This window comes from Zea mays, chromosome 8 (assembly GCF_902167145.1).
Source record: "Zea mays cultivar B73 chromosome 8, Zm-B73-REFERENCE-NAM-5.0, whole genome shotgun sequence".
NCBI lineage: Eukaryota > Viridiplantae > Streptophyta > Magnoliopsida > Poales > Poaceae > Zea > Zea mays.
This window is the reverse complement of record NC_050103.1, coordinates 48,378,509-48,522,687: the sequence shown is the minus strand read 5'-3', so window position 1 is coordinate 48,522,687 and position 144,179 is coordinate 48,378,509. Positions and strand designations below refer to the sequence as shown.

The 144,179-nt window shown below is 44.1% G+C and overlaps 1 protein-coding gene across 1 annotated transcript in view; it reads left to right on the top strand.

The window, feature by feature from the left end:
* Positions 1-1,526, top strand: part of LOC103635161 (uncharacterized) — a 7,308-nt gene extending 5,782 nt beyond the window's left edge. Inside the window, exons 2-5 of the mRNA XM_008657687.2 lie at positions 614-676; positions 765-809; positions 896-1,150; positions 1,235-1,526. Of these exons, the coding sequence (XP_008655909.2) occupies positions 614-676; positions 765-809; positions 896-1,150; positions 1,235-1,303 (432 nt within the window). The 3' untranslated portion in view covers positions 1,304-1,526. The remainder of the gene's footprint in view (positions 1-613; positions 677-764; positions 810-895; positions 1,151-1,234) is intronic.
* The last annotated feature ends 142,653 nt before the right edge of the window (positions 1,527-144,179 follow it).

The following is a 144,179-nucleotide window of genomic DNA, read 5'->3' as shown; positions in this document are numbered from 1 at the left end:
GCGGTACACAAACAGATTTATAATTTAACTACCCGAGCTAATGCAGCTAAATGCACTGATAACATATTGACATGATTACAGAATGGCTAAATGCAACACCATCTCCATAGCTTCAGAACCCTCCATCAACTGAAGATCATCCACCCCGCTTTCTTTGGCATTTCTGAGAAGCATGTTCAGCTTTGGAACCTCTGCAGCACCAGTGGCAACGATGAGTTTGCTGATTCGTTTGTGGGCAACACCTCATTTTTCACAGTACATGTAGAGCATTTCCTTTCCCCTTACACAAAGGCTAGCCTACAAAAGGCAATCCGCAGGTAGAATATGTGATACATTAATTAAGGGCTCCATGTAGTGCCTGTAAAGTTAGAACTATTTTCAAGTTAGATGCTGAATTCTCATATATACTAACGTGTGCTGAATCATCTAGAATCCTAAAGCAACTCTACTGTTATAAGATGTTCAGAACTGGTCTGCTAGCTTTTGGAAGGATTAGCTTTCTTTTGCAACTCTAGGGTTCAGTAATTGGTTCCTATTCGTCTACATTCCCTGTTAAAATCTAATATTTATAATTTTCTTTTTCTATAATAATTGAGTGAAACTATACCTGTAGGAGGCACAACTTGATGGCAATGTAGTCAAAGATTTGCCAAGTGATCCTATATTGCACAACATGGTATGTCTAAGCTAATTGTATTATTGTTTCAATTAAAATATAAAGCATAATTTGATTAAGTGATGCTATGATTTGATGTTTATTATAGAGAACTCGAAGGGTTCAAGCTGCCAGCATGGGCATATCAGAATCAGTATGTGGTTTTATTTGCCTTGTTTCTTTCCAATTATGACGTTGTTTTTACCAAAAGATCATATGTTCATGTTTTGTAATTTGTAGAGACAAAAGCAAGTCTACCTTATTTCACTGATAAACAAAGGCAGAGTTGTGGCCAAAGGGAAGTTAGTGACTACAGATAGCCAAAGAGAAATATTAGGAGCAAAGCTTGGACCAGAATATTGTGGGGTTCTTGTTGAAGGCCTTGAAAATATTGAACTTGGCAATATTATATATGAGGAGGTACCTAGACCATCTAATCAGATTCGTACACTAATTGATGCTATTGGCTATGTTATTCCTTGGCCAATTACACATGTAAGTTTCTTTTTTATTTGAAATAGTACATGTGTCCCCATAACAACTTCAAATTGAGTTATTGATCTAACACATGTTTCATAGGTGAAACAAGCTAGAAGCTCATCTTGTACCCGCAACAAGTTGGTACCTGCAGCACGTGGACAAAGCTAGATGGCGTGGACAAAGCTAGATGGGAAGCCTAGTATAATTGCAAAGTGAATCAGTTAGATTCTAGTAGTTACTAAAATTTTTAAGTGATATTTGTATGATATTGCCACTTTGGCTTTGCTTCTTTGTGAACACAATTGGCAGTTACTGAACATGTTTGCTATCGAGTTAGTTAGCTTCTTGATATTTTGCCAAGGCCAAAAGCAATATTATTGAGGGTTTATAATTTGATTTTTTTAACATTCATCTCGATGCACATTTATATATATAAATGTATAAATGAAAACATCTTTTTTTGGCACGTAATAAAGTGTTACAGTATAACGTGTCTATATTATTACAAACAAATATAGATGTATGTACAGAATCGTTTCTACAGGTCTTAATACACACTTTGACGTTACTATATAACGTATTGATATGCGTAGGCACACAATACAAACGTGGCTATATTATTGTTTCTACTTTTGTTAACACGCGTTTTGGCATTACTATAAAATGTGTCACTCGCCAGTTCAGCTGACACGTCACCTTTCCACATCACCTGCCACGTCATTTTTCCACATCACCTGCCATGTCACCTATCCACATCACCTGCCATGTCATCATTCGTGTCACCTACTATATCGTCTCTATACTCCTTAATGCGCAATAAAGCGTCACTATAAAACGTGACTATAGTAATACACATGAATTATGAATGTATCTATAATATCGTATCTATATTTTTTCACACATAATAAAACGTTACTATATGACGTAACAACAATAATAGACACATGTTATATGCGCATCTATAAAAGCGTATCAATGTGTCTAAACATGCATCTAACGTGTCTATGAAACGTCTATTCATCTAATATATACGCTTACGATAATCGTTTCTACAAAGTCTGATACGGTCCATACGAAGACGCTTCTAACACGTTTTTGGAAAGCGTGCGTACATTCATATAGAGACGAATTAAAGCGTGCCTATTGTCCAAAAAAGCATAGCTACAAGGGGGGTTTTCTAGTAGTGTCACGAGCATAGCCGAACGTGCGAGGGCACACAACTTCATCATACAAGCCATTACACATGTACAAGCGAGGGCATCACACTCTACATCGGCTCAACCTTCGGAATAATTCCCATCTCCATATAGTTAAATAACATTATCCTAAGATCCTCACCCGCAAAAAGACTTCGCAATTCCCCCTCACCTGTACTCACGGCGGCCGGCAAGGACAACAGTTCGTGCCGGCCAGCCCTACTCACACGAAGCCGACCGCCCTCCGCCCCACTCACTCTACGCTTCGCAACCGCCCTTCGCCGCCTACGCCCAGTACTCGGACCAGGCACATCTTCTGCGTCCGCAGCGTGCGGTGAAGCCTCCGCCGCTGCCACATCCAAGGCCGCGAAGTAGTCCAAGTCCTCATCCGACGACTCCTCAGTCCACTCAACCGAGCTCCCAGAGTCACCAAAATCAGAAAACTTAGATGCAGACCCATCCGATTTATTACCATCATCCACGGTCGAAGCCGCCAAAAAATTAGTAGTGGCGGTTGCGTGCGCAGGCCCAAAATCTTGAACCTGCGCAACAACCAAAATTCAGCAACATATCCAAAATTCCCTAACTACCCACACCCACTACGCCACCTGCGAAGACCCAGCCGTCACGGGAGCCTTGGAAACTTGTCACTAGCATATCCTTGAGCTTCTGCCACGAAGTAATGGTCACTGGCCGAAGAGAAGAATACCATGTTTGGGCCACATTCCGAACTGCCATGACGAAGGACTTGGCCATGGCAGCTGCATTGCCTCCATATGAAGATATAGTTGCTTCATAACTCATCAAAAACTGCTTCGGGTCTGAATGCCCATCATACATGGGAAGCTGAGGTGGCTTGTATGATGAGGGCCATGGGATAGCCTGCAGTTCTGCTACCAAGGGAGAAGCATCATCAAAAGTAAAGGTATCATGATTAAAATCATCATACCATCCATCATTGTTGAACAAGCCTTCTTGATGAAGCTCCCTGCGTTGGGGCCTTCGATCTTAATCGTCTTGAACAAGATGTCGTACTTCTTCGGTGGCTTCGTCGATCTGCCTCTGAAGATCAGCCAATCGGGCCATCTTCTCCTTCTTCCTTTACACTTGCTGATGGATTATCTCCATGTTTCTGATTTCTTGGTCCAACTCCTCCTCCTGGAGTGTTGGACTAGTGGCCTTCCTCTTCTGGCTTCGGGCCTCTCGAAGAGAAAGGGTCTCCTGGTTCGGGTCTAGTGGCTGCAGTGCGGCAGCCCCTGTCGCTGAAGCTTTCTTTGGTGGCATGACGAAGGTCAGTGCTTGCCGAAGGTGGTCAAAAAGAGGGTTCACCGGAGGTGGGAGCCAATGTTGGGGACTTGTTCTCAAATGCTATGAGTTAAGAACAAGGCAACACAAAATGTTAAATGTTAATGTCCTTCGTCCTTTGAAGCATTATTTCCCTTAGGATATAACGATCTTCGGACGAAGGTCATGAAGGACGTACCTTCATCATCACAGTATACATTAATGAAAGACGAAGCATATGAAACATGAAAGATAACATGAATAATCATATAACATCATTAATATAACTTTATTATATTATCGTGGAAAAATAGAAACAATATTGAATTACAAATGTACATTCGGCTTGACAGAAGATAAAAGTACAAGAGTGACGCATGAGCAAGTACAAGTCAGCGTGAACAGTACGGGAGTACTGTTCACCTATTTATAGGCACATGACACAGCCTATGAAAGATTACAAATATGCCTTTACATTTGCTATTGACTTATAGAAAAATCTATGAGGACTGAACAACCTTTTCCTTTTTAAGTCGGTTCCCTTTTCTGCGATTTAGCCGAAGCTCCCTTTCGCACAACTTCGGAGCGACGGCAACCTTCGTCAGGATCAAGCTCCTCATCGTGTCTGCTTTTACCATGAATCAGAAGATACCTGTCCATAAATCATACTTGGGAAACATGGCTAAATTATGTTTTTGAGGACCTTCGGAGGCTGAAGGCCCCCAACATCTTCATATATTTATTTTATTAATATTATTTTCTTATACCAATTTTGGGTCTTACAAAGTGCTGGTACATCTTGGTACTACCAGGGTGGATGGAATAAACTGAGTCATGTGCCTCCTTCAATATGGTTTCACGAAGACTGACAATCTCAGGAACACAAATCCGGTTCTTGAACCATATCGTGTCCAACTCATCCTCCATGAAATCTAGGCCTCTACCTTCCGTTATCAGATCCTTGATCTCCTGAATTTTGGCATCACCGATCTGACCCTTTTGTATTTATTGCTCTAAGGTAGGTTCCACTTCTATGGTAATTCCTTCATTATGAGCAACTATTCCCAGATTGAGCCTCTCAAAATCTTCTGCTAACTCATCGGGTAACTGGGTGACAATAGCTGCATGGACATGCTCCTTCTGACTCAAGGCATCCGCAACTAGATTCGCCTTGCCCGGATGATAGTGAATTTCCAAGTCAAAGTCTTTAATGAGCTCCAACCAATGGCGTTGCCTAAGGTTGAGATCCTTCTGAGTGAAGATGTATTTTAAGCTCTTGTGATCGGTGTAGACTCGGCACTTGGTTCCCATAATATAGTGTCTCCAAATCTTGAGAGCATGCACAACAACTGCCAGTTCTAAGTCATGAGTGGGGTAATTCAACTCATGTTTCCACAACTGGCGAAACACGTAGGCGATGACATGTCCTTCTTGCATAAGCACACATCCTAGGCCTTAGCGACTGGCATCACAATATATATCAAAATTCTTCTGTAGATCTGGCATAATCAGCACTGGGGCTGCCATCAATTTTGACCTCAATTGATTGAAACTCTCTTGGCATTCCCTAGTCCACTTAAACTACTTGCCCTTCTCTAACAATGAGGTCATAGGCTTAGCAATCTTAGAGAACCCATCAATGAATCACCAGTAATAGCCTGCGTGTCCCAGGAAACACCGGACCTCCGAGACTGTACTTGGTATCTTCCAATCAACTAACGCTGTTACTTTAGCCAGATCCATAGAAATTCCTCCATTGGAGATGATATGCCGCGGGAAATGTACTTCATCAAGCCAGAACTCACACTTGGTAAATTTGGCTTAAAGTGATTATCCCGTAACTTCTATAACACCATCTGTAATTGTTCCTCATGATCACTATCATTCTTGGAATAAATAAGAATGTCATCGACGAATACCACGACGAATTTATCGAGATACTCCATGAACACCTTGTTCATCAAATTCATGAAGTAGGCTAATGCATTGGTTATGCCAAACGACATGACTGTGAATTCATATAGACCATATCGGGTAGAGAAAGTCGTCTTAGGAATATCAGATGGCCTAATCTTCATTTGATGGTAGCCCGACCTGAGGTCAATCTTGGAGAACACCCTAGCACCTCTCATCTTATCAAATAAGTCATCAATACAAGATAACAGGTACTTGTTCTTAATGGTGACATCATTAAGTGATCTATAGTCCACACACATCCGTTGCGGACCATCCTTCTTCTGTACAAGTAGTACCAGTGCTCCCCAAGGTGAGGAACTCGGACGAATGTACCTAGCCTCTTGTAACTCAGTTGGTTGCTTGTATGGGCGTTTAGAAATAGGAGCAGTCCCAGGTAAGAGATCAATGACAAACTCAACTTCCCTCTCTGGTGGCATCCCTGGTAACTCCTCCGTAAAGACATCTGGAAAATCCCTAACCACATGGATGTTGTCACCAACAAACTTCCCATCTAATAAGAATACCGCACGTCTGGTAGAGGTAGTTACTGTAATTTCAACTTGAAATCTTTCTCCTTTAGGGTTGGTGAGTTCTACAGTACCCCTACCACATTGTATAACGACCTTTGCCTTTCTTAACCAAGACATACCAAGGATCAGATCTATACTGCTTTCCTCTAATATTGTAGAGGTAGCCCATAATTCTCTTCCCCTAATTGTCAATGTCAATCTATGTGTCATATAATTTGCCTCAATAGGCCCTTTAGGTGTAATTACTATCATTGGTGTTTTCATATTTTGCAGTGCTGACTCATTTGTGTTGGCATATTGAGTAGACATAAATGAATGTGTAGCACGAGAATCAAATAATATTGTTGTAGGAATTGCATTAATATAAAACATACCAAGTGCGATGTCAGCCCCTTCGGCAGTAGCATCAACGTTGACTTGATTAACCCTGGCAATAGAGAATCCCTTGCCAGGAGTCTGTTGCTTGTTCTGAGCTGGTGCACTGGAAATCCCCACCGGACAAGAATTAGCATAGTGCCCAATCTGACTGCACTTGAAGCATGTAGGGTCTGTCTTATGTCCTGTAGGCCTCACCGGGGTGCCAGTGGGGGCAGCCTGACAAGTTTGGGGTCTCTGTGGAGTCCCCTGTGGAGCATACTGAGCTGGGCATGGTCCTCCTCCAGGACGAGCTGGTGTACCCTAGGTGGTACGTAGCGAGGGCGAATACTGCTGCTACCCTGCCCATGGGCAATGGACTTCCTCTTCAAATCTCCCAGTTGAACACGCTTGTGTTCAATAGCTAGAGCTTTATCAAGCAGCCTCTAAAATGATAAGAAGGTATGAGCGACCAATGCATACTGTAGTGGCCCATTGAGTCCTTCTGTGAAGTGCTCTTGCTTTCTTTCATCATCAGCCACCTCATCAGGAGCATACCTTGATAGCCAAATGAATTTGTCATGATACTCGCTGATAAACATGTTGCCTTGCTTCAATGACAGGAATTCCTTCTTTTTAATCTTCACCGGTCCAACAGGAATGTGGTAGTTTCTGAACTTTGTGGTAATTCCTCCCAAGTAATAGTGTCAGCAGCATCATGGCAGCAACATAAGAATCCCACCAGTCAGCAGCAGGACCAGTCAGGCGACCAGAAGCATAGAGAACCTTCTCCCGGTCAGAACATTGAGCAATGTTTAGCATTTTATCCACTAACTTCAGCCAATAATCAGCATGTAGTGGATCTGGTGAGCTAGCAAAGGTCGGCAGCTTGTGGCTCATAAATTCCTGGTGCTTGTCCCGGGGTGGAAGTGGTGGTGGTGGCAGTGGTGCTTGCTGCTGTTGCACCCTCCTCTCCTAGCGCATCTCCTCTCTCTCTTGGTGCATCTCTTGGCGTTCCTGCCGCATCTACTCGTGCATATCCGCCATAGTATCAGTCATTGTTGCATTATCCGCATCTGGGCTGAAACAGCTGGGTCAGTTCCGGCTGGTGGAGGATTTGGAGGATTCATCTCTCCTTGTTGTTGTTGTTGTTGTTGTCTACGTACCCTTCGATTGTGTCGATTGGGGGTAGATCAACTCCTCCTCCCTTCCTAGTATTGACCATCTGAGTTACAAACACATGGTAAGAAAGAAAGAATTGTAGACAAGGCGAGTAATTATGAGGCATGTTACTTTAGGGGATGTTGGGGACTTGTCCTTAAATGCTATGAATTAAGAACAAGGCAACACAGAAATTGTTAAACATTAAAGTCCTTTGTCCTTCGAAACATTATTTCCCTTGGAATATAATGAGTTTCAGACGAAGGTTATGAAGGACATACCTTCATCAGCACAACAAATAATGAAGAAGGATTCATATTAAGTATGAGAAATAACATAAACACTCAAATATTATTATTAACTCATTTCTATTTTATTATTTTGGAAAAATAGAAATGATAACAAATTACAAATGTACCTTTGGCTTGAAAGAAGGCAAAAGTACAAGCGTGACACAAAAGCAAATGTCAAGTCAGTGTGAACAGTACGGGAGCACTGTTCATCTATTTATAGGCACGAGACGCAACCCATGTAAAATTACACACATGCCCTTTACATTTGCTAATAACTCTATAGTAATCCATCAGGGTCTAAATAGCCTTTTCCCCTTTAAGTCGGTTTCCTTTTCTGCTATCATGCCGAAGCTCCCCTACGCATAGCCTCGGCTCTACGCCATCCTTCGTATTCTTTGTGCTTCTTCACACTGTGGTTTTGACCTAAGTCCGAAGGTACCTGTTCATGTATCATACTCCAGAAACATTGTTAAATAATGTGTTGGGGACTTGTTCTCAAATGCTATGAATTAAGAACAAGGCAACATAAAATATTAAATATCAATGTTCTTCGTCCGCTGAAACATTATTTCCCCAAGGATTTAATGAACTTCGGACGAAGGTTATAATGACATTCGTAATTGAACTCTCAAAGATAATATAAAATAACACGAGACATAAAGCATTAAAGACGAGTAAATTAGAAGTAAACAACATCATTTACATATTAAATAAACTTAAGATATTCAAATATAATGTTTAGGTACATTTATACCTCTGCCTCGGCAAAGAATAATTTCCGAGTGATGTGATTGCAATTACAGGAATGCGTGAACAGTAAAGGAATAATGTTCACTATTTATAGGCAGAGGACACAGCCTGTGAGCAATTACAATCATACCCCTCATAAAAGTTTACAACAATGACTCAAACTCTTATGGACTAAAAGGTCATTCTATCTTTAAGTCGGTTTGTAATTCCGAAGCTTCATGAACGGCACCCTTCGGCATCACGTACAGACAGCTTCAGCCGAAGCTGTTTCTTCCTGTAGGACCTTCGGCGACGAAGCATAGTCCCAACAGTAGCCCCTTCGCGGTGCTAGATCGTTTTTCGTAACGAGCTTGATCCGTGAAAAAAGTCTCTTAGGCTTCAGGAAGCCGAAGGTCCGAAAAACACCTTCCCTGAGCTCGTTGTCGAGAAACAATACAGTTTCCGAGCGCGTAGCGGTCCCACCATGCAGGTTCACTATTTTGGTCTTTGCGGCCCACCGCGCAGCGGGTGCGAGCAGTTGTTTGCCTGGTGTAAAAATCCTGACGATTCACCTTCTTACCTACAGCACTATATAAACAGACATGTAGGTGTGAGTTACCACAGCATTCATTGCTATTTCACTGTTTTGCTGCAAAATTTTTTAACCATAGCCGAAGCTTAACTCTCGCATTCAAACGAAGCTCCAGTTTGGTGCCTACTTCATCAGAAGAAAAGCTTCGGGAGAAAAGGTTATTTCATTCCCAAGAAATCTTTCAAGAAATTCAAAATTAAATGGCCAGAGTGCGCTCTACTGCTAGAGTTGAGCATGAGGGAGACGAAGCCGAAGGTGCGGAGACTGTTCCTATCTCCGAAGCAATGCAGCGATCCGGATTGGTGACCTCGGAAAGAATCCCCACTGCCGAAACAGAACAAGCTGCTGCCGAAGTGGAACAAGGAGATATTGAGGAAGCTGATTCTGACGGTGATTACCATATCGCAGTACCGAGCAAGCCTAGCCATTTGGACTTCGGAAAGTCAACTATCTCCAAGGCTGATTTCTCCAAAATGGTGAAGTCGGGCTATTTCAGTGAAGATGAGAAGAAGCTGATCCGCTTCGGGGGAGAGGAAACTACCCCGAAGCCAGAAAAGGATGAAATAGTTATTTTTAAGAGTTTTCTAAAAGCTGGGTTGAGATTTCCTTTAAATAGAATGATTTCTGATGTGCTGCAAAAGTTTGGGATCTATTTTCACCAACTGACTCCTAACGCCATTGTCAGGCTTAGCGTTTATATCTGGGCTCTCCGAAGCCAGGCGGTGGAGCCGTTTGCCGACAGCTTCTGTCGAGTACATGAGCTGCATTACCAAACTAAGGCCAGAAAGGATGGGTTGCATGAAAATTTTGGTTGTTATAATTTTGCCTATCGGAAAACCACAAAATTTCCTATGATTAGCTACCGAAGCAAATGGCCGGCAGGCTGGAAGTTAGAATGGTTTTATGTCAAAGTTGACGATGACAAAGAGAAGCTGGTGCAGAGCCCTCTTGAACTGATCTTCGGAGAAACCAGACCCCGATGCAATATGACAGCAGAAGGTCCAACTTGGACCGCACTGGCTGAATTCAAAATTATTGCAGAACACATTGGCACTAGAGATTTAGTGCAGGAATTTCTGGCCTTCAGAGTATTTCCAACTATGAAAGAGTGGACTATGCCGAAGCTTAAAGGAGAAAAGAAAGAGGGGGAGCTTGTTCGACTACCCTATTATTATAAGTTTAAGAAATATTTTAAAGCACCCTGCCAAGAATGGCTCGATACAATCGAAGTAATGAGTAATGAAATTCTTGGAAATTACTCCAAAAAAGAGGACCAGCTGATGACAGCACCTTCGGCACTCGGCCGAAGCGAAGGCTGAACAGGGTGCTTGATGCTATAGGATTTGAATATGCTGATTATGGTCGACTGGGCGGAGATGCTGGAGGCCCGAAGCGAAAAAGAATTGCCAGCGCTGCTGACGAAGAGGTCGCCAAGGTGTCCAAAAAGAAAAGGGGAGATTCTGAAAAACTTAGCCCTGAAGAGTTGAACCCTGAGCCGAAGGTGGCCACTGCAAGAAAGAGGAAAACTGCATCTCCAGAACCAAAAACGTTGGTTCGAGAAGAAGGTACTCCTGCAACGCCTTCTGCTGTTGAAGTAGAAGAGATTATGAAGGTAATGACTGAACCCTTGCCTGTCAAGCTAAGTCCACTGGCGCTAGAACTGACGAAGTTTTTTCAGAAGGACAAGGCAGCTTCGGCAGAAGAAGGTCCTGCACTGCCGAAAAAACGAAGGATTATTCAAATAGCAGATGTAATTCATGGGACACCGTCACCGACACCGGCATCAAGAATTGCTATTGACCAGACTGCCGAAACCGCCGAAGCTAAAGGCGCCGCAGCCGAAGCTGTTAGAAAGTTAGGCATTTTTAGTTTTAATTTAATCCAGATAATCAGTGCGATATATGTGATGACATGTATGTGCATGTGTGTATAACTACTCGCATAAGCAGTAAACAGCAATGAAACATGCATAAATACGAAGAACAGAGTGTACCCAGCGGAGGGACCGATGCTCAAGGCACCAGTGGCTCCATTCACACGAGACATCTCGTGTGTTTGTTCGATGTAGCCGTACGAAGTCGGTGCAGGAAGATGTACGCAGTGCAGTCCCTCGAACGGTCGCCGGGAAGAAGAACAGCAGCACGCGTCAACTTGGGAAGGCGACGAACAGCAAGCTGTGGACGATCACGCGAGCAGTCGCGAAGACGCTCCCCAAAAATCTGATCGCCCGCACACCCGTGCAAGTGTATCTCTGCGGTCGGTGATTTCGGAGGCCTGCTCTCCCACTCTCTCTGTGCTCGCAGAAGATGGGACGGGAATGTGTTGTTTGCAATTCGCGTGAGATAATTCGCGTGACTGGAAGAGCCCTCCCTCTCCATTCTTATAGGCGGTCAGAAGAAGGGAGAAGAACAACGGACAGAAACGGTCGCGCATTAGAGCTAGAAACTGACGACAGTAACTGACGTCCGTTACTAGCCATAAGACAGGAAACGGACGGTTATCATGACGGTCATCACTCCAGGCAAAATGCGCAACCGTTTGAAAGGAATATTCGGACCAAGGTCCGATCTACCACGAGCCACGAGCCACGAGCCACGAGCCACGAGCCACGAGCCACGGCCACGAGCCACGGCCACGGCCACGGCCCGGCCCGGCCGGCGGCGGCGGTGGCGCGCGCGCGCGTGTGGCAGTCCTTCATCCTTTTCTCAACTTCTCAATAGATGCACCAATGGTCCACCTATTTAAGTTGATTGATTTGTCCTTTGAACTTCCAATATGGTACTAAATAATTAGTACACCATAGCATTAAAGTGGGCCATTAGCATTGACTATTATTGAGTATTAATTTGGGACAAGCCCACATTAATCCAACAATCCCCACCAAATGCTAAGTCACACAAAAAGCTCTCATCATCTCAAACGTTTGATATACTGGTGTTTCGATGGAGACTGTTAAGTTGAACATCCACCTAGAACTTAGACTACACTTGACCACAACTGCACAATGGACTAGGCCTTGAATTGGCAGTTTTGCGTGGAATGAGTTTCATCTAAACTCTTTACCAGTACTAGATTGCTGAACGCATCCCCTCTGGTTGGAGCATATAAGTCAAACTCCATAGCCTTTCATGGGTATCTAGAAACCACCCAGATCTCATAAACTGTGACTAGCAGTTAACCCATATAGGTATGTTCCTCTAAAGATGTTCTGTAGGACAACATCTTTGCTTCACAAAGCCACTTGGAACATATTAAGGTGTAAACACCAACCTACCTTACAGTAAGGAAAGATATGCATCTGAAATGAGCCTTATTAAGGGTCTTTCCTCTCAGTCTACCACTAGCTTGTTTCACCATTCTAATTCACGGGATCTCCGATCACATAGAACAGGTTACCACTATGATAAACTTTAGGTGGGTCTCATGCCCATCTCACTTGATGCACTATCTATCACACTACGTGATAGCCCCTTAGTAAATTGATCTGCCAGATTTTTAGACGTATGGACATAATCCAACGCTATTACTCCGGAGTTTCTCAATTTCCTGACAGATTTCAAACGCCTCTTTATGTGCCTTGTCGACTTCATATTATCCTTAGAACTGTTTATCTTAATTATCACAGTCTGATTATCACAGTTCATGGAAATAGCCGGCACAGGTTTTTCAACCACCGGTAAATCCATAAGGAGTTCACGAAGCCACTCAGCCTCAACTGAAGCGGTATCTAATACTGTGAGTTCTGCTTCCATAGTCGACCTCGTTAAGATGGTCTGCTTGCAAGACTTCCATGAAACAGCACCACCTCCAAGTGAAAACACATATCCACTTGTGGCATATATCTCATCAGCATCAGATATCCAGTTTGCATCACAATAACCCTCCAGCACTGTTGGGTACCCGGTATAATGGATGCCTAAACTCATAGTACCCTTTAGATAGCGCAAAACTCTCTCAAGAGCACGCCAGTGATCATCTCCCGGATTTGAAACAAATCGACTAAGTTTGCTCACAGCAAATGAGATGTCAGGCCTCGTAGCGCTAGCTAAATACATGAGTGAACCAATTATTTGGGAATATCTCAATTGATCCCTAGCTATCCTTCGATTTTTCTTTAATAGCTTACGAGGATCATAAGGCGTTGGAGCAGGTTCACATTCGCTAAAACCAAAGCGACTCAAAACCTTTTCCACATAATGGGATTGCACAAGTGTGATCCCACCAATGCCTTCTCTCAGTAGCTTAATGTTAAGAATAACATCAGCTTCTCCCAAATCTTTCATTTCAAAATTATTAGACAGAAAGTCTTTTGTCTCTTTAATCACATCAAGACTCGTCCCCAAGATTAGAATGTCATCAACATATAGGCATAAAATTACTCCCTCGCCCCCACCATACCGATAGTATACACACTTGTCTGCTTCGTTCACAACAAAACCGGCAGATGTCAAAGTTTTATCGAACTTTTCATGCCATTGCTTAGGTGCTTGTTTTAGGCCATATAAAGATTTCAATAATTTACACGCCATGCCTTCTTGACCGTTTGCTACAAACCCAGCTGGCTGCTCCATGTAAATTTCCTCATCTAGCTCTCCATTTAGGAATGCTGTCTTAACATCCATTTGATGGACGAGTAGACCATGAGAGGCAGCCAAAGAAAGTAGCACACGAATTGTGGTCAATCGAGCCACAGGTGAATAAGTATCAAAGAAATCCTCACCTTCCTTCTGTGAATAGCCTTTAATTACAAGCCTCGCCTTGTACCTTTCAATAGTACCATCAGGCCTAAGTTTTTTCTTGAACACCCATTTACTTCCAATGGGCTTACACCCATAAGGACGCTCAACTACCTCCCAAGTTGTATTAGACATAATAGAATCCATCTCACTCCTTATTGCTTCCTTCCAAAAGTCAGCATCAGGAGAGGAATATGCCTCTTCAATGGTACTTGGTGTGTCATCCACAAGATATACAATGTAATCATCACCAAAGGACTTTGCAATCCTTGGTCTCTTACTCTTTCGAGTTGATACATTGTCATTTTCCACATGATTATGTATATGGGATTCCTCAGTGTGTTCTACCGGAATAAAATGCTCATGGGGTATCGTTGGTTCATCATTAGACGTATCATGTGTAGCTTTCATGGGAAATTCGTCCTCAAAAAACGTAGCATCTCTGGACTCCATAATTGTACCAACCAACATGTCCGGTACTCCAGAGTTTATAATTAAAAACCTATATCCAATGCTGTGGAAAGCATACCCAAGGAAAACACAATCAACAGTTTTCGGTCCTAATTTGCGCTTCTTGTTAATTGGCACATTCACTTTAGCCAAACAACCCCAGGTACGCAAATAGGAGATATTTAATTTCTTCTTTTCCCATTCCTCGAATGGTGTGATTTCTTTGTTCTTTGTGGGAACTTTATTCAGGACATGACACGCCGTCAAGATCGCCTCACCCCACCATTCCTTAGATAGCCCTGAAGTCTCTAACATGGCGTTAACCAAATCAGTTAGAGTACGGTTCTTTCTTTCAGCAACCCCATTGGATTGTGGTGAGTATGGCGGTGTCCTCTCATGAATAATACCATGTTCCACACAAAAATCAGAAAAATCACCCGAAAAATATTCTCCACCACGATCAGACCTTAACCGTTTAATTTTCCTCTCGAGTTGATTTTCAACTTCAGCTTTGTAGGTCTTAAAATAATGCAAAGCTTCATCTTTTGATTTTAAGAGATACACATAACAAAATCTAGTAGAGTCATCGATAAAAGTAATAAAATATCGCTTGCCTCCTTTAGTCAATATTCCGTTCATCTCACATAAATCGGAATGTATTAAGTCTAGTGGTGCCAAATTCCTCGCCTCTGCAGCCTTGTGAGGCTTGCGAGGTTGCTTAGATTGCACGCACACCTGGCACTTAGAACCTTTGACTAAATCAAATTTCGGGATTAAATTTAAATCTGCTAACCGCAAGACACAACCAAAATTGATATGACAAAGTCGTGAATGCCAAATATACGACTCATTCGAAACAACATTGTTCACAGACTTATTACACGCATCATGCAAAGATAAGCGGAACAAGCCTCCGCTGTCATAGCCTTTTCCAACAAACGTTCCATACTTAGACAGTATACATTTATTAGACTCAAAGACAATTTTGTAGCCATCTCGACACAATTGAGAGCCACTAACTAGATTCTTTTTGATGGAGGGGACATGCTGCACGTTCTTCAATAGCACCGTCTTTCCCGAAGTAAACTTCAGAATGACTGTACCAACACCAAGAACACGCGCATGTGATCCGTTCCCCATCAGCAAGGCTCCAGTCCCTTTGCACTGATAAGAAGAAAATAAAGAAATATCGGCACACACATGAATATTAGCACCGCTATCAGCCCACCACTCAGGGGATTGACACACTGAAAGAACAGTAGGTAAAAGATTACCATACCCCGATGTTCTTCTGCAGTCTCGCTAACAACCATGTTTACTGTTTTCTTCTCTTGAGCTGGTTTTTTCTCTTGCTTAAATTTGCGGTCTGGACAAGCGCTTGCCCAATGATCAGTACTCCCGCAAACAAAGCAACCAGCTCCTTTGTTCTTCTTTTTGAACGAGGCTGCCTGCTTGGGCTTCGTGGCATTCTGTTGCTTGTTCTTCTTTTTATTATTATGTGATGCATTGGAGTTCTTCTTTTGTACCATATTGGCACTAGAAGTCTCAACTCCTTTTCCACGAGTGTCTTTTGCTCTCGCCCTCTCCTCAACATCAAGAGAACCAATAAGCTCAGCCACGCTAAACTCTTGTCTCTTATGTTTTAGAGTGGTAGCAAAGTCCGTCCAAGAAGGTGGCAGTTTAGCGATAATACCGCCGGCCACGAACTTGTCAGGCAAGACACATGGGAATTGTTCGAGTTCTTTAGCCAGTGCCTGTATTTCATGAGCCTGTTCAACTACAGGACGGTTTTCCACCATCTTATAGTCAAATAGCTGCTCCATGATGTACAGCTCGCTACCAGCATCAGAAACACCAAACTTCTCATCTAATGCATCCCATAACTCTTTTGTAGATGTGCACGTTAGATAAGAATCAACATACTTGTTGGCAAGAGCGCCAATCACGGCGCCTCGAAATAGGTTATCGGCAACGTCGAACATTTTCTCCTCTTCAGGAGTGAACTGTTCGGGTTTCCCCTGTGCGGCGTGATAGCAGTTCATTGCGGTCAACCACAGTATCATCTTACTACACCATCTCTTGTAAAACGTCCCATCAAAAGGTTCACTTGGTTTTAACGCAGCAGCAAAACCACTAACAGAAAAATGCCTAATATCAGATTTTTGGATTGTTAGAAAGTTAGGCATTTTTAGTTTTAATTTAATCCAGATAATCAGTGCGATATATGTGATGACATGTATGTGCATGTGTGTATAACTACTCGCATAAGCAGTAAACAACAATGAAACATGCATAAATACGAAGAACAGAGTGTACCCAGCGGAGGGACCGATGCTCAAGGCACCAGTGGCTCCATTCACACGAGACATCTCGTGTGTTTGTTCGATGTAGCCGTATGAAGTCGGTGCAGGAAGATGTACGCAGTGCAGTCCCTCGAACGGTCGCCGGGAAGAAGAACAGCAGCACGCGTCAACTTAGGAAGGCGACGAACAGCAAGCTGTGGACGATCACGCGAGCAGTCGCGAAGACGCTCCCCAAAAATCTGATCGCCCGCACACCCGTGCAAGTGTATCTCTGCGGTCGGTGATTTCGGAGGCCTGCTCTCCCACTCTCTCTGTGCTCGCAGAAGATGGGACGGGAATGTGTTGTTTGCAATTCGCGTGAGATAATTCGCGTGACTGGAAGAGCCCTCCCTCTCCATTCTTATAGGCGGTCAGAAGAAGGGAGAAGAACAACGGACAGAAACGGTCGCGCATTAGAGCTGGAAACTGACGACAGTAACTGACGTCCGTTAGTAGCCATAAGACAGGAAACGGACGGTTATCATGACGGTCATCACTCCAGGCAAAATGCGCAACCGTTTGAAAGGAATATTCGGACCAAGGTCCGATCTACCACGAGCCACGAGCCACGAGCCACGAGCCACGGCCACGGCCATGGCCCGGCCCGGCCGGCGGCGGCGGCGGCGGCAGTCCTTCATCCTTTTCTCAACTTCTCAATAGATGCACCAATGGTCCACCTATTTAAGTTGATTGATTTGTCCTTTGAACTTCCAATATGGTACTAAATAATTAGTACACCATAGCATTAAAGTGGGCCATTAGCATTGACTATTATTGAGTATTAATTTGGGCCAAGCCCACATTAATCCAACAGAAGCCACCAGAGTGGAAACCTTCAAAGATGAAACTGGCGCAACCGAAGCTGCCGGGGCTGAAACTGGGGCCACAGAAGATCCGAACCTGGAAGACACACTTGAAGTTATTGATAACATACTCCTAAAAATGACTGAGGAAGAATCTGTTGCGGCCGTGGCGAGCACAGCTACTGAAAAGGGGAAAAAGCAAGCTGAAGACATTTTGGAGGAAGAAGATTTTGAATTTCAAGATTTACTTGGGCAAGAACTGACAGACGCTGAAAAAGCAGAGCTTAAAAAATGTGCCATAGCCTACGGATATAAGCCAGGGGCCACAATATTCGGTGGGGTTAACGAAGGAAAACTGAGGTGCCTTCGAAACCGCAGCGAAGCTAAAATTGTTAGAACTCTCTGCAAAAACATTGGCTTGCCGAAGCTAGAAGCGGACCTCTGCCGTTACCAACGACGCCATATCGCCGGAAGCTTGCTTTATGCTAACTTCAAGGTAACAAATATTTTTGTTATTTTATTACTATTATTATCTTTTAGGTCGTTTTCTAACGAAGATCGTTTCGACAGAGCATATTATTAAGTAAGGTTCTAAAAATGCAACAAGATCTCGAAGAAGAGAAGAACAAAACCGTCATCCAAGATTTGGCTGAAAAAGTTGAAAATTACGAAGCTAATCTAAAAAAGAAAGACTTCACCATCCAGGACCCTGAAATCATGGTTAAAGAGCACGAGGGTGCATTAGAAAAGAAAGATTTTGTTATTCAGACTATGGAGGGTTCTTTGGCTGAAGTCCAAACTGAGAATAACAGTTTAAAGAATGAATTGCTCCAACAGTCAGAAAAATTTGAGCAAGAAAAGAAATATCTTGAAGCAAGCCTGAAAACTGAGGTGGATAAAAATTCAAATTTGCAGAAATCCTTTAAAGAACTTCAAGAGAAATGCCTAAGCTTCGGCAGCCGATACTTGCAGCGGCTGAAGGATGTGTTTCATTCTATCGGAGCTAGCTCTGAAAAGTTTACACCTTCAGCTGACAACCTGCCCAGTACATTAGAATATATTGAAGGCGAAGTTGATGCTCTTGACGAAGTTATTGGTGGACACGCCGACTTCTGCGCCCTGGTAGCTTCTCGAGGCACAACTACTGCTTTTCTGAAGGCTGGCTGCACGCATGGAAATATTGTGAATAGACCAAAGTTCAGCTTGTCAGCATCAGATCTGATAGACATCCCAAGTCTGGCCCGAAGCATTCATGACTCAAATCTGGGTAAATGACGGGCGAAAAATGGCGGGTGACGAAGCTCGAAGTCATCTTAAACCGGTGAGAAGTTTATATTTGTTACTTTCACCTTCCCCTTGAAATTTGTACTTTTCTTATTCTGCTCTTTGATATTCGTAGGATGACGAAGCTGAAGTTTGATGAAGCCTAGCCTGAAGCTTGACAGTTGCTGTAATATAATTTCCTGCAAAAATTCTGAAGAAACTTTTGTAGTATAGTTATGGAACAACTCATGTAAATTTGTACATACCTTGTAATATATTTTGTTTCTGCTATACGTGCACAATCTGCTTTGTTGTGGACGAAACTTCTCTTTTGAGCCGGAGGCGAAAAACACCTTCTCTTCTTTTCGTTCATAACGAAGCATAAAAAAAATTTCCTTCGAGTTTTTCCTCATTGCCGAAGCATCTGTGTTCTTTGTGCGGTATAATGATGATTCTATATATGTCTAAATGCATGTTTATGAATGCAAATGACATGATGAAATGTATTGTGCAAATGAATATCAAAACACATACTCAAAAAACCATAATCATAGCCCTTCAGCGTTGACTTTTCGCTGTAAGCCTCCTTAGGAGCTTCTTCGCCTTTTACTTTCAGCGGAATCAGCGCTTATTTTTCGCTGTAAGCCTCCCTTAGGAGCTTCTTTGCCTTTTACTTTCAGCGGAATCAGCGCTTATTTTTCGCTGTAAGCCTCCCTTAGGAGCTTCTTCGCCTTTTACTTTCGGCGGAATCAACGCTTATTTTTCGCTGTAAGCTCTGCATTCCCTTATGAACGACTTTTGAGCTTCTTCCTGTTTTTCTTTTTTTCCCTTAGCATTTACATTTACATTTTTGGGGGATATCACTCTCATAGGATTGAAATAAAGAAAATTACATGTTATGGCCCCATTAAAAACCTTTCTCCCCCTTTGGAAAGGAAAAGGGTGCCACAAAAAAGAATAGAAAAAATTACATCAAGCTAAACATAATATCGCCGAAGCTCATCTGCATTCCATGATCTTGGAATGTCGTTGCCGTCCATATCCTTCATTCTGTAAGAACCGGGTCTTGACGAAGATACTACCAAAAAGGGGCCTTCCCACTTCAGCTGTAATTTGCCTACTGTGTCAGGGTTGGCTACTCTTCGAAGCACCAAATGTCCTGGTTCAATGTTTTTCAGCTTAACTTTTCTGTCACGCCATTTTATTGTTTCGGCTTGATACTTATTAATGTTTTCCACGGCTTGAAGTCTGAACCCTTCAATAGCATCTTTTTCTATAGAGCAATCAGCTTCGTCTTCGCCTTCTGCCGAAGCTACTGTCCTTATTGATCCTGCTTTGGCCTCTTCCGGGGTTATTGCTTCGTCACCGAACAATAGTTTAAAGGGCGTAAAGCCTGTTGACCTTGACATGGTTGTGTTATTGCTCCACACTACTTTGATTAACTCGTTTGGCCACTTTCCCCTGGGCTGATTGAAGATTGACTTCATTATTCCTGTCATTATGATCTCATTAGCTCTTTCGACAAGTCCATTTGACTCTAGGTGTCGGACTGATGCAAAATGGATCTTCGTGCCAATTTGATCACAAAATTCTCTGAAGGCTTCAGAATCAAACTGTGTCCCATTGTCCACAGTAATAGCCTTCGGCACTCCGAAGCGACAAACAATGTTTTGCCAGAAAAACTTTTGAATAGTAAATGAAGTTATTGTGGCTAAGGGCTTTGCCTCAATCCACTTGGAAAAATATTCCACTGCCACTACTACATATCTTAGGTTCCCCTGTGCTGGTGGTAATGGGCCTAGTAAATCGAGGCCCCACCTTTGCAACGGCCAAGTGGGTTGTATTAATTGGGTTAAAGACGAAGGTTGTTTTTGATCTTTTGCACATTTCTGACAACCTTCGCACTTTTGGACCAGATCCGCTGCATCCGAAGCTGCCTTTGGCCAATAAAATCCTTGGCGAAAAACTTTCCCAAGCAAGGGCCTAGATCCAATGTGAGATCCACACAGGCCTGCATGTATTTCCTTCATTAATTCTATACCTTCGGATCTGGATAAACACTTGAGCAATGGGGAACAGACCCCACGCTTGTATAACTCCCCTTCTATTATGACATATGGTCGAGCTCTTGCTTCCATTCTCCTGTTATAAGCTTCGTCGTCTGAAAGAAAATTACCCTGAAGGAAAGAGATGATCTCAGTTCTCCAATCTTCGCTATAAACAGGGGATATATTAAGGATTGCTCTTTCAAGAAGCTCGACGGAAGGTGCTTTTATTGTTCAGAAAAATACTTCCGAAGGTATAGGCAGCCCCTGGGCTGCTGACTTGGCCAATAGGTCAGCATATTCATTTTCTCCACGAGGAATATTTTTGACAGAGAAACCTTCGAAGGAAGCCTCAATCCTTCGGATTGTATCTAGATATTTTTCAAGCTTCGGGTCTCTTGCTTTATAGCTCTTGTCAACATGACCAGAAATAACTTGGGAATCAGTTTTAAGAATGGCCCTTCTGATTCCCATTGCCTTTAACTTCCGAAGACCCAAGAGTAGAGCTTCGTACTCAGCAATACTAATTGTGCAACTGAAATTGAGTCTTGCCGCATAACAGGTTTTAACTTTAGAAGGTGAAACCAACACAGCAGCTGCTCCTGCTCCGAAGGTTCCCCAAGACCCATCGCAAAACATTGTCCATGTTTCGGCATCTTTATTCGTTTCTTCCTCCTGAGCCCCTGGCATCCAGTCAGCAATGAAGTCTGCCAACGCTTGAGACTGAATCGAAGATCTATGAACATAGTCAATACAAAATTCATTGAGCTCTGCAGCCCATTTTCCAATCCTTCCAGTAGCTTCTCGATTTCTCATAATATCCTTCAAAGGTTGTGAAGAAGGAACAATTATGTTATAAGCTTGAAAATAATGCGGAAGCTTCCTCGAGGCCATCAAAACAACATACAGTACTTTCTTCAATTCTGTATAATTTTTCTTTGATAAACTAAGAACTTCGGATACGAAATATATTGGAGCCTGTTTCTTGACTTGGCCTTCAAGCTTCTCCTGGACAAGTGCTGCACTTACCGCTGAGTGCGAAGCTGCCACATATAATAACAAAGGAGCCCCTGGCGTTGGTGGACTTAATGTTGTTAGATCTATCAAATATTGCTTCAGCTCTTCGAAGGCTTTCTGCTGGATTGGTCCCCATTGAAAGACTTCGGCTGACTTCAACACTTCGAAGAATGGTAAGTTTCTCTCTGCTGATCTGGATATGAATCTGTTGAGAGATGCCAGCCTTCCTGTTAATCTTTGAGCCCCCTTTTTTGTACTTGGTGGTTCCATTCGAAGTATAGCTTCGATTTTGTTTGGATTAGCCTCAATTCTCTTTGTTGAAACTAGGCAACCAAGAAATTTCCCCTTCTTTACTCCGAAGACACATTTTTCTGGATTCAGCTTTAAACCAGCCTGTCTAAAATTGGCGAAGGTCTCCTGTAAATCAGCAATGTGATTATCTTGCTTCGTGCTTTTTACAATGATATCATCAACATAAGTTAGCACATTCCTGCCTATCTGAGAATGGAGGACCTTCGCTGTCATTTTGTTGAAGCTTCCTCTGGCATTCTTAAGCCCCTCAGGCATCTGGAGGTAACAATATGTTCCACTAGGGGTTATGAAGCTGGTTTTTGGTTCATCCTCCTTCTTCATCCAGATTTGATGATAGCCTGAATAGCAATCTAGCAGACTCATAAGCTCTGATGAAGCTGCTGCATCGATTAAGGAATCTATCCTTGGCAATGGAAACTCGTCCTTCGGACAGGCCTTGTTGAGATCAGTAAAATCGATACACATTCTCCATTTACCATTGGCCTTCTTTACCATAACAGTGTTAGCCAGCCATTCTGGATATTTTACCTCTCTGATAACTCCAGCACTGAGAAGTCTTTTCATTTCGTTGCGAGCCCCTTCGGCCTTGTCGTCAGACATCTTCTGAAGCCTTTGCTTTCTTGGTCTGAAGGATGGATCAACATTGAGCGAGTGCTCAATGACATCCCTGTTTACTCCGCAAAGATCATTAGCTGACCAAGCAAAAACATCTTTGTTGTTGAACAAAAACCTTATCAAGGTTTTCTCCTGCTCTTCGGACAGTTGAGATCCCAGTAGCACCTTCTGTTCTGCTATATCCTCACATAAAAGCATGGGCTTCGGCTGATCAGCCGAAGCAACTTTTTCCCTTCTGAACTTGTATTGCTCACAAGCTTCAGCTCCATCTATGTTATGGATTGCTTTCGAGTCTGTCCAATTTCCTTTGGCCCTTCTGGCAGCTTCCTGACTTCCATGAATAGCAATGGGCCCTCGGTCCGAAGGTATCTTCATGCAAAGATAAGCTGGGTGAAGAATTGCTTCGAAGGCATTGAGAGTACCACGACCAATGATTGCATTGTAAGGGTATTCCATATCAACAATATCAAATACAACTTGTTCAGTCCTTGTGTTGTTAATGAATCTGAAGGTTATTGGCATTGTGATTTTTCCAAGTGCTACGATCTGCCTTCCAACGAAGCCACAGAGAGGATGTGTGGCATCATGAATTTTGTCTTCGGGCTCTTGCATCTGCCTGAAGGCCTTAGCAAATATGATATCAGCTGCGCTGCCTGTATCAACCAAAACATTGTGGACCAGAAATCCTTTGATCACACAAGAGATAACCATAGCATCATTGTGTGGGTAATCCTTGAGTTGGAGATCCTCTTGAGAGAAGGTGATTGGAATGTGAGACCATCTTGACTTGATGAAGGGTCCTTGCACCCTGACATGTTGTACCCTTGTCTGTGCTTCCTTCTTCTGCCTCTTATTGGCTGGTTCTGAGCTTGAACCGCCTGTTATCGGGAGTACCAGCTTCGAAGCCGAAGCAGCTCCAGCTTGATCGTTGAACGAAGCCATCAGCTCAAAAAAGTGGAAGTGAGTTCACCGGAGGTGGGCGCCAATGTTGGGGACTTGTTCTCAAATGCTATGAATTAAGAACAAGGCAACATAAAATGTTAAATATCAATGTTCTTCGTCCACTGAAACATTATTTCCCCAAGGATTTAATGAACTTCGGACGAAGGTTATAATGACACAATTACGAAGGTTAAATCTTTGTAATTGAACTCTCAAAGATAATATAAAATAACACGAGACATAAAGCATTAAAGACGAGTAAATTAGAAGTAAACAACATCATTTACATATTAAATAAACTTAAGATATTCAAATATAATGTTTAGGTACATTTATACCTCTGCCTCGGCAAAGAATAATTTCCGAGTGATGTGATTGCAATTACAGGAATGCGTGAACAGTAAAGGAATACTGTTCACTATTTATAGGCACAGGACACAGCCTGTGAGCAATTACAATCATACCCCTCATAAAAGTTTACAACAACGACTCAAACTCTTATGGACTAAAAGGTCATTCTATCTTTAAGTCGGTTTGTAATTCCGAAGCTTCATGAACGGCACCCTTCGGCATCACGTACATACAGCTTCAGCCGAAGCTGTTTCTTCCTGCAGGACCTTCGGCGACGAAGCATAGTCCCAACATCATGTTTTTGAGGACCATCGGAAGCCGAAGGCCCCAACAGTAGCCCCTTGCAATATTAATTTGTTAGAATGATAAATTCAGATTGCGATATGGACAAAGGCCTTAAGCCGAAGGTCCGAAAAAACACCTTCCTTTTGCTAGAATAGCAACAGTCAATGACAAGCGGGGCCCTCCCACTTGCAATGCACTAGGCATATAAATAAGAGCACACAGCGAGCTCATTTGGCACCCTTTTTGCCATCTACTTTGCCTGCTCAATTTTTAGCTCTTGCCTACAAACGCTTTGCCTGGCTTTTTAGATTTTTTAGCTTCGGCCTTAAGAGCACATCTTCAACATTTTCGAAGATATGTCTCAAGACAAGAAAGTTGTTGTTGAAACGATGCTGAGCCTTTCTAAGGAGAAGAATCTTGGCTTTCTTGAATCAATAGCGAAGACAAATACAAAGAAGATTACTAGAGAGATTTTAGAAGGTTTATCTGAAGACACCGGTGATAGTGACGGTTATGATGTGGAAAGCGGTGGCGAAGACTCCAAAGATCGACCTTGGCGACCAAGTCATACAGTTTTCGGAAAATCAACTATTAAACAGAGTCATCTCGACAATATGAGGGGAAGATATTTTCGAGATGTGTCTATCGTGAGGGCTGACAACGGAGACAAGACTTCTCCTGCTCCCGAAGAGAATGAAGTCGTAATCTTCCGAAGCTTCTTCAAGGCTGGGCTTCAGTTCCCCCTAAGCAATTTTGTGGTTGAAGTTTTAAAAATATATCAGGTTTACCTTCATCAAATTACTCCTGAGGCAATCATAAGAATGGGAACCTTCGTCTGGGCCATGAGGAGCCAGGGCTTGGAGCCAAATGCAAAAAGTTTCTGCAGTATGCACGAACTGTTATATGAGACGAAACCCTGGGGCAAAGAGCAATACCATAACAATTTTGGCTGCTATAGCTTCATTGCTCGCTCTGGGTCAAGCTGCCCTGTGCCGACTTTTCGGAATAGATGGCCCGGAGATTGGATGAAGGAATGGTTCTATGTGAAAAATGATTTAAAAGCACGGGAGGATATTAAGGAGATCATCATGTGCCCTATCTGGCAGCGTTTCGTCCTTCGGAAACCGAAGGTGGAAATTGATGAAGCAGCCGAAGAATGCCTAAAGGCCTTTGGCATAGTTTGCTCTTTCATTGGGACAAGGGATTTAGTGCAGGAGCACATAGCCTTCAGAGTGTGGCCACTTGTAGAGAAATGGGAAATGCCAAAGGAGACTATCTGCAAGTCTGACGAAGGTGGGCTGGTTAGGTTGAAATACACCTTCAGATATGAAGGTAAGTTTGTTGAGCTAGATGATGATTGGCTGAAATGTATCGAAGCTACAAGCGATGAACTGCTTGGGCCATATTCAAAGGCAGAAGATAACGCATTATCTGCGGCCTTCGGAGGTCGAAAGAAGAAGAGGCTGAATAGAGTTTTCGATGCTATTGGGTTTATGTACCCTGATTACCTCTACCCGTCGTGGGGGCAGAAGAGAAAGAGTGCAACTTCCGGGAAGGATACTGCTCCAGCTGCTCCAAGCGAGCCCGCGCCGAAGAGGAAAAAGGTGAAGGTCCTTACTCACCGACCGCGATATATTGAACCGGCCGAAGTGCCCGAATTTGGCGGCGAGACCTCTTTGGCTACTAAAGCCGAAGAATCTGCCCTCACACAGAGGAATGAAGAACCAGCTACAATGCCGAAGGCATCACCAGTCAAATCAGGTGAGCCAAAGACCATTAATATTGAAGAGGCAGAGGTCGAAAAAACAAAAATATTAGAAGTTATAAGCCCTTCGACAGAGGTGATAGTGCCGAAGGCACAAAAGGATCTTACAACGACCCCCAAGAGGAAAAGGATGGTCAACGTACTAGATGTACTGGAGAAAATAAATACTTCAAGCTCTACTCCAGGGAAAACAACTAAAGCTTAAAAACGCGAATTGAAACAAAACAGACTGAAGCCGAAGCTACACAAAGTCATGCCGAGACTGAAGCTGGGCCTTCAGAGCCCGCCAAGGAGAAATCCTTGGAAATCGGAGAAGAAGAAGCGGAAAAAGAATCTGCAGAACAAATTGTGTCTGAAAAAACTGCCATTCCTATTCCCGAAGCATCTTCCGAAGCTCTTGATTATATTGTACGACATGCTTCGGCAAAAAGGTTATCTGCAGAAGAAAAGCGAGAAGCTCAATATTATGCCCAGAGACTGAAATATCCAAAAGGGGCGTTGATATTCAACGGCAGCGGAGAAGAAGACTTCTTGTATTGTCTCCCAGATAGTAAGGAGATTTCTATCTGCCGAGAGATGAGCAAAAGCTTCGGGTTCCCGACACTAGAAGACGGGCTCTCGGTGCTATCAAAAGATGAATTGGCCGACAGCTTAGCATACAACAGCTTAAAGGTGAGAGAATGAGATTTTTGTACTTAAAAACAAAATTTTTCCATTTGCTTATATTTAGTACCGTGCTCCTTTTGCAGGGCCTTATCCTTAGCAACGCCCTCAGGGCGCAAAAAAGTGCTGAAGACGAAGGATGTACTATAGCTTTGAACAACCTTCGTTCCTAAGTAATTGAGCTAAGGAACGAAGGTCTTGAAAAAGATAAAATATTAAACTCATTGGTGAACAAGATAAAAGAAGACAAAGCTACTTCAAAAGCCCAAGCTGAATCCCAGAAATGCGAAATTGAAGATCTTCGGAAACAGCTGGCAGAAGCAAAATTAAAATATGCAATTGTCGAAGCTGGCCGAGACGCCAGTGATTACTGGAAAAATTATTGGGAGAAAACAGCTGTAGAACTTCGGTCTTCAAAAGAAAGATGTTATGAAAAATCCATAGAATGTGTGAGAAAAATAAAGACAAGCTTCGCCGACGTTGGCGCATACTCCAGCGAGGACAACTTCGTAAGAGGCGATCCTAAGGGCCCAATTGAATAATTCAGTGACGAAGCCGATGCTTTCGAGGAAATTTTAAATGGTCGTGGAGACGTCTGCGCCTTTTCTGGCGCGAGGGGAGTTGCAGCTATCTTGGAGAAGATAGGTTGCGAACACGTAAAATCCTTGGCGCAAACTGAAGCTGCCTTATCTATTGAAGATACAAAAGACCCCTCGGCCGAAGCAAGTTTAATTGGTGGAAAGTTTTTCACCGACATCTGGGAAAATGGCAGCCGAGGAATGGCCCACGAAATTATAAAGAAAAGTGAAAAAGATACTCACGATGATAGAGAAGCAACAAAGGCAGCTGAAAAGACTGCAGAACTTGAAAGGCAGATAGGTATTGCCTAATTGTTTTTAACTTTATGTTTTATTTTTGTGACTTCGGACTTATTTATGTTTTATATCGCAGCCGAACTATCTTCTCCCCCGGAGCCCTTCGAGTCATTGGCCGACCCCGAAGCAAAAAAGGAAGATGAAATTACTAAGATGGCCGAAGCTATTATGGACGAAGCTGTTACTCGACTACTAAACGAAGCTGCGGAAACAATTCTAAAAGAAGAATAGCTTATTATTGTAAAAACATTTGGAATATTAATGTAGTATTTGCTGAACAAAGTGTGTAATATTTTGTAGTTTTGAATGTAATATATGAGGTGTTTGTAATTCAATTCTTTACGATGCATGAAACTTTATGTACATACCGTTTTTGAGCCTTCGGCGAAAAAACGCCTACCCTTCTTTTCATGCTTCGTGAAGAATACCCATATTCCGTAAAAACATTATGCTTCGTAAGCAATAGATCTCCTTTGATATTAGAGTTGATGAAGCTGTACTTCTTGAAAACTTATTTTGTGCCTTGGCACAACTTCTTCGAAACAATTTCCGAACATCAACATTGTATCCCCTTCTTGTGCCGTTGATGCAATATGATGTATGGTGCCATGTTATGCGAATGATGTGATGATGTTATGCTATGCAAAATGATATTTGTGCCGAAGATACACACACATTCCCACAATAGAACACACAATCTCTTTGCCGTTTATTTTTCGGCTTCACCGCTTATTTTTCGGTGTATCAGCGTTGACTTTTCGCTGTAAGTTCTGCATTCCCTTAGGAACATCTTTTGAACTTCTTCGCCTTCTATTTCGGCGGTATTCACGTTGACTTTTCGCGCTTCGCCTTATATTTCGGCGGAATCAGCGTTTATTTTTCGCTGTAAGCTCTGCATTCCCTTTGGAACGACTTTTGAGCAGAAAACTTACGCTGCGCTCCCTTAGGAACGACTTTTTGTTGCTTCGGCAAACTTACGCTGCATTCCTTAGAACGACTTTTTGTTGCTTCGTCAAGACTTAGGCTGCGTTCCTTAGAACGACTTTTTGTTGCTTCGGCAAAACTTGTAATATGATTGTGAACCCCACGTTCTCTTGAGAACAACTTTCGTGGTTCGCCGACTTTTGGAACTTCGTGAGTCTGTGAAGAAGGTTTATTATATTATGACAATTACGAAGCTTTAACACGAAATTGAAAACAACAAAAAAACTAGGCTTTCAATGATTGTTCCTTATTAAAAAAGAAAATGATGATGAATGCAAAAACTGTTTTAGAGGTAGGATATCTCTTAGTAGATGTGCTTCGATTCTGGCACAGTACTATTGAGTGTGCGAGCCTCGGACTGCTCCCTGAAGTCTCGCTGCTGGTGAGTGTGTTGGCTCCCTTCTAGCTGCTAGCCTTGGGGATATGCGGGTTGCATTGGTGGTGGAGGTGGAGGTTGTTGCCAAGATGCCTGAGGTTGGCTTGCCGAAGCAACAGAAGCTGCAGGATGGTTACCCACATACTCTGGTATGTACGGTGAATGATACGAAGCAGTATGCATAACTTGCTTCGGCTGGTTCTGTTGGGCTGCAGCTTCTGCTATCTCCTTCTGTTTCTGGATGGTGACATGGCACATCCTTGTAGTATGGCCCTTTTCCTCACCGCAGAATAGGCAATAAATTTTCCTAGGCTGATCCCCAAACCTTCCACCGAAGCCCCTAGCGCCTCTGCCCCTTGGAGCAGGAGGCCGAGGATAGCTTTGTTGCTGCCCCGAAGCCTGGGAGGAATATTGCGGCCTCTGCTGCTGACCTCCTCTGTCGTCATTCTGAGTAGAGTGGATTGATCTGACGTGCCTTGGGTGGACTCTCCCTCCGAAGCCCCTGGTCATTTCGGAGAACCTGTAAGCTTCCTCCCTTCTCTGCTTAAAGTCATTATCAGCACGGATGTATTCATCCATCTTCTGAAGCAATTTCTCCAGGGTCTGAGGGGGCTTCCTGGCGAAGTATTGGGCCGTAGGTCCTGGCCGAAGCCCCTTGATCATGGACTCAATGACAATTTCATTGGGCACTATTGGCACTTGTGCCCTCAGACGCAAGAACCTTCAAACATACGCCTGAAGGTATTCTTCGTGATCTTGCGTGCACTGGAACAAAGCTTGAGCAGTAACCAACTTCGTCTGAAACCCTTGGAAACTGGTGATCAGCATGTCCTTCAGCTTATGCCATGATGTGATTGTTCCTAGCCGAAGAGAGGAGTACCAGGTTTGTGCAACATTCTTGACTGCCATGACGAAAGATTCGCCATGACTGCAGTATTGCCTCTATATGAAGATATGGTAGCTTTGTAGCTCATCAGAAACTGCTTCGAATCTGAGTGTCCATCATACATAGGGAGCTGGGGTGGCTTGTAAGACGGGGGCCAGGGTGTAGCCTGCAGTTCTGCTGACAGAGGAGAAGCATCATCAAAAGCAAAATTTCCATGATGGAAATCTTCATACTATTCATCCTCGTTGTAGAAGCCCTCTTGGTGCAGCTCTCTGTGCTGGGGTCTTCGGTGTTGCTCATCTTGAGTAAGATGACGTACTTCTTCAGTGGCTTCGTCAATCTGCCTTTGTAGGTCAGCTAGCCGAGCCATTTTTGCCTTATTCTTTTGCACTTGCTGATGAAGCATCTCCATATTCTTGATCTCTTCGTCCAACTCATCCTCTTGGGGTGTTGGACTGGTGGCCTTCCTCTTCTGGATTCGGGCCTCTCGAAGAGAAAGGGTCTCCTGATTCAGGTCCAGCGGCTGCAGAATGGCAGCCCCTGTCGCTGAAGCTTTCTTTGGCGGCATGACGAAGGCCTATGCTTGCCGAAGGTGGTCGAAAAGGGTTCACTGGAGGTGGGTGCCAATGTTGGGGGCTTGTCCTTAAATGCTATGAATTAAGAACAAGGCAACACAGAAATTGTTAAACATTAAAGTCCTTTGTCCTTCGAAGCATTATTTTCCTTGGGATATAATGAGTTTCGGACGAAGGTTATGAAGGACATACCTTCATCAGCACAACAAATAATGAAGAAGGATTCATTTAATGTATGAGAAATAACATAAACACTCAAATATTATTATTAACTCATTTCTATTTTATTATTATGGAAAAATAGAAATGATAACAAATTACAAATGTACCTTCGGCTTGAAAGGCTTGAAAGAAGGCAAAAGTACAAGCGTGACGCAAAAGCAAATGCCAAGTCAGCGTGAACAATACGGGAGCACTATTCATCTATTTATAGGCACGGGACGCAGCCCATGTAAAATTACACACATGCCCTTTACATTTGCTAATAACTCTATAGTAATCCATCAGGGTCTAAATAGCCTTTTCCCCTTTAAGTCGGTTTCCTTTTCTGCTATCACGCCGAAGCTCCCCTACGCATAGCTTCTGCTCTGCGCCATCCTTCGTATTCTTTGTGCTTCTTCACACTGTGGTTTTGAACTAAGTCTGAAGGTACCTGTTCATGTATCAGAATCCAGAAACATTGTTAAATCATGTTTTTGAGAACCTTCGAAAGCTGAAGGCCCCCAACAGGGGATTTATTAGCTAAGTAGATTAGTGTGTCACCTACTAAAGCTAATACATTACCTTATGGTGGTACATGCTAAGATGCCCAACTATACTATTTCATTCCATCAAAGAAGCAAATCAGGCATTTATCATCAGAACAATCAACCAACATTTTAAATAGAGAAAATAATTTTTAAATTTTGTATTGGGTCTCCTATCTCTTTAGAGGGTCATGGATGTAGGATTCCAAAGTGTGAAATCCTCCTTGTCTTAGAATAGAAAAGGTAGGAATAATCAGAGTAGAATAGTAGAAGCTGAGACAGGATCAAGATAAGTATAGAAAGAATAAGAGTAAGGTAAGTAGGTAAGGGTTTTGTCCATTTCTATCTAGGTTTCGTCATACAGTCAACATTTTCTCTGTTGGGGACTTGTTCTCAAATGCTATGAGTTAAGAACAAGGCAACACAAAATATTAGTATTTAAAGTCTTTTGTCCTTTGAAGCATTATCTCCCTTATGATATAATGATCTTCAGACGAAGGTTATGAAGGACGTACCTTCATCATCACAGTGTATAATAATAAAAGTAGAATCATATGAAACATGGGAAATAACATGAATAATCATATAACATCATTAATATATCTTTATTAAATCATCCTGAATGAACATGAACAATATTAAATTACATTTATACCTTCGTCTTGACAGAAAGCGAGAATCCAAGTGTGACGTGCGAGTGAAATACAAGTCAGCGTGAACAGTACGTGGTTACTGTTCACCTATTTATAGGCACGGGACGTAGCCTGGTCGAAATTACATTCATGCCCTTGATAAATAACTGTAAACATGACACACACTATCATGGATTGATCGATCTGTTTTCCGCTTTAAGTCGGTGCAGCCCTTCGTCTCAAGGCATGTCACTATGCCGAAGCTCCCTAGATCGTAGCTTCGGCCTGTACCTTCATGTTGTGTCTGCTTATGTGCCGACCTGCCGAAGGTGTTTTTGCTTAGAGGACCTTCGGCGTTCGTGGTGCTAGATCATTTTTCGTAACGAGCTCGATCCGCGAAAAAATCTCAAAGGCTTCAGAGTGCTGATGGTCTGAAAAACACCTTCCCTGAGCTCGTTGCCGAGAAATGATTAAAATACTCCAAGCATTGGGTGGTCCACTATTCAGTGGATACGAGCGATCTGGCGATTCACTTTCCAGGCGCCGAGCGGTCCACCGTTCAGCGGGTGCGGGCGATTTGGCGGTTCACCTTCCCACCTGCAGCACTATATAAACAGACAGGTTGGTGCAGAGTTACAACAACATTCATTGCCATTGCACTGTTGTGCTGTTGAAAAATTTAACCATAGCCGAAGCTTTTTCACTACATTCTCGAGCGAACCATCATTTTGAATTAACTTCGTCAAAAAAGAGAGCTTCGTCAAAACTACAAAAGACATCAACTTCGTAAAAACCGCAAAAAGTCCATTAGATGGCTAGAGTACGCTCGACTGCAAGGGTGACTCGTGAAGGAGAGGAGACCGAGGCCACCGAGACAGCTCCAATTTCCGAAGTTATGAAATAGTCGGGCTTAGTTGTGACAGAGGGAACCATTAACGAAGGTACACCTGCTGTCGAAGCTGAACAGGTTGAAATTGAAGAAGAAAATGCTGATGAAGAAGAGGAGGATTATAGCATTTTGATCCCATCAAAACCCAGCCACCTAGATTTTGAGAAATCTACTGTGTCTGAAGCTGATGTGCCCATGATGATGAAACTGGGCTACTTTGGAGAAACTGAAAGGAAACTTGTTCGTTTTGCCGGAGAAGAAACCACTCCAACGCCGAAAGATGATGAAGTAGTGGTTTTCAAAAGGTTTTTTAGAGCAGGATTACGGTTTCCTCTGAACGAGATGATAGGAGAAGTTTTGAAAAATTTTGAAATTTATTTTCATCAGCTAACCCCTAACACTATCATTAGGCTCAGCATCTTCATCTGGGCCCTTCGAAGCCAAGGTACGGACCCAAATGCCGAAGCATTCTGTCGAGTGCATGAGCTGCACTACCAAACGAAGGCCAGAGCAGACGATCCGCATGAAAATTTTGGTTGCTATAATTTCGCGTATCGCAAGGATACGAAGGCTCCAGTTCTTAGCTACCGCACCAAATGGCCAACCGGCTGGAAGAGTGAAAGGTTTTATATCAAGGCCGATGAGAAGAAGAGGGGGAAACTGATGACGATGGTCATGTGTCCGCTGGCTTTAAGCTTCGGAATGACCAGACCTTTGTGCAACATGCAGCCAGGGTTAACATGCCAGCTAGTCACAGTAGAATTCAGGGTGGTGGTTGAACAAATCAGCACCAGGGACCTGGTGCGAGAATACCTGGCCAATAGGACATCTCCGACGTTAAGTGATTGGAGCATGCCGAAGCTAAAGGGAACAAAGAAGAAGTTTGAACTTGTTCGATTGCCTTATCGTTTTAAGTCTGAGAAACAGTTCAAGGAGCCTTGCCAAGAATGGCTGGAAATGATTGAAACAATGTGTAATGAAATTTTGGGGAACTACACTAAAAAAGATCCATTAATGACAGTAGCCTTCGACACCCGACCAAAGCGAAGGTTGAACCGGGTAATGGACGCTCTAAATTTTGAATACTCTGATTATGAGCGACTCAGCAAAGGTGCCGAAGGGGCAAAAAGGAAAAGGGTTGTTAGTGTTCTAAGCAGGCAGGCTGCTAGAATGGTGAAGGAAGATGAAAAAACTTTAAAGAAGAGAAAATCCAGTCCCGAGCCGAAAGCTGCGGCTTTGAAGAAGAGAAAGGCTGCAACTCCAGAGCCAAAGGTGACTGAGGTGGAAGAGGAAACTCCTTCAACACCTCCTGCTGTCGAAGTAGAAGAGATTTTAAAGGAATGACTGGATCTTTACCTATCAAGCTGCTAAGTCCTCTGGAACCGGAACTGACGAAGCTTTTTAGAAGAAAGGAGAACCTTCGGCTACAAAGAGATTGGTAGCGTGATGCAAGCCATTTAAAAGATGCCACCTTCGGCCTCGGCAACTAAGATAGCACCTACTATAAGCGCCGAGGCTGCTGCTGAAGCAAACATATTGGCCGAAGCTACAGCTGTCACCGAAGCTGCCAATCGGGAGGCTACCTTATCTGGGATTGATAAATTGATACTGGGTATGCCTACAAAAGAAACATCTGCGGCTGCAGAACAGGTCATGGCCCTAGTGCCTGACAAAGGGAAAGGAATTACCGAAGCTGCTTTGGAAGAAGAAGGTTTCGATCTTCGGAACCTGGTCGGTCAAGAACTATCTAAGGCCGAGAAGAAGGAGCTACAAGAATACAACATTTCCTGTGGCTACCAGCCAGGAGCCATGCTCTTTGGTTGGATCGATGAAGAGGCCTTGGGATGCGTTCGCGACCGTATCGGGTCGAAGGTAATCAGCACTCTATCAAAGAGTGTCGGTTTTCCGAAGCTTGAAGCCGATATTAGCAGCTACCGATGACAACATATCGTCGGTAGTTTGTTTTATTCCAATTTTAAGGTAATATCGTTGTGACGAAACAAAATTTTACTTTTTATTTTTTGCGACGAAGAAAGTTTGCTGATGGTCTACCTGTGCATAGTATGATGCTGAGCAAAGCGCTGCAAATGCAATAGGACCTCGAGGATAAAAAGAACGAAATTATAATTGAGGGTCTAGAGAGCAAAATCAAAGAATACGAAGCTTCTCTTGAAAAGAAAGATTTCCTACTCCAAGCATTGGAAGGTTCCCTTGCAAAGCGCATGCCGAGAATATTAGATTAAACAGGGAACTCCTGCAAAAATCATAGAGCTTCGAACACGAAAGAAAAAACTTGCAGACGAAGTATGAAGCTGAAGCTACCGAGAATACGAAGCTAAAGCAATCTTTGAAGGAGCTTCGTGACATATGTCTAAATTTTGGCAGTCGCTGCGTACAGCGATTAAAAAAGGTTTTCAACTCAGTTGGAGCCAGTGCTGAAAAGTTTACTCCTTTAGCCGAAGATATATCAAGCACCTTCGAACATATTGAAGGCGAAGTTGAGGCGCTTGACGAATTAATAGCAGGGCATGGTGACTTCTGTGCCCTGCTAGCTTCTCGTGGCACGACTGCAGCATTTTTGAAAGCTGGCTGTACGCATGGGAAGATAGTGAATAGACCTACATTCAACCTATATTCGATAGATTTGATTGATATTCCCGGCGAAGCCCGAAGCATAGGAAGTAGATTTATAACACAAATTTGGGCGAAGGGTGGTCGTGACTTGACTGGTGATGAAGCCCGGAGCTTACTTAAGCCTATATGAAACTTATACATGTTGCTTACCTTTTCTTGTGACTACCTTTTACCTTATAAAATTTTGTTGTGTGCAGGATGATGATGCCGAAGATCAGTAATCCGAAGTAGATTCCGTAGGCCACTGAAGCTGATCTTTAAGCCTGCCTGCATAGATCTTTTAGAGGCATTTGTATTATCTCTGTAAAGGACATTGTAATCAAGAATTAAACATCACTCTGTATATTTTTCCATACCTTGTGTTGGGGGCCTTTGTCCTCCGAAGGTCCTCAAAAACGTAATTTAACAATGTCTTCCAAGCATGGCCTATGAACAGGTACCTTTGGACTCAGAATAAAAGCATATACGATGAGAAGAGCATGATCGTGACGAAGGTTGCCATTGCTCCGAAGCTACACGCAAGGAAGCTTCGGCTCAATCGCAGAAAAAGGAACCGACTTAAAGGGGAAAAGGCTATCTAGTCCTCATAGATTTGTATATAAGTCAATAATAAATGTGAAGGGCATGAATGTAATTTCTCACAGGCTGCATCCTGTGCCTATAAATAGATGAACAGTACCCCCGTACTGTTCACGCGAACCGGTATTTGCTCATGCGTCATTCTTGTACTTTTATCTTCTGTCAAGCCGAAGGTACTTTTGTAATTCCATATCATTTCTATTTCTCCATAATAATAAAATGAGAACAAATTGATTATGTCATATAATTATTCATGTCATCTCTTATAATTTCATATGTTTCCCCTTTTATCAACATATACTATGATAATGAAGGTATGTCCTTCATGACCTTCGTCCAAAGATCTTTATATCCTAAGGGAAATAATGTTTCGAAGGACGAAGGGCAATAACATTTAATATTTCTGTGTTGCCTTGTTCTTAACTCATAGCATTTGAGAACAAGTCCCCAACACTTTGTAATATATTTTTCCTTCCATATGTAAATTGCTTTGCTGTGGACGAAACTTATACCTTTTCGAGCCGAAGGCAAAAAACACCTTCCCTTCTTTTCGTACACAACGAAGCATATCTTGCTTCTTTATGCTCATCGAAGCATTGATATCAAAGTCGAAGTATCTGTTTGTGCTTTATGTTATGATGATGATGATCCTACGAATGTCTACATGAATGTGTATGAATGCAATGAATGATGTAATGTATTGTGCAAATGATTGTCCAAACACACACATGAAGCCACACCCAGACTCTACATCCCCTTAGGAACGTGTTTTGAGTCTTAAGCTCTGCATCCCCTTAGAAACGAATTTTGAGCTTCTTCACCTTCTATTTCGATGGTATAAGTTCAGCATCCCCTTAGGAACGACTTTTGAACTTCTTCGCCTTATATTTCGGCGGTATTTGGCTATGCATTCCCTTTGGAACGACTTTTGAGCAGAAAACTTACACTGCGCTCCCTTAGGAATGGCTTCTTGTAGCTTTGTCAATTTTGGCTCTGCATTCCCTTAGGAATGACTTTTGAGTAGAAGACTTACGCTGCGCTCACTTAGAAATAACTTTTTGTAGCTTCGTCATGCTCTGCATCCCCTTGGGAACGTTTTTTTGAGCTTCTCCCTGTTTTTCTTTTTTACACTCGATGGTGCATGCTCAGATTTACATATTACATCTTTTGGGGGATTTGGCCCTCGTGGGGCTAAATAAGAATAAAAAATTACAAACTATGTCCCCATTAAAAACCTTTCTCCCCTCTTGAAAGGGAAAGCGTGCCATAGAAAAAATGAAAAAGAAAGATTACATCGAATTATACATAATATCGTCGAAGCTCATCCGCATTCCAAGATCTGGGTATGTCGTTGCCATCCATATCCTTCAATCTCTAAGAACCGGGTCTTTACAAAGATACTACCAGAAAAAGACCTTCCCACTTTAGTTGCAACTTGCCCACTTTGTCTGTGTTGGCCACTCTCCGAAGCACCAAATGCCCTGGCTTGATGTTTTTCAATCAAACTTTTCTATCACGCCACTTTATTGTTTTGGCCTGATATTTATTGATGTGCTCTATAGCCTGAAGTCTGGTCCCTTCTATAGTATCTTTTGTTACTTGATAATCAGCTTCGTCTTCTGTCGAAGTTGTTGTTCTTATTGACCCTGCCTTTGCCTCTTCTAGAGTTATTGCTTCGTCACCAAACAAGAGTTTGAAGGGTGTAAATCCTGTTGACCTTGATGCAGTTGTATTGTGGCTCCACACCACCTTAATCAGCTCATCTGGCCACTTTCCCCTAGGCTGGTTGAAGATTAGATTCATTATTCCTGTCATTATAATACCATTTGCTCTTTCAACTAGACCATTTGATTCTGGATGTCTAACTGATGCAAAATGAATCTTCGTACCAATTTGGTCACAAAAATCTTTAAATGTTTCGGCATCAAATTGTGTACCGTTGTCCACGGTTATTGCCTTCGGCACACCGAAGCGACAAACAATATTTTGCCAGAAGATTTTTTGGACTATGACTGAAGTTATTGTTGCTAAGGGCTTCGCCTCAATCCACTTGGAAAAATATTCTACTGCTACTACAACATACTTCAAGTTACCTTGTGCTGGTGGGATTGGACCTAACAAATCCAGGCCCCATCTTTGCAACGACCAGGTTGGTTGTATCAACTGAGTTAACGACGAAGGTTGTTTCTGGTCTCTTGCACATTTTTTACAATTTACGCACTTTTGAACCAGATCTGCTCCATCCGAAGCTGCCTTCGGCCAATAAAATCCTTGTCTAAAAACCTTTCCCAGCAAAGGTCTAGATCCAATGTGAGATCCACACAATCCTGCATGTATTTCTTTCATTAGCTCTATACCTTCGGTTCTGGATAGACATTTGAGAAGTGGGGAGCAGACTCCATGTTTGTATAATTCCCCTTCTATTATGACATATGGTCTTGTTCTTGCTTCCGTTCTTTTATTATAAACTTTGTCATCCGAGAGGCAGTTACCCTGGAGGAAAGATATGATTTTAGTCCTCCAATCTTCACTATGCATAGGTGATATTGCAAGCACTGCTCTTTCGAGAAGTTCGACCGAAGGTGCTTTTATTGTTTCAAAAAATACTTCCAAAGGTAGAGGGATCCCCTGTGCTACTGACTTGGCTAACACATCTGCATGCTCATTTTCCCCTCTTGGAATATTTTTGACAGAAAAACCTTCGAAGGAAGCCTCCAACCTTCGGACTGTGTCCAAATAATTTTCAAGCTTCGGATCCCTTGCCTTGCTGCTTTTGTCTACATGGCCAGAGATGACTTGGGAGTCAGTTTTGAGGATTGCCCTTCTTATTCCCATTGCTTTTATCTTCCGAAGCCCCAACAGAAGGGCTTCGTATTCAGCAATGTTATTTGTACAACTAAAATCCAGCCTTGCTGCATAGCATGTTCTGACTTTGGAAGGCGCTACTAGAATAGCAGTCGCTCCTGCACCGAAGGTTCCCTAAGAACCATCACAGAAGACCGTCCAAGCTTCGGCATCTTTTGTTGCTTCTTTTCCTTGAGCCCATGGCGTCCAATCAACAATGAAGTCTGCTAAGGCTTGAGACTGAATTGAGGATCTATGAACATAATCAATAGAAAATTCATTGAGCTCGGCAGCCCATTTTCTGATCCTTCCAGTAGCTTCTCTATTTCTCATTATGTCCTTTAGAGGTTGTGACGAAGGAACAATTATATGATATGCTTGAAAGTAGTGCCGAAGCTTCCTGGAGGCCATCAACACAACATATAACACCTTCTCCAATTCTGTATAATTTCTCTTTGATAAGCTTAGAACTTCGGAGACAAAGTATACTGGCGCTTGTTTTTTGACCTAGCTATTTTGCTTCTCCTGTACAAGCGCTGCACTGACTGCAGAGTGAGAAGCTGCTACATATAGAAGCAATGGAGCCCCTGGCGAAGGTGGAGTTAAGGTTGTCAAGTCTATTAAGTATTTCTTTAACTCTTCGAAAGCCCTTTGTTGAGCCAGACCCCATTGGAAAACTTCGGCTGACTTCAGTATTTCAAAAAATGGCAGATTTCTTTATGCTGATCTGGATAAAAATCTATTTAATGATGTCAGTCCTCCTGCCAGCCGTTGGGCCCCCTTTTTTGTATTTGGCGGCTCCATCCAAAGGATAGCTTCGATCTTATTGGGGTTAGCTTCGATTCCCTTTGTTGATACCAAACAACCAAGAAACTTGCCCTTCTTTACTCCAAAAACGCACTTTTCTGGATTTAATTTCAAACCGGCTTGCCCAAAATTGGCAAATGTTTCTTGCAAATCAGCATTGTGATTCTCTTGCTTCGTGCACTTTACTATGATATCATCAACATAAGTCAGCACATTCCTGCCTATTTGAGAGTGAAGGACCTTGGCTGTCATTCCTCTGAAGCTTCCTCCAGCATTCTTGAGCCCCTCAGGCATCCGAAGGTAGCAATAGGTGCCACTAGGAGTTATGAAGCTGGTCTTTGGCTCATCTTCCTTCTTCATCCAAATTTGATGATATCCTGAATAGCAGTCCAGTAGACTCATGAGCTCCGAAGAAGCTGCTGCATCTACAATGGAGTCTATTCTTGGCAATAGGAACTCGTCCTTTGGGCATGCCTTGTTGAGATATGTTCAATCAATACACATTCTCCATTTGCCTTCTTCACCATAACAATGTTGGCTAGCCACTCTGGATATGTCACTTCTCTGATAACACCAGCACTAAGAAGTCTCTTTACTTCGTTCCGAGCACCTTCAGCTTTATCATCAGACATCTTCCGAAGTCTTTGTTTCCTTGGCCTGAAGAATGGATCCAAATTAAGTGAATGCTCGATAACATCTCTGTTGACACCACAAAGATCATTGGTTGTCCAAGCGAAGACATCTTTGTTGTTGAACAAAAACCTTATCAAAGTTTTTTCCTGCGCATCAGATAGCTAAGATCCTAGCAATACCCTTTGATCTGCTATATCTTCACATAGGAGCATAGGCTTCGGCTGATCTGCCGAAGCAGCCTTCTCTCTTTTGTGCTTATATTGTTGACAAGCTTCAGCTCCGTGTATGTTGTGGATTTCCTTTGAGTCTGTCCAACTCCCTTTGGCCCTTCTGGCAGCTTCTTGACTTCCATGAATGGCAATGGGCCCTTGTTCTGAAGGTATCTTCATGCACAAGTATGCTGGATGAAGTATTGCTTCGAAGGCATTAAGTGTTCCTTGATCGATGATCACAGTGTACGGGTATTCCATGTCAACAATGTCAAAAACAACTTGCCCAGTTCTTGTGTTGTGGACATAACCGAAGGTAACTGACATTGTGATTTTGCCAAGTGCCACAATCTGCCATCCTTCGAAGCCACAAAGGGGGTGTGTAGCATCATGAATCTTGTCCTCTGGTTCTTGCATCTGCCTGAAAGCCTTTGCAAATATAATGTCCGCTGCACTGCTTGTATCAACCAGAATATTGTGGACCAGAAATCCCTTGATGACACAGGATATGACCATAGCATCATTGTGAGGATAGTCTTTTAGCTAAAGATCCTCCTGGGAGAAGGTAATTGGGATGTGAGACCACTTGGACCTGACGAAGGGTCCTTGCACCCCAACATGCTACAATCTTCTCTGCGCTTCCTTCTTCTGCTTTTTGTTGGCTGGTTCTGCACTTGAACCACCCGTGATTGGGAGCACCAGCTTCATGACCGAAGGTGCTACAGTTTGATTGTTGAACGAAGCCATCGTTTCAACAGTGGAAGTGAGTTCACCAGAGGTGGGCGCCAATGTTGGGGACTTGTTCTCAAATGCTATGCGTTAAGAATAAGGCAACACAAAACATTAGTAGTTAAAGTCCTTCGTCCTTCGAAGCATTATCTCCCTTAGGATATAATGATCTTCAGACGAAGGTTATGAAGGACGTACCTTCATCATCACAGTGTATAATAATAAAAGTAGAAACATATGAAACATGGGAAATAACATGAATAATCGTATAACATCATTAATATATCTTTATTAAATCATCCTGAATGAACATGAAGAATATTGAATTACATTTATACCTTCGTCTTGACAGAAAGCGAGAATCCAAGTGTGACGTGCGAGTGAAATACAAGTTAGCGTGAATAGTACGGGGTTACTGTTCACCTATTTATAGGCACGGGACGCAGCTCAGTCGAAATTACATTCATGCCCTTGATAAATAACTGTAAACATGACACGAACTATCATGGACTGATCGGTCTTTTCCTCTTTAAGTCGGTGCAGCCTTTCGTCTCAAGGCATGTCACTATGCCGAAGCTCCCTAGATCATAGCTTCGGCCTGTACCTTCGTGCTGTGTCTGCTTATGTGCCGACCTGCCAAAGGTGTTTTTGCTTAGAGGACCTTCGGCGAAGAAGCAGGCCCCCAGCATGCTCTGATACCACTTCTGTCCCACCCGGATTTATGGGACAAAGCTGGGTGCGTCTTATATGTGCGCCAAGGAAGAACAACAATATAATAACAGAGTGCATAGAGATAAATGTCATAGATGTAACACCCCTGGTGTTATTGGCACTAAAATTTGAGCATGACATCATATGCATTAACATTTCATTTTGTTTGTCACACCTAGAATGCATTCACTAGGTAAAATTTCAAAATAAGTTGTGATGTAGTGACTTGAAGTGTGCTTAACCTTAGGGTAGGGTACTTAACCCTAGGATTAGGGCATGTGGGTAGTAGAAGCCCAAAATGAGTAGACTCTCAAAAGTCATTAGAAATGTTCACAAGATATCAAACTTGGTGAACTTTTGTTGCACAAAAACCATAATGTGCCCAAACCCTAGAAGAAACCCTAGAAAACCCTAATTGGAACTCTAGGGGGGGTAAATTCAAATTCTATATACTTTTGTACTAAAGTGCAAATATCAAAGTGATAGAACACCAAAAACTAAGTAACTTTTACATGGGAGGATTTTCAACTAATGTGGAGGAATTTGGACTTATTTGCAAAAGACCCAAGAACCCCTAAGTGGCTTAGTCTGAAGTTCAGTGGAATTGGGTCATCTTTGGAGCCTTGTATCTTTTGATTCATGAATATTTTGCTCTAAGTAAATACATCAATCTTGTAGAGCTATAATAGAAGTACACCTTTGATTAAGTGGTTAAGCCTTGGTGCTGTACAAAAATGGGAGATAAATAGACTGGAAGTTGGGCTGTCAGTCAGCCCTAAGGCTGAATTCTGACTGACAATGAAGTCAGATGAACTTTGAGATTAGTTTTGAGTAGGATCCATTGACTGTTCGATTGTGGGTGCTATACCAAAATTAAAGATGGATTATAGGAAAACAAGTTTTCTACAGGCAAATGATCAAGTTGTTACATAAAAATTGGAGAAAATCATTCCTCAAATCGCTCTGTCAGATGCTCTGATGGAGATCGCCATGGTAAAATACCTGCAAAGGATCGTAGGTTCACTGAACTCACTGTCGATGACCCCCACGCTACGATCCTCGCCGGCGCTAGGATTCGTGCCCGGTGAACGCGCGAATAATGACTGGGGTGAAAAGATCTTCGTCGTGGCTAAGGTCGGGGCACTGTGGCCGCCATGTTGCCATACCAACTTGTGCCACAACATGGCCGCGCGGTCGTCGCGGTGATGATTGCCGTTAACCCGAGCATGCCACGCTCCTACCTTGTTACCACGTCGCAATAGGTCGCTATAGATGGTCTGTCTATCGGCTGAGTCATTGCTCCGGTGAATGCCACGGTAACTCGTGCAAGTTACCTCCCTCTATCTCTATCCGCCCGCGTGTCTTCACCAAAATTGGGTGCCACCGCTGATAACCACTATAAATTGAGCGTTTGGCTAGCTCCGTTAGGTTGTTACGCGCCCACTACACCAGCCCTCACCTCCGAATAGCCACCGTAGCTCGCGAATTTCAAATTTCCCCCAATTCGGTTCTTTACGCCACCGTGAACCACCGCGTCGTGGACCGCCGTCTCCAGGTCCGTTCACGTTCTCCTTACCCTCGTTTGAGCACCGTTACATGCTAAGGAGCTTATCGGCCCAACCAACTGAACTAGACCACGCTAGATCGCTGGGAACACCTCGGGTTGTCCTTGGTTTTCGCCATCATCTTGGACAGAGGGATTTTGAGCTAGAATTGTGCAATTGATGGAGGGATTAGGGTTGCCGAGGGTAGAATTTGGTGTCGACCAAGTAAGGAGCCTAGCCTTTGCGTGTTCCGGCCAGTACAAGCTCACCAGAGGGCACACTCACCGTCGTTCGTCGTCGGGGACCTGGGTTTGCGAAGAAATAGAAATAGGAGGGGTTTTACGCAAACGTCAGAGACATAGATGAATAGTGCACAAGGATTTTTAACTAGGTATTCAAAAGGCCGAGGTCCTCTGTGCAAAGCTGACAGCGAGGGCACACACGCGGGCGCGTTTCCTCGTTCATGGGCTGGCTCGGGCTGGTTTGAGCCCGTTACTATTCATTCCTTTCCTTTTTTCTTTTTTTACCATGCTTAGGAAATTTATAGAAAATTCTTGAAAAATGATAAAAATATGCGACCAATTTTAGTAAACTTCTAAATTCCCATAGTATTTAATAAAAATAATTCCAAGATTTTTAGTCCCTACCATGAATTGTTTAGCAATTAATGATGCCTAAATCTAGTCTTTTAGAATTTTAGAATTAAATTGGTAGCTCCAAAAATAATAAAACTTGTTGGATAAGCTCAATATAATAATCAAAGCCATTGTGTAAACTTTGGTATGTTTTGAACATTGTTTGATCCCAAACACAAAACCTTAACTTCCCAGAATAGAACTTGCTTAATCCTGATAAGGTATTAATCTAGAAAAAACCTAGTGACTCTGGAGTACCGTGAAGGAAAGTTATATTCAAGATATAACATAATATGTTTTATCATAACTGCATGTTCATATCATCACATGTGCATTTATGTATGTATATTGTTATGTTTATAAAACGAAGAAGAAGTAGTTGAAGAGGAAGTTGCACCACCGACTGAAATTCCACCTGTCGAGGACAGTTTCTACTTTGACATTTGTGCAAGAGATCTCGAGTCCCCTACGACACAAGGCAAGCCCCGGTGCATTTACCCCTTCCTTGTTGTTTTAAATTCTTTATCACTTGAAATGATGCATTAAGTGATATGAGTTGAGTGCTACACAATTGCTGCATTTCCTACCTTGAAATTGATTGCCATTCCTTGATACCTGTTTTACCTAAAAAGTTTTCTGATGCTTAGTCTTGCTTTAGAAAACAAAATGTTTTGTTTTAAACTAAAGATGATGCTTCAGATGGAATAGGATGTTTCAAAAATAAAACTTGATGGTGAATCCATCATGGCCGTGATGGGTTCAACATCGGAAAAGACGTACCTCTGTCAGGTAACAAACTTTGGGATTGTAAATGATAAATACGAGACCGGGCGAGTGACTTGCACGAGAAGGAAGTCTCGGTGTAGTGTCTCCGTCTGAGTCGATTAAGGACCGTACTAATGTAGGCTTGATGATCGAGGACCTTATAACTGGCCACATGCCTTGTCATGGGTAAGCTTTGCCTCGAGCAGACCAATACCAGAAAGGCCAACACGCAATGGGAGTGGAGAGATGGTGAGAGTAGCGTGTACCCTCCATGACAAGAGGCTGGATGGTGGTGTATCTATGCTCTCGGTTGGCGTGAACCCGGTCTGGTCTTGAGAAACCCGGTGGCGAGTTGACATATGCAAGGGTTAAGTGCTACATATGTCGTGTGGTTGGAGATCCCCAGCTGGGTATTAATCCATTCAGATCGTTGTTACTTCTCGGACATGAAGACTTGGTCACTGACTTACACGTAGCATTCCAGTGAACTTAAAGGGTGATAAAAGACGACTAGTGTAGGTCAAGTGCTTGAACTAGGGTAGAAAGAACTCTAGATGCAGGTAATGACTTAACCTCATAATAAAACTAGATTTTTAAGGATCCACTTTTAGTAAGCATTTTTTGCAAACAGAGTCTTTGATTCTTGAATAGCCTTACCTTGACTCCCTCAAGCCAGCATATTCTTGAGAGTATTTTTCCTTTGTCGGGTAAGACTTGCGAAAGTACACTCCGTACTCAGGGTTTTCGAACCCATGTTGTTGTAGGTGAGGAAACAACGGAGTTTTGCTGTTTCTATTCAAAGGTGGTACCAAAAGAGGAGCCAAATCCGTGATCGTGTAGCGGGAGGATGTTTGCCTCCCAGTTTGAAATCACTAAACTTCTGTGCGGGAGGATGTTTTGCCTCCCTGGTTTGTAATAATACTTTATGCACTCTTAACACCTAGTATTGTAATAACACTCTCTCTATATTTTATGAATGTTAATTAAGTATTGTAATCCGCTTCCGCTTATTCTTTCCTCCGATGTGATGTAATATATGAGTTATGGGTAAAAACGCTCTTGGGCGATGTAAGGAAGATACAGAGGACTGAACTTGTCGAGTGATTATGCGCATCTATAGGATTGTCCGAGGTCCTCAGGACAAGGACAACTGTAGGTAGGGCTGACAATGGGCTATAATTTTTGCACTATAAGATTTAAAGATCGAAGCGGGTTAGGATCGGGCTTTATTTCTAGTCATTTTTGAACTATAATTTATTTAGGGCCTTGACATTTTGTGAAGAACTATTTGGATCACGATCCATTACCACCCCTAACTGTAGGTGGGCCTAATACCTTGGGAGGTTCCATGATAGCTGGTATTGGAGCGAAGCCCATCTTCTCAGATATTACGTAGTACTTCAAAAGAATTTTCAAACACTTATCTTGAAATTTTCTTTCATTCTTACCTTATCACTATCTGGTAGCCCTTTTATCTTGTAAAGTCGGGTAATAGAGTGCACAATATATAGGAAGTTGGGAATCAACGAAGGTTGAGTACATAATTATTAGATTATGCATGCACCATGTTTAAAACTATACTAATCAATCTTCCCCTCTTATGGAGATATGGCGCGCACTAAGACTACCCAGCGAAAATCGACTGGACCTCTTGGTGTGCCACGACATCGGCTAGCCTCCAGGCACGAAGGAAGTAGTAGTGGCAGTAATGACCCAATTGGAGACCTGGAAACTAGAGTGGAGCAGCTCCGGTCAGAACTACGCCACAGGAATAGGGCACGTGAGCGGGTTAGTCACCGAATTGCGGAGCTGTCAGCCGAAGTGAGTCACCTGCAGTACAAAATTTCAGAACGTGATATGGCCAATGATTGGGTCGTTAACTCGCGCTCTTTCGCTTGGGACTACAAAGCGAAAGCTCTTGCTCGAGTGGCAGAAATTAGTGGATCTCTCGAGAACATGCAAGCATACTATAATACCTTACATGAAGAAGTGCATGTAGTGTATGAACGGCTGCACCCGGACGTGCCACCAGACGTCGCTGCAATGGGAGCCGGACCATCGGGAACAACTAATGAAGGACCTGATGGGGAGCTACACCTTTTTAGGCCCCCTCCTTCCATGAACCTTGCTGACGAACGGTCTCCTGCAGCAGGAAATTTTGCTACAAAGGATGAAGAAAACTAGAGTAGTATAATTTAGGTATTATACTTATGTAAAATAAGTAATAAAGTCAAGTTGTACACTGGAGTATGTATAATTATTACATTTCAGTAATGTAATATGATGGTGTATGTTGGCATGTTATATTTTTTCAAATGTTTCTTTGCCTCAGATGCCATCACGGACTCGCGCACATGATGGTGCGGGGACATCCCATGGTGGGGAGGATATTCCTAACCCGCCACCAGTACTACCAATTTTGGCCGAGGCTATTGCTGCCCGGGTCAATGCCACCGCTGATAATACGTGCTTTTTGCGCAAAATGGCGAGCAACCAATTCCAACCCCACAGAGGCAGAGTTCCCCCACAAGGACCGTGTGATACTACTTATTTGGAATTCTCTGAGACTCGACCACCGCTTTTCATTAAAGAAGAGGAACCTTTAGAAGTCGATGAATGGGTAAGAGTGACGGAACAGAAGTTTGGGTTAATTCGATGCATAGAGACGCAAAAGCCCCTGTTCGTCGCACAACAGCTAAGAGGGCCTGCCAGTACTTGGTGGGCAAATTTCTCAGCAATCCAGCCAGTTGGACATCAGATTACCTGGGATGAGATCAAGTTGGCATTCCGAGAGCATTATGTTCTAGAGGGAGTACTCCAGATGAAGCTAGAAGAGTTTATCCGGATTAGGCAAGGAGGAGATACGGTGATGCAGTATCTCAACAAATTCAACCACCTCTCTCAGTATGCATTGACCAGGTGGATACTGACATAAAGAAAAAGAATTGTTTTATGAGGGGGCTCAATGACAGGCTTCAGCAGAAAATGGCAACATGCTTGGACCTCACCTGCAGTAAGGCTGTAAGTATAGCACTGGCAGTGGAAGCCAAAAATGCAGGACATGGAAAATCAAAGGGGTTTGGAGGTGAAAGGTCCAATCAAGGACCTGAGAAGAGAACCAGGTTGGTGATCCGACCCTTTAATCAAAATCGTTCTTCGCCTCGCCCACCTTCATATCCATTCAAGCAGCCTATCTTTATTCGTCCCACTACTGCCCCCGCTCCTACCAATTAGCCGAGTGCCCCCGGTACTCGTTTCCCTGCTATTCCCAGTTCCTCCAGTGGTTGCTTCAACTGTGGGAAGTCTGGACATTTCATCAAGGATTGCCCATACCCGAAGCAAAATAAATCCAACTTTCAGCAGACTCCTGGGAACTCGAATCAAGGAAAGGGAAACATGGTTGATTCTTCCAAGGGCAAGAATTTCAAGAAAAATGGACGAGTCTATTATACTCAGGTGGCTACAACACAGGAAGGTGAACTGGTAATGATGGGTACGTTCCTTGTTGCCAATCACCCAATAGTTATCCTCTTCGATTCTGGTGCATCACATACCTTCATAAGCAAGAATTTTGTGGAAAAACATTGCATTCTTTGCACTGAATCAAGGGAGGGATTTGTTATCCACTCACCTGGGGGCCGGATATTTACTGAGGAAGTAGCCTTCCATATACTAGTAACATTGGCCGGATGGGAATTTCCTACAAATATGATTATCATAAAGGGGCAAGACTTAGATGTAATTCTGGGAATGAACTGGTTAGCCCAGCATAAGGCTACCATCAATACAAACTTAAGGACCATGAAATTAAACCATGGTTAGGATGAGATCTAGTTGTCCATCCCTATAACTATTCCAGCCTAAGCCTCTAGACGAGTTTATGAAGCTATTGTACAAGAAATCCAGGATATTCCGGTGGTATGTGAATTTTCGGATGTCTTTCCTAAAGACTTGCCTGGGTTGCCTCCAGAAAGGGATGTGGAATTTGTGATTGAACTAAAGCCCGGTACGGCTCCTATTTCTAGAAGGTCATATATATCGTATGTCGCCTAATGAATTGGCAGAACTCAAGACGCAATTACAAGACTTGCTTGAGAAAGGGTTCATTAGACCTAGTTCATCACCTTGTGGATGTCCAACAATTTTCGTCAAGAAGAAGGATCAGACACTTCGAATGTGCGTGGACTATAGACCCCTTAACGAGGTTACCATCAAGAACAAGTACCCTCTTCCCCAGATCGATATCTTATTTGATCAACTTACTGGAGCCCGAGTGTTCTCCAAGATTGATCTCTGGTCAGGCTATCATCAAATCCATATTCGACCCGAGGATATACCCAAGACCACATTCGCTACGCTGTATGGGTTGTTTGAATATTTAGTCATGTCTTTCAGATTAACAAATGCTCCAGCCCACTTCACATACTTAATGAACTCGGTATTTATGCCTGAGTTTGATAAATTTGTGGTGGTCTTCATTGACGATATTCTGATCTATTCCAAAAATGAAGAGGAGCATGATAAGCACTTACGGATCGTGCTAACGCGCTTAAGGGAGCACCAGGTATATGCCAAGTTCAGCAAATGTGCGTTTTGGCTCGAGGAAATCCAGTTTCTTGGACATGTGTTATCTGTAAAAGGGATTGCGGTTGATCCCAGCAAAGTCAAGGATATTCTAGAGTGGAAACCGACTACCACAGTACATCAACTTCGAAGTTTCCTTGGACTGGCTGGATATTACCGTAGGTTCATTCCGGATTTCTCCAAGATTGTTAAACCTATTACAGATTTATTGAAGAATGATATAAAGTTTGATTGGTCCTCCAAATGCAATGAAGCATTCGAACAACTGAAGGTGTTGTTAACCTCTGCTCCGGTTTTAGCTCAACCAGATATTGAATAGCCTTTTGATGTGTATTGTGACGCATCAGGCAGTGGACTCGGATGTGTCCTAATGCAAGAGGGCCAAGTCATAGCTTGTGCCTCACGGCAACTACGCTGGCATGAGGAGCACTATCCAACTCATGATTTGGAACTAGTTGCAGTCGTTCGTGCCCTCAAGATATGGCGTCATTATCTGCTGGGGAATATATGTCATGTGTATACGGATCACAAAAGTCTGAAATATATCTTTACCTAGTCAGAACTGAATATGAGACAACGAAGATGGCTTGAGCTAATTAAAGATTATGATTTGGAAATCCATTATCACCCAGGAAAAGCCAATGTGGTGGCAGATGCATTAAGTCACAAAGCTTCCTATCATTGTCTTATAGTAAGGACCCCTGACACCACACTCTGTCAAGAAATGGAAAAGTTAAATCTGGGTATGGTACAACATGGAACTTTGACACAGTTAAAGCATGAGCCAATTCTTCTGCAAAGAATCATTGATGCCCAAAGAACCAATAAGGTTATGAATCATATTCATGAGAAAATAGAGGCCGACAAGGCAAATTGCTTTAGGAAAGATGATCAAGAAATAATATGGTTTAATGATCGCATAGTTGTGCCTAAAGATGTGGAGGTTCGCCAACAAATTCTGGATGAAGCTCATCTTAGTCGATATTCCATTCACCCTGGAAGTACTAAGATGTATCAAGACTTAAAGCAACACTATTGGTGGACAAAAATGAAGATTGAAATTGCACGCTATGTGGCAAGATGTGACACCTGTAGACATGTCAAGGCAGTGCATATGAAGACCGCTGGACCAATACAATCCTTGCCCATCCCAACTTGGAAATGGGAGGATATTAGTATGGACTTTATTGTGGGATTGCCCAAGGCAGTCAAAGGTTTTGACTCCATCTGGGTCATAATTGATCGGCTTACAAAGATAGCTCATTTTCTACTGGTCAAATTGTATTATTGGGTCATTACTTATGCTCAGATATATGTGGTCGTATTCTCAGTTTGCACGGAATTCCAAAAACAATAGTGTCGGACCGAGGACCACAATTTGTATCCAAGTTCTGGGAAGAACTGCATAAATCCTTGGGTACTAAATTATTCCAGAGTTCGGCTTATCATCCTCAAAAAAGTGGACAAGCGGAGAGAGTAAATCAGATACTTGAGGCTATGTTACGGGCATGTGTCTTGGAATTCCCACAGAAATGGGATGATTGTCTGCTATTGCCAGAATTTTCATATAACAATAGCTATCAAGAAAGCATTAAGATGGCACCATTTGAAGCATTGTACGGGCGACGGTGTCGGACACCCTTAAATTGGTCAGAACCCGGAGAAAGGTGGTTTTTCATGCCCGACATGGTTAAAGAGACGAAAGAAAAAGTCCAACGGATAATACACAACTTGAAAGAGACACAAGCTCGACAAAAGAATTATGCGAATAAGCGACGCCAACCTTTGGTCTTTCAAGTTAATGATCATGTATACCTGAAAGTATCACCAATGAAGGGTGTGAACCGTTTCGAGGTAAAAGGGAAATTGGCACCCCGGTATATTGGCCTGTTTCTTATTCTTGAACGATACAGATCAGTGGCGTACAGACTTCAACTGCTAGAAACATTGTCTGTAGTACATAATGTGTTCAATGTATCACAATTAAAGAAGTGCCTTTGGATTCCTTATCGAACCATCGATGTAGTGGATGTTGCTATGGAACCATATTTGACTTATTCAGAACATGCCATTCGAATTTTAGATCAAAAGGATAGGATCACTCGAAAAAGGACCCTCAAATTCTATAAGGTACAATGGAACCAGCACACTGAAGATGAAGCTACCTGGGAGACCCAAGATTTCTTGGAGAAAAATTTTCCTAGGTTTTAAAGACAAATAAGGAAATAAAGATGTGTATACCTGATTGTAACGTGGAATAAATCTCATACCACCCCCTGCCCTATAAGACAAATAAAGAAATAAAGATGTGACGTGTTTCCTTTTCCATTACTTACCCTAGGACCTTAAATCTCGGGATGAGATTCTTTTATGGGGGGAAGGATGTAACACCCCTAGTGTTACTGGCACTAAAACTAGAGCATGACATCATATGCATTAACATTTCATTTTGTTTGTCACACCTAGAATGCATTCACTAGGTAAAATTTCAAAACAAGTTGTGATGTGGTGACTTGAAGTGTGCTTAACCTTAGGGTAGGGTACTTAACCCTAGGATTAAGGCATGTGGGTAGTAGAAGCCCAAAATGAGTAGAATCTCAAAAGTCATTAGAAATGTTCACAAGATATCAAACTTGGTGAACTTTTGTTGCACAAAAACCCTAGTGTGCCCAAACCCTAGAAGAAACCCTAGAAAACCCTAATTGGAACCTTAGGGGGGGTAAAGTGATAGAACACCAAAAACTAAGTAACTTTTACATGGGAGGATTTTCAAGTAGTGTGGAGAAATTTTGACTTATTTGCTTAGTCTAAATTTCAGTGGAATTGGGTCATCTTTGGAGCCTTGTATCTTTTGATTCATGAAGATTTTGCTCTAAGTCAATACATCAATCTTGTAGAGCTATAATAGGAGTACAACTTTGATTAAGTGGTTAAGCCTTGGTGCTGTACAAAAATGGGAGATAAATAGACTGGAAGTTGGGCTGTCAGTCAGCCCTAAGGCTGAATTCTGACTGACAGTGAAGTCAGATGAAATTTGAGATTAGTTTTGAGTAGGATCCAGTGACTGTTCGATTGTGGGTGCTATACCAAAATTAAAGATGGATGATAGGACAACAAGTTTGCTATAGACAAATGATCAACTTGTTACATAAAAAATGGAGAAAATCATTCCTCAAATCGCTCTATCAAATGCTCTAATGGAGATCGCCATGGTACAATACCTGCAAAGGATCGCAGGTTCACTGAACTCACCGCCGATGACCCTGCACCGCGATCCTCGCTGGCAATATGATTCGTGCCCGTGAACACGCGGATAATGACTGGGGTGAAAAGATCTTCGTCGTGGCTAAGGCCGGGGCACTATGGCCGTAACAACTTGCGCCACAATGTGGCCGCGCGGCCGTCGCGGTGATGATCGCCGTTAACCTGAGCATGCCATGCTCCTACCTTGTTACCATGTCGCAATAGGTCGCTATAGATGGCCTGTCTATCGGCTGAGTCATTGCTCCGGTGAATGCCACGGTAACTCGTGCTTGTAACCTCCCTCTCTCTCTCTCTCTGGTCGCCCGCGTGTCTTCACCAAAATTGGGCGCCACCACTGATAACCACTATAAATTGAGCATTTGTCTAGCTCCGTTAGGTTGTTACGCGCCCAGTAAACTAGCCCTCGCCTCCGATTAACCACCGTAGCTCGCGAATTTCAAATTCCCCCAATTCGGTTCTCCGTGCTGCCATGAACCACCGCGCCGTGGACCACCGTCTCTAGGTCCGTTCATGTTCTCCTTACCCTCATTTCAGCACCCTTACATGCTAAGGATGCTTATCGGCCCAACCAATTGAACTAGACCACACAAGATCGCTGAGAACACCTCGGGTTGTCCTCGATTTTCACCATCGTTGTGGACAGAGGGATTTTGAGCTAGAATTGTGCAACTGATGGAGGGATTAAGGTCGCCAAGGGTAGAATTTGGTGTCGACCAAGTAAGGAGCAAAGCCTTTGCGTGTTCCGGCCGGTACAAGCTCGCCGGAGTGCGCGCTCACCGCCTTTCGTCATCGGGGACCTAGGTTTGCGAAGAAATAGAAATAGGATGGGTTTTACGCAAACATCAGAGACACAGATGAATAGTGTGCAAGGATTTTTAACTAGTTATTCAAAAGGTCGAGGTCCTCTGTGCAAGGCCGCCAGCGCGGTCGCGCGCGCGTGCGCGTTTCCCCGTTCATGGGTGTAACACCCCTGGTGTTACTGTCACTAAAACTTGAGCATCACATCATGAGCATTGGCATACCATGTGTTTGTTACACCTAGAGTGAATTCACTAGGTAAAAATTTCAAATAAATTATACTAATATAGCTTGATTTGTGGTTAACCCTAGGGTGAGCTACTTAACCCTAGATTTGGGCTTATGGATATAAGGGAAGCCCAAGCCTGTGAAAACTTCAAAAAATATGAGAAATGATCATAAGACATCACCTTTGATGGACTTTAGTGAAACCAAAACCCTAAAGTGCTAGAAACCCTGAAAAGACCCCTGGAAAACCCTAAATTGGAACCCTAGGGGGCTAAGTGTAAAATTGGTGCACTTTTGGACCAAAGTACAAATACCAAAGTATTATAACACCACAAATTATGTGTTTCTCACATTTGAGGATTTACAAGTCAAATTGTGGGATTTGGACTTATTTGCAAAATGGGCAACCCATAAACCATATGTGACTAAGTCTGAATCAGTTGAAATGGGTCAACTTTGGAGCTTTATATCTCCCAATTCATAAAGAATTAGCCCTAGGCCAACACATCAAGATTATAGAGCTACTAAAGGAGTATAACTTAGGCTGAAGCAGTTCTTGATGGTGCAGTTCTTGATGGTACACTAGCAAAAAGATCTACTGGTTCAGTGAACCTCGCCGCCTGCGACCCTGCGCTCGGATTCACGCCAAGCGCTTCGATTCATGCTCAACGGAGTACTGATAGCTGCTCGGGGTAGGAAATATCGCATTAAGGATTAACTTAGGCCACTGTTCCGCTCTGGCCACAATGTCCACCTGACTCACAACTGGTTCAGATAAGCTCGCCGGAGTTGGCCGCCTATCGACCGCGCCCACGTGCCTAGGTGCTCTACCACGTTGCAGTAACTCGTATTACGCATGTCTGTTGGTCGCCGGTGACCTCTCCACGGTGAAAGCCACCAATTCCTTGCGCCAGTGCTCTCCCCTCTCTCCGGCCACCACCGCGCCATGTCAAATTCATGGGCCACCGCCCTTGGGTCCTATAAATTGAGCGTGCCATCGGCTTCGCTAGGTAGTCACGCAACCAGTACACCAACCCGTGCCCCAGATCGTCCACCAGCGCGCCCCAATTTGAGACTTCCCCAAAATCGGTCCAGAACACCGTACTGAGTGAGCTCATCGTGGCCAGCGCGCTACAGGTTCGTTCATACCCTCTGTTCCCTCGTTTCAGTACTCTGATGTACCCTTGATGCTCCTCGACCCATCCAAATAAATTAGAGCCCGTAGGATCACCGGGAACGTCTCGGTTTGTCCGTTGATCGTGCGGTCACCATGGGCAGTATGATTAAGAGCTCGAACCTTGCAATTGATCGAGGGGAAACGATTGTTAGGAGTTGAATTAAGTGTCAGCCAAGCTAGAGCACTAGCCGTTGTCTATTCCAGCCAGTAGGAGCTCGCCGGAGCTCGGCCTGTCGCCGTCCACGACTGAGGGTCTCAGGTTGTAAAGAATAGAAAGGGGAGGGGTCTTACTAGAGATGTCAGTGAGACAAAGAAAAAGTTGGTAGGAGTCTTTACGAGTTGTTCGAACAGCCAGGGTCTCTGTGCAAAAACGCCAGCGCGGGCGCGTTCTGCCTGTATTGGGCTGGCTCGGGCTAAATTGAGCCCATCAGTGTTGATGCTTTTCCTTTATCTTTTTCTACCAGACTTAGGAAATCCATAGAAAATTATACAAAAATGATAAAAATATGAAACCAATTTTATTGGACTCCTAAATTTCAACAGTATTTAATAAAAATAGATTTAGGATTTTTAGTCCAAAAAAAGAATTATGTAGTATTTAAAAGGGCTTAAACCTATACCTCTGGAATTTTAGAAATTATTTAATAACTCCAAAAATCACTAAACTTTTTGGATAAGCCTAATATGGTATTTAGATCCCATGAGTGAAGATTGATAGGCTTTGGACAATGTTTGAGTCTCAAACCCAAAACCCTAGCCCATTAAGATAAAAAGGTCTAATCCTACTAGGGTATTGACTCAGAACAACCATAGTTTCCCTGGAGCACTGAGAAGGAAAGTTGTATTCAATATACAAGTTGATCCCTGTTTTCTACTGTTGCATTTTCATAAGCATTACATGAGCATTCATGGTTATATATGGTTATATTTAGAGAATGAGGAAGAAGTGACTATTGAAGAGGAAGAGACTACTCCGTCAACAGAAAATCCACCTGCCGGGAACTGTTTTTACTTTGATATTTGTGGAACAGAGCCCGACTCTCCTACAACACAAGGCAAGCCCTGGTGCATTTGCCACCTCCTTGCTGTTTTAAACTCTTTATCACTTGAATGATCCATTAGGTGATAGGAGTTGGGTGTTAAACCAATTGCTGCATTTCCTTCCTTGAAACTGTTGACCATTCCTTGATTACATGTTTGATTAAAAGTTTTTCTGATGCTTAGCCCTGCTTTAGAAAAATAAATGTTTTGTTTTAAAAAAACGGTGATGCTTCACAATGGATGGGATGTTTTCAAAAATAAAACTTGATGGTGGATCCATCATGGCCATGATGAGTTCAACATCGGAAAAGATGTACCTCTGACAGGTACCAGACTTTGGGTTTTTAAATGATAAAGCTAAGACTGGGCGGGTGACTTGCACGAGAAGAGAGTCTCGGTGTAGTGTCTCCGTCTGCGTCGACAGAACCGCCCGAATTATTCTAGCTTAAGTGCCTAAGTCACACCTTGGGGGCCGTAACACACTTAAATCGGAATAACCCGTCAGTCCCTCAGATCTAGTCTGATAAAGCCACTTAACCAGGATCAAATACCACAAACCCACTCAATGGTGAGTCAAAGAAGAAATACAATAAAGCAGGAACCTCAAATTAAAGTACTGGAGTTATTACATAAATCAGAGTTTTTCAAGTAGTTGATAAATGTTCGCAAAAATAAAATGCAGCGGATAATCGATATCGTCGGTAGAGAGGAATCGGGCAAGGCCTAGCCCACTACTCCTCTTGCTCCTCTCTTGCTGGAGCGGCATCCCACTCGATCGTCCAACCCGGTGGCAGGGTGGTAGGCCAAGTCACACCATCAACCATGTCCTAAAGCGTACCTGCAAAAAATGTTCCACAAGCAAGGCTGAGTATACTAATACTCAGCTACACTTACCCGGTGTGAGGAGTCTACTCCTCTACCTCTAGACTATGCAGCTGTTTGGCTGAGGGGTTTGGTTTGCCAAAGCACTAGCTGTTTCTAAAATCAATTCTTAGCTTTTCAAATTCTAGTATCATTATCTTTAGCTAAGTTCGCTCCTTCTAAGCATACATGGTAACAAGCATTTAGTGCAAACAACAAGTTATCTCATGTAAACCTCATTTCACTTCTTACTCAATGTAGTACAAGGGGTCAAGCAGTCTCATTAGCTACGAGAAGCAGACGATTCGAATCGAGTTTTAACCTTGCAAGGTAAACCTAAACACACGACGTGTCAGGGCACTCCGTCCCCACACACATCAACCGTCCCCATCGATTCCACGTTCGCGGCCAGGGCTCACCACCTTGGCATACAATGCTCCACTCACCCCGGCTGCCGCCGTGCAGTGACCGCACTTGTACCCACCATAGCTAGCATGGGAGACCCAGTCTCAGGACGAGTGAGGGGAAAAGTCCGCGCCCTGCTTCACTCAGGTACTAGGTTTACCGGTTACCATATTTCCCAACATGTGTTTAGTACGTTCAAACGCTTGACTCAGGTATCCACACATTAATCCTTAATTCCTTTTCCCATCTCATGGACAAGGCATCCTCCCTGGATCCTGTACATAGACCATCATAGATCCCGTTATCAAGATGAATACAATCAATTTCCTGACCTCGCGCCAGTGCTAGAAAATCACTCGTCTTCTACCAAAATCCTAATTAGCATAGCAGCTACTCGACCTAGCATACTAATATTCATCTCAAAGGAATCTTAAGTTCATGCAACTAAGGTTTTCAAGCAACTCCTACACTTCTGTGCACATTACAAGCCTACAAACATTAAGTGTAGTAAAGTAGCATATATAATTAGGGTTATGCATAAAACCGGGGCTTGCCTTCAAATGCTGGGGCTGCGGGGAGATCCTGAGTGGCAGTCTCGGAGGCTTGCTCCTGATCTTCCTCGTGGACAGCTCCTTGCTCGGGGATGAGCACGTACTCTCCGTCAGCGAGATTGCAGTCTAATGAATGCACTGAGTAAGATATATGCATGATATGATATGCAGTTTAGCAATTAAACTTTGATGGTGACTAATCCACTTAAATCAGGTAGAGTTTACTCTTGCTACAAAAGATTCTTGTGGTATACTTAGCAATTTAGGGTCAAGCTTAGTTAAACTAAGTGGTAAGTCTATTTTGGGGTTCCACTGATTTCCTTTTAATGTCTTAGTGAGAATTTAATAAGATTTCTAGTTAAACTTATTGGAGCGAGGTTTATCATTTTCCTTTCTTCTTCTTATTTCCTTTATGCTTTTATGGTGGGTTTGAACTACAAGTTATATTAATAAATTTTCAAAAATTCTGGAAAAATTACAGGGGCTTCTTACTGATGCATACTCCTCTGTCACAAAATTTGGGGTTTAACAAGTAAGTAGTTCTTTCTGGATAAAATTATTAAATATTAAGGCAGAAGGGGTGGTTTGAACTACAACTACCATTTAACAGAAGGTTATTCCTTAAGACATATTTTTGCTGGCATCTAGATGTTATAACAGGACTTTGCACAAATTTCTAGCCATTAATACTTATTAGTGATTTTATTATGATTTTCCAAAATTTCTAGCCAAAGGGATGCTTTCTACTACCACTATATTTGAAAAATATCGAATAACAGATTTTTGATTTTTCCTAGCTTCTATTTTGTGTAAGAGCAATCATTCTGAAGTTTGGCATCTTTTTGCTTAAGGAAAAGGTGGTAGGAATTATTTGGATTAAATGACCTTTTTCATGAAGTGTTGGCAAAAGTTATCATTTTACATCTTTCAAATGGATTTGCATTTTTCTCTGGTGGCTTATCTTATCGTTGGTTTAGTAAAATTTTATTTGCCCATTATCGCATTATTTTGGGTTGCTCATGATTTACTTGAAATAGGATCCAATATCAAGTTTTATTTATTTACCCTACTTAAAATGATGGGCTGGGGTGCTTATCATTTTTGTTGTGGGGTTCTAGTGGTTACAAGTCCACTGGATTTTTATTAACAATATTGGATTTTTTTTATAATTCTAATAATTGTTTTCTAGTTGGAATAATGCTAAATAAAACATTTCACTTTAATTTCGTTCTGGACTAGTGGTCTTTTTATTTTTCCTAGCTCCTCTGTTACTTAAGTAGGCTAGGAAAAATACTTGCACTTACTATTCATTACCTTTTAATGCTTTTCTGATTTTCCTAAGTTTTGGGAAAAAATTCCTTTTAATAGATGTCCCTACTTAAATTTTCAATACTGGGGTTGCCACTAATTTTAAACAGTGTCTAATTGGGGTTTGAACATCTACAAATTTTCTGAAGTTCAGCACAGAAGCATAACAATTTTTCTTTAATTAAATAAGGTTTGGTCAGTTTCTGTATTTAATTCCAAACTCTAAAAATTAGAACAGAAGCATGGGGTTTAGTATTTTTAATTGATAGTCCATAATATTTTGAATCCAGCAAAATTGGTTGGGTTGAATTTGGTTGAATATAACTCAAGATATAAATTTTCTAAGTTCTCTGCTAAATTTAAAAAGATTAAATAGAAATGCATAAGGAAATACAGTTTTGCGCTGGGGTCCCTGGCGAAAGATCTTAAAATAATTACAGACAGGTCCCCGAGGCACTATTCATCTGAGTCTACGGCTCTGCAGAAAACCCCCTAGGGTTTCTGGAAATCAAACCCGCGGTCCCTCCCTAATGGAACAGTGGCCGCGGAGAAAGAAAGAGGCGAAGGGGCTTACCTGCGGCAAGATTGCTCCGGTGAGGTGGTCGAGGACGTAGGGGAGGTCTCGAGGATCACGGTGATGTGCGGGTTGCAGTGGGGGATGCTCGTCGGCGGCGAGGAATCCGGCCTACTCACGGCGCGATAGATCAATTGAACGGGTCAGAGAGCTTCACGGGATGCTAGGGAAGACGTGGGCGCAAGGAATTGGAAGAAGACTCACTAGTTAGCTCGGTCCACGCGCGGCGTGTAACACCCCAGGTGTTACTCAGGGTGTCCACCCCAGGGTTACCCCTTTTAACCCATTATTACATGAAGATTTGTATGGGCAGAGTACCTCAAACTTGAATTCAAGGTCTTAATCAAGTGCAAACTATCTTGGATATCATGCCCTAGCTTGTCATGCACATCTAAGTGGGGATTTTCCCAAAACCCTAAAGCAAACCCCTCCCATGGGCAATAGGAACCCTAATTGAAGCTATGATCAAAAGATCATGTAAACCTTATGATCATGGTTTGGGCCAAATATAAAAGTTGTAATATACTTCATAACCTACAATTAATAGTAAGGAAGTACCCCCCAAAAAGTTTTCAGAAAAGTCCTAAAAAGTTTCACCTAAGGTTCAGCACAAGGGAGAATTCAGTTTTTGCCTAAGTACAAAAACTAACCCTTGCACAAAGATTCCACATGTTCACCTTAATCCAATTTTCAAAACCCTTCGACCCAATTGACAAAGTGGCGCCAAATTAACCCTAGAACATCCTGGAAAGAGATGACACCTACCCTAGGGCGCTAGACACGACTTGACACCACTTTTGTCTCGGTTCGGACTTAGCTGACACAGCAAACTTCTTCCCTCTCTATCTCCCTACCCCGACCATATCTCGACTTGGAACTCACAGCAAAAAGGTAGGATATGGAGCAGAGAAGCGACCGTACACAGTGACTTTGCCAAGATACGCACGCTATGGTGCTCTAATCTGCCGTTTAACCATGGCAGAAGCAAGCTTCCACGTGTTCGACGCGACCTGACATCCGGGGCGCGCTCAGAGCACGCCTGTGCGCGAACCCCCGCGCGCCCGCGGCCGCCCGTGACCACGCCCGCGCCACGGCTATAAAGCCCGCCCCAGTGCTCGGCTGCCTTCCCCGTTGCCTCCTCCGTACCTCGCCTGACTTACCCGAGCCAGCCATTAGCTCCGGCGACCTCCCCGCGACCCGCCATTGCCGCCCGAGCGCAACCACCGTGGCCAGCCCCTTTCCCGTCCTCCTCCGTTTGGTCCAAGCCCTCAGATAGCTTCCTGGTGAGGCTGTGAGGCTTGCTCAAGCTTGAACCGGGGACTCGCGTCACCGGAATAGCTCAATCGTGCTCACCGGAGTTCAAGAACCCGCCGGCGCACGTGGACCGGGTAAGCCTCTGCACCGATTTCCAATTCGTTGCGTACATGGCCTCTACATCACCCCGTGGAGCTCCTCGTGCACCTTAATTGAACTATACCGTCGTGGTTTGGCCGGAGCAGGAGCCGCCGACGACCCCCGCCGCCTGTGCTCGTGGCCAGGGTAGCTCCAACCACCTCCGACGCCGACCCGCACACCGACGTGACCGTCGCGACCTCCCGGACGTCACTGACCACCCCGCCGGAGCTCTACTGTCGCCGGTAAGCCCCACCGCCGTAATCTATGCCGCAGGTACTGTTTAAGTCAGTCAGGGAGCGCGGGTTAGATTTCGGTTAGGTCCAGGGGGTTTTGTGCAATGTCAGTGACCCATGTCAATAGTGGACCGAGGACTGTTTTGTGAGAAAAGAAAGAGATAAACCCTAGGGGCCTCAGCGTAAACCTGTTTTCTTTTCCATTTTCGAATTTATTTTTCTTTTGTTATGACAGATAACTAAATAAATGCATAACTTGAAGAATAATCATCCAAAAATGTTCAAACCAATTTTGCTAGATTCTGGAAATTATGAACTATCAGATAAAAATAATAAAACCCATGGTTTCTGTATTTCTTTCTGAAGTTTTAAATTAAATAAGAAAACTACTCAAAACTCAATATTAGAAGGAAAAATAGGAATATTGTTTGACCAGGGTTAGAAAAATTTTGAGAAAACACCCTGGTTTAGTATAAAATAAGTAGGATCCCTTTTGTTTTAATAAACCAAGTGGAACTTAGAAAAACCCTACAAAAATAACCCCAAGGTAAAAACACCCCCACCCTTGGGGTAACAAACGTTTTATTAATAAGAACTTAGGAAAAATAGGAAATCTGCTGTTTGACATTTTTCAAATAATAATGTAGTAGAAAGTGCCTTTTTGACATTAAACTTCAGAAAATCATAACTGAATAACCACCCTTTAGTTTTCTGTGATTTTTAGCACAGAAGCCTATTATTACTATGGGATGCCAGCAAAAATAACCTTTAGGACAGAACCTACCCCTAACTAAGAGATGTAGTGTAAAGTGGCCTATTTTGCCTAACTATTGTTATTTTTGTTTAAAGCCTAGCCTTTGTACTTTAAGCCTCAAATTCTTAAAACAAGCTAGAATAGCAAATGACAACCCACTGTAATTTTTACAGAATTTTTGGAAATTATTAAAACACTGTCATAGTTCAAACCTACACTAGAAACCCTAAATAGAAATTAAAGAAAGGAAAATAATAATGGAAATTAATGTCGTCCTAAAACCTTTATAAAATTGTCCACTGAAATCTATAAAGACAATACAAATCCACTATGTTATCCTAAAAGAAAACCTAAGCTTAAAAGGTAATAAGTCTATGTATATATATACCACTAGAAGCCCCACATAACCAGGAAACCCTAAGTTAATTCTTGACTTAGTTTCTTTTAGCTTAATGTTCTTAAATCTTGCATAATCATGACATACATGTTCATTGCATTTCGATAGACTGTAATCTTGCTGACGGAGAGTACATCCTCGTGCCGGAGCAAGGAGCTGCTCAGGAGGTAGCCCCAGATCCAGCACCCGAGCCTGCACCCGAGGACCTGTCTGCCACTGCTTTGGAAGGCAAGCCCCGGTTTTATGCATAACCTGTTATTTATGCTATTTTACTTCACTTAATGATTGTAGGATTGATTGTGCACTTAGGTGTAGGAATTGTTTGAAACCCTAGTTGCATGATCTCAGGAATCCTTTTGAAATGAATACTAGTATGACAGGTCGAGTAGTTGCTTTATTTAATTAGGATCTCGGTAGAAGACGAGTGATTTTTCTAGCACTCGCGCGAGATCAGGAAATTGATTGTACCCACTTTCACACTGTCATGATACTAGTTGGTGGACAACAATCCATGGGGATTGGTTGTTTACGAGATGGAAAATGGAATAAGGATTAACGTGCGGGTACCTGTGTCAAGCGTTTGAACGTACTAAACACATACCGAGAAATATGGTAAATCGGTAAGCCTAGTACCTGAGTGAACCTGCCCGCAGACTTTACCCCTCACGCGACCTGAGACGAGGTCTCCCATTCCGGTTATGGTGGGTACAAGTGCGGTCACTGCACGACGGCCAGTCGGGGTCAGTGGGGCATTGTACGCCAAGGCGGTGAGCCCTGATCTGTTGCCAGGGAATCGATGGGGACGGTTGATGTGTGTGGGGACGAAGTGCCCCTGCATGTCGTGTGTTTAGGTTTACCTTGCAAGGATAAAAACTCGATTTGAATCGTCTGCTTCTCGCAGCTAATGAGATTGCTTGATCCATTGTACTGCATTGAGTAACAAGTGGAAATATGATGAGTTGATATAAGATGTTGATTGCTAATAATGCTTGCTACCATGTATGAATAGATAGTTCACTTTTAGCCTTAAGAGAGTCACACTTAATTTTGACCAAGTTAAAATCTTGATTTAGAAACTCAGCTAGTGCTTTTGGCAACCAAACCCCATAGCCAAACAGCTGCATGTCTAGAGGTAGAGGAGTAGACTCCTCACACCGGGTAAGTCTAGCTGAGTATTAGTATACTCAGCCTTGCTTGTGGCATAATTTTTACAGGTTCTCTGGAGGAAATGGTTGCTGGAATAACTTGGCCGTCCACCTTGCCACCGGGTTGGACTGTCGAGTGGGACCCTGCCTCGGCTGAGGAGGAGCATGAGGAGTGATGGGACAGGCTTCCCCATCCCTCTAATTATTTACCGTTAGTTTATTTCCGCTGCACTTCGAACAATGATGGTTACTTTTGCAAAAACTCCGATGATGATGATGGTGATGTAATAATTTAATATTCTGACATGTATGGTTTTATGCTTTATTGTATTTGCTCTGTGACTCACCTTCGAGTGAGACTGTGGTACTTGATCCTGTCAGTGGCCATGTCGGACTAGATCCGAGGGATTGACGGGTTATTCCCATTTAAGTGTGGTCTAGCCTCTAAGGCGGGGCTTAGGCACTTAAGTTGGAATAATTCGGGCAGTTCCGCCACAGCTGGTATCGGAGCTTGTACCAACACAGAGGAATCAATAAAATGTAAATACCATCAATTTTCCAAGTAAAATTTGATAGAAACAATATTGGATAGATAGTAGGACGAGCAGGATAGACCTAGGACGTGAAGCCTTTGGGTAATAAAAGGGTAGCTAGGTGGCTAAGTAACTAGGCCCTACAGGCCACTTTTACAGGATGGGAGTTCCTCCCTATTCCTTTTATCTTGTTGTGAGGTCGTTCAGGACGAGCATGCATGCATTCATAATTAAGCAAATGGATAACTGAGTAAAGGACTTAAAAACAAGATAACAACCAACTAGGTCTCCAGTGCCTTTTCATTTAACTAGAGAAGGGCTGAGTTTTATTTTTCCTTGTTCTTTTTATAATTCTTTTTCTTTTACTTACGCTTAACCGTACACAGATGACTTCCCACGGATCCTCCGATGACGGAAATGCACTAACCCACACTGACGGACTTGCACGAGAGGGCTTTCCCCGCATTTTGTGGGAGGTACTTCAGGGGGCCGGGTACGCGACACCCCCTCAGTACGCGGTGCAGCAGTTCGAGAAGCACCGAGTGCCTCGCTGTAGGGTGAGGATGACTTTGGAGCCTCATCCCCTGCAGCCAGGCTGGCGCTCTTTGGATTCCGAGTCTTTCGGATACTGAGCAGAGGACACGATCGAGGCGATCGCTCTGCATGGATTGACTACTTTCTGCGGGTTCCATCCTTTGGAGCTGGCTACCCACCCCATTGGCTTGTTCCCCGTTGAGAGGGAGGACGACCCAATGTGGAAGGATCGGGTGGAGCATGCCAAGGATATCTGGGCCATCTACCCAGGGCAGACCGCGCACTTGACTGTACGGTGCATGAATGCCCTGTACCGTCTGCAGGTGATGCGCGGTGAGGCAATGTCCCATCTGATGGCATTGCTGGAGGCAACAAAGATTACGTTGGACAACAGAGAGGAACTCGTGGTTGACTTGTCTCAAGAAATGGTGGAGAAGGACTTGCAAGTGGAGCAGCTATCCACTGATATTCAGGAGTTGGAGGAGCTGGTGGGCACCAGGGAGAACACCATCGAGGTTCTAGAGGATCAGCTCATTAACACTCAGCAGCAGCTTGCTGAGGCTAACGAGCACCTGGACATGCATCACCAGGAGATCCAGGACCAAGAGGCAAACGAGGACGTCGACATTGAGGGAGGAGATGAGCCTGCCTCCAGTGTGGACACTGCTGGCTCGGGAAGACCACCTTCCCCCGAGTCGAGTGTTGCTTCGTTCGCTCACTAGGTGTTCAGGATAGGCTTAGAAGCTGGATAGTCGGACTCCTCGCAGCTAGCTTAGCTTTTGCACCCTCGGGGTACTAGGCTAGATAGAGTTGAGTCATTCTGGAACAATTTGATGTAATCATGCTAAACTCTCTTGGAAGCTTGTTTGATGGATGCTGTCATCAGTCTAAATTTGGAAGAAAGAATTAGTGTCTTTTAAAAATCCTTTTGTTGAAGTCGGAATCTATCATGTTGTTTTAACTTTTCTCCGTGATAAAATCTTGAACTTGGAACCGTGGTGTTAAGTATGTATGTGGTTTTTCAGATGGCCGGGAGGCAGCGTCGTGGCCAGAACGAGCGCGTTCCTCCACCGCCGCCACCACCTCCCACTCTGCAGGAGCTCAGCAGAATGAGATCCTGAGGCAGCTGGCTCAACGTCAGCCACCACCTCAGCATTATGGTGGTGGAGACCATCAGCGTCACCCAGCGGCGGCTACATACCAGGAATTCCTTAGCACCTAGCCTCCATTGTTCACAAGGGCGGAGGACCCGCTTGATGCAGATGTATGGTTGCGAGTGGTGGAATCCAAATTCCCACTGCTCCATGGAGCTTGCTCAGAGGTTACCAAAGTCAGGTTCGCCACCCAGCAGCTTTGCGGACCCGCAAGGACTTGGTGGGATCATTTTCTTGCTATGCAGCCAGAGGAACGAGAGGTGGAGTGGAGGGAGTTCAAGGCAGCTTTCAGAGGACACCATATACCAGCCGGGATCATGGACAGGAAGCTCAATGAGTTTTTGGCACTCACTCAGGGCAACAGGACAGTGTTGCAGTATGCCCAGACCTTTAATGACTTGTGCCAGTATGCTGGGTATCATGCAGATACAGATGAGAAGAAGAGAGACAGGTTCAGGAGGGGGCTCAGCACTAAGCTCTGTGACCGTCTCAACACCGTCAGGGCCAATAGTTACAATGAGTTGGTCAACATGGCTATCTCCCAAGAGGACTGCATTACAGCTAGACAGGCAGAGAAGAAGAGGAAGACCCCTGTGGCAGGACCCTCAGCTCAGCCACAGCGCTTCAGGATTGTGTCCGACACCCAGGGCAGGGGACCCTAGCAGCAGCAAGGGCGATGGGTGATCCGACCGCAGCAGCAGCAGCAGGCACCCAACCGCACCCAATTTCCAGCTCAGAGGAGCAATCAGCAGCAACAGCAGTACCGCCAGGCAAATGACAACAGGTGCTTCACATGTGGCAACACTGGGCATTATGCCAAGAATTGCCCCAGGAACCAGCAGAGGCAGGGGCAGAATGTCAATCAGAACCAAGGCAAGAGACAGAAGGTGCAAGTGAGGCAGGGCAGGCTGAACTTCACCACCATGGCTGATATTCCAGAGGGAGCACCCGTCATGACTGGTATCTTTACAGTTTTAAATTTTCCCGCTATTGTTCTTTTTGATTCCGGTGCTTCACATAGTTTTATCAGTGCCAAGTTTAATGCCAAATGCCAGTTGCCCTTTCACCATACCGATGGGGGCATTACAATTTCAACACCAGGAGGCAGAGTTGCCACTTATCAAATCAACAGACACGTGCCCATAAAGTTTGGTAGTCTAATAATTAAAACCACCCTCCTCATTTTGGGGTTGGATAGTGTGGATATTATATTGGGAACTGACTGGTTGACCAGGCACCAAGCAGTTATTGATATTGCAGCCAGGGCCATTGAGGTGCACTCACCAACTTGTGGTGAAACCACACTCTATTTGCCTGACCAGGGTTGTACCCGTTCTTGTGCTTTCGTCATGATAAATTCCCCAGTGGAAAAGATCCCAGTGGTCCGTGACTATCCGGATGTTTTTCCGGAGGAATTGCCAGGGATGCCACCTGACCGAGATATTGAGTTCGCCATCGAATTGCAACCCGGGACTGCTCCTATCTCCAAGAGACCCTATAGGATGCCTCCCACGGAATTGGCAGAATTGAAGAAACAATTGCAAGAATTGTTGGACAAGGGGTTTATTCGACCAAGCACTTCACCATGGGGATGTCCAGCGTTATTTGTGAAGAAAAAGGATGAGAGTTTGAGGATGTGTGTTGACTACCGTCCTCTCAATGCGGTGACTATCAAGAACAAATACCCACTGCCTCGCATTGATGTTCTGTTTGATCAGTTGGTAGGAGCCAAGGTATTCTCCAAGATAGACCTTCGCTCAGGTTACCATCAGATTAAGATCCGTGCCAGTGATATTCCCAAGACGGCTTTCTCTACCAGATATGGGCTCTATGAGTTTTTAGTGATGTCATTTGGGCTCACCAATGCCCCGGCTTATTTTATGTATTTGATGAACTCAGTATTTATGCCAGAATTAGACAAGTTCGTGGTCGTTTTAATTGATGATATACTGGTTTATTCCAAGAATGAAGCCGAGCACACCAAACATTTGCATACTGTACTTCAGAGACTGCGTGACCATCAATTGTATGCTAAGTTGTCTAAATGCGAATTCTGGCTGAAGGAGATCAAATTCTTGGGTCATACAATTTCTCAGGATGGGATATCAGTTGATCCTGAGAAGGTGCAGGAGGTGATGGATTGGAAGCCCCCGACTACAGTGAGGCAGATTCGGAGTTTTCTGGGATTGGCAGGGTATTATCGACGATTTATTCCGGATTTCTCCAGAATTGCCAAACCAATGACTGAACTGTTGAAGAAGGGAGTCAAATTTGGGTGGAGCCAAAAGTGTGAAGATGCCTTTCATACCTTGAGGCAGCATTTGACAACAGCCCCAGTGCTGGCTCAACCTGACAGCACCAAGCCATTTGAAGTTTATTGTGATGCTTCTGGTACCGGATTGAGATGTGTCTTGATGCAAGAAAACAAGGTCATTGCTTATGCTTCCCGAGCACTCAGGCCCCATGAGCAAAACTACCCCACTCATGATCTGGAATTGGCAGCTGTGGTGCATGCTCTTAAGATATGGAGACACTACTTGATGGGAGCTCACTGTAACATCTATACTGATCACAAGAGTCTCAAATACATCTTCACTCAGGCAGATCTGAACATGAGGCAAAGGAGATGGTTGGAGTTAATCAAGGACTATGATTTGGAGGTGCATTACCACCCAGGTAAGGCCAATGTTGTGGCAGATGCTTTGAGCAGAAAGGCCCAGTGCAATTGTGTGAGCATGGATGTGGGAGTTACCACCCTGTGTGATGAGCTGTGCAGATTGAACCTGGAAGTTGTTTCTTCGGGTGACCTAAGCTATATCTCGGTGGAGCCCACGTTGCAAGAACAGATAGTCAGGGCACAGGTTGAGGATAAGGGTGTTCAGGTTATCAAAAATATGATCAAGCAAAAGGCAGAAAAATACAAGTGTTTCCGACAGGACATCAAGGGGATTCTATGGTTTGGAGATCGATTGGTTGTTCCCAAGGACCCTGAGCTCAGAAAGAAGATACTGGATGAAGCTCACCTTTCCAAATTCTCCATGCACCCTGGTAGCAACAAGATGTACCATGATCTCAGATCTCTATATTGGTGGACTAGAATGAAAAGGGAAATTGCCAAGTATATATCCGAGTGTGACACCTGCCAGAGAATTAAAGCTAGTCACTTGAAGGCAGCAGGCCCTTTGCAACCCCTTCCCATACCATCTTGGAAATGGGAGGACATTTGCATGGACTTCATAGTGGGATTACCGAATACCTCCAGGCACCATGATTCTATTTGGGTTATTGTGGACAGGTTGACCAAGACTGCTCATTTCTTGCCAGTGCACACCACCCACAAGACAGAGAAGTACGCTGAAATTTATGTTGATCAGATAGTAAGATTGCATGGTATTCCAAAGACCATTATATCTGACAGAGGAGCACTGTTCGTGGCACGCTTTTGGGAGAAGCTGCAAGAATCACTTGGGACCCATATCATTCGAAGCTCAGCATACCACCCTCAAACAGATGGCCAGACAGAAAGGGTGAATCAGGTTTTGGAAGATATGTTGCGGGCATGTGCCCTACACTATGGAAAGGAATGGGACAAGTGTCTGTCTTTGGCAGAGTTTTCTTACAATAACAGCTATCAGTCCAGTCTAAAGATGGCACCGTTTGAAGCCTTATATGGGAGAAGGTGTAGGACCCCACTAAATTGGTCTCAAGCAGGAGAAAGGGAAATTTTTGGGCCAGACTTGGTACTCGAGGCAGAGGCTAAGGTCAGGGTTATTACCAAGAACTTGGAAGCTGCTCAGGCCAGGCAAAGGAGCTATCATGATAAGAGGCGAAAGCCTCTACAGTTTGAGGTGGGAGATCATGTCTATCTTAAGGTATCACCCACCAAGGGTGTCCAGAGATTCGGGATCAAGGGCAAGTTAGCTCCTCGCTACATTGGACCCTATGAGATCAAAGCAAGTTGTGGACCTGTAGCCTATCAGTTGGAATTACCACCTCACATGTCAGCAGTTCACAATGTGTTCCATGTATCTCAGCTGCGGAAATGTGTTCGCCTACCCACTGAAGTGTTACCGGAACCAGACATTGAGATAGAACCAGACTTGTCCTACCAAGAGTACCCCATCAAGGTATTAGATCAAAAGGAGAGATCAACTCGGGCAAGGTCGGTCAGAATGTATAAGGTTCAGTGGAGTCACCATTCAGCAGAAGAAGCTACATGGGAGACTGAGGATTTTCTACGCTCTCGCTTCCCCGACTTTCTGCCCAAAGGAGTCGGTATGTAACCCCAAAAACCCCACCCCCACCTGCCCTTTGAATTCAATTATAAGAAAAACTTAGATAACAAGGATAGTCTAAGTTTTGGATTTAACTTAAGAAGGGCTTCCTTCTGAAGTTGCAAAGAGGATGACATTCGAAGAGCAGTTAATGAGAGAAACTTGAGTATAAAGAAAAGGGTAGCACACCCACACACCTTCAAGCACCCCTCCAAGGGACTCTACCTGAAATCTCGGGACGAGATTCCTTTAAGGGGGGGAGGGCTGTAACACCCCAGGTGTTACTCAGGGTGTCCACCCCAGGGTTACCCCTTTTAACCCATTATTACATGAAGATTTGTATGGGCAGAGTACCTCAAACTTGAATTCAAGGTCTTAATCAAGTGCAAACTATCTTGGATATCATGCCCTAGCTTGTCATGCACATCTAAGTGGGGATTTTCCCAAAACCCTAAAGCAAACCCCTCCCATGGGCAATAGGAACCCTAATTGAAGCTATGATCAAAAGATCATGTAAACCTTATGATCATGGTTTGGGCCAAATATAAAAGTTGTAATATACTTCATAACCTACAATTAATAGTAAGGAAGTACCCCCCAAAAAGTTTTCAGAAAAGTCCTAAAAAGTTTCACCTAAGGTTCAGCACAAGGGAGAATTCAGTTTTTGCCTAAGTACAAAAACTAACCCTTGCACAAAGATTCCACATGTTCACCTTAATCCAATTTTCAAAACCCTTCGACCCAATTGACAAAGTGGCGCCAAATTAACCCTAGAACATCCTGGAAAGAGATGACACCTACCCTAGGGCGCTAGACACGACTTGACACCACTTTTGTCTCGGTTCGGACCTAGCTGACACAGCAAACTTCTTCCCTCTCTATCTCCCTACCCCGACCATATCTCGACTTGGAACTCACAGCAAAAAGGTAGGATATGGAGCAAAGAAGCGACCGTACACAGTGACTTTGCCAAGATACGCACGCTATGGTGCTCTAATCCGCCGTTGAACCATGGTAGAAGCAAGCTTCCACGTGTTCGACGCGAGCTGACATCCGGGGGCGCGCTCAGAGCACGCCCGTGCGCGAACCCCCGCGCGCCCGCGGCCGCCCGTGACCACGCCCGCGCCACGACTATAAAGCCCGCCCCAGTGCTCGGCTGCCTTCCCCGTTGCCTCCTCCGTACCTCGCCTGACTTACCCGAGCCAGCCATTATCTCCGGCGACCTCCCCGCGACCCGCCAGTGCCGCCCGAGCGCAACCACCGTGGCCAGCCCCTTTCCCGTCCTCCTCCGTTTGGTCCAAGCCCTCAGATAGCTTCCTGGTGAGGCCGTGAGGCTTGCTCAAGCTTGAACCGGGGACTCGCGTCACCGGAATAGCTCAATCGTGCTCACCGGAGTTCAAGAACCCGCCGGCGCACGTGGACCGGGTAAGCCTCTGCACCGATTTCCAATTCGTTGCGTACATGGCCTCTACATCACCCCGTGGAGCTCCTCGTGCACCTTAATTGAACTATACCGCCGTGGTTTGGCCGGAGCAGGAGCCGCCGACGACCCCCGCCGCCTGTGCTCGTGGCCAGGGTAGCTCCGACCACCTCCGACGCCGACCCGCACACCGACGTGACCGTCGCGACCTCCCGGACGTCACTGACCACCCCGTCGGAGCTCTACTGCCGCCGGTAAGCCCCACCGCCGTAATCTATGCCGCGGGTACTGTTTAAGTCAGTCAGGGAGCGCGGGTTAGATTTCGGTTAGGTCCAGGGGGTTTTGTGCAATGTCAGTGACCCATGTCAATAGTGGACCGAGGACTGTTTTGTGAGAAAAGAAAGAGATAAACCCCAGGGGCCTCAGCGTAAACCTGTTTTCTTTTCCATTTTCGAATTTATTTTTCTTTTGTTATGACAGATAACTAAATAAATGCATAACTTGAAGAATAATCATCCAAAAATGTTCAAACCAATTTTGCTAGATTCTGGAAATTATGAACTATCAGATAAAAATAATAAAACCCATGGTTTCTGTATTTCTTTCTGAAGTTTTAAATTAAATAAGAAAACTACTCAAAACTCAATATTAGAAGGAAAAATAGGAATATTGTTTGACAAGGGTTAGAAAATTTTTGAGAAGTTTGTATCTACCTACTAAACCAAGTAAAAATGTTAAACCTCTCTGTCTACTCCATTAAGTTGGCTTTTACCCCTTATTTCATAATATGCTTAAGAGTAAGAAAAATAGAAAATGCAATTTAAACAAAGAACCAGAGAGCACCTCTATTTTTGTTAGGGTACTTATTTAAGGTAGTTCACTGGAAAAATATATCATACCCTGGTTTAGTATAAAATAAGTAGGATCCCTTTTGTTTTAATAAACCAAGTGGAACTTAGAAAAACCCTACAAAAATAACCCCAAGGTAAAAACACCCCCACCCTTGGGATAACAAACGATTTATTAATAAGAACTTAGGAAAAATAGGAAATCTGCTGTTTGACATTTTTCAAATAATAATGTAGTAGAAAGTGCCTTTTTGACATTAAACTTCAGAAAATCATAACTGAATAACCACCCTTTAGTTTTCTGTGATTTTTAGCACAGAAGCCTATTATTACTATGGGATGCCAGCAAAAATAACCTTTAGGACAGAACCTACCCCTAACTAAGAGATGTAGTGTAAAGTGGCCTATTTTGCCTAACTATTGTTATTTTTGTTTAAAGCCTAGCCTTTGTACTTTAAGCCTCAAATTCTTAAAACAAGCTAGAATAGCAAATGACAACCCACTGTAATTTTTACAGAATTTTTGGAAATTATTAAAACACTGTCATAGTTCAAACCTACACTAGAAACCCTAAATAGAAATTAAAGAAAGGAAAATAATAATGGAAATTAATGTCGTCCTAAAACCTTTATAAAATTGTCCACTGAAATCTATAAAGACAATACAAATCCACTATGTTATCCTAAAAGAAAACCTAAGCTTAAAAGGTAATAAGTCTATGTATATATATACCACTAGAAGCCCCACATAACCAGGAAACCCTAAGTTAATTCTTGACTTAGTTTCTTTTAGCTTAATGTTCTTAAATCTTGCATAATCATGACATACATGTTCATTGCATTTCGATAGACTGTAATCTTGCTGACGGAGAGTACATCCTCGTGCCGGAGCAAGGAGCTGCTCAGGAGGTAGCCCCAGATCCAGCACCCGAGCCTGCACCCGAGGACCTGTCTGCCACTGCTTTGGAAGGCAAGCCCCGGTTTTATGCATAACCTGTTATTTATGCTATTTTACTTCACTTAATGATTGTAGGATTGATTGTGCACTTAGGTGTAGGAATTGTTTGAAACCCTAGTTGCATGATCTCAGGAATCCTTTTGAAATGAATACTAGTATGACAGGTCGAGTAGTTGCTTTATTTAATTAGGATCTCGGTAGAAGACGAGTGATTTTTCTAGCACTCGCGCGAGATCAGGAAATTGATTGTACCCACTTTCACACTGTCATGATACTAGTTGGTGGACAACAATCCATGAGGATTGGTTGTTTACGAGATGGAAAATGGAATAAGGATTAACGTGCGGATACCTGTGTCAAGCGTTTGAACGTACTAAACACATACCGAGAAATATGGTAAATCGGTAAGCCTAGTACCTGAGTGAACCTGCCCGCAGACTTTACCCCTCACGCGACCTGAGACGAGGTCTCCCATTCCGGTTATGGTGGGTACAAGTGCGGTCACTGCACGACGGCCAGTCAGGGTCAGTGGGGCATTGTACGCCAAGGCGGTGAGCCCTGATCTGTTGCCAGGGAATCGATGGGGACGGTTGATGTGTGTGGGGATGGAGTGCCCCTGCATGTCGTGTGTTTAGGTTTACCTTGCAAGGATAAAAACTCGATTCGAATCGTCTGCTTCTCGCAGCTAATGAGACTGCTTGATCCATTGTACTGCATTGAGTAACAAGTGGAAATATGATGAGTTGATATAAGATGTTGATTGCTAATAATTCTTGCTACCATGTATGAATAGATAGTTCACTTTTAGCCTTAAGAGAGTCACACTTAATTTTGACCAAGTTAAAATCTTGATTTAGAAACTCAGCTAGTGCTTTTGGCAACCAAACCCCACAGCCAAACAGCTGCATGTCTAGAGGTAGATGAGTAGACTCCTCACACCGGGTAAGTCTAGCTGAGTATTAGTATACTCAGCCTTGCTTGTGGCATAATTTTTACAGGTTCTCTGGAGGAAATGGTTGCTGGAATAACTTGGCCGTCCACCTTGCCACCGGGTTGGACTGTCGAGTGGGACCCTGCCTCGGCTGAGGAGGAGCATGAGGAGTGATGGGACAGGCTTCCCCATCCCTCTAATTATTTACCGTTAGTTTATTTCCGCTGCACTTCGAACAATGATGGTTACTTTTGCAAAAACTCCGATGATGATGATGGTGATGTAATAATTTAATATTCTGACATGTATGGTTTTATGCTTTATTGTATTTGCTCTGTGACTCACCTTCGAGTGAGACTGTGGTACTTGATCCTGTCAGTGGCCATGTCGGACTAAATCCGAGGGATTGACGGGTTATTCCCATTTAAGTGTGGTCTAGCCTCTAAGGCGGGGCTTAGGCACTTAAGTTGGAATAATTCGGGCAGTTCCGCCACACGGCGGCAGAAGACCAAAGTCCGGCGAGGGTGAAACTGCCTCTCCGGTGAGGCAATGTCTCGGCTCAAGCTTGGAGAAGCTTCACGGCTTCACTGGTTAGCGATCCGAGGGCTAGGACGAGGCTGGGGTTCAACAAAAAAGAGCTGGCCACGATGGCCGAGCTTGGGCAGAGATGGCGGGCGGCGGTGCTCGCTTTTCACGGCGAGCTCCGGTGATCTCTGGCTTGGGCGAGGCTCGGGGTGTGCAAGTGCCAACGGCTAAGGCCTCTGGAGGCATTTATAGGCGAGGGCATGGCACAGGCGCGCAGGGCGGGGCGACCACGCGTGGGGCGCGCGCTGCCGCGGCCAGTCCGCGCTCGGCCGGTCAGGCAAGCAATCGAACACGTGGCTTTTTGCTTCTGCCCGAGTTCAAGCGCCCATAGGTTGAAGATCTTCACAAATTTGGGCATGATCACTGCGCAAGATTTGCTCCCCCAATAGAGCTTTGTCGTTTGTGTGTGATAGTCGAGCGGTTTGGGGCAGTGTACAGAGAGTTGTCGTGTCACAAAGGTGGCAGTGTCACAAGGTTGAGTCCCGAGGAAAAACTGCACCAAAACTGTGTCAAATGAAATTGGTTTGAGTTCAAACTTTTCCAGGGCGTGTCCAAGGGAATTTGGCACAACTTTGATATTTGGACTTGTTTGATTTGAGTTTTGAAAAACAGAGAACGAGATTGATCTTTAGGAGGGGGCTCAAATTCAGATTTCTGAATTTCCCCCAAGTGCATTAGTTTAGGGGCTGTTTTGGGGATTTTAAAAAGTTCAAAAGGCAAAACTTCCTTACTATTCTTTGTTAGCTAATTAGTGAACTAAAACTTTGTAATTTTGGTTTTCTCCAAGATTTGTATTTTTCTCCCAAGGTTTTCTCCCATTTACCCTTTATGCTTAAATGGTTCACTTAGGATTAATTAGGGTTTGAGAGTTTTCCTTCCTTAGGATTCATGACAAGTTTAAGGAGGGTTTGAGAAGACTCAACATAAATCTTTGTTCTCATTTTTAATGTTTATTCCTTCATTGAGATTGCATGTGATAATAGGTTGGGGTTAGCTTAAGGAAGAACCCTAAGTGACACTGGGTGTCACAGCGTCGATTAAGGACCGTGTCGATGTAGGCTTGATGATTGAGGACCTTTTAACTGGTCACATACCTCATCATGGGTAAACTTTGCCTCGGGCAGACTAATACCAGAAAGGCTAACACGCAATGGGAGTGGAGAGATGGTGAGAGTAGCGTGTACCCTCCGTGGCAAGAGGCTGGACGATGGTGTATCTATGCTCTCGGTTGGCGTGAACCCGGTCTGGTCTTAAGAAACCAGGTGGCGAGTTGACATATGCAAATGTTAAGTGCTACATATGTCGTGTGATTGGAGATCCCCAGCTGGGTATTAATCGATTCAGATCGCCGTTACTTCTCGGACATGAAGACTTGGTCACTGCCCTACACGTAGCATTCCAGTGAACAAGAAGGGTTGATAAAAAGATGGCTAGTATAGGCCAAGTGCTTGAACTAGGGTAGAAAGAACTCTAGTGACAGGTAATGACTTAACTGGCTAATAAAACTGGATTTTTAAGGATCCACTATTAGTAAGCATTTTTGCAAACTGAGTCTTGATTCTTGATTAAGCCTTACCTTGACTCCCTTAAGCCAGCATATCCTTTAGAGTCATTTATTTTGACGGGTAAGACTTGCGAAAGTACACTTCATACTCAGGGTTTTCGAACCCATGTTGTTGTAGGTGATGAAACAGCAGACTTCTGCTGTTTTTGCACTAAGGTGGTGCTCAAGGATGTGGTGCCCAAGGATGAGCCTCAACAGTAACGTGGTTGCAGAAGGACGTGGTCCTTCCTTTTGAAAAACAATATACTTTTATGTGGGAGGGGTTTTTGCCTCCCATGGTTGTAATAATAATAATACTTATACACTCTTATATCATGGTGATGTAATAATAATACTCTTTCTATATTTTAATGAATGTAAACTAAGTTATTGTAATTCTCTTCCGCTTATTCGTTCCTCCGATGTGTTGTAATATCTGCGTGACGGGTGAAACGCTCTTGGGAAAGGTAAAGGATACAGATACCGAACTTGTCGAGTGATTATGTACATCTATAGGGTTGTTCGAGGTCTGTTGGACAAGGACAACTGTAGGTGGGACTAATGACTTGGGAGGTTCCGTCACAGCTGGTATCGGAGCAAAGCCCATCTTTTCAGATATTATGAAGCATTTCAAAAAGAATTTTCAATACTTATCCAAGGAAATATTCTTTCATTCATATCTTGCCACTTTCTGGAAGTTCTCGTCTTATAAGACCAGGTAATAGAACGCAATATATAGGAAGTGGGAATCAACGAAGGTTGATTCCGTAATTATGCATGCATCATGTTTAAAAACTATACTAATAATTTTTTCCCCGTATAGAGATATGCCACGTACGAGGAAAACCGCGTGCAAGTCCACTGGACTTATTGGCGTGCCTCGTCATCAGTTGGCTCCAAGACACATGAAGGGAGCAGCAGCGGCAGTAACGATTCAATCGGAGACTTAGAAGTCCAAGTGGAACAGCATCAGACGGAACTACATCATAGAAACAGGGTGTGGGAATAAGATGGTCAGCGTATAAATGAGTTAGCAGCTGACGTTAGACGCCTGCAAGACGAGCTTGCTAAACAGGATCTGGCGGTCGATTGGGCCATCAACTCACGTTCGGTTGCTTGGGATCGGGAAGCCAAAGCTCGTGGTCTTGTGACCAAGCTTAGTGCGGCCCTTGACAACTTGCAGGTGTATTGCAATACTCTCCATGAAGAAGTGCATGTATTGTATTCGCAACTGCACCCAGACGTACCTGCCGACCCTGTTCCAATGGGAGTCGGTCCATGAAGAACAGCAGGTGAAGGAACTGATGAGGAGCTAGACCTTTTGAGGCCTCCTCCTTCCATGAACCTGCCCGATGATCGGACTCCCACGACAGGAAATGAAGAAACCAAGGACGACGAAGACTAGACTAGGATAGTTTAGAAAATATACCTATGTAAAATAAGTAATGAAGTCATGTTGTACACTTGAGTCTGTATCATTACATCTTGGTAATGTAAAATGATGGTGTGTATCGGCATGTTACATTTTTCCCAAATGTCTCTTTGCCTCAGATGCCATCAAGGACTCGTGCGCATGACGGTGCGGGTACTTTCCATGGCCAGGAAGATACTCCAAATCCACCACGTGTACCACCAACGCTAGACGAGGCTATCGCTGCCTTGGTTAACGCGACTGCCGATAATACCCGCTTTTTACGCGAGATGGCGGGTAACCAATTTCAGCAGCAAGGCGGAAGGGCTCCTCCCCAGGGACCGCGTGAAACCTCATACCTAGACTTCTCTAAAATGCGTCCCCCACTCTTTATTAAAGCTGAAGATCCTCTTGAAGCTGATGAGTGGATCAGGGTAATAAAGCAGAAGTTCGGATTAATCCGCTGCACCGAAACACAGAAGTCGTTGTTCGTCGCCCAACAACTAAGAGGTCCTGCCAGTACCTGGTGGGGAAATTTTGTGGCAATTCAACAAGCCAGACATCAGGTCACTTGGGATGAATTTAAATTGGCAGTCCATGAGCACTATATTCCAAAAGGAGTGCTTCACATGAAACAAGAGGAATTCATTCGACTCAAACAAGGAGGGGATACTGTGATGCAGTATCTGAACAAGTTTAATCATTTATCCCAATATGCGATTGACCAAGTAAATACTGACCTAAAAAAGAAGAATTGCTTTATGAGAGGACTCAACAACCGGCTCCAAAGGAAAATGGCCACCTGCCTAGATCTTACATACAGCAGGGCTATCAGCACGGCGCTGGCAGTAGAAGCCAATAATGCAGGCCAAGGAAAATCCAAGGGATTTGGAGGTGACATGTCCAATCACGGACCTGAGAAGCGAACAAGGTTGGTGATCTGACCTTTCAATCAAAATCGTTCTTCGCCTCGTCCACCCTCCTATCCGTTTAAACAACCTGTTTTGATTCACCCTGCTACTGCCCCCACTTCTACAAATCAGCCGAGTGCCCCTGGTGCTCGTTTCCCCGCCCTCCCTAGTTCCTCAACTGGTTGCTTCAACTGTGGGAAGTCTGGTCATTTTATCAAAGACTGCCCATATCCGAGGTAGAATGAATTCAACAATCAGCAGAACTCAGGGAGCTCAAATCAAGGCAAAGGGAACATGGCAAATAGTTCAGCGGGCAAAAATGTGAAGAAAACTAGGCGAATTTATTACACGCAAGTGGCCACTACACCGGAAGGAGAGCCGGTAATGATGGGTATGTTCCTTGTGTCCAATCACCCAGCAGTCATTCTCTTTGATTCTTGTGCTTCGCATACATTCATAATCAAGAAATTTGTAGAAAAAATATTGCATTCCGTGCACTAAATCAAGGGAAGGGTTTATTATTCATTCGCCCAGGGGACAAATATTTACTAAGGAAGTAGCCTTCCATGTGCCTGTAACATTGGCTAAACGGGATTTTACCACCAACATGATTGTCTTAAAGGGCCAAGATATAAATGTAATACTGGGCATGAATTGGTTGCCCCAGCATAAAGCTATCCTCAATACGGACTTAAGGACTATCAAGTTTAGCCATGACCATGAAGAGGTTCTCTTGTCCATCCCTATAGCTGTCCTAGCCAAACCATTTGGAAGGGTCTATGAAGCCATTATACCACAAATCCAAGGCATTCCGGTAGTATGTGAATTTCTGGATGTATTCCCTGAAGATCGGCCTGGATTACCTCAAGAAAGGGATGTAGAGTTTGTGATCGAACTGAAGCCTGGTACAGCTCCTATTTCTAGAAGATCATACCGGATGCCACCAAATGAATTGGCGGAGCTCAAAATTCAATTACAAGACTTGCTTGGGGATGTCCCACAATCTTTGTCAAGAAGAAGGATCAAACACTTCAAATGTGCGTGGACTATAGACCCCTTAATGAGGTCACTATTAAGAATAAGTACCCTCTTCCTCGGATCGATATTTTGTTTGATCAACTCACTGGAGCACGGGTATGCTCTAAAATTGACCTCAGGTCGGGCTATCATCAGATCCGTATTCGACCAGAGGATATACCCAAGATCGCATTTACTACGTGGTATGGACTATTCGAATATTTGGTTATGTCCTTCGGATTGACGAATGCTCCTGCCTACTTCACATATCTGATGAACTCGGTATTTTGCCCGAGTTGGACAAATTTGTGGTGGTCTTCATTGATGATATTTTGATTTAGTCAAAAAATGAAGAGGAGCATGCTAAACATTTACGGGTCGTATTAACGCGCTTAAGGGAACATCAATTATATGCTAAATTCAGCAAGTGCGCGTTTTGGCTGGAGGAAATCCAATTTTTGGGGCATGTATTGTGTGCAAATGGGATTGCGGTTGACCCCAACAAGGTCCAGGATATTCTAGAGTGGAAACCGCCAACCACTGTACATCAAGTTCGAAGTTTCCTTGGACTGGCTAGCTATTACCGCAGATTTATCCTGGATGTCTCCAAGATTGTGAAGCCAATCACAAGCCTATTGAAGAATGATACTAAATTTAACTGGTCCTCAAATTGCAATGAAGCCTTCGAGCAACTGAAGGTATTGTTGACCACTGCTCCGGTATTGGCTCAACCAGACATTGAAAAGCCTTTTGATGTGTACTGTGACGCATCGGCCAGTGGTCTCGGATGTGTCCTAATGCAAGAAGGCCGAGTTATAGCATATGCTTCAAGACAGTTGCGCCGGCATGAGGAACATTATCCAACTCATGACTTGGATTTAGCTGCTGTGGTTCATGCCCTTAAAATATGGTGTCATTATCTGCTAGGAAATATTTGCAATATATATACAGATCATAAAAGTTTGAAGTACATTTTTACCCAGTCAGAACTAAACATGAGGCAGAGGAGATGGCTTGAGCTGATTAAGGATTATGAATTAGAAAATCACTATCACCCAGGCAAGGCCAACGTGGTAACAGATGCACTAAGTCGCAAGGCTTCCTGCCATTGTCTTACAGTAAAGACTTCTGACATCATATTATGCCAAGAAATGGAGAAATTAAACCTAGGAATGATTCAACATGGAACCTTAAACCAATTGAAGCTTGAGTCGGTTCTTCTGCAAAAGATTATTAATGCACAAAGAAGTGATAAGGGTATGAGACATATTCATGAGAAAATAAAAGTCGGTAAAGCAAACTGCTTCAGAAAGGATGATCAAGGCATAGTATGGTTTAATAACCGCATAGTTATGCCTAAAGATGATGAAGTCCGCCAGCAAATTTTGGATGAAGCACATCTTAGTCGATATTCCATTCATCCCAGAAGCACTAAGATGTATCAAGATTTAAAGCAACATTATTGGTGGGCAAAAATGAAGATTGAAATTGCACGCTATGTGGCAAGATGTGACACCTTTAGTCGTGTCAAAGCCATACACATGAAGACTGCAGGTCCATTGCAATCTTTGCCCATCCCAACTTGGAAATAGGAGGACATTAGCATGGACTTCATTGTTGGATTACCCAGGACAACAAAAGGGTTTGATTCTATCTGGGTTATAGTTGATCGACTTATTACAAAAATAGCCCATTTTCTGTCAATCAAGACATCCTATCCGGTCCTCACCTACGCCCAGGTGTATATTGCCCGTATTCTCAGTTTGCACGGAATCCCAAAGACTATAGTGTCGGTCAGCGGACCGCAATTTGTATCTAAGTTTTGGGAAGAACTACATAAGTCCCTGGGTACTAAGTTGCTCCACAGTTCGGCCTATCATCCGCAAACAAGTGGTCAGACTGATAGAGTGAACCAAATACTTGAAGACATGTTGCGGGCATGCGTTCTGGAGTTCCCACAAAAATGGGATGAATGCTTACCATTGGCAAAGTTTTCATATAACAACAGCTATCAAGAGAGCATCAAGATGGCACCCTTTGAAGCTTTGTATGGATGACGGTGTCGTACTCCATTGAATTGGTCTGAACCAGGGGAAAGGTGGTTTTTCAGGCCTAATATGGTTAAAGGAATGGAAGAAAAAGTTCAACAAATTATAATAATTTGAAAGAAGCACAAGCTCGACAAAAGAGTTATGCAGACAAACGACGCCAACCCTTGTACTTTCAAGTTGAAGATTATGTTTACCTGAAAGTATCACCAATGAAGGGTGTATCTCGTTTCGGTGTAAAAGGAAAGCTTGCACCCAGGTACATTTGTCCATTTCCTATACTTGAAATATGTGGACTGGTGGCATACCGACTCCAACTACCCGAAACATTGTCTACAATGCACAATGTGTTCCATGTATCCTAATTGAAGAAATGTCTTCGGGTTCTAGATCGAACTGTTGATGTGATGGATGTTACCTTGGAAACAGACTTGACATATTCAGAACATCCTATTCGAGTCCTGGATCAAAAGGACAGAGTCACCCGAAGAAGAGTTCTCAATTTTATAAGATACAATGGAACCAACATACGGAAGATGAAGCTACATGGGAGACCCAAGACTTTTTAGAAAAGAATTTCCCTGGCTTTTTACCTTCATCTCATCTATGAGATATGTACAGTTGTTTGTAAGAATGGAATAGACCCATACCACCCCCTGCCTTGTACAAGAAATAAGGAAATAAAAAAATGACATGTTTCCTTTTCCACTACTTGCCCTAGGACTTTAAATCTCGAGACGAGATTCTTTTTTTGGGGGAAGGATGTAACACCCCTGGTGTTACTATCACTAAAACTTGAGCATCACATCATGAGCATTGGCATACCATGTGTTTGTTACACCTAGAGTGCATTCACTAGGTAAAAATTTCAAATACGTTGTATTGATATAGCTTGATGTGTGGTTAACCCTAGGGTGAGGTGCTTAATCCTAGATTTGGGCTTATGGATATAAGGGAAGCCCAAGCCTGTGAAAACTTCAAAAGATATGAGAAATGATCATAAGATATCACCTTTGATGGACTTTAGTGAAACCAAAACCCTAAAGTGCTAGAAACCCTGAAAAGACCCCTAGAAAAACCTAAATTGGAACCCTAGGGTGCTAAGTGTAAAATTGGTGCACTTTTGGACCAAAGTATAAATACCAAAGTATTATAACACCACAAATTATGTGTTGCTCACATTTGAGGATTTACATGTCAAATTGTGGGATTTGGACTTATTTGCAAAATGGGCAACCCATAAAACATATGTGACTAAGTCTGAATTCAGTTGAAATGGGTCAACTTTGGAGCTTTATATCTCCCAATTCATAAAGAATTTGCCCTAGGCCAACACATCGAAATTATAGATCTACTAAAGGAGTGTAACTTTGTTTAAGTCATCAGACACAAGTGTTATACAAAAGTTGGAGTTAAATGGGCTCAAAGTATTGATGGCAGTCACCCCTATAGACTGAATTTTTATTGACAGTGAGATTTGCTCAACTTTGGATTCAATTCAAGCTCAAAGGAGTGGGTAAATGAGTCAGGTCTCTATAGTCGATTTGTAGCTGGTTTGTAGAGCTACAACTTTAATACAGAGAGCTGGTCAAGTCACTACATAAAATTTGAAGCCAATCGTGCTACAAAATGCTCTGTCAGAACGACTGAAGCAGTTATTGATGGTACTGTAGAAAAAAGATCTGCTGGTTCAGTGAACCTCGCCGCCGGTGACCCTACGCTCGGATTCGTGCCAGGCGCTTCGATTCGTGCTCAACGGAGTACTGATAGCTGCTCGGGGTAGGAAATATCGCATTGAGGATGAACTTAGGCCACTGTTCAGCCCCGGCCGCCGTGTCCGCCTGACTCACGGTCAGTTCAGATAAGCTCGTCGGAGTTGGCCGCCTATCGACAGCGCGCCACGTGCCTAGGTGCTCTACCACATCGGAGTAACTCGTATTACACATCTCCGTTGGTCACCGGTGACCTCACCATGGTGAAAGCCACCAATTCCTTGTGCCAGTGCTCTCCCCTCTCTCCGGCCGCCACCGCGCCATCTCAAATTCACGGGCCACCGCCCTTGGGTCTTATAAATTGAGCATGCCATCGGCTCCGCTAGGTAGTCACTCACCCAATACACCAACCCGTGCCCCAGATCGTCCACCAGCGCGTCCCAATTTGAGACTTCCCCAAATCAGTCTAGAACACCGTACTGAGTGAGCTCGCCGTGGCCAGCGCGCTACAGGTCCGTTCATACCCTCTGTTCCCTCATTTTAGTACTCTGATGTACCCTTGATGCTCCTCGACCCATCCAATTAAGTTAGAGCCCGTAGGATCACCGGGAATGTCTCGATTTGTCCATTGATCGCGCGGTCACCGTGGGCAGTATGATTAAGAGCTCGAACCTTGCAATTGATCGAGGGGAAACGATTGTTAGGAGTTAAATTAAGTGTCAGCCAAGCTAGAGCACTAGCCGCTGCGTATTCCGGCCAGTATGAGCTCACCGGAGCTCGGCCTGTCGCCGTCCACGATAGAGGGTCTCGGGTTGTAAAGAATAGAAAGGGGATGGGTCTTACTGGAGATGTCAGTGAGACAAAGAAACAATAGGGAGGAGTATTTACGAGTTCTTCGAACAGTCAGGGGTCTCTGTGCAAAAATGCCAGTGCGGGCGCGTTCTGCCTGTATTGGGCTGGCTCGGTCTAAATTGAGCCCATCACTATTGATGCTTTTCCTTTTTCTTTTTCTGCCAGATTTAGGAAATCCATAGAAAATTATAGAAAAATGATAAAAATATGAAACCAATTTTATTGGACTCCTAAATTTCTATAGTATTCAATAAAAATAGTTTTAGGATTTTTAGTCCAAACAAGGAATTATGTAGTATTTAAAAGGGCTTAAACCTATACCTCTGGAATTTTAGAAATTATTTAATAACTCCAAAAATCACTAAACTTTTTGGATATGACTAATATGGTATTTAGATCCCATGAGTGAAGTTTGATAGGCTTTGGACAATGTTTGAGTCTCAAACCCAAAACCCTAGCCCATTAAGATAAAAAGGTCTAATCCTACTAGGGTAGTGACTCCGAAAAACCCTAGTTTCCCTAGAGCACCTTCAAGGAAAGTTGTATTCAAGATATAACTTGATCCCTCTTTTCTACTATTGCATTTTCATAAGCATTACATGAGCATTAATGGTTATATATGGTTATATTTAGAGAACGAGGAAGAAGTGACTATTGAAGAGGAAGAGACTACTCCGTCAACAGAAAATCCACCTGCCGGGAACTGTTTTTTACTTTGATATTTGTGGAACAGAGCGCGACTCTCCTATAACACAAGGCAAGCCCCGGTGCATTTGCCACCTCCTTGCTGTTTTAAACTCTTGATGGTGGATCCATCATAGCCATGATGGGTTCAAAAAATGTTTTGTTTAAAAAAGGTGATGCTTCACAATGGATGGGATGTTTTCAAAAATAAAACTTGATGGTGGATCCATCATAGCCATGATGGGTTCAACATCGGAAAAGGTGTACCTCTGACAGGTACCAGACTTTGGGTTTTTAAATGATAAAGCTGAGACCGGGCGGGTGACTTGCACGAGAAGAGAGTCTCGGTGTAGTGTCTCCATCGATTAAGGACCGTGTCGATTTAGGCTTGATGATTGAGGACCTTTTAACTGGTCACATGCCTCATCATGGGTAAGCTTTGCCTTGGGCAGACTAATACAAGAAAGGCCAACACGCAATGGGAGTGGAGAGATGGCGAGAGTAGCGTGTACCCCCTCATTGGCAAGAGGCTGGACGGTGGTGTATCTGTGCTCTCAGTTGGCGTGAACCCTGTCTGGTCTTAAGAAACCCGGTGGTGAGTTGACATATGCAAGGGTTAAGTGCTACATATGTCGTGTGATTGGAGATCCCCAGCTGGGTATTAATCGATTCGGATCGTCGTTACTTCTCGAACATGAAGACTTGGTCACTGCCCTACACGTAGCATTCCAGTGAACAAGAAGGGTTGATAAAAAGATGGCTAGTATAGGCCAAGTGCTTGAACTAGGGTAGAAAGAACTCTAGTGACAGGTAATGACTTAACTGGCTAATAAAACTAGATTTTTAAGGATCCAGTATTAGTAAGCATTTTTGCAAACAGAGTCTTGATTCTTGATTAAGCCTTACATTGACTCCCTTAAGCCAGCATATCCTTGAGAGTCTTTTATTTTGATGGGTAAGACTTGCGAAAGTACACTTCATACTCAGGGTTTTCGAACCCATGTTGTTGTAGGTGATGAAACAACAGACTTCTGCTGTTTTTGCACTAAGGTGGTGCTCAAGGATGTGGTGCCCAAGGACGAGCCTCAACAGTAACGTGGTTGCGGAAGGACGTGGTCCTTCCTTTTGAAAAACAATATACTTTTATGTGGGAGGGGTTTTTGCCTCCCAGGGTTGTAATAATAATAATACTTATGCAATCTTATATCCTGGTGATGTAATAATAATAATACTCTTTCTATATTTTAATGAATGTAAACTAAGTTATTGTAATTCGCTTCCGCTTATTCGTTCCTCTGATGTGTTGTAATATCTACGTGACGGGTGGAACACTCTTGGGAAAGGTAAAGGATACAAATACCAAACTTGTCGACTGATTATGTACATCTACAGGGTTGTCAGAGGTCCGTTGGAGAAGGACAACTATAGGTGGGCCTAATGACTTGGGAGGTTCCATCACAATGGGCCGGCTTAGGCTGGTTTGAGCCTGTTACTATTCATTCCTTTCCTTTTTTCTTTTTTTTCCAGGCTTAGGAAATTTATAGAAAATTCTAGAAAAATGATAAAAATATGGGACCAATTTTAATAAACTCTTAAATTCCCCTAGTATTTAATAAAAATAATTCCAAGATTTTTACTCCCCGCCATGAATTGTTTAGCAATTAATGATGCCTAAATCTAGTATTTTAGAATTAAATTGGTAGCTCCAAAAATCATAAAACTTGTTGGATAAGCTCAATATAATAATAAAAGCCATTTGGTAAAGTTTGGTATGTTTTGAATATTGTTTGATCCCAAAACCCAAAACCTTAACTTCCCAGAATAGAACTTGCTTAATCCTGATAAGGTACTAATCCAGAAAAAACTAGTGACTCAGGAGTACCATGAAGGAAAGTTATATTCAAGATATAACTTAATATGTTCTATCATAACTGCATGTTCATAGCATCACATGTGCATTTATGTATGTATATTGTTATGTTTAGAAAACAAAGAAGAAGTAGTTGAAGAGGAAGTTGCACCACCGACTAAAATTCCACCTTTCAGGGACAATTTCTACTTTGACATTTGTGGAACAGATCCCGAGTCCCCTACGACACAAGGCAAGCCCCGGTGCATTTACCCCTTCCTTGTTGTTTTAAATTCTTTATCACTTGAAATGATGCATTAAGTGATAGAAGTTCAATGCTACACAATTGCTGCATTTCCTACCTTGAAATTGATTACCATTCCTTGATACATGTTTTACCTAAAAAGTTTTTTTGATGCTTAGTCATGCTTTATAAAACAAAATGTTTTGTTTTAAACAAACGATGATGCTTCATATGGAATGGGATGTTTCAAAAATAAAACTTGATGGTGAATCCAGCATGGCCGTGATGGGTTCAACATCGAAAAAGATGTACCTCTGTCACGTACCAAACTTTGGGATTGTAAATGATAAAGACGAGACCGGGCGAGTGACTTGCACGAGAAGGAAGTCTCGGTGTAGTGTCTCCGTACGAGTCGATTAAGGACCGTACCGATGTAGGCTTGATGATCGAGGACCTTTTAACTGGCCACATGCCTCGTCATGGGTAAGCTTTGCCTCGGGCAGACCAATACCAGAAAGGCCAACACGCAATGGGAGTGGAGAGATGGCGAGAGTAGCGTGTACCCTCTGTGACAAGAGGCTGGACGGTGGTGTATGTATGCTCACAGTTGGCATGAACCCGGTCTAGTCTTGAGAAACCCGGTGGCGAGTTGACATATGCAAGGGTTAAGTGCTACATATGTCGTGTGCTTGGAGATCTCCAGCGGGGTATTAATCTATTCAGATCGCCGTTACTTCTCGAACATGCCTCGTCAATTAATCGATTCAATTTAGGGTTTAGGGTTTGGTCACTGACTTACACATAGCATTCCAGTGAACTTAAACGGTGATAAAAGACGGCTAGTGTAGGCCAAGTGCTTGAACTAGGGTAGAAAGAACTCTAGATGCAGGTAATGACTTAACTTGATAATAAAACTGGATTTTTAAGGATCCACTGTTAGTAAGCATTTCTGCAAATAGAGTCTTTGATTCTTGAATAGCCTTACCTTGACTCCCTCAAGCCATCATATCCTTGAGAGTCTTTGTGGTAGAACCGCCCAAATTATTCCAGCTTAAGTGCCCAAGTCATGCCTTAGAGGTTGTAACACACTTAAATCAGAATAACCCATTGGTCCCTCAGATCTAGTCTAATAAAGCCACTTATCCAGGATCAAATACCACTATCTCACTCAATGGTGAGTCACAGAGAAAATACAATAAAACAGAAAAGCTCAAATTAAAGTACTGGAGTTATTACATAAATCGGAGTTTTCAGGTAACGAAAACAAGTTCATAATTTAAATTGCAGCGGATAGTCGATAACGTCGAATGACGAGGCATAGGGCAAGGCCTAGCCCACTACTCCTCTGGCTCCTCTCCTGCTAGAGCAGCATCCCACTCGAACGTCCAACCCGGTGGCAGGGTGGAAGGCCAAGTCACACCAGCAACCATATCCTGAAGCGTACCTGCAAAAATTGTGCCACAAGCAAGGCTGAGTATACTAATACTCAGCTAGACTTACACGGTGTTTGGTTTGCCAAAAGCACTAGCTGAGTCTAAAATCAATTTTTGGCTTTTCCAATTCTGGTATTATTAAATTAAGCTAAGTTTGCTTCTTCTGAAGCATACATGGTAGCAATCATTTAGTACAATCAACATATTATCTCAATCAACCTCATTTCACTTTTTTACTCAATGCAGTACAAGGGGTCAAGCAGTCTCATTAGCCGCGAGAAGCAGACGATTTGAATGGAGTTTTCAAACCTTGCAAGGTAAACATAAACACACGACATGTAAGGGCACTCCGTCCTGTCGGTGTTTTGGGTCCGACCGCACACCCGGGGTTGCCCCTCAAGGTGTTTTTAGGAGTAGGACGGTGTCGACAACTCTAGCAAAATGGTTCGTGCCGATTGCACGAGGGACAGTGAACAAGGTTTACAGGTTCGGGCCGCAGAGATGCGTAACACCCTACGTCCTGGTGAGTATGCTTGGTGGACAAGGTTACAAGAGAGCTCTCTGGATTGAGAATGCAGAGAGTTGATGTGGGTGGCTAAGTAATAGGGTCGATCGTTCTGAAGGGGTGCCCCCTAGGCCTTATATACTCGACCGTGGGGCAATACATGTGGATATGATAACAACAAGTAGCTAAAAGATAGTGAACTGCTTGAGTTTATCTCCATGTAATTCTGCCGACTTATCCTCGCATGGCTCCGTTACATGGGGGCTCCAGCGCGGGAAAGTCGGATCTCTGTTGCGATCACTCGCTCGACGTTGTGGGCCGTCCAGGTTTGCACCAATCCGGCCTCATGTCGCTCTGCTTTGCTGATTGTCTCTTCCCAGGCCCACGAAAGAATGACCTTACGATTTATTGGGCCCTTGGGCCTTTCGTGAGGTCTTTTACTCTTTTAGTGGACCCGGGGGATATCTACCCCCCACAAGCCCCCGATCTTTGGGTTAATTTAGAGGTAATCAGCCCAAAGATCCCAGGTCCAGCTTGCAGGTGATTTGAAGAAAATGACTTCCTGTTGTCTTCTCCTGCTTTGATCACTCGTAGACCGAAGCCTAGTTTCGTGCTTGTGCCTTAGAGGTCGGCATTTCAATTCGTGGGATTCTGAACTTCATTGGGTGCACCGGAGGTGCACCCAATGGGTGTAGCCCCCGAGCTTCGAGTAGATTTTAGAAAATAATCTACTCGAAGGTCTTCCCCAGAAATTATTTCCATTTGTGCTCCTGCGTTTTGGTTGAGGGCTGGCCTTTTAATCTTGTCCCATGCCTTAGAAGTCGGCACCATCTTGGCTTGGAATGATAATCCATGGGGTGCACCGGAGGTGCACCCAATGGGTGTAGCCCCCGACCTTCAAATGGATTTTTGAGGATAATCCATTCGAAGGTCTTCCTTTTGTGTCTCTTTGCTGAAAATTATCCTTTCTGTTTGTAGAAATTGGCATGAAGTTATTTGCATTATGCTTTGGAGGTCAGCATTATGTCATCAATATTTTGCTTCAGAGGTCAGCATATATTTTGTCTTTAGCAGCCGAGTTCGCAATCCATCCATATTTTGCTAGGTAGTGCAATTTATTTGCTCTGCGACTGATTGGACGTTTGATGGACGTTCTCTGTCTAGTCTTCACATCGCTTCTGTCGGCCATATTTTGTACTTCACTGGCTATATTTGGCTTTCCTCTGATCCTTACTGATATCTCATTTTTGTCTTGAGGTATTCACTGCGTGCCCTGCACAGATATGACCGTTTTGAAAAATATACTGATAATTACTGATAATTTGAGTGTTTTAGCCGGCTGCTTCTGAGTAGTAATGTGATGTGACGGCGGGTGTAATCATATCCTCCGCGCTGTTGACTGGAGTCCCAATGGGTGTTGTGTTGCGTGAAACGGCGTCAGCCGCCTGACGTGTCTTCAGACGGGTTGAAGTGCTTATTGAATGCTTTGCGACTGTTCAGTGACCGCGGTTGGAGGTGAGCGGTTGCCTTCTCCTTCTATAAATAACGCCATTGTCTCTCTGGCTTTTTCACATCTCTTCGTTGTTCTCTGCTGCTTCCCTTTCTTCTCTCCCTTCTGCTTCCACCATGGGCAAGAACAACAAGCGCAAGCGTGAGCCAACTCTTCCATCGGAGGAGTTTGGTGACTCGGAGTACTAAGAGGAGGAGTTCTCCTCTAAGTCTGAGGGGTCTCCGGCTCCCGTCCCCCTGCGTGAGTCGTCTGACGACTCAGACGACTCCCAGGGGCTCGCGGCGGAGGTCTGGACATACATCCGGGCCGTCGAGCGCTCCGGGCTCGAGGGCTCGGATGAGTCGGAGTACTCCTCGGATGAGGAGGACTCGGACGGCGGCGGCGAGGACGAGGACGACGACGACGACGACGACGATGGCGACGGTGACGGTGACGGCAGCGGCAGGGGCGGCGGCGACGGTAGCAAGGACGGTGACGGCAGCGGTGGGGGCAGCAACCGGGGCGGCAGCATCAGGGGCAGCACCAGAGGCGGCAGCGGCGGCGACAGCAACAGGGCCAGTGGCTAGATGCCACTGGTCTTTTAGATATTAGTATAGTATAGTTAAAATAATGTAGTAGTAACATAGAGTAGTATAGCGTAGTGTAGTAGTAGTAGCAGTAATGTAATGTAGTAGTAGTAGGGAAGTATCAACTCGTAAAGAGTTGATTTGTAAGTATGTTATCTTCCCTTCTAATGAAAGAATGATGTTGGCTTCTCCTTTATAACTTGTCTTGCTCGTTTGTGAAACTGATTCCTTTGAGACAGTAAATGAATAACTTAGGGATCAAACTGATGCTTTCAGAAATAGCCGCCGAGTAACTTTGTAGATGGTGTTGGTGCTTTTAGAGTAACTGCTGAGTGATTGAACACAATATCGGAGTTTTAGAGATAACTGCCGAGCGACTGAATACAATATCAGCTTTTTAGAGGCAACGCCGAGTGACTGGAGGGCGACGTCGGCGTTTTAGAGGCAACGCCGAGCGACTGAACACTATATCAGCGTTTTAGAGGCAACGCCGAGTGATTGAATACGATATCAGCGTTTTAGAGGTAACGCCGAGTGATTGAATACGATATCAGCGTTTTAGAGGTAACACCGAGTGACTGGAGGGTGACGTTGGCGTTTTAGAGGTAATGTCAAGCGACTGAACACGAAATCGGCGTTTTGGAGGCAGCGCTGACTGACTGGAGGGCGACGTCGGCATTTTAGAGGTAATGCCGAGCAACTGAACACGAAATCGGCGTTTTGGAGGCAACGCCGAGTGACTGGAGGGCGACGTCGGCATTTTAGAGGTAATGTCGAGCGACTGAACACGAAATCGGCGTTTTGGAGGCAACGCCGAGTGATAGCAGACCGCGCGAGCCACTTTGAGGATGATGGCCGAGTGATGAGGTGGCGCACCGTGTCCTAGAGATAACTGCCGGGTGACCACGTGGCACGCTGGGGTTTTGGAAATAACCGCCGGGTGATGACTGGGCACTTTTTGAAACGGTATCTGGCTCGAGAATATCCCATAAGTGCTGCGCTTTTAGCCGCCTTTGCTTTCCGTGCCCTAGTTCTTGCTTTCTCGCTTCCGAATCCTCTCTGCCATTATCCTCCCACTCCGCTCGCTGATAGAATCGAGATGGCGCCCAAGAGGAAGACCTCGAGTTCATCTGCTGTGGTGATTCCTCCAATCGACCCCAACAGCCAGTTGCCTTTCGCAGGTAACCACATGTCTGTCATTTCTGAAACTGAACTTCTCCACCTCGTATCTATCGGGGTTCTTCCTCCGCGAGAGCTCTGTTCTTGGCGGATTTGCCATGGATTTACTGTTCCGACAGAGGATACCCATGAGTCCGTTGTTTATGCCCCTTTCCTTCTCCGCGGCCTTGGCCTTCCCATTTCTCCCTTTTTCCGCGGCCTCCTTGATTTCTACCATATTAACTTGACCCATTTGAATCCCAACTCAATTCTGCAAATCTCCATTTTCGTTCATCTATGCGAGGCCTTTCTTGGCGTGCTGCCGCATTTCGGTCTGTGGAAATACTTGTATCATTGTCGCCCTGGGATGGCTGGGGGACAACATCAGTTGGTTGGGGGTGCCAGCTTGGAGATGCGCCATGGGAGGAAGACTGAATATCTCGAGATCCCCCTCAAGGACAGTATCAAGGGATGGCGCTTGGAGTGGTTTATAGTTGAGAATTATGGGAATTCTCTCCCCTCCCGGTCGGGAAGACAGCCGGATGTTCGCACCCCAAGCTGGACCGAGTCTCCCACAGATCAGGAGGTAGCTGAGGTAGGTGTGTTGCTAGCTGAAGTTGGACTGCTGAAAGAGAGGGGTCTGACTGCTGAAGCTGTGGTTACTGATTTTGTTTTCAAGAATATTCAGCCATTGAAAGACAGGGCCTACCCAGCTTATCTGTATCGAGGGCTAGCCGACTCAACTCGAGTTACTAACAGAAGAATTCCCTCTGCAGACTTGGTGAGCCGACTAGAGATGATCCTTAGGGGCAAAGTGTCAAATGTTGGTGCTCCAGTGGCATACTCGGCCTGGAACCTGCCTCCTCCCAAAGCCTTCACCCTTTTTGTGTCGAATCCACCTATTACTGATGGCAGTTTGGGCCTTAGAGCGCGACCCTCTGCTGAAGAAGTTAGTGCCTTGGTTGCCTCGCTTGGGGAGATTCCTGATGACGAACGGCAGGTCCATTTTGAGGTGCCCCTGAACCCTAGTGATGCAGATATAAACGCTATGCTTGATTTGCTAGCTGAAGATTCTTCCGACGCTGCTCCTGCTGGGGCGTTGGTAGTGGTGCCCCTCCCAGAGGCTGATACGACTTTGGATGCTCAGAAGCCTGTCAGTACTCGCCCGAGGCTCCCTTGCCGAGCCAATCAGCCTGATCCTTCTGCTGATGAGCAGAAGAAGAAAAGAAGACGCCTCCGGCGAGTATCCAGTTTTGATCAAGATGCTGGTACCTCGGTTCCTGCTACTGAAGAAGTGCCTGCGACTGGATTCACGGATGCTGACCCCAATGGGTGTTGTTGGGGTCGTGCTTCGGTGCGCCGAAGGTCTCACACGAAGAAACAGCTTCGGCTGAAGTCGTCTCCAAGAGATGGCCGAAGGTCCCTTTTCATGGAGCTTCGGCGTTTTAAACCGACATAGAGATAGAATGACCTTTTTATACATATAGGTCTGAGTCAATGCTGTAAACTTTCGCAAGGGGCATAATTGTAATTTGTCACAGGCTGCGACCTGTGCCTATAAATAGATGAACAGTACCTCTGTACTGTTCACGTGAACCTGTCATTTGCTTTCACATCACGCTTGCACTCTTGCCTTCCGCAGGACCGAAGGTACATTCGTAATTCAAAGTCATTTATATTCATTAATACAAGTAGAGATAATTCTATGACAATATTTAAATGTTTATTTCATATTCTATGATTTATGTGAATGCTTCATTCTTCGTTGTTATGCTTACGAAGGTATGTCCTTCGTAACCTTCGTCCGAGATGCTTTATATCCCGAAGGGATATATCGTTATGGAGGACGAAGGACCTTAACACTTAACATTTTTTGTGTTGCCTTGTTCTTAATTCTTAGCATTTGAGAACAAGTCCCCAACATTGGCGCCCACCTCCGGTCAACTCACTTCCACCTTTCTGAGCTGATGGCTTCGTTCAACACTCAAGCTGGAGCTGCTTCGGCTTCGAAGCTGGTGCTCCCGATAACAGGCGGTTCTTGCTCAGAGCCAGCTAACAAAAAGCAGAAGAAGGAGGCTCAGAGAAGGGTGCAGCATGTTGGAGTGCAGGGACCCTTCATTAAGTCAAAATGGTCTCACATTCCAATTACCTTCTCTCAGGAAGATCTTCAGCTCAAGGACTATCCTCACAATGATGCTATGGTCATTTCTTGTGTGATCAAAGGGTTTCTGGTTCACAATGTCCTAGTTGACACAGGCAGTGCAGCTGACATTATATTTGCCAAAGCCTTCAGACAGATGCAAGAGCCTGAAGACAAGATTCATGATGCTACGCACCCTCTTTGTGGCTTCGGAGGGCGGCAGATTGTGGCACTCGGGAAGATTACCATGCCGGTAACCTTCGGATTTGTTAATAACACAAGGACTGAGCAAATTGTGTTTGATATTGTTGACATGGAATACCCCTACAACGCCATCATTGGTCGTGGTACCCTAAATGCTTTTGAAGCAATTCTTCACCCAGCTTATCTCTGCATGAAGATACCTTCGGACCAAGGGCCTATTGCTATTCATGGGAGTCAGGAAGCTGCCAGAAGGGCCGAAGGAAGCTGGACTGATTCCAAGGCAATCCATAATATAGATGGAGTTGAAGTTTGTGAACAGTACAAGTTCAGGAGGGAAAAAGCAGCTTCGGCTGATCAGCCGAAGCCCATGCTGCTGTGTGAGGATATAGCAGAGCAGAAGGTGCTATTGGGCTCGCAATTATCTGAAGATCAAGAGAAAACCTTGATAAGGTTTTTATTCAACAATAAAGATGTTTTTGCATGGTCAGCCAATGATCTTTGTGGAGTGAATCGGGATGTTATTGAACATTCGCTCAATGTTGACCCATCCTTCAGACCCCGCAAGCAGAGGCTTCGGAAAATGTCTGATGACAAGGCCGAAGGGGCTCGCAACGAAGTAAAAAGACTCCTAAGTGCAGGAGTTATCAGAGAAGTGAAGTATCCAGAATGGCTAGCTAACACTGTTATGGTGAAGAAGGCCAATGGAAAGTGGAGAATGTGTATTGATTTCACAGATCTCAACAAGGCTTGTCCGAAGGATGAGTTCCCGCTGCCAAGGATAGACTCTTTAGTTGATGCAGCAGCTTCTTCGGAACTCATGAGTCTCCTGGATTGTTACTCAGGTTATCATCAAATCTGGATGAAAAAGGAGGATGAGCCGAAGACTAGTTTCATAACCCCAAGTGGTACATATTGCTATCTTCGGATGCCTGAGGGGCTTAAGAATGCTGGAGGGAGTTTCAGCAGGATGACTGCGAAGGTTCTCCAATCTCAGATAGGCAGAAATGTGTTGACCTATGTTGATGACATTATTGTAAAAAGCACGAAGCAAGAAGACCATATTGCTGATCTGCAGGAGACCTTCGCCAGCTTCAGACAAGCTGGTCTGAAGCTGAATCCAGAAAAATGTGTCTTCGGAGTAAAGAAGGGTAAGTTCCTTGGATGCTTGGTTTCAACAAAGGGAATTGAAGCTAACCCAAATAAAATCGAAGCTATACTTCGAATGGAGCCACCAACCACAAGAAAGGGGGCCCAAAGATTGACAGGAAGACTGGCTTCTCTTAACAGATTTATATCCAGATCAGCGGAAAGAAATCTACCCTTCTTCGAGGTGCTAAAATCAGCTGAAGTCTTTCAATGGGGCCCAGCTCAACAAAAAGCTTTCGAAGAACTCAAGCAATACCTGATAGATCTAACAACATTAACTCCACCAATGCCAGGGGCTCCTCTGTTGTTGTATGTGGCAGCTTCGTACTCAGCAGTAAGTGCGGCACTTGTGCAGGAGAAGTTTGATGGACAAATCAAGAAGCAGGTCCCAGTATATTTTGTATCTGAGGTCCTTAGTGTCTCAAAGAAAAATTATACAGAACTGGAGAAGGTGTTGTATGCCGTTCTAATGGCATCCAGGAAGCTTCGGCATTATTTTCAGGCATATAATATTATTGTTCCTTCTTCGCAGCCGTTGAAAGATATCATGAGAAATAAAGAAGCTACTGGCCGAATTGGAAAATGGGCTGCGGAGCTTAATGAATTTTACATTGATTATGTGCACAGATCCTCGATCCAGTCTCAAGCATTGGCAGATTTTATTGCCGACTGGACGCCAGGGGCTCAGGGCGAAGAAGCGAATAAAGATGCCGAAGCATGGACAGTGTTTTGTGATGGCTCCTGGGGAACCTTCGGAGCAGGAGCAGCTGCTGTTTTGGTTTCACCGTCCAAGGTTAAAACTTGCTATGCAGCAAGACTGGACTTCAGCTGCACAAATAATATTGCTGAGTACGAAGCCTTGCTCCTGGGTCTTCGGAAACTAAAGGCGATGGGGATCAGGAGGGCGATCCTTAAAACTGATTCTCAGATTGTTTCGGGTCATATTGACAAAAGTTGCAAGGCTAAAGACCCGAAGCTTGAAAAATACCTAGACACAGTCCGAAGGATCGAAGCTTCCTTCGAAGGATTTTCTGTTAAGAATATCCCTCGAGGGCAAAATGAACATGCTGATTTGTTAGCCAGGTCTGCAGCACAGGGGCTGCCGCTACCTTCGGATGTATTCTTCGAAACAATAAAGGCACCTTCAGTGGAGTTACTTGAAAGAGCAGTTCTTACTATTTCTCCTGTGTACAGTGAAGATTGGAGAACTGAAATAATTTCTTACCTTCAGGGCAACTTCCTATCAGATGACGAAGCTTATAATAAGAGAATAGAGGCAAGAGCTCGTCCGTATATCATTATAGAAGGGGAGTTATACAAGCATGGAGTTTGTGCCCCGCTGCTCAAGTGCTTGTCTAGAGCCGAAGGTATAGAGTTGATGAAGGAAATACATGCAGGCCTTTGTGGATCCCACATCGGATCCAGGCCGTTACTTGGAAAAGTGTTCCGTCAAGGATTTTATTGGCCGAAGGCAGCTTCGGATGCAGCTGAGTTAGTTCAAAAGTGCGAAGGTTGTCAGAAATGTGCTAGAGATCAAAAACAACCTTCGTCTTTGACACAGCTAATACAACCCATCTGGCCATTGCAAAGGTGGGGCCTCGATTTGCTGGGCCCATTACCACCGGCTCAAGGCAATCTGAAATATGTTGTAGTTGCTGTGGAATATTTTTCCAAGTGGATTGAAGCGAAGCCATTAGCTACAATAACTTCGGCCACTGTCCAAAAATTTTTCTGGCAGAATATTGTCTGTCGCTTCGGAGTGCCGAAGGCTATAACTGTAGATAATGGAACACAATTTGACTCCGAAGAATTCAGAAATTTTTGTGATCAAATTGGCACGAAGATCCACTTTGCGTCAGTCAGGCACCCGGAGTCGAATGGGCTTGTTGAAAGGGCCAACGGCATCATAATGACAGGAATAATGAAGCTAATCTTTAATCAACCAAGGGGAAAGTGGCCAGATCAGCTTACCAAAGTGGTATGGAGCCATAACACAACAACATCAAGATCCACAGGCTTTACCCCATTTAAGTTGTTATTTGGTGACGAAGCAATAACCCCGGAAGAAGCCAAAGCTGGATCAATAAGAGTGGTAGCTTCGGCAGAATCAGGTCCCGAAGATACTTGTCTCGTGGAAAAAGATGCCTTAGAAGGGATCAGGCTTCAGGCCGTGGAGAATATCAATAAGTACCAGGCTGAAACAGTTAAATGGCGAGATAGAAAGGTCCGGCTAAAAAATATTGAGCCAGGACACTTGGTGCTTCGGAGAGTGGCCAATCCGGATACAGTGGGCAAATTGCAACTGAAATGGGAAGGGCCTTTCTTAGTAGCATCTTCGTCAAGGCCTGGTTCGTACAGACTGAAGGACATGGATGGCAATGAAATTCCAAGATCTTGGAATGCGGATGAGCTTCGGCGGTTTTATGTATAACTCGATGTAATTTTGACTTTTCTTTTCTTTTTCATGGCACCCTTTTCCTTTCTAAAGGGGGAGAAAGGTTTTTAATGGGGCCATCATATGTAATTTCCTTTTTAGTTTTATAAGAGCAAAATCCCCCAAAAGAATGTAAATGTAAAAGCTGAGAGCGCACCATCGAGTGCCGAAACTAAAAAAGAGAAGAAGCTCCAAAGACGTCCCTAAGGGGATGCAGAGCTCACAGCGAAAAGTCAACGCTGATTCCGCCGAAAGTAAAAGGCGAAGAAGCTCCAAAGTCGTTCCTAAGGGAATGCAGAGCTTATACCGTCTAAGTAAAAGACGAAGAAGCTCCAAAGACGTCCCTAGGGGGATGCAGAGCTTACAGCGAAAAGTCAACGCTGATACTGCCTAAGTAAAAGGCAAATATGCTCCAAAGTCGTTCCTAAGGGAATGCAGAGCTGACGTGTGTTTGCTCCTAAGAAAATGATGGATGAGTGTGGCTTCGGATTTACGCTTCGGACATTCATTTGCACATTACATCATGGCATTTGCATGCATAAGCATTCATTCATAGCATTTGTGTTCCTAAATGGTTGCTTCGGCACAGAGAAAAGTTTCGGATAAATGGTTTGTTATGATTTGTTATGTAAAAGAAAAGTTTCGAAGAGGTGGTTTTTTATGAATCGTTGTGTATAAGAGTAGCAGTCTTTTATGTTTTGTTATGTAAGGAAAAGCTTCGGCAGATAAGAGTAGCAGTCTTTTATGTTTTGATATGTAAGGAAAAGCTTCGGCAGATAAGAGTAGCAGTTTTTTATGTTTTGTTATGTAAGGAAAGGCTTCGGCAAAAAGAGGAAGCGGCCTTTTATGCTTCGTTGTGTACGAAAAGAAGGGAAGGTGTTTTTTCGCCTTCGGCTCAAAAAACTGATTTCGTCCACATCAAAGCACCTTAATCGAAGGGTAAGAATATATTACAAGGTATGTACAAAGTTCCTTGAAGAACAGTTTAATTCTATTTATAAGAGTTGTTACAAAATTATCCTGAGTTTTTCTAAAAGCACACTTCTGCTAGTCTTCATTAAGCTTCAGCTTCGACGACAACTTCGGCGACATATCCTAGGCATCATCTTCACCTTCGTCATCCTACATGAGTCAAGGAATCATAAGAATCAAGCCCAAAGGAAAAGGTAAGCACGAAATGTCATTTCATACTGGTTCAAGATGACTTCGGGCTTCGTCTCCAGCTTTCTCTCGCCCGCCCTTTGTCCATACCATTTTTATAAATCTATTGGAAATACTTCGGGCGAGGTCGGGCATATCATCCAGGATTGATGAAGATAAGGTGAAGTTGGGCCTGTTGACAACCTTTCCATGTTCGCAGCCGGCCTTCAGAAATGCAGCAGCGGTACCCCGAGAAGCCACCCAGGCACAGAAGTCGTCGTGCCCGGCTATAACTTCGTCAAGCTCTTCGATTTCAGCTTCAATATGATCGAAGGCTTGGGGTAAATTTTCCGCCGAAGGGTTAAATCTCCCACTGCTGGCTCCAACAGAGTAAAATATCTTCTTTAATCGTCCAATACAATTATTGCCAAAGTTCAAGCATTTGTCTTGAAGGCTTGTTAATGCTTTCTTCAATTCTGAGCTGGTCTGGACTTCGGCTTTAAGCTTCGAATTCAGTTCTAGCTTCTCTTGATCAAATTGTTTTGATTGATTGATAAGCTTCGAATTCAACTCTAATATTTTAGCCTCAGCTTCAGCCAGCAAGCCTTCGGTCGATTGGAGCTCGAAGTCTTTCTTTTCAATGATGGCAGATTGCTCTTTTATTTTGCTTTCCAAGTTTTCAATTATAGCTTCGTGCTTTTTGTCCTCCAAGTCTTGTTGCATCTTCAGAGCTTTGCTCAGTAGCATGCTCTGAACAGAAACAACTTATGTTAAGTAATATTTTTATTGTTAACAGCAATAAAAACCAGAGAAAAAGGTTGTTTACCTTGAAGTTAGAATAAAACAAGCTGCCGACGATATGTTGTCGTCGGTAGCGGCTGATGTCTGTCTCTAGCTTCGGAAAACCGATACTCTTCGATAGAGTACCGATTACCTTAGCTCCAGTCTGGTCTCGAATACAGCCTAGTTTTTCATCATCTACACCCCCAAATAGAAGGGCTCCTGGCTTGTAGCCGCAAGATTTGGCATAGTCTTTGAGTTCTTCTATTTCGTCCTTCGTCAGTTTCTGCCCAATTAGATTCTGGAAAGAATAGGCTTCGTCGTCCGAAGTTTCTTCGACTATTTCTTTCCCTTTCCCTGGCACTGTGGCCAGGATTTCTTCAGTAACGGTGGCAGCTTCTTCAATGTTTTCCGTCAAAATTTTGTCAATATTTTCAAGAGTAGTTTCTAAATTTACATCTTCGGGTGTGGCAGCTTCGGTAGCCGCGACTTCCGAAGCTCTACCTTCGGCAGCTGCCGTTTTTTGGATTGACGCCCTTGGCGGCGTCTTATCGATAACTTCAGTTACCGCAATAATTCTTTGCCGTTTGGGTTTGCTTGTCTTCGTCTGATCCGGCTCGTCCACCTTTTGAAAAAGCTTCGTCAGTTGGAGCCCTAGTGGACTTAGCTTCGTAGGCATGGGTTCAGTCATTACCTTTAAAATTTCCTCCACGTCGCTGGTAGAAGGCGGTGTGGGGGACCCCTCTTCTTCGGGTGATTTGCGCTTCGGAGCAGATATTTTTCTTTTCTTGAGAACTTTCTTCTCCTTTGCTGGTATTTCTTCATCCCTGATCAGAGCTTCGGCTACTCTCTTTCTTTTGAGGCCCTCGGCGCCTTTGTTCAATTGCTCGTAGTCTGGGTATTCGAAGCCTAGGGCGTCAAGCACTCGGTTCAGCCTTCGTTTCGGTCGGGCACCGAAGGCTGCTGTCATTAGTTGATCCTCTTTTTTGGAGTAATTCCCCAGGATTTCGTTGCACATCACCTCAACAGTGTCTAACCATTCTTTGCAGGGTTTTTTGAAGAACTTCTTGAACTTGAAGTAATAGGGAAGCCGGACAAGCTCCCCCTTCTTCTTCTCTCCCTCCAGCTTCGGCATCTCCCACTCTTTTAGAGTAGGGAAAACTCTGAATGCCAAGAACTCTTGAACTAGATCCCTGGTGCCAATGTGTTCTGAGATAATTTCAAATTCACCCAGAGCAGCCCAGGTGGGACCTTTTAGGTCGCCAATGTGGCATCGTGGCCTTGTCTCTCCGAAGATTAACTCCAAAGGGCTTTGTACCAGTTTTTCTTTGTCTTCGTCAACTTTTACATAAAACCACTCTGATTTCCAACCTGCTGGCCATTTGCTCCGGTAGCTGATGACAGGACACTTTGTTGTCTTCCGGTAGGCAAAATTATAACAGCCGAAATTATCATGTAGCCCATCTTGTCTGGCCTTAGTTTGGTAATGTAATTCGTGAACTCGGCAGAAGCTGTCGGCAAATGGTTCCATAGCCTGGCTTCGGAGAGCCCAGATATAAACATTGAGCCTAACGATGGCGTTAGGAGTCAATTGATGAAAGTAGATACCAAACCTCCTTAGTATCTCCGCAACAATACCGTGGAGAGGGAATCTAAGCCCGGCTTTTAAAAAACTCTTGAAAATAACAATCTCATCCTTCCTTGGCTTCGGGGTGGTTTCTTCTTCCCCGAAGCGGAGTAGCTTCTTCTGGTCCTCATTGAAATAACCTGCTTTCACCATCTTCGAAAGGTCAGCTTTTGAAACAGTTGATTTCCCAAAATCCAGGTGACTGGGCTTGCTGGGCATAGCAAGGTAATAGTCATCCTCGGAGTCGGTTTCTTCTCTGTCTTCTCCTTCCGCAGCTGGCGGGTTTGCTTCGGCAGCAGGCGTTTCTTCCGCGGTTACCAGGCCGGAGCGCTGCATCGCTTCGGAGATGGGTACAGTGTCTGAACCTTCGGCTTCGTCTCCCTCACGTACAACTTTGGCAGTAGATCGTATTCTCGCCATTTGATTCTAAGTTTGGGAAGTCAAAAACTTTTTACTTTTTTCTTTTCTCCGAAGCTCTTCTTTCTGACGAAGCGGACGTTGAGAAGCACCTTCGTTCGATTTTGGGACTTAAGCTTCGGCTATGATGGAAAATTTCGGCAGCAAAACAGTGCAAATAGCAATGAATGCTGTGGTAACTTCACAACTACTTGTCAGTTTATATAGTGCTGCAGGTAAGAAGGCGAAGCGGCGGAATTGTTACACCAGGCGCGCAGTAACTTGTACCCGCTGCGCAGTGGACCGCAAGGATCAAACAGTAACTCTGCAAGGTGGGACCGACACGCGCTCGGAAGTCGGATCGTTTCTCCGCAACGAGCTCAGGGAAGGTGTTTTTTGGACCTTCGGCTTCCCGAAGCTGAAGAGGTTTTTTTTCACGGGTCAAGCTCGTTACGAAGAACGATCTAGCACCGCGAAAGGGGCTACTGTTGGGGTCGTGCTTCGGTGCGCCGAAGGTCTCACACGAAGAAACAGCTTCGGCTGAAGTCGTCTCCAAGAGATGGCCGAAGGTCCCTTTTCATGGAGCTTCGGCGTTTTAAACCGACATAGAGATAGAATGACCTTTTTATACATATAGGTCTGAGTCAATGCTGTAAACTTTCGCAAGGGGCATAATTGTAATTTGTCACAGGCTGCGACCTGTGCCTATAAATAGATGAACAGTACCTCTGTACTGTTCACGTGAACCTGTCATTTGCTTTCACATCACGCTTGCACTCTTGCCTTCCGCAGGACCGAAGGTACATTCGTAATTCAAAGTCATTTATATTCATTAATACAAGTAGAGATAATTCTATGACAATATTTAAATGTTTATTTCATATTCTATGATTTATGTGAATGCTTCATTCTTCGTTGTTATGCTTACGAAGGTATGTCCTTCGTAACCTTCGTCCGAGATGCTTTATATCCCGAAGGGATATATCGTTATGGAGGACGAAGGACCTTAACACTTAACATTTTTTGTGTTGCCTTGTTCTTAATTCTTAGCATTTGAGAACAAGTCCCCAACAGGTGTACCCAATCTGTTGCTGATCCCAATGTGGGTGCTCCATCTGTTGCTGATCCCAATGGGGGTGCTGCTTGTGTTGCCAATGTGGATGACGAGGAGGAAGAAAATGAAGCTCCTTTGACTCGGAAAAACAGTCGGCAGTTCATCGCCAGCGGTGAAAGTAGTGGGGTTCCCTCTCCTGCTTTGTCTGCCCTCATTGGTCTGCAAGAACTGTCCCTGGCCAACTTTGATCAGACTCTTGAGGATATGGTCCCAGAGGACTTGTTATCGGAGCCAGTGGATGATGGTGCAATGGAGGCTTGTGCTGACGTGCCTGATGCTGGGCTGAGGTCATCCCGTGCCTCGTCGACCTTAGAGCGCGATCTCGAGGGTCGGGATACTGACTTGGATCATCCTGGTCCTATGGAAGTAGCTGAGGGCCCGTCAACCTTAGAGGTTGCCACTGTAGAGAACTTGGACCCCAAGGATGGCGCTGACTCATGCCCAGCCCCCGAGGATGTCGACGGGGATGACTTGGCTCGGGTGGGGAGTGTAAGCCACTGCCCAGCCCCCGAGGGTGCTGCCGGGGATGATCCGGCTCAAGTGGGCAGTGCAAACTATGACCCAGCCCCCGAGGGTGACCGAGCAGGGTCTCCCTCCTGTACTTCCATGGACGTTCATGTGGGATCTCCTCCACATTCTGGCTGTATGGTGGTAGCCCAAACCTTGGACCAAGGAGTCGCTTTAGAGGGCAGAGTCCCCGCTGACCAAGTGTTTGGCTCTGCTGAAGGCACCGAGCTGATTCCTGCTGGTTCGTTGCAAGCTGCTTCGGGTGGTGGCCTTATGCCTGGTTATCAACTGATCTCTTCTGATTTGGGGATTCCTTCGTTCTTTTCCAACCTCCAGGTACCGTGATGTATTTTAGCTTGATTTTTACATTGCATGAACTGCTGTCATTACACTCATCTGTTCTCATCAGGCTTTGGTGGATGGGATGGCTAGCCAGCTGAGATTACAGGGTGCTTCCGTCCCAGAAGTAGCTTCGTCTCTTGCATGTTGGAATCCAGTCTCGCTTCAACATCGCATCTCTGAATTGGAGGCGACCAACGCTGGTTAGTGCTTTTTTGCTTCTCTTTGCCTTCACTGTGGACTGCTCTACATTCTGACCCCTTTTTGTTTGATTATCTCCTGCTAGGAATGACTCGGCAGATTTCAACTCTTGAGGAAAAACATTCCCGAGATCAGGCTGAATTGGTCCAGCAGTGTACTGACTTTGAGGAGAAGTACTCTCAAAGTCAAACTGAACTGGGTCAAGTCTCCGCTGCCTTGGATGACGCCAATGCACTGAGTTCTTCTCTTCATGCTTAGCTCAATTCTGAAAAGGTGATTTACAAAACTGTTCTTTGCCTTGCTGTGTTCCTATTACTTGCTTGGTTTTTGAGGGAGTTGACTTTTGCTCGCAGGAAGAAAAGCGTATCCTCGCTGCCTCTCGTGACAGCCTTGACAGATTGTATCGTGATTCTAGCAACTCGCTGACCATCTTGGAGAGGAGTCACCGCTTTACAATGGAAGAATTGGACAATCAACGCTGTAAGTTGCAGGAATCCGCGGACGAAGTGACCCGCCTCAAGCAGTTGATATCAGCAAAGGATGCTACCATCAAAGAACTCCGAGCTTCCAAGAAATCCATTGTCCAGGAGTTAGAAACTGCTCGACTGGCTGCTAAGGTCGCCGAAGAGACTTCCGTTACTCTCAGAGCCCAGCGCGACAGAGCCATGGACAAGGCCATTCGGGCGGGACGGGTCTTGATGAGAAGACCCGGCATGGTTGTTCCTGAAGACATAAGGGCTGATGTGAATGCTGCCCCTGACTCCTTGAGTCGTCCTTCTTCGTCGGTCGCTCCTGAGAAAGATATTGCGAAATAGAGAAACATTTTGTGTGCTTTGAGCGCGTGGTTAGCATGATCAAATATTTGTTAGAGGACATCAGTTCAGCATTCGAATGATATAATTACTCTCTTATTGTTTTAGAATTCATCAGTTCGTAAATTTGCAGTAGTGAAATGTCGTGCGATGATTATGAAATTTGTTTGTGGGATATAGAAGTCATCCTTGTATGAGTAATCATAATTACGTTAGATCGCCTTAAGTCGCTGCTGACTTAATTCGAGTGTTTTTGTTAATAGGGCGTAGTGGTCACCCTGAATTGCATAGGCGTGAGCATGTTGCACCGGCTTAAGTCGCCACTGACGTTAGCCGATTGCTCCAATAGTAGGGCATAGTGGTCACCCCGAGTTAAGTAAGCGTGAGCATGTTGCACCGCCTTAAGTCGTTGCCGACTTAAGTCGATTGCTCCGTTAATAGGACATAGTGGTCACCCCGAGTTAAGTAAGCGTGAGCATGTTGCACCGCCTTAAGTCATTGCCGACTTAAGTCGATTGCTCCGTTAGTAGGGCATAGTGGTCACCCCGAGTTAAGTAAGCGTGAGCATGTTGCACCGCCTTAAGTCGTTGCCGACTTAAGTCGATTGCTCTGATAGTAGGGCATAGTGGTCACCCCGAGTTAAGTAAGCGTGAGCATGTTGCACCGCCTTAAGTCGTTGCCGACTTAAGTCGATTGCTCGGATAGTAGGGCATAGTGGTCACCCCGAGTTAAGTAAGCGTGAGCATGTTGCACCGCCTTAAGTCGTTGCCGACTTAAGTCGATTGCTCTGATAGTAGGGCATAGTGGTCACCCCGAGTTAAGTAAGAATGCAAGTCAATCGTAAACAAACTGAGTATCTTTGAAACCTCTTTTTTATTGATGACATAATTCCACTTTACAGAGTACATCGTCGTCCCGGCAGTTTTTGAAATACAGCTAGGGATAAAACTTTCTGAGGTGTTCTATGTTCTAGGAGTTCTCGACTTCTGTGCCATCCATCTGAGTGAGACGATACGATCCGGGCCGAGTGACTTCTGCTACCATGAAGGGTCCTTCCCATAAGGGCGATAACTTGTGCCGTCCCTCCCCCGTTGGAATTCGGTGGAGGACGAGATCTCCTATTGAGAAGGATCGTTGTCGCACAGCCTTGTCGTGATAGCGCCTTAGAGTCTGCTGGTACCGCGCTGATTGGATTACAGCATTTAGTTGTTCTTCTTCAAGTACATCAATGTCCTCCAGCCTGGTGCCCTCAGCTTCTGCTATGTTTTCGAAGATCAACCTTGGCGCCCCAAACTTGAGATCGGTGGGTAGCACTGCCTCCGACCCATAGACCATGAAGAAAGGAGTGTTTCCATGCAGGGCTCGGCTAGGTTGGGTTCTTAGGCTCCAAACGACATAAGGCAATTCCCTTATCCACTTTCCTGCGAATTTTTCATTCTTATCGAAGAACTTTTTCCTGAGTGCCTCCAATATCATCCCATTGACTCGCTCAACCTGCCCGTTGGCTCTTGGATGCGCTACAGATGCATACTTGATCTGAATGCTCTTTTGCTCGCAGAAGTCGAAGAATTCTGAACTTGTGAAGTTGGATCCTAAGTCAGTTATAATGTTGTTTGGTATCCCGAATCTGAATATTATGTCCTGTATGAATTCCACGGCCTTAGCAGAGGTTAAAGAAGCAATGGGCTTGAAATCTATCCATTTAGTGAATTTGTCGATCGCTACCAATACATGAGTGTATCCCCCCTGAGCTTTCTTGAAAGGTCCGATCATATCCAGTCCCCAGCATGCGAAAGGCCAAGTTACTGGTATGGTCTGCAGTTGCTGTGCTGGCAGGTGTTGTTGCTTTGACAAGTATTGGCAAGCTTCGCACCTCTGAACTAACTCGGCTGCATCGTTCTTTGCTGTTGGCCAATAGAATCCTGACCTGAAGACCTTCCCGACTAGTGTTCTGGAGGCTGCATGTATCCCACATTGCCCAGCATGGACCTCCTCCAGAAGTTGCTTCCCAGTGGACGGGAGGATGCACTTCATGAGGACGCCTGACGCACCCCTTCTATACAATGTCTCCCCAATGAGTGTGTAGTGAGCCGACTGTCTGGCAATGCGCTCGGCCGAGTTCTTGTCATCTGGTTCTTCTTCATTCTTTATATACTTGATGATTGGCCTTCTCCAGTCATCAGAGTCTGACTCGGGTTGATCTATAATATTGCACTCTTCTGTTTGATCCATTGAGATACTCGGCTGCAGTATTTCTTGCACAAAGACAACGGGTGGGACCTGAGCTCGATTGGATCCTAGTTTGGACAGTACATCGGCTGCCGTGTTCCGATCTCTTTCTACATGATGAAATTCCAGACCCTCAAATTTATCTTCCAGCTTTCGGACGGCAGCGCAGTATTTTCCCATTGAATCGCTTGAACAATCCTCTCTTTGTTTATCTGGCTGATGACTACCAGAGAGTCTCCTTATACCATCAATCTCTTGACGCCCAATGAGATGGTGATGTTCAATCCATGGATCAGAGCTTCATACTCGGCTGCATTGTTGGAGGCCGAAAATAGCAGCTGGAGGGCATATTTGAGGTGCTCGCTTCCAGGTGCGGTGAAGAGAATTCCTGCTCCTGCTCCCTACAACTTCAGCGAGCCATCAAAATACATTCACCACACTTCTGCAGTCTCTGGGTTATCTGGTACTTGCTGTTCAGTCCACTCTGATACGAAATCAATCAGTGCTTGAGTTTTGATGGCAGTGCGAGGTCAAAACTCGATGTCATGAGATCCCAATTCACAAGCCCATTTGGCTATCCGGCCAATGGCCTCCTTGTTGTGAAGAATATCCCCTATTGGAAAACCGGTGACTACTATGACTTTGTGGTCATCAAAGTAGTGACGTAGCTTGCGGGCAGTTAGAAGTACTGCGTATAATAGCTTCTGAACTTGAGGATACTTTTTCTTTGAGGGGCCTAGAACTTCACTGGTGAAATAAACAGGATGTTGCACTGGGTAGGCATGTCCTTCTTCCACTCGCTCGACTACCAACGTGGTGCTTACCACGTGAGTCGTGCAAGAGATATACAGTAGCAGGTCTTCAGCTGGTTGAGTTGACATAGCTCGTCGGGGTGGCTTCAGTACTGGTGGTGTTGTCAAGAATTTCTTCAGCGCATCTAGAGCTTCCTGTGCTTCTGAAGTCCACTGAAACTTATCCACCTTCTTGAGTAGCTTGTAAAACGGCAAACCTTTTTTCCCCCAGCCTGGATATAAATCTGTTCAGAGCTGCCATACATCCAGTAAGTCGCTGAACCTTCTTTTGTGATCGAGGCGCTTCCATCTTCATGATAGCTTCAATCTTATCCGGATTAGCCTCAATTCCTCGGTGGCTGACGATAAACCCGAGTAACTTTCCCGCCGGTACCACGAAAACACATTTTTTTAGGATTAAGTTTCCATCTATACCGTCTCAGACTGTTGAAAACCAGCTGTAAGTCTTCGATGAATTTTTCCGAATTCTCCGTTTTGATTACCACATCATCTACGTAGGCCTCCACACACTTGCCCCAGTGGTCGGCTAAGCACGTTTTGTCACACCCGGGTTTTAGGGGTCCAAAGCCCGGGCGCGAACATAAACACCAGGTGTGCTGGGACCAAGTCTCACACATATGATGCATAGTGGCACAGGATCGAATGTCACATCATTACTATATAACATGAGTTCTATACAAAATAATTAAATAATTACATCATATGAGGAGACAACGGTCCAGCAACCCAAAGTTGACTGGGAGACGACGACCTAGACCTCTCACGAACACATCGCAACATCCTCCACGCGCCTCATCCTGCGGTACCTGTTCTTGACCTGTGGGGGGGGGGTGAGACAGCAAGAGTGAGCTCACATACGTTCATCGCTCAACAAGTTGTGGGGAATAATGTGAATGAACTCGCCAAAGGTGGGAGTTCATGTGAAGTGTAAGGCTTACCAAAGAGGATGGTTAGAGCTGAGCATTGCTTTTAAAGTTGGTCAAAATTTTATTAGCAATTACTAAGTATAAGTAAATACCAACCCAATTAAGTAGTAGAACAAAAGTAACAACAACATCACCTGCGATGCAATGCATATGACAAATTGAATTTAAGTTCCATAATTTAATCATCAGAGAGTCCTGAGCTGCTCATGACCGTGAGCTCGGCTAGTATACCAGTTTTACACTCTGCAGAGGTGGTACCCTTTACCCACAAGTCGTGTTACCCATCTGCCAAGGGATCGCGACTTCCCATACACCTCTACCGAGGAGGCGAGGCAGGGTAACACTACGAGGCCTTTACAAAGTTCCACTAGCTTCAGAAAACCCGCTACAGTTTATAGGAAGCTCCAATGCAGGAATCCCTTGCAGGACCGCCATCGCAGCAAAATCCTCCCGAGGGCCTCCCTACACTGACCACTCCCCTACTGCCCTTGCCCCTTTCGGGTAAGGTAGTCCTCCACTAGCTTTCCTAATTAATCAGCCAAGGGAGTTCATAAACCCTTGTGGTGGCACATGTTTCTCAAGTTAAGCTCTATGTTCCAATTAACATTTAATGATCTTGTCATGAACATAAATAAAATAACAACATAATTGCAACATAGATATAATGAAATATTAACCCAAAACCATATAAAGCAGTAGCAGAACTACCCAAGTGATTCAGGGGTAAACAAGGTATTCAGGATAAACAAACTAGGGTGACCTATTGGGTCCCATCAAAATTAACCTATGCAGATCATTATGATTAATTAGAACATGAGTGGGTAAAAGAAGTGATCAAGGGCACAACTTGCCTGGGACTTGAGATTCCAGGTACCAGGGTGATTCTTCAGATCCTCGTGACCTCACCGCTAGTCGCAGCAATACAAACAAACAGTGTATAGACAAAATTAACATTACACCAAACATAAGTACAAACTAAATAATAATAATCTACGCGTCGCTACGAGATCGCGGGTTCGAGAACCACAAAGATTAGAGTTACAATTAAAGGGTTATGATTATATAGGAAATCTGTGTGATTAAAATATTAAACTATATTATAAATTGGTTAATATAAATTATATGATAGATTATATTATAAATAATTATCTCGACTTAAATATAAGTTATAAATTGACCATAGATTATATTCTAGTAGATTATAATGATAAGTAGTTTAACGAGACTAACCAACATAGGTTAAACAAAGATCTAATTATAAAAGAATGGGGCATGGTATAATAAATGCTATTATTTCGTAATAAATATTTATACGAGACTAACGCAACTGGAACGAATCAAATCGGAGTTATAACGGAGGAGTTATGAATTTCCAAAGTTTTAAGTGTTGGATAGAAAGAAACTAAAGTGCATAATTTTAATTTATGTTTCATAATAATATATGATTACTAGTTAACAAACAACATTATTATAAATTTAATGAAACTAGAATGGATCAAAAAAAGAATTAAAATGGATTTATTATGATCTAAACAAGTTTCTATAACTGTTTTAATACAAAAACTCATTTTCTATATTCTTTTATCCAATTAACAGCTCTCTGGATTGCGCACAGGAATACAGAAGAGCACAGGGGCTAACTTGTGAAGGTTCCAAGACTCAGTCTAACTCTCTCCTCACACACGATGGATTGCGGGTTAATTTCCTAGTAGTATGAGGGTTCGTTTGCAAATCAGCGCAGCCAAAGGGGGATGTTTGATCTGCACCGTCGGATCATAAATCAGTGGCACGGATTAGACCATCCCTAAACACGAACAGGTACACAATCCCGACCGCTCGATCAGAGATGGACGGACCCGATTTAATGCTGGCCGAAACAATGCAGATCACACGATCTAACACCAATGCCCAGGATCAACCTCCCCGAACCGGTAACCTATGTCTAATCAGGGCCGTCCGTTGGTAGATCCATGGCCAGGTATTTTTTTTTTCCCGACCAACCCGGCGCTGAGTGCGGCGGCGCCGCTTGGCACCACGGTGACGCCATTGACGGCGAGGCCAAACCTCAGGGTGGTGCTTCAACCAATCTACTATCGGTCCTAATCGATGGGAGGGATCATGCGAAACCCAGTACGTGCATATTGCTCGCAACGGTGAGGAGAACAAGGCAATACTCGAGTTACGGCGGTCTACGGATAAAGGATCTCCGGTGAGCAATGGCCGGCAGACACACAACGCTCACACACTACCGCAAGGTCCTACAGGTTCCAGGGGGTAAAGGGAGTCAGCTGGAGGAGCACTTACCCAAGGTCGATGCGTTGGTGGAGCTGCCCGCGCCGCGCAGCGACCGCACGGCGGAATTCTAACCCCGGCGAGAAATCTCGCCCTCCCAGGTCACTCAGCCGCTTGGGCACACCTTCTGCTATGCGCCTGGTGCCACGTGAAGGCCAACGGATCCCGCCCAGTCCTGTTCGACAGCCAGCGATCAATTTCTCTTCTCTCTTCCCTCGCTCCCTCTCTGCCTCCTGACTATGGTTGCAGCAGCGCGGATCTGGGGGGTAGGAGAAGGCGCGCGCCGAAGTGGTGGACCGGGTCTGCGTGAGGGTAGCCAGGAGGTGCGTCCGGTTGGATTTTATAGCCCCGACGCAAAATCACAACAGCAAAGAGCGAATTTGCCGCCGGCCCCGCCGGTATCGCCCGTAGTTCCGTGGTCGTGAAGACCGGGTTGGTGAAGAAGACTGGTCTGCTATCGCGGCCCCACCAGTAAGTGCAACGAGAGGAGGCAACGGAGGGGAGGGCGCGCAGCGAAATAGGGAGAGGATGACAACGTGGACCCCATTCATCAGAGGTAATCCAGCGGTGTGAGCACGCGTGAGGTAGAGCCATTGACAAGGTGGGCCCACACGCCAGTGTGACCGCGCGCGGCAGGAAAGGGGGTCTTGGGCCGCGCGGGGCGAATGGGAGAGTGGGCCGAATAGGTTAGTTGCTGGCCCATATGAGGTTTTATCTTTTTCTTTTTATTTATTCATTTTCCTTTCTCTTTTCTTTTATGTGTCTCTTTTTCCTTTCATTTTTAAATTTCCAATTGAATTCAAATATGAATGTGAACTTTGTACATAAGTTAAATATACAAAATAAACATGCTAGTACTGTAGTCTTTTATTGATCCATATATTTTGTCTTGTATAGTATTTATTATTTCCAATCTTCCCCCAATTTGCACTTTTGGGATTAAATCCAATTCTCTTCTCATTATTATGTTTTCATGTTATTATTTATTTATTTTTATTGTCACAAAATGCACACCAAATAAAGTCCAGCATGATGCACAGGTTATTTATGTGTTCTTGGTTCTAATTATCCTCTTTTAACTAGTGTTGATCACATGTAATGAATAGTAGAGACCACAAACTATTGAGATTATCTCTATCCTCTTCTATTACACTTTTGAGTATTACAAATCCTACCCCCCTTAAAAATAATCTCGTCCTTGAGATTTGTAAGAAAAGGGATATAATAGGTTTGGTCTAGAATTTTAGTTTCTCATTTGGGTTTTGGAAATCAAAGTTTTGTTCAAGTTTTTTTTTTACATAACGGTTAGTAGACGATTTGGAACACATGGATATTGTATGTCTAGCCATCTATTAGGTCAGATGAGGTACGATTATGGCAAGTAGGGGTTGTGGCAAGGGTATAATAAGGAAAGACTTCATCACGGATGGTGGGTCTTGACTCATCTGGTGATCCAGTTCTGCTCTTTGAAGACTTGAGTTGGGGTTTCTCCTTCCTTGACGATGTTGGTCTTCTTTGACCTTCATCCTGGAGTTGCCATCCGAGTTGAGGACATATGGCTATAGCTAGGATAGCTAGGGTACATGAGGTAGTTAGATTTAAACAGAGTTTTACTTTGCTTTTAGGATATCTAGATTAGGCAACCTATGATGTAGGTTAGGTTGTTGTTTACGGACGAGTTAGTCCAAGGCATTAATTTAGGGTAAGATATGTTTATAGAATCAGGGCCTAATTTATGTCTAACTTACTTAAGTAACTCAATTTGGATTAGCTCATGTTAGATTAGGTGGGATCTAGATCAGATTGGTATAACTAGATAAGATCTATTTATTTTAGGCTAGATCATGGTTGTTACTCTAGGATGAGGTAAGCAAAGTGGTTATTACAAGTCGGAAGGATAAGATAGAATCCGTTTAAGGTAAGATGAATCTATTAAGATAAGAGAGAATCTTTTAAGATAAGATAGATCTATTAAGCTAGATATATTTTAATGAGGAATAATCTAATTTGTGGAGTTATCATATATTTTTTTACGTCTATATGTATATGCAGATGTAATTGTGGACATTACTCCACAACTCATCACACTCAATCAAAGATCCAAATCAGACAAGTATCATAAGAACAAACATTCAAGTTCATAGATATCTATATAAAAGAAAAATAATTTTGTTTTTGTTCCTAAGAGTAGGTCTTATATTCCTAAAAGTCACTTTAACCCCAGGATTTCAAAGTGTGAAATCCAAGTTTGTCTTTTAGAAGTGAAAAGGTAAGACTAATCAGAGTAAAGCGGAAATAGATGAGAAAAGATTAAGATAAGTTTAGAAAGAATCAGAGTAGTAGAGGTAAGTAGACAATGGTTGTCCAGTTCTATCTAGGTTTCGTCCTACAGTCAACATTTCTCTGATACCACTTCTGTCACACCCGGGTTTTAGGGGTCCAAAGCCCGGGCGCGAACATAAACACCAGGTGTGCTGGGACCAAGTCTCACACATATGATGCATAGTGGCACAGGATCGAATGTCACATCATTACTATATAACATGAGTTCTATACAAAATAATTAAATAATTACATCATATGAGGAGACAACGGTCCAGCAACCCAAAGTTGACTGGGAGACGACGACCTAGACCTCTCACGAACACATCGCAGTATCCTCCACGCGCCTCATCCTGCGGTACCTGTTCTTGACCTGTGGGGGGGTGAGACAGCAAGAGTGAGCTCACATACGTTCATCGCTCAACAAGTTGTGGGGAATAATGTGAATGAACTCGCCAAAGGTGGGAGTTCATGTGAAGTGTAAGGCTTACCAAAGAGGATGGTTAGAGCTGAGCATTGCTTTTAAAGTTGGTCAAAATTTTATTAGCAATTACTAAGTATAAGTAAATACCAACCCAATTAAGTAGTAGAACAAAAGTAACAACAACATCACCTGCGATGCAATGCATATGACAAATTGAATTTAAGTTCCATAATTTAATCATCAGAGAGTCCTGAGCTGCTCATGACCGTGAGCTCGGCTAGTATACCAGTTTTACACTCTGCAGAGGTGGTACCCTTTACCCACAAGTCATGTTACCCATCTGCCAAGGGATCGCGACTTCCCATACACCTCTACCGAGGAGGCGAGGCAGGGTAACACTACGAGGCCTTTACAAAGTTCCACTAGCTTCAGAAAACCTGCTACAGTTTATAGGAAGCTCCAATGCAGGAATCCCTTGCAGGACCGCCATCGCAGCAAAATCCTCCCGAGGGCCTCCCTACACTGACCACTCCCCTACTGCCCTTGCCCCTTTCGGGTAAGGTAGTCCTCCACTAGCTTTCCTAATTAATCAGCCAAGGGCGTCCATAAACCCTTGTGGTGGCACGTGTTTCTCAAGTTAAGCTCTATGTTCCAATTAACATTTAATGATCTTGTCATGAACATAAATAAAATAACAACATAATTGGAACATAGATATAATGAAATATTAACCCAAAACCATATAAAGCAGTAGCAGAACTACCCAAGTGATTCAGGGGTAAACAAGGTATTCAGGATAAACAAACTAGGGTGACCTATTGGGTCCCATCAAAATTAACCTATGCAGATCATTATGATTAATTAGAACATGAGTGGGTAAAAGAAGTGATCAAGGGCACAACTTGCCTGGGACTTGAGATTCCAGGTACCAGGGTGATTCTTCAGATCCTCGTGACCTCACCGCTAGTCGCAGCAATACAAACAAACAGTGTATAGACAAAATTAACATTACACCAAACATAAGTACAAACTAAATAATAATAATCTACGCGTCGCTACGAGATCGCGGGTTCGAGAACCACAAAGATTAGAGTTACAATTAAAGGGTTATGATTATATAGGAAATCTGTGTGATTAAAATATTAAACTATATTATAAATTGGTTAATATAAATTATATGATAGATTATATTATAAATAATTATCTCGACTTAAATATAAGTTATAAATTGACCATAGATTATATTCTAGTAGATTATAATGATAAGTAGTTTAACGAGACTAACCAACATAGGTTAAACAAAGATCTAATTATAAAAGAATGGGGCATGGTATAATAAATGCTATTATTTCGTAGTAAATATTTATACGAGACTAACGCAACTGGAACGAATCAAATCGGAGTTATAACGGAGGAGTTATGAATTTCCAAAGTTTTAAGTGTTGGATAGAAAGAAACTAAAGTGCATAATTTTAATTTATGTTTCATAATAATATATGATTACTAGTTAACAAACAACATTATTATAAATTTAATGAAACTAGAATGGATCAAAAAAAGAATTAAAATGGATTTATTATGATCTAAACAAGTTTCTATAACTGTTTTAATACAAAAACTCATTTTCTATATTCTTTTATCCAATTAACAGCTCTCTGGATTGCGCACAGGAATACAGAAGAGCACAGGGGCTAACTTGTGAAGGTTCCAAGACTTAGTCTAACTCTCTCCTCACACACGATGGATTGCGGGTTAATTTCCTAGTAGTACGAGGGTTCGTTTGCAAATCAGCGCAGCCAAAGGGGGATGTTTGATCTGCACCATCGGATCATAAGTCAGTGGCACGGATTAGACCATCCCTAAACACGAACAGGTACACAATCCCGACCGCTCGATCAGAGATGGACGAACCCGATTTAATGCTGGCCGAAACAATGCAGATCACACGATCTAACACCAATGCCTAGGATCAACCTCCCCGAACCGGTAACCTATGTCTAATCAGGGCCGTCCGTTGGTAGATCCATGGCCAGGTTTTTTTTTTTCCCGACCAACCCGGCGCTGAGTGCGGCGGCGCCGCTTGGCACCACGGTGACGCCATTGACGGCGAGGCCAAACCTCAGGGTGGTGCTTCAACCAATCTACTATCGATCCTAATCGATGGGAGGGATCATGCGAAACCCAGTACGTGCATATTGCTCGCAACGGTGAGGAGAACAAGGCAATACTCGAGTTACGGCGGTCTACGGATAAAGGATCTCCGGTGAGCAATGGCCGGCAGACACACGACGCTCACACACTACCGCAAGGTCCTACAGGTTCCAGGGGGTAAAGGGAGTCAGCTGGAGGAGCACTTACCCAAGGTCGATGCGTTGGTGGAGCTGCCCATGCCGCGCAGCGACCGCACGGCGGAATTCTAACCCCGGCGAGAAATCTCGCCCTCCCAGGTCACTCAGCCGCCTGGGCACGCCTTCTGCTATGCGCCTAGTGCCACGTGAAGGCCAACGGATCCCGCCCAGTCCTGTTCGACAGCCAGCGATCAATTTCTCTTCTCTCTTCCCTCGCTCCCTCTCTGCCTCCTGACTATGGTTGCAGCAGCGTGGATCTGGGGGGTAGGAGAAGGCGCGCGCCGAAGTGGTGGACCGGGTCTGCGTGAGGGTAGCCAGGAGGTGCGTCCGGTTGGATTTTATAGCCCCGACGCAAATTCACAACAGCAAAGCGCGAATTTGCCGCCGGCCCCGCCGGTATCGCCCGTAGTTCCGTGGTCGTGAAGACCGGGTTGGTGAAGAAGACTGGTCTGCTATCGCGGCCCCACCAGTAAGTGCAACGAGAGGAGGCAACGGAGGGGAGGGCGCGCAGCGAAATAGGGAGAGGATGACAACGTGGACCCCATTCATCAGAGGTAATCCAGCGGTGTGAGCACGCGTGAGGTAGAGCCGTTGACAAGGTGGGCCCACACGCCAGTGTGACCGCGCGCGGCAGGAAAGGGGGTCTTGGGCCGCGCGGGGCGAATGGGAGAGTGGGCCGAATAGGTTAGTTGCTGGCCCATATGAGGTTTTATCTTTTTCTTTTTATTTATTCATTTTCCTTTCTCTTTTCTTTTATGTGTCTCTTTTTCCTTTCATTTTTAAATTTCCAATTGAATTCAAATATGAATGTGAACTTTGTACATAAGTTAAATATACAAAATAAACATGCTAGTACTGTAGTCTTTTATTGATCCATATATTTTGTCTTGTATAGTATTTATTATTTCCAATCTTCCCCCAATTTGCACTTTTGGGATTAAATCCAATTCTCTTCTCATTATTATGTTTTCATGTTATTATTTATTTATTTTTATTGTCACAAAATGCACACCAAATAAAGTCCAGCATGATGCACAGGTTATTTATGTGTTCTTGGTTCTAATTATCCTCTTTTAACTAGTGTTGATCACATGTAATGAATAGTAGAGACCACAAACTATTGAGATTATCTCTATCCTCTTCTATTACACTTTTGAGTATTACACGTTTGGATGGCTCTCTGATAAGTCACTCCAGCGTTTTTGAGCCGAACGGCATGGAGGTATAACAGAAAGCACCAAACGGAGTGATGAACGCTGTTTTTTCCTCGTCTTCCTTCGCCAAACTAATCTGGTGGTATCCGGAATAGCAATCCAAGAAAGACAGCACAGAACATCCAGCGGTGGAGTCCACCACCTGATCTATCCTCGGGAGCCCGAAGGGATCCTTCGGACAGTGTTTGTTGAGATCGGTATAGTCGACGCACATGCGCCAATCCACTTTATTCTTTTTGAGTACAAGAATAGGGTTGGCTAACCACTCGGGGTGTAACACTTCTCTAATAAATCCGGCCGCGACCAAGCGAGCTAACTCGGCGGGAATGGCCTCTCTCTTGTCGGGCGTGAAACGACGTAGCTTTTGCCGAATCGGCCTCGCCTGGGGGTAGACCTTTAGTTTGTGCTCGGCCAGTTCTCTTGAGACTCCCGGCATATCCGCAGGTTGCCATGCGAATACATCTCGGTTATCTTGCAGAAACTGGACGAGCGCGCTTTCCTATTTGTCGTCCAAGCTGGAGCTGATGATGGCAGTCTTGCGTTCATCAGCGAACCCCAAGTTGATCCTCTTGGTTTCTTCAATCGGTCGCATAGAGGTCGCGGCCTGAGCTTCGTTTGCCGGTGCTACAAGGTCCTCTTCAGGCTTAGAGTTCGCCAGTGTCGAAGAAACCGCCGACGGCTTGGTGGTGAGGGCTGCTTGGATGGCCACTCGGAAACACTCTGCGGCGCCTTGGAAGTCGACGCGCACAGTTATGATTCCTTGCGGCCCTGGCATCTTCAGTATCATATACGTGTAATGAGGGATGGCCATGAATTTGGCCAGTCCCGGCCACCCGATGATGGCGTTGTACCCGCAGTCGAAGTTCGCCACTTCGAACCTCAGGAACTCAGTTCTGTAGTTCTCCGGAGTTCCGAAGGTGACTGGCATGTAGATGTGGCCCAGCGGGTATTCCCCTTCCGTCGGCACGATGCCGAAGAAAGGAGTGTCCGACTCGTGGAGTTCTTTGAGGTGAACTCCCAAGCCTTGGAGTGTCCGGGGGAAGGTGACGTTGATGCTGCTCCCCCCGTCCACTAGCACCTCCTTTACCTGGCTCTCTCGGATCACCGGATCGACGAGGAGCGGGTATTTGCCTGGATGGTCGAAGTTGAGCCATTGATCTTCCCGAGTGAAAGTGATCGGGTGTTCCGACCACCGGTATGGGGCGGGAGGACCGGTGGTCGCCACTAGTATCTGGCGGTCGTTGAGCTTTTGTTGTCTTTTATTCTCCTGCGACCCATGTCCGCCGAAGATGACGTTGACCTCCCTGTCGACGCGTGGGAAAGCTCCTCCTCCTCCCTCCTCCTGCTGATGGGGTTGTCGTGGTTCATCTGGTCCTCCCCTCGGCGGAGGAGGAGGTAGAGGTTGGAAGGGTCGGCCGTGTCCGACGGAATGCTTGAAGTCCCGGCAGTTACGAAGAGTGTGGCGCATGTCCTTGTGGTACGGGCACTGGGCGTCGAGGATGTCGTCCAGCGTGCGTTCGCCTCCACGAGGTCCTCCTCAGGTGCGAGAGGCAGGTGGTCCGGCGGCGTGTACTTCTTCGCGAGGCCTCTTCTCCCATCGTTTGTCGGGTTGCTGGTTCGTGTCGCGCCGTGGTGCTGCCGGTGCGGGCTTTGCTCCTCCGATGAGGTCCTGGGCCCGCTCGTCGGCGGTGATGTAGAGGTCGGCTTCCCGGAACAGCTCCTTGGAGGTAGTCGGCGCCTTCTGTAGTATGGCTCGAACGAAAGCCGAGTCGTTGGATCCTCTGTAGAAGTCCTCGATCACGGCCGCCTCCGTGACCTTGGGGATTCGATTTCTCATGGTCTGGAACCTTTTGAGGTACGACCGGAGATTCTCGTCCCCCCGGCGCTTGATGGATTTGAGGTCCCACGGTTGCGCCAGTTTGTCAGAGAGGGACTAGAAGTTGGCGGTGAAGCGTCGACTAAAGTCGCCCCAGTCGTCGATGCAGTGTCGGGGTAGATGTCGTAGCCATTGCAGCGCGTCTTGCCCAATGACAATGGGTAAATACGCGGTCATCACGTCTTTGGACGCCTCGGCAGCTCGAGCAGCGGTGGTGTAGATGGCTAGCCAACCCCCTGGATCCTGCTTAGGTTCATATTTGTCGACATTGGATACCTTGAAGTTGGGAGGCCATTGGATGGCTCTAAGGCGCGGAGTAAGAGCAGACACTCCGCACGTGTCCTCCTGTCGTCGGGGATGATGTCTGTCCCGGGGAGGGGAGTAGTGGTTGTGGTTCCTCGACCGTCCCCGAGTGGTACCGCCAGTTGAGGCCGTTGCCGACTCAGTTCTGGTGGCTTGGCTCTAAGCCGGGATGCCATGATCCCTGTCGTACTCCTCCCGGCGGCGGATCTCGTTCTCATGCCGCCGTTCGCGCGAAGCATTGATGGAGCTTCGCGCGTCTCGGCGACTGTTGATGGCGTGTCGTAGATCGTTCGGTGGGTGAGCAAGCGGTAGAAGATGATTGGCCACCTGGGTGAACAGTCGTCGGTAGCCCTCAGCGTCGGGAGTCCGAGGGAGTCCATCAGCTATCCGAGCTAGTACCCCTCCAACTTCGCTCGGCATGTTCATAGCTCGGGCGAAGTCGGGGTTCAGGTTGCGTCCGAAGAATGGATTCTCCCGGCGTTGCCTTGCATCTTGCTCGGCTTGATCCTGAGCCCGGCGGCGATCACGTCGTCGGGAGTTCCTTCGTTCTCTGAAGACGCGTTCTTCCGGAGTTTCTCCTATCTCCGAGACCTCGTCTCGTGAGACAGGCTGCTCCGGATCCCGTTCTCCGGCCGCGTGATGTTGTCGAATGTTCCTGCGCCGGTTCCTCCGTCGGCGGGATTCTCGTTGAGGTGGTTCTTCTCCGGGTGCAGTCGGCTCGTCGTCGGAGACGGTAGGCGACTCCACTCTCCCGATGAAGAGGACGTCGGGGTAGAATGGTGCTGCTGTCGTGGCGACCTTCTTTCCGTTCTCCTTTGAGGGCGGAGGAACAGAAAGAACAACTTGCTTCTCCTTGGTCTCCTTCTTCCTCGCGATCTGTGTCCATTCTTTCGTCGGAGAAGTAGACAGTGGAGTTCTCTGGGTCAGCGAGCCCTCGGCCCCCGACTTTCCGGAGACGATCTTTTTCCGGAGAGCTGGAGGTTGCGCTTCTCCGGCATTTTCCGAGTTCGTTGGAGGAGACTTCTTTTCCGGCGGATCCGCAATGCGATGTAGAGTTCCCTCTTCATCCGCTACGGATGAGATTGTTTCGAAGCAGAATACGGATCCGGGACGCAGGGTGATCTTGCTGTAGAAGGTGACAGCCATTGAGCTAGCTTGGATCGTCGACACACCCCCTACCTGGCGCGCTAGCTGTCGGTGTTTTGGGTCCGACCGCACACCCGGGGTTGCCCCTCAAGGTGTTTTTAGGAGTAGGACGGTGTCGACAACTGTAGCAAAATGGTTCGTGCCGATTGCACGAGGGACAGTGAACAAGGTTTACAGGTTCGGGCCGCTTAGAGATGCGTAACACCCTACGTCCTAGTGAGTATGCTTGGTGGACAAGGTTACAAGAGAGCTCTCTGGATTGAGAATGCAGAGAGTTGATGTGGGTGGCTAAGTAATAGGGTCGATCATTCTGAAGGGGTGCCCCCTAGGCCTTATATACTCGACCGTGGGGCAATACATGTGGATGTGATAACAACAAGTAGCTAAAAGATAGTGAACTGCTTGAGTTTATCTCCATGTAATTCTGCCGACTTATCCTCGCATGGCTCCGTTACATGGGGGCTCCAGCGCGGGAAAGTCGGATCTCTGTTGCGGTCACTCGCTCGATGTTGTGGGCCGTCCGGGTTTGCACCAATCCGGCCTCATGTCGCTCTGCTTTGCTGATTGTCTCTTCCCAGGCCCACGAAAGAATGACCTTACGATTTATTGGGCCCTTGGGCCTTTCGTGAGGTCTTTTACTCTTTTAGTGGACCCGGGGGATATCTACCCCCCACACGTCCCCACACATATCAACCGTCCCCATCAATTCCCCGTTCGCGGCCAGGGCTCACCGCCTTGGCATACAATGCTCCACTGACCCCGGCTGCCGCCGTGCAGTGACCGCACTTGTACCCACCATAGCTAGCATGGGAGACCCAGTCTCAGGACAAGTGAGGGGGAAAGTCCACGCCCGGCTTCACTCAGGTACTAGGTTTATCGGTTACCATATTTCCCAACATGTGTTAAGTACGTTCAAACGCTTGACTCAGGTATCCACACATTAATCCTTAGTTCCTTTTTCCCGTCTCATGGACAAGGCAACCACCCTAGATCCAAGTCCATAGTCCATCATAGATCCCATTATCAAGATGAATACAATCAATTCCTGACCTCGCACGAGTGCTAGACAAATCACTCGACTTCTACCGGTATCCTATTAGCAAGCAACTACTCGACCTAGCATACTAGTATCCATCTCAAAAAGGAATCCTAACTTAATGCAACTAAGGGTTTTAATCAACTCCTACACTTAAATGCATATTACAAGCCTACAAACATTAAGTGTAGTAAAGTAGCATATATAATAACTGGTTATGCATAAAACCGGGGCTTGCCTTCAACTGCTGGGGCTGCGCGGAGATCCTCGGTGGCAGGCTCGGGAGCTGGCTCCTGGTCTTCCTCATGGATAGCTCCTTGCTCCGGAATGAGCACGTACTCTCCGTCAGCGGGGTTGCAATCTAATGAATGCAATGAGTAAGATATATGTATGGCATGATATGCAATTTAGCAATTATACTGGGATGGTGAATGATTAAATTAATAAGGAAAAGCTTAATCTTACTACTGGAAATTTTGGTGGTACACTTAGCCATTTAGGTCAAGTTTGGTTAGGTTGAATGGTCAGATTATTTTAGTGTTCCACTAATTTTCCTTTTTACGTTTTAGTGAAAGTTTATTATAATTCCTAGCTGAATTCATTGGGGTGAGATTCATTTTTCTTTCCAATTTCTCTCTTCTTTCCCTTTTCTCTTATGTTTTAAGGTGGGTTTAAACTACAATCTAGTTTTATAAATTTCCAAAAATTCTGTAAACATTACAGTAGCTTCTCACTGGTGTATAACTCTCTGTCTCAAAAATTGGGGCTTAAAAAGTTAAGGGTTCTCTCTGTACAAAATTATCAAATCTTAGGGCAGAGGGGTGTTTTGAACTACAACTCTCCTTTTACAGTGGATTATTCCCTAAGGCTTATTTTTTCTGACATTTAGGTGTAATAACATGACTCTGTACCAAATTTTAGCCACTAATACTTATTGATTATTTTACTGTGATTTCCTAATGTTTCTTGCCAAAGGGGTGCTTTCTACTACCACTATACTTGAAAAATGTCAAACAACAGATTTCTAATTTTTCCTATCTTCTTCTTTGCGCAAGAGAAATCATTCTAGAATTTGGCAACTTTTAGCTTAACGGAAAAGGGGGTAGAAATTCTTGGATTATATGGTCTTTTTCATGGGGTAGGATGTAATGGGTGTTATCTTGTATTTTTATTAGGTTTTGTATTTTTCTCTTGTGGTCTACTTCATCAATAGTTTGGTAAAAATTTATTTGCCTACTGTTGCACAATTTTAGACTTTCTGATGATTTAATTAGAAAATGGGCCAAAACCATACTTGAATTGTTTAGCTCACTTATTGTGAGGGGTTGGGATGTTCATTATTTTTGTAGTGGTGTCCTAGTAGGTAGGAGTCTACTGAATTTTTCTTACCATTTTTGAAATGGTTCTTATATTTTTAATCATGGTTTTCCATGGTTCCTTATTGCCTAATAAATTATTTAACCCTGGATTAGTCTTGGACTAGGGTTCTCTGTATTTTCCCTAGGTTCCTCATCACTTAAATATACTAGGAAAATATGCTCTTTCTCTGTTTATTATTTTCCACTACCTTTCTTAATTTTCTAAGTTTTGGATAGATGTAGTTTTTAATAGCAAATTTTGAGTTAATCTTGTATACTGGGGTGCTTAGTATTTTTAAACAGTGTCTAAGTTTGGTATGCATCTCTACAAATTTTCTTAAGCCTAGCACAGAAGTATTTCTATTTTTCTTCATATTAATAAGGTTTGAGTAGTTTCCTATTTAATTCAAAACTCTAAAAATTAATACAGAAAGCACAAAGTTTACTATTTTTGCCTGATAGTTTATATTATTTTGAATCCAGCAAAATTGGTTTGACTAATTTTGGATAAATATTCTTTAAGTTATGAATTTTCTAAGTTCTCTGTTCATTAAAAGAAGAATAAACATAAATGGTTAAGGAAATAGGTTTTGCATCAGGGTCCCTGACAAATGTTTTTAGGTTTCCTTACAGACTAGTCCTTGGGTCACTATTCAAATGTGTCACTGACAGTTCAGAAAACCCCCTGGGGTTTTGCTAAACCTAACCTGAGGTCCTTCTCCTAATTAAACAGTACCCGCGGCGAAGGAAAGGGCAGAGGGGCTTACCGGCTGCGAGTTGCTCCGGTGAGATGGCCGAGGGTGTAGGGGAGTTCGTGACGGTCACGCCGATGTGCGGATCGTCTCCGGGGATGGTCGGAGTAGGCCGGTCCACGTGCGTAGGCGGGGGAGCTCGTCGGCAGCGAGGGCTCCGGCTTATCCAGGGCGGTAGAGTTTAATTAAACCGGTCAGAGAGCTTTACTAGGTGCTAGGGAAGGCATGGGCGCGAGGAATTGGATAATGGCTCACCGGATAGCTCGGCCTACGCGCGGTGGCGGACGACCGAAGTCCGCGACGAAGATCCTTGCTTGGAGAAGCTTCATGGCTCCTCGGGGAAGCTGTCCAGGGGCTTGGTTGAGGCTGAGGGTCTCTGAAAATGTCTGGCCACGGTGGTATTGGGCAAACCCATAATAAAATCCATGCTGATGTCATCCCATTTCCATGAAGGTATTGATAGGGGTTGCAAGGCACCAGCTGATTTCAAGTGGCTTGCTTTGATCCTCTGACATGTGTCACATTCTGATACATACTGGGCTATCTCCCTCTTCATTCTGGTCCACCAATATGAGGGCTTCAGATCATGGTACATTTTGGTGCTTCCTGGATGCATGGAGAATTTGGAGAGATGAGCCTCATCCAAGATTTTCTTCTTGAGATCCTTATTTTTAGTAACCACCAATCTACTTTCAAACCACAATATACCCTTCCCATCTTGGCGGAAACACTTATACTTCTCTGTCTGCTGATGGAGGTTCTCCTTAATAAATTGCACTCCCTTGTCACTGAGTTGGGCCATGATTATCTGGTCTCGCAAAGTTGGCTCAACGGAAATGTGAGACAAAGCACCAGAAGGAATGACTTCAATCTTCGTTTTGCTCAACTCATAACACAGGGTGTTGATGCGAGAATCCATCATAACACAGTTTGATATGACCACGCCATTAAGCAACATGTTACAACCCCAAGTCATACTACATCAACTCAAGTACAACCAACATCATCACCAACCCAAAAGTCTTTGATGGACCAATTACACGTAGCCGAGCTAAGGAGCTACAACAAGAGGTGCACGCGCTACTTTATGAATTTCATTTAAACACTAATGAGAATTTTATGCTACCTAAGTCGTGTATGTTGATATTACTTAGGTTCACCAAAGAGGAAGGACAAAACATATCAAGGGCGAGAGCTATATCCGAGTCAGTCCAGTGCAACAGAACCGTCCAAAAGAAACAGTCATATCTTTTGATTCCCAAAAGCTATGAAGGCCCATAAGTACTTTTTGGAAAGCTCTTGAAGTCTAGTTTCCAATTCTTCTAAAGCCGACTTAACCACATCTACTAGAAAGGCAGCTGACCTACTTTAGTGCCGACTGGTCAGAAGGTCAACAGTCAGCTTGATGACCAAGTTTTCGTATTAAAATGCATCATTCTACGAAGTTTCATTAAGCATGCTATATATGGTGAGAAAGCTTATCAAGTCAGCTTTCCAACGCATCCAGCCCCACGTCATTTGAAGATTCCTAGAAGAAGTTATTGTCAAAATACTGAAGGATGCGCAGAAGTCAAACAACCACACGAAAATCAGCTCTGCAGATCTCCCGAAGAGGCTCCTTCACATTAGCTCATGAAAATACTTTTGTTTTGTGTTTATACCTCGCTAAGGCTGGTTGTTATTAGTATAAATACCCCCTATGTCTATGATGTAAGGCAGCTTATGAGAATCTAAAACAGAACCCCTTTTGTTCAGCTGTGTGCTAACAAATATTGAGAGTGATCTCTACCACTTTGCTCTTGTGAATTCCTTCGCGGGATTGCAGAAGCGGCGGCTTCATCCGCTCCCAATTGGTGCTCCTACTCCCTTCGAGGTCTCCTCGATTGATTGTAGGCTGTGTTGGTTGGTGCTTTGAGAGTGTGGTTGGGCGAATCCTCGATTCAGGCTGCCAGTTAAAGACGGTGGTTGGCTTCGAGTTTTATTTGTCAGGTTGCACTAGTTATCGCTGCTTGCAGCAAGTTATCTTGGCTTCTTTGAAGCTAGTTATCTGAAGATTGATCCTACGTCGTGAAGATCGGGCATCGTGACACATCATCTGGTATCAAAGCCTCAATTGCCACGGTAGGATTCTTTACCCTTAGCTACATATATTTTGTGTTCGTCCTATCCACCAAAAAGCCATAAAATATTTTGTCATAGCCCTTTGTTTCAATCTATTGTTCTAGTGAGTTTTGTTAAGTTTTAGTCCTTAGAGTCTTTGTTTAGTTGCTGGTCACTCTATACTTTGTGTTCCCTTTGAGCCTCTTATATATATCGGAAAATATCCACAAAAAGAAAAATCTGAAAACTCTCATCATTTCCTTCGCGTTAACTTTGATCCTATTTAAGTTATAGCTGCTGGTTGAGTTCTTTGTTAAGTATTATAAAGTGTGCAATATCATATCAGATCTCTGTGTTTAGTTCTATAAAAAAGAGTATCAAAAAAAAGAGAAGAAAGAAAAGTACCAAAGAAAAGTGTTGAACAAGATTGTGAAAGAAAAGTAGAACAATCAGTTTGTTTATGTGCACAAGTGCTGAAAATTTTATCAAGTTGTTCAACCAGTTTGCTCATGTCATTTGGTGCAAAATTTTGGTTGGATCTGATTGCAACACTTGCATTCCAATCATACTCCTTGTCTGCATCAAATCTGAAATTTCTTACGCGTGTGTTTGATCTATTTACATCACTCGTATCTTGTGGTCAGCACTAGGCAGGGAACTTCTAGTCGGATGGTTATTTAACTTAACAACAACTAGAATTCAGATTGTATCCCTTGTTTATTAATCCCCACCAAGCTCCACATATAAGCCATCGTAATCGGTACTCTGGTCTTGTATTCGCTTAACCACCATTTTCTTGTTACCACCACACATTTTCTTGCAACCTGCAGGGAACTCATAAGAGCTTTGGTTGGTAAGAGTGGTGAGGTTGTGAGATTCTATATAGCTTCATATTCCACCTATATTTGTTGCCTTGTTGCCACTAACTTCGCCGGAAGATGGATCCCAACGTTGAGATTGAAGAATGTGTCACCCTGATACAATTCAATGAGCTCAAACAAAGCATAGAAGCCAAGCAAGATCTGTTGGCACAAGATCTTCAGACACTTATGGCTGAAATCAAAGGTCGTCGTCGACTCCCCGACGGTGTAAGAAACCAAGATGAAGATGGGGAAGAAGATGAAGGAAATTATTCTAGAAGAGCAAGTGAACATGGGAGGAGAAATCAAGGTGCTGCATATGGTAGAGGAAGAGGCCGGAATCGAAGAAATAATGACTATGAAGAATCTGAATTTGGGCATGATCAGTCTCAACATCGCTATGGTCGTCGTCATCATAGAGGCGTCAACCAAGAAGAGAGATTTGGGAAACTTAAGTTTACCATGCCAAAATTTGATGGTAGATCTGATCCTGAAGATTATTTCACATGGGAATTGAAAGTGGAGAAAATCTTCCGCCTACATAATTATTCAGAGGAGAAGAAACTTGCAATGGCATCTCTTGAGTTTGAAGGATATGCTCTGATTTGGTGGGAGCAACTTCTTCGTGATCGTGAAGAAGATGGAAAGGACCCTATTATTACTTGGCAAGAGATGAAGCGAGAAATGAGAATTCATTTTGTGCCGAAGCATTATCGGCGTGATCTTTTTGATAAATTGCAGAATTTGAGGCAAGGAAGTTTCTCTGTTGAGGAGTACTATAAGGAGATGGAGAAGGCCATGATTAGAGCCAATGTGTATGAAGACGAAGAGCAAACCATTGCACGTTTCATGGCTGGGTTACACCACAACATTCGGCGTATTGTTGAGTTTCAGCCGTACCAAAGTCTTATTGATTTGGTACATCAAGCCACCAAAGCTGAACGCCAGCTGCAACAAGATGCTAAGAACAGCAAGCCCTTGTCATATGGTGCACGAACCATGACTGGAGGAAGCAAATCGATCTCAAGGTTTACTGCTGCATCCTCAGCGACAGAAGGTTCAACTAGGGGCTTGCGATCCAATATTCAAGGCAATTCTAGTGGAAAGAACGGTGCTGCTCCAAACACGAGTTATAAACCAGCAGCCTCCACTTCAACATCAGTGGGTTCAACAGCCAAGAGTAGTGGTATTCAGTGCTTCAAGTGTGGAGGTCGTGGTCATGTCATAAAGGAGTGTCCAAATAATCGTGTGATCCTTGTGACTGATGATGGAGAATATACATCAGCGAGTGAAGAGGAAACTGAAGCAGGAAATGAAGATGACATTGATAAATCTAAAGAACATACGGGATGTGAATTTGAGCATGGTACTACTCTTGTGGTTACACAAATCTTGAGTGTTCAAATGAAAGAAGCTGAAATTGGACAACGACATAATCTTTTTCAAACGCGAGCCAAAGTGCAAGACAAAGTAGTAAAGGTGATTATTGATGGAGGGAGCTGCCATAATCTTGCAAGTCGTGAGATGGTTGACAAGCTTGGTTTGAAGTTGCAGCGACACCCTCATCCATATCATGTACAATGGTTGAATGAATCAGGAGATATCAAGATTGGTTATAAGGTGAAAGTTCCGTTCAAGATTGGAGAGTATGTTGACACAGTGGAGTGCGATGTTGCACCCATGTCTGTGTGTCACATGCTGCTAGGAAGACCTTGGCAATATGACCGATATTCTCAGCATTGTGGAAGAACAAATCAATACACGCTAGATCTGAAAGGGAGAAAGTTTGTACTCAAGCCTATGACCCCTCAACAAATCATGGCTGAACACTTACAAAAGAAAACTAAAATTAGTACAGCAAGTAGAGGAGGAGAAGAGCAAAAGAAATTGAGTGCCATCCACAATTCGGTGAGCGAGTGCTACAAGCCAAATTCAAGAGATAAAAGGAAGGAAGAGGGAGAACATCTAGTTATGCTAGCCACAAAATCTGAGCTGAGAGAAGTGAGGAACAACCCATATCAAGTACTCTTTGTACTTGTGAACAAAGATGTTTTGATTTCTGCCAATGACATAACATCTCTTCCTAGTGTTGTGGCTGATCTTTTGCAGGACTTTGAAGACGTGTTTCCACAATAAACACCGGCTGGACTACCTCCAATTCGAGGGATTGAGCATCAAATCGATCTTATTCCAGGGGCTGCACTTCCTAACCGTCCACCATATCGAACCAATCCTGAAGAAACTAAGGAAATACAAAGGCAAGTGCAAGAACTTCTTGATAAAGGTTTTGTTCGTGAAAGCTTAAGCCCTTGTGCTGTTCCTGTGATTTTAGTACCTAAGAAAGATGGATCTTGGAGGATGTGTGTTGATTGTAGAGCTATAAATAATATTACCGTTCGCTATCGCCATCCTATTCCACGACTAGATGATATGCTTGATGAATTAAGTGGTTCCACAATTTTTACTAAAATTGATTTGAGAAGTGGATACCATCAAATAATAATGAAAACTGGAGATGAATGGAAGACTGCATTTAAAACAAAATTTGGGTTGTATGAATGGTTAGTGATGCCCTTTGGGTTAACTAATGCTCCTAGTACCTTTATGAGATTAATGAACCATGTCTTAAGAACTTTCATTGGAAAATTTGTTGTTGTCTACTTCGATGATATTCTAATTTACAGCAAGACTTTTGATGAACATGTGAAACACATTCGACAAGTTTTAGATGAGCTAAGAAAGGAGAAATTATTTGCTAATCTTGAGAAGTGCAGTTTTTGCACAGACCATGTTGTGTTTCTTGGCTTTGTTGTTTCAGCAAAAGGAGTAGAGGTGGATGAATCCAAGGTGAAAGCCATCAAGGATTGGCCAGCTCCAACGAATGTAAGTCAAGTAAGAAGTTTTCATGGTCTTGCTGGGTTTTATAGAAGATTTGTGCGAGATTTCAGTACTATCGCTTCTCCTTTAAATGAATTGACAAAGAAAGGTGTTGAATTTAAATGGGGAAACTCACAAGAAGATGCTTTTCAAGAATTGAAGAAACGTTTGACTGAAGCACCTGTACTTATTCTTCCTGATTTCACTAAAACTTTTGAAGTAGAATGTGATGCTAGTGGGATTGGGATAGGAGGAGTTTTAATGCAACAAGGAAAACCTATAGCATATTTTAGTGAAAAATTGGAGGTGCTCAATTAAATTATTCTGTGTATGACAAAGAATTGTATGCTTTGGTCCGAGCGCTTGAAACATGGCAGCACTACTTATGGCCAAGAGAGTTTGTTATTCATTCCGATCATGAAGCTTTGAAGTATTTGAAAGGGCAAGCCAAACTGAACTGTCGCCATGCCAAATGGGTTGAGTTTATCGAAACATTTCCATACATTGTGAAATATAAGAAAGGTAAGGACAATGTGGTCGCTGATGCCTTGTCTCGAAGGAATGTGTTGTTGAATCAACTAGAGGTAAAAGTTTTGGTTCTTGAAAATTTGAAAGAAATGTATAATGAAGATCCTGAATTTTCAGAACCATACAATCATTGTAAAGATGCAAAAGGTTGGGAAAAATATCATATACATGATGGATTTTTGTTTAGAGCTAACAAACTTTGTGTACCAAATTCTTCGGTTAGATAGCTTTTATTGCAGGAGTCACATGGAGGCGGTCTAACAGGTCATTTTGGACAAAAGAAGACTTATGAAATGCTCAGTGATCATTTCTATTGGCCCAAGATGAGGAGAGACGTCATCAGATTTGTGGAGCGTTGTGTCACCTGTCACAAAGCTAAGTCAAAATTGAACCCTCATGGTTTATATACTCCTTTACCCGCTCCTAAAATATCTTGGGAAGACATAAGCATGGATTTTGTTTTAGGACTGCCGATGACTCGAAAAAAGAGAGATTCTATTTTTGTTGTGGTTCATAGATTTTCAAAAATGGCTCATTTTATTCCATGCAACAAGAGCGACGATGCTTCACATGTTGCTAATTTGTTTTTCAGAGAAATCGTGAGACTACATGGAGTGCCCAAGACCATCGTATTTGACCGTGATGTGAAGTTTGTGAGCTATTTTTGGAAGACATTGTGGGCAAAGCTTGGGACTAAAGTTTTGTTCTCCACCACATGCCACCCCCAAACTGATGGCCAAACTGAAGTGGTGAATCGTACATTGTCAATGCTGCTGCGAACAATGGTAAAGAAGAACTTGAAGGATTGGGAGGAATGTTTGCCACACGTGGAGTTTGCTTATAACAGGGCAGTACATTCTACAACTAATTTATGCCCCTTCGAAATTGTATATGGGTTCAAACCTATTGCTCCCATAGATTTGTTGCCCCTTCCATTGCAGGAAAGAACCAATATGGAAGCTTCCAAGCGTGTTGTATATATAAAAAAGATACATGAGAAGACCAAGGAAGCAATTGAGCTCAAAGCAGTGCGCAAGGCTGCAAGTATGAACAAGCATAGGAAGAAAGTGTTATTTGAGCCGGGGGACTTGGTTTGGCATCACTTGCGCAAGGAGCGTTTTCCTGATCAGCGCAAATCCAAATTGATGCCACGAGGGGATGGTCCATTTCGTGTTCTTGCCAAGATCAATGATAATGCATACAAGATAGATCTTCCACCAAGCTATGGCGTGAGCAACACGTTCAATGTTGCTGACCTCTTACCATATACAAGCGAAGACATTTTAGAGTCGAGGACAACTCCTTTTCAAGGGGAGGAGGATGATATGACCACGCCATTAAGCAACATGTTACAACCCCCAAGTCATACTACATCAACTCAAGTACAACCAACATCATCACCAACCCAAGTCTTTGATGGACCAATTACACGTAGCCGAGCTAAGAAGCTACAGCAAGAGGTGCACGCGCTACTTTATGAATTTCATTTAAACACTAATGAGAATTTTATGCTACCTAAGTCGTGTATGTTGATATTACTTAGGTTCACCAAAGAGGAAGGACAAAACATATCAAGGGCGAATCAGCAAGAAGAGCTATATCCGAGTCAGTCCAGCGCAATAGAACCGTCCAAAAGAAACAGTCATATCTTTTGATTCCCAAAAGCTATGAAGGCCCATAAGTACTTTTAGGAAAGCTCTTAAAGTCTAGTTTCCAATGCTTCTAAAGACGACTTAACCACATCTACCAAAAAGGCAGCCGACCTACTTTAGTGCCGACTGGTCAGAAGGTCAACAGTCAGCTTGATGACCAAGTTTTCGTATTAAACTGCATCATTCTACGAAGTTTCATTAAGCATGCTATATATGGTGAGAAAGCTTATCAAGTCAGCTTTCCAACGCATCCAGCCCCACATCATTTGAAGATTCCTAGAAGAAGTTATTGTCAAAATACTGAAGGCTGCGCAGAAGTCAAACAGTCACACGAAAATCAGCTCTGCAGATCTCCCGAAGAGGCTCCTTCACATTAGCTCGTGAAAATACTTTTGTTTTGTGTTTATACCTTGCTAAGGCTGGTTGTTATTAGTATAAATACCCCCTATATCTATGATGTAAGGCATCTTATGAGAATCTAAAACAGAACCCCTTTTGTTCAGTTGTGTGCTAACAAATATTGAGAGTGATCTCTACCCCTTTGCTCTTGTGAATTCCTTCGCGGGATTGCAGAAGCGGCGGCTTCATCCGCTCCCAATTGGTGCTCCTACTCCCTTAGAGGTCTCCTCGATTGATTGTAGGCTGTGTTGGTTGGTTCTTTGAGAGTGTGGTTGGGCGAATCCTCGATTCAGGCTGCCGATTAAAGAAGGTGGTTGGCTTCGAGTTTTATTTGTCAGGTTGCACTAGTTATCGCTGCTTGCAGCAAGTTATCTTGGCTTCTTTGAAGCTAGTTATCTGAAGATTGATCCTACGTCGTGAAGATCGGGCATCGTGACGCATCATAGTTGCATTGCGATTTCTAACTCAAGGCATCAGCTACCACATTGCCTTTCCCCGGGTGGTAGTGTACCTCCAGGTCGTAGTCCTTGATCAGCTCTAGCCATCTGCTGTAACACACTGTCCAATCCCTGCACCAGCGGTACTTACTCCTGGTAGCTCTCTAGGATTATATATCGTCCCCATAGACCAACACGGGTCTTTTGTGCGCACTTTGTCCTCACTCATACGCACCCGAGAAAACTTCCCGGTCGGTCACCCATTCCAAATTGCTCTATGCCAAGCACGCTTAACTTGGAGGTTCTTTCGAGATAGGCTTCCGAAAAAGAACATGCACCTTGTTGATATGATTACTCTATTAATTCTATTAAGCCTTAGGCCAGGACATCCCATCCCAGGGCCAGGATATCACAATCCACCCCCATAGAAGACCGACGTCCTTGTCGGTCAACCCCAATCCAGGAACCTCCCCTCTTAGCCACGTCTGTGCGTCTAGTGTCATCATATGCCATGCCATGTGACCACTCCGGTCCCACATATGTCATGCGCCAAATACCCGAACCTCCTAACCCACACACGCCCGTGAAACCGCGAGGGTCGGCTCTGATACCACTTGTAACACCCCGTCCAATCCTTGGACCGGTCCGTACTTACTCCTGGCAGCTATCTAGAATCATATATTGTCCCCACAGACCAACACGAGTCTTTTGTACGCACTTTGTCCTCACTCATGCGCACCCGAGAAAACTTCTCGGTCAGTCACCCATCCCAAATTGCTCCAAGCCAAGCACGCTTAACTTGTAGGTTCTTTTGAGATAGGCTTCCGAAAAAGAAGATGCACTTTGTTGATATGATTACTCTATTAATTCTATTAAGCCTTGGGCCAGGACATCCCATCCCAGGGGCCAGGATATCACATCTTATCTGCCTCATGTTGAGATTAGCCTGAGTAAAGATATACTTGAGGCTCTTATGATCTGTAAAGATGTTGAAGTGGGTTCCCATTAAATAGTGTCTCCACATCTTCAATGCATGAACCACGGCTGCTAACTCCAAGTCATGAGTGGGATAATTTTGCTCGTGAGGCCTGAGTGCCCTTGATGCATAGACAATGACCCGGTTGTCTTGCATCAAAACACAACCCAGTGCAGTGCCAGAGGCATCACAGTACACATCAAATGGCTTGCTGTTGTCGGGTTGCGCTAACACTGGTGTTGTGGTTAGATGCTGCCTCAAGGTGTGGAAAGCATCTTCGCACTTCTTGCTCCAAACAAACTTGGCTCCTTTCTTCAACAATTCAGTCATGGGCTTTGCAATTCGAGATAAATCTGGGATGAATCTTCGATAATAACCAGCCAATCCCAGAAAACTTTGAATCTGACGGATAGTTGTTGGCGGCTTCCAGTTCATCACCTCTTGCACCTTATCTGGATCAACAACTATGCCCGCTTGAGAGATAGTGTGACCCAAGAATTTGATTTCCTTTAGCCAAAAATCACATTTTGATAGTTTGTCATAAAGAATGTGCTCTCGCAGACGTTGAAGCACTACTTGCAAATGACCAGCATGCTCTTCTTCGTTCTTTGAGTACACCAAGATATCATCGATGAAAACCACCATGAACTTGTCCAGTTCAGGCATGAAGACATAATTCATCAGATACATGAAGTATGCTTGCGCATTAGTCAGCCCAAACAACATCACCAAATACTCATACAACCCATATCTGGTTGAGAAGGCAGTCTTCGGAATGTCACTTGATCGTATCTTGATCTGATGATAGCCGAAGCGAAGGTCTAATTTGGGAAAACACTTTGGCTCCGACCAATTGATCGAAAAGAACATCAATACGAGGCAAATGATACTTGTTCTTGATAGTCACCGCATTAAGTGGGCGGTAATCTATACATAGCCTTAAGCTTTCATCCTTCTTTTTCACAAACAAGGCTGGACATCCCCAAGGCGAAGTACTTGGGCGGATGAAACCCTTGTCCAACAATTCTTGCAATTGCTTCTTCAATTCTGCCAATTCAGCGGGTGGCATCCGGTAACACCTCTTGGAGATAGGTGTCGTTCTCGGTTGCAACTTGATGGCGAATTCAATATCCCGGTCTGGTGGCATTCCTGGTAATTCATCCGGAAAAACATTTGCATACTCACAGACCACTGGAATCTTCTTCAAGGGTAACTCTATCATAGCAAATGCACATGATCGAGTAGAATCTTGGCTGGGTAGATACAATGCAAGGTCTCCGAAGGTAGGAGAACGGATCTATAGAGCTCTGGCAGCTACATCCAACACCACTAGGTGTTGAGTCATCCAGTCAGTTCCAAGAATGATGTCCATACCCTCTAATCCCAAAATCAGGAGTGTGGTTTTGAAGATCTTACTTCCCAGCGAGATAGGCACACTTCGATTTAATTGGTTTGTTGCAATTTTGCCCCCAGGCATTGCTATCACGAAAGACCCTTTTGTATGATAGAAAGACAGTTGACATTTAGCACTGAACCTCTGGCTAATGAAGCTATGAGATGCACCAGAATCAAACAGAATTAATGCAGGTTGATTAAAAACTGAAAAGATACCAGTCATGATGGGGGCTCCTTCAGGTAACTCCTCTAGAGTAGTGAAGTTGAGCTTCCCTTGCCTGACTTGCACCTTTTGCTTTCTTCCTTTATCTTAATTTGGTGCTGGCATTTTGCTTTGCTGATTCCTTGGGCAATTCTTGGCATAATGGCCCACATTGCCACAAGTGAAGCACTTCTTACCATTTCCCTAGCGAAATTGCTGCTGCTAGGGTTGATTGTTCCTTGGAGCGGGAGCTAGAAAGTGGTTGGGTGCTTGCTGCTGCTGAGGTGGCCTGATCATCCATCTAGTTGCCTGCTGCTGGAATCCTCTGCTCTGATTGTTGGAAACAATCCTGAACCTCTGGGGTGGAGCGGAGGGTCCTGACATTGGTGCCTTTTGTGGCAGAACCGCCCGAATTATTCCAGCTTAAGTGCCTAAGTCACGCCTCAGGGGCCGTAACACACTTAAATCGGAATAACCCGTTAGTCCCTCAGATCTAGTCTGATAGAGCCACTTAACCAGGATCAAATTCCACAATCTCACTCGAAGGTGAGTCACAGAAGAAATACAATAAAACAGGAAACCTCAAATTAAGTGCTGAATTATTACATAAATTGGAGTTTTTGAGTAGCAAATAAAGTTCACAAAATAAAGTGCAGCGGATAATCGACGTCGTCGGTAATGAGGAAATGGGCAAGGCCTAGCCCACTACTCCTCATGCTCCTCTCCTGCCGGAGCAACATCCCACTCGACCGTCCAACCCGGTGGCAGGGTGGTAGGCCAAGTCATACCATCAACCATTTCCTGAACGGTACCTGCAAAAATTGTGCCACAAGCAAGGCTGAGTATACTAATACTCAGCTAGACTTAACCGGTGTGAGGAGTCTACTCCTCTACCTCTAGACTATGCAGCTGTTTGGCTGAGGGGTTTGGTTTGCCAAAAGCACTAGCTGTTTCTAAAATCAATTTTTAGCTTTTCAATTCTACCATCATTAACTTAGCTAGATTTGCTCCTTCTAAGCATACATGGTAACAATCAATTAGTTCAACCATCAAGTTATCTCATATAATCCACATTTCACTTCTTACTCGATGCAGTACAAGGAATCAAGCAGTCTCATTAGCTGCGAGAAGCAGACGATTCGAATCGGGTTTTAAACCTTGCAAGGTAAACCTAAACACACGGCATGTCAGGGTACTCCGACCCTGCACATGACAACCGTCCCCATCGATTCCTCATTCGCGTCTAGGCCTCACCGCCTTGGCATACAATGCTCCACTGACCCCGGCTGCCGCCGTGCAGTGACCGCACTTGTACCCACCATAGCTAGCATGGGAGACCCAGTCTCAGGTCGCATGAGGGATAAAGTCCGCGCCCGGCTTCACTCAGGTACTAGGTTTACCGGTTACCATTTTTCCCGGTATGTGCTTAGTACGTTCAAAAGTTTGACTCAGGTATCCACACATTAATCCTTAATTCATTTTTCCCGTCTCATGGACAAGGCATCCTCCCTGGATCCAAGTCTCGAGACCAACATATGTCCCGTTATCAAGATGAATACAATCAATTCCTGACCTCGCGCGAGTGCTAGAAAAATCACTCGACTTCTACCGCGATCCTGATTAGCAAGCAGCTACTCGACCTAGCATACTAGTATTCATCTCAAAAAGGAATCCTAAGTTCATGCAACTAGAGGTTTCAAGCAATTCCTACACTTAAGTGCACATTGCAATCCTACAAGCATTAAGTGTAGTAAAGTAGCATATAATAACATGGTTATGCATAAAACCGGGGCTTGCCTTCAATTGCTGGGGCTACGGGGAGATCCTCAATAGCAGCCTCTAAAGCCTGCTCCTGGTCCTCTTCTTGGACAGGTCCTTGCTCGGGGATGAGCACGTACTCTCCGTCGGCAAGATTGCAATCTAATGAATGCAATGCGTAAGATATATGCATGATATGATATGTGCTTTTAGAAATTACAACTTTAAAGGTGTATGATCTTCTGAGTTTAAACAAGTTAACTTTACTTATGTAAAACCCTTAGTGGTATGCTTGGTAAGTTGGGTTAGACTTAGCTAAGGTAATGGGTAGGTTTATTTTTTTGGGGTTCCACTGAATTCCTTTTAAGTCTTAGGGATAAATGATAAGTACTCAAGTTAGACTCATTGAGGTGGGGTTCATTTCTTCTTTCCTTTTTCTTTTATTCTTTCAATGTTTTGGAGTAGGTTTGAACTACAAGTTGCTTTTATAAAATTCTAAAAATTCTACACAAATTACAGTGGCTTGTTACTGGTGTATGTTTCCCTGTCTCAAAATTTGGGGGTCAGAAAGTGAATGGTTTTCTCTGGACAAAATTACCAAATTTTAGGGCAGAAGGGGTGCTTTGAACTACAACTATTATTTAACAGTGGGTAATTCTCTAAAACTTATTTTTGCTGGCTTTTAGGTGTCATAACATGACTTGATACAAATTTCTAGTCATCAATACCTCTTAATTATTTTTCTATGGTTTTCTCAAGTTTCTAGCCAAATGGGTGCTTTCTACTACCACTATATTTGAGAAACATCCAACAACAGAGTTCTCATTTTTCATAGTTAGTATTTTGTGCAAGAGCAATCATTCTGAAGTTTGGCCTCTTTTTGCTTAAGGGAAGGGGTGGTTTGCATTATTTGAATTAAGTGGCCTCTCTCTTAAATCATTAGCAAAAGGTATGGGTTTACTTCTTTTTCATGGGTTTGCATTTTTCTCTGGTAGTTTACCTCATCATGGACTTAGCAAATTTTTGGTTGCCCATTATCACATTAAAAGGGGTTGTTCATGATTTATTTGAAAAAATGCCTTATTATCACCTTGTATTTATTTTCTTTACTTAAAAAGTTGGGCTGAGGTGCTCTGTATTTTTGTAGTGGGGCTCTGGTGGTTACAAGTTCACTGGATTTTTATCAAGCATTTTGGTTATAGTTTTGCCTATTTAATAATTGATTTTCAGTCTATATAAGGCTAAACAAATCATTTTAATTTAAAACTAGTCCAAATTAATGGTCTCTGTATTTTTCCTAGGTTCTCTGTTGCATAAGTAAACTAGGAAAAATAATCTTAATCACTGTTCATTAATTTCTAAGGCCTTTCTGATTTTCTCTAAGTTTTGGGCAAAATAGCTTTAAATGAATAAGCACATCATATTTTTCAATGTTGGGGTTCCTACTATTTTTAAACAGTGTCTAAATGAGGTTTGAATATCTATAAATTTTCTTAAGTTCAACACAGAAGAGAAACTAATTTTCCTTAATTAAACTAGGTTTGATAAGTTTCTGTTTTTAATTTTAAACTCTAAAATTCAGAACAGAAAGCATAAGGTTTACCATTTTTAAATGACAGTTCATAATATTTAAGATCTAGCAAAATTAGTTTGACAACTTTTGATTAAGAATTCATCAAGTTATGGATTTTCTAAGTTCTCTGGTCATTTTAAAAAGATTAACAGAATTGATTAAATGGAAATCCACTTTGCACTGGGGTCCCTGGCGGGTTTTCTAAGTTTTCTTCGCGGATCAGTCCTTAGGCTACTATTCACATGAGTCACTGACATCACAGAAAACCCCTCGGGTTCTACAAATCCTAACCCGAGGTCCTTCTTCTACCTCAAACAGTAACCGCGGCGGAAGAAAGGGCGGAGGGGCTTACCGGCGGTGAGATTGCTCCGGTGAAGTGGTCGAGGACGAAGGGGAGGTCTCGGGGATCACAACGGTGTGCGGAACGCCGTCGGAGATGGCCGGAGTCGGTCGGTCCACGCGCGCAGGCGGGGATGCTCGTCGGCGGTGAGGAGACCGGCCTGGTCACGGCAAGATAGTTCAATCAAATGGGTTAGGGAGGTCCACGGGATGCCAGAGAAGATATGAGCGCAAGGAATTGGGCGGGGACTCACTGGATAACTCGGTCCATGCGCGGCGGCGGAAGACCGAAGTCCGGTGAGGTCGGTCTCGGGCCTCCGACGAAGTCTGGCCGGGTCCGAGGGCTTGGCAAGCTTCACGGGCTACTGGTGGAGCTAGCCGAAGCACTGGCTTGCCCAGAGGATGGCTGGAGTGGGCTGGCCACGATGGCCGAAGCTCTGGCGACAATGGCGGGCGGATTTAAGCTCGCCGGAGCTAAGGAAAGGTGGCTGGCCGGTGAGGGTGAGTGCGGGGCGAAGAGAGGTGCGCCCGGGGAGGCTTTATAGGCGCGGGCGGGCACGGCCGAGGGCGTGGGCGCGCGGCGGACTTGACCGGACGCCGGGGTGAGCGCGCGCGGGGGTTGGGCGAGCTCTGGCGTGCCGACCAGGGTCGAACACGTGTGCCCGTGCGTTCTACCCAAGTTCCGGCGCGTGTGGTCGCTCATTCGAGCCTGCTCTCGCCTTGGTCAGTGCACAAAACCTCTTCTCCTCCCTACAAGCTACCATTCTTGTGTGGGGGTCATAGGATTTTGCCTACTGGTTGCAGAGTTATGGAGCCAGGAAATCTGGTCTGTCTCCCTGCCCAAACCCGAGGTAAATCAGAGGTTTTGTCGTGTCTAGGGCTCGCGTCCCAATGCCATCTTCTGGCACATGACAGAGGGGTTAGTTAGACACAATTTTGTCAATGGGGCCATTAGGATTCCAGTTAGGGATCAAGGTGAACATCCCTGATCTTTGGCTCAAGGTCTGAATTTCAGAATTCTGAAATTCAGAATTCCCAATAAGTCCCCATATGAGAAGCTTGATTTGGGGTTTTATTTGAGTTATTTTGGCTAAGCTTTCTCAACATTTCTTGTTGCCCATTAAATATACTTTAATTTTTATAATTGGCTCAAGTCAAAATTTTAAACTTTGCATTCCCTTTTTCTTATTTTCTTGAGTTTTGCTCATGGGGCTCACTTAGGGTTTTTAATTTGGGTTGCACATTCTTATCTTTTAAAAGTCTCAATTGTTTTGATCATGACACTTTTAAGTATATACTTGGTGAATTCTTTATTACTTAAGTTATTTTGATGCTCATGCTTACTTTGGCTCACATAAAATAATGATTCTTGGTTTGGCATTTGAGAAAAACCCTAGGTGACACTGGGGTGTCATAGCCTTCCCCCCTTAAAGGAATCTCGTCCCGAGATTCGGGCCAGAGTCCTCCCAGGGTGAAGCGAAGGGTGAGACTTATAGGAAATGGGTGATTATTGCTATTATTAGGGCAAAACTGCTCTTCGAATGTCATTCTCTTTGCAACTTCAGAAGGAAGTCCTTTTAAGTTTTACTTTATAGTTACTTCATTCTGAATTAAGATCATATTTTTGAAAGTTAGATTCGAAGGGCAGGAGGAGGGGGTTGGGGGTGATTACGTACCAGCTTCCTTAGGTAGGCAATCGGGGAAGTTGGATCTCAGGAATTCCTCGGTTTCCCAAGTAGCTTCCTCCTCTGAGTGATTACTCCACTGGACCTTGAACATCTTGATCGATTTAGCCCGAGTTGATCTTTCTTTGCAATCCAGAATCTTGGAGGGGTACTCTTGGTATGATAGATCTGGCTCTATCTCCAATTCTGGCTCTGCTATGATCTCAGTCGGCAATGGAACACACTTTTTCAGCTGAGATACATGGAATACACTGTGAATGGTAGACATCTTTGAAGGTAACTTCAGCTTGTATGCCACGGGTCCACATGCTTCGATGATCTCATAAGGTCCAATGTAACGAGGGGCTAGCTTGCCTTTGATCCCAAACCTCTGTACTCCTTTGGTGGGTGATACCTTGAGGTATACAAAACTTCCCACCTCGAACTGGAGAGGTTTCCTTCTTTTATCATGATAGCTCTTCTGCCTGGCCTGAGCAGCTTCTAGATTCTTCCTGATTAGCTTGACCTTCCTTTCGGCTTCAGTCACTAAATCAGGTTCGAAAACTTCTCTTTCACCAGGTTGAGACCAATTGAGTGGTGTCCTGCACCTTCTTCCATAGAGAGCTTCAAAAGGTGCCATCTTTAGGCTGGATTGATAACTATTGTTATAAGCAAACTCTGCCAAGGAGAGGTGCTTATCCCAGTTCTTGCCACAATCGATCGCACAAGCTCTCAGCATATCCTCCAGAATTTGGTTTACCCTTTCCGTCTGACCATCAGTCTGTGGGTGGTAAGCTGAACTCCTGATTAGCTTGGTTCCCAAAGACTCTTGCAATTGTTCCCAAAATCTGGCAACAAATTGGGCTCCTCGGTCAGAAACAATGGTTCGAGGTAATCCGTGCAAACACACGATTCGGTCAATATACAGTTCTGCATACTTCTGAGCCTTATCAGTGGTGTGCACAGGAAGAAAATGTGCCACTTTCGTCAATCGGTCCACAATAACCCAAATCGAATCATGAGGACGAGAGGTGTTGGGCAGACCCACAATGAAATCCATGCTGATGTCGTCCCACTTCCACGAAGGTAAGGATAGTGGTTCCAAGGCTCCAGCTGACTTCAAGTGGCTTGCCTTTATTCTCTGACAGGTGTCACACTCTGATACATACTGGGCTATCTCCCTCTTCATTCTGGTCCACTAGTACAAAGGCTTCAAATCATGGTACATCTTGGTGCTTCCCGGATGCATAGAGAATTTGGAGAGATGAGCCTCATCCAAAATTTTCCTCTTGAGCTCCTGGTCTTTAGGAATTACCAATCTGCTCTTGAACCATAATACACCCTTCTCATCCTAGCGGAAATAATTATACTTCTCAACCTTCTGATGGAGATTCTTCTTGATAGTCTGCACTCCCTTGTCACTGAGCTGGGCCATGATGATCTGGTCTTGCAAAGTTGGCTCATCAGAAATGTGAGACAAAGAACCAGAAGGAATCACTTCAATTTGCATCTTGCTCAACATATCACACAAGGTGTTAATGCGAGAATCCATTAGAATACAGTTGCACTGCAACTTCCGACTCAAGGCATCTGCTACCACATTAGCTTTCCCTGGGTGATAATGTACCTCTAGGTCATAATCCTTGATCAGCTCTAGCCATCTTCTCTGCCTCATGTTGAGATCAGCTTGAGTAAAAATGTACTTAAGGCTCTTATGATCAGTGAAGATGTTGCAGTGGGTTCCCATTAGATAGTGCCTCCACATTTTCAGTGCATGAACCACTGCTGCTAACTCGAGGTCATGAGTGGGATAATTTTGCTCATGAGGCCTGAGTGCTCTTGAGGCATAAGCAATGACTCGGTTGTCTTGCATCAAGACACAACCTAGCCCGGTGCCAGAGGCATCGCAATATACATCAAAAGGCTTGCTGCTGTCGGGTTGCGCCAACACTGGTGCTGTGGTCAGATGCTGCCTTAATGCATGGAAGGCATCTTCGCACTTCTGACTCCACACAAACTTGACTTCTTTCTTTAGCAACTCAGTAATAGGCTTCGCAATTCGGGAGAAGTTCGGAATAAACCTTCGGTAATAACCAGCCAATCCCAGAAAACTCCGAATCTGGCGTACAGTTGTTGGTGGCCTCCAGTTCATCACTTCTTGCACTTTATCAGGATCAACAACTATTCCAGCCTGAGAGATAGTGTGACCCAAGAATTTGATTTCCTTTAGCCAAAAATCACACTTGGATAACTTGGCATAAAGGTGGTGCTCTCGCAGACGTTGAAGCACTACATGCAAATGCCCGGCATGTTCTTCTTCGTTCTTTGAGTACACCAGAATGTCATCGATGAAAACCACCACGAACTTGTCCAATTCTGGCATGAAAACAGAATTCATCAGATACATGAAGTATGCTGGTGCATTTGTCAGCCCGAATGACATCACCAAGAATTCATATAGCCCATATCTGGTTGAGAATGCCGTCTTCGGAATATCACTTGCTCGTATCTTGATCTGATGGTAGCCAGAGCGAAGGTCTATCTTGGACAACACCTTGGCCCCGACCAACTGGTCAAAGAGAACATCAATACGAGGCAAAGGATACTTGTTCTTGATAGTTACCGCATTAAGAGGGCGGTAATCTATACACAGCCTCAAGCTTTCATCCTTCTTCTTCACAAACAAGTGCTGGACAGCCCCAAGGCGAAGTGCTTGGGCGAATGAAACCCTTATTCAACAATTCTTGCAACTGCTTCTTCAATTCTGCCAACTCAGCGGGTGGCATTCGGTAGGGCCTCTTGGAAATTGGGGCCGTTCCCGGTTGCAACTCGATGGCGAATTCGATATCCCGGTCCGGTGGCATTCCTGGCAATTCATCAGGGAAGACATCTGCATACTCACAGACCACTGGGATCTTCTTCAGGGGTAACTCCGTCATAGAGAAAGCACATGACTGAGTAGAACCTTGACTAGGCAGAATTAAAGTGAAGTTCCCGCAGAAGGGAGAATTAACTTCCACGGTACGGCTGGCTATATCAAGCACAACTTGGTGCAAGGTCATCCAATTTGCTCCTAGAATAATGTCCACATTTTCCAATCCCAACACAAGAAGAGTGGTTTTGACAATGTGGCTTCCCAGTTGAATAGGCACACTTTGGTTTAATTGATTAGTTGCAATTTTACCTCCAGGTGTGACTATCATGAATGACCCTTTTGAGTGAGAGAATGGCAGTTTACATTTAGCACTGAACTTTTGGCTAATGAAACTATGAGA